This window comes from Carcharhinus amblyrhynchos, chromosome 10 (assembly GCF_965287045.1).
Source record: "Carcharhinus amblyrhynchos chromosome 10, sCarAmb.v2.hapA, whole genome shotgun sequence".
Lineage (NCBI taxonomy): Eukaryota > Metazoa > Chordata > Chondrichthyes > Carcharhiniformes > Carcharhinidae > Carcharhinus > Carcharhinus amblyrhynchos.
In genome coordinates, this window is record NC_137333.1 from 69,268,541 (window position 1) to 69,412,719 (window position 144,179).

The 144,179-nt window shown below is 42.7% G+C and overlaps 2 protein-coding genes across 5 annotated transcripts; both read right to left on the reverse strand.

The window, feature by feature from the left end:
• Positions 1–9,597: 9,597 nt before the first annotated feature.
• On the reverse strand, positions 9,598–10,977 carry LOC145349299 (small nuclear ribonucleoprotein F-like). Its single transcript, XM_080197803.1, has 2 exons — positions 10,925–10,977; positions 9,598–9,880 (listed from the first exon to the last, which is right to left on the reverse strand). The coding sequence occupies exons 1-2, from the start codon at positions 10,975–10,977 to the stop codon at positions 9,622–9,624; spliced, it is 312 nt and encodes a 103-aa protein (XP_080053929.1). The 3' UTR covers positions 9,598–9,621.
• Positions 10,978–25,856: 14,879 nt separating this feature from the next.
• On the reverse strand, positions 25,857–119,895 carry LOC145349038 (rho GTPase-activating protein 20-like). Of its 4 annotated transcripts, none has more exons than XM_080197284.1 (15): positions 119,533–119,895; positions 106,272–106,354; positions 75,071–75,241; positions 69,394–69,543; positions 68,637–68,678; positions 67,092–67,176; positions 63,568–63,645; positions 61,366–61,432; positions 52,977–53,165; positions 47,372–47,550; positions 44,407–44,568; positions 42,221–42,330; positions 39,450–39,639; positions 34,337–34,454; positions 25,857–32,631 (listed from the first exon to the last, which is right to left on the reverse strand). In XM_080197284.1, the coding sequence occupies exons 1-15, from the start codon at positions 119,620–119,622 to the stop codon at positions 30,818–30,820; spliced, it is 3,528 nt and encodes a 1,175-aa protein (XP_080053410.1). In that variant the 5' UTR covers positions 119,623–119,895; the 3' UTR covers positions 25,857–30,817. The 4 variants fall into 4 exon arrangements, with proteins under 4 accessions (XP_080053410.1, XP_080053411.1, XP_080053412.1 ...); XM_080197285.1 differs by lacking the exon at positions 119,533–119,895 and adding an exon at positions 118,817–119,173; XM_080197286.1 differs by lacking the exon at positions 119,533–119,895 and adding an exon at positions 118,590–118,776.
• Between the last annotated feature and the right edge of the window lie 24,284 nt (positions 119,896–144,179).

The following is a 144,179-nucleotide window of genomic DNA, read 5'->3' on the forward strand; positions in this document are numbered from 1 at the left end:
TCACAAGCATACAGGAGGGTAGTGAGTACCACAGCGCTGTAGACCTTCAGTTTTGTTGCTGGGCTGATTCCTCAACATTCCCATATAGTGGACCGCAGTCTACCAAAAGCAGAACTTGCCTTTGCTATTCAGCAGTTAACTTCTGCATCAACAGTCACTGCTTGGGAGAGGGTGCTGCCGAGATAAGTGAACTGGTCCACTGCCTGTAGTTTCTGCCCTTTGATTGTGATTGTGGGTTCTGTGTATGGTGCATGAGGAGCATGCTGGTGCATGACTTCGGTCTTTTTAATGTTGATGGTGAGTCCGAAGTTGTCACAAGCCGTGGAAAATTTGTCCATACTGACTTGCATCTCTGGCTCTGAGCCAGCATGTGGAGATGCCGGCATTGGACTGAGGTAAAACACAAAGAAATCCCACAACACCAGTTTGAAATCCAAACCTGTTTGGACTTTAAACTGGTGTTGTGGGATTTCTTTCTGAGCCAGTATACAGGGCGCAGTCAACGGCAAAGAGGAAATCTCTCAGAATAGTCTCTTTCACTTTGGTAATAGCTTGAAGTCCCCTCAGGTTGAAAAGCTTCCCGTCCACTCTGTACTTAATTAGTATAATTGCTGACATTATAACTGCATTTTCTTCCATTTAATTCTCTATTCAGATCAAACAGGAGCATAGCTTCAACATGAGGTGTGCATCAAACACACCTTCACGGTAACATTTGAGAGATGGGATTGAGATTAAACATTAGTGGGAATTTACTGAAAGGCTCTGGATGGGTAGGGTGTCACATTGAGCATCACAACTGCATGTGACTAATTGAACCAGTGTTTCTGTTTATTTGTTCACTGGATTTATGGCTTGTCCTTGCAGGGATATGCTGTGCATTCCCTAACTTTTCAGTATTTTGTTTGGAGACACTTCGTGGTGATGGATTCCATATGCAGCAGACACCAATTGACAAAAGTGAAAAAGTAAAATACTGCAGCTACTGGAAAGCTGAAATACAAAGTTCCGATGAAAGGACATCGACATGAAATTTTAACTGTTTCCCTCTCCCTTGAGGCTGCCTAACCCACTCAGTATTTCCAGCATTTGTTTAAAAATTGGGCTTTGCCAGGAATACAACTAATAGACTTGCATATACTGCAACAGATTGATGCATGTTTTGCTTGTGGGTTGGATGTGTCCTTAGCAATTTTCACTTTAATGCAACAAACAGGCTTACAAATCAAGGGGAAGGTGCAGTCGGAAAATAGATCACTATTTTGATATTGAGCAGGGAAGCAGCACAGTGGTTAATACTGCTGCCTCATTAGCAACAGGGACCCAGGTTCAATTCCCAGCTTGGTCAATGTCTGTGTGGAGTTTGCACATTTTCCCTGTGTCTGCGTGGGTTTCCTCTGGATGCTCCTTTCCTCTCTACAGTTAATAAAATTACAGAATGAATGGCAGCATAGTGACTGACTAACACAACCACTGAAATACAGCACAACAATCTTTGAACCATTTAAATGGCAGACCCTCACATTTTTCATTAATTCATTTGCAGCCTTGGCATACCAGGCCCAGATCTAGTGAAGTTCAACTTAGTTATAACCTTGAATCACTTTTTCATAGTTTTATCAAGACTTAGCAAAATAAAACTCACTCTCTTTGGAATATATGTTCACATTTCCCATACATTCAGCTACCATCTTGTGGTTTCAAGTTACTGATTGCCTATACATTGTCACTGCAAACATAATGCTTTACAGTAAGTTACGTATACATTGGCACAACCATCATTTTATTTTTATTTCCATACCTATTAATGGAATCCCGGAAGCTTAGCAAAAAAGGAGACATGCCTTTAATTATTTAATGTGGGCCACCAAACTTTTTAATTTTCACGAGGATGAGACTCTTGATGATAGATACAGATAAGACAAAGGCACTTCTCCCCATAAATTTTTAATGCCTTTTTCTTCAAAGTGCTATGCATGTGGGAACACAGTTTCAACCACTCTCCAATATTTTGTTACAATTTGCATTCTCCATGTTTGTACCTATAGGCATCAGCTAGTGTTTAAATCAACAGACAATACAAATCAATTTGAATCTCTACTCACCTACTCAGCCCCCTATTGGTACACCCTTTCAATTCCTAGCTGGAGTCATATGAACAACAATCAGGTGCAGGACTTCTAGATGATTTCTCTTTCCTAAACTGGGATGCTGTCTGATGTCATTTTGTTTTTCAGCATCATTGGTGTCTTGGCATACTGCCAAGCGAGTATGAATTTCATACAGTTGTAAAGTGTGCAGGAGTACATGGAGTTTAACCAGTGAAAATTACACAGCTTAGCAAAGCAAAACACAGATAAGCCCCCAATTGCTTGTTCAGCTAGAACCTAGTGCCTGGGGGATTGGTTATAACGTTATCTGGAGGTACATTAAATGAATCTAGCCCTTGCAGCTGGCTGATCAGATATCATAATACCATACAGTAGAGTTAACCAGCCTCCTTCAAGCATTGGATCATGGAATCTGCCATCATTGTGTACAACATTTGAAAGACATGCTAGTTAGGTGCATTGGCTATGCTAAATTTTCCCTCAGTGTACCCGAACATGCACTGGAGTGTGGCGACTAGGGATTTTCACAGTAACTTTATTGCAGAGTTAATGTAAGCCTACTTGTGGCTAATAAATAAACTTTAACATTGTGGAGCCACTCAATTGCAAGCAGTCCCTAGTTACTTCCCAGCTGAAATCAACAGTCATTAGCTGACTGCTAAGAACAGCTTTGAGTTCTTGTTATATATCTAATTACTATTAGCAACACAACTCACTCTAAAATGTATGTGTATTGTAGCCACAGTATTGACAAGAGGTAGAAGCACCCCTTGGCACATCAAATCGTAGTTTCAACAATTGCCTACTCATTCTAAAAACAGCAGGAGCTGGGCAGAAGCCTTCTGTCAGGAAGTCAATCATTGTTTTAATTGGCAGCTCGTATGGGCAAATTCTGGGTAGGGAAGGGCTAGGAGGTCAAATTCTTAATTTCCTATCTGGAAACAAACAAAAGAAAAGGGAAAACATGTTTGAAGTCAGCTGCAAGTTCTGCTGAGGGAGAAAGCGAGGCTTACGCCTGTCTGAAGAAAGACAACCAGGTCCACAACTAGCTGCTGAGACTTTCCAGCATTTTCAGTTTTTAATTCCAGAACAAATCTTAGACTGAGTCTGTGATGGGTCGATCATAAACATAAGAGTTAATTAATCCACTAGTTGGAATTTTGTGGCACAGTTTAATTTGTTTCTTTTTACAAGGAGGGAACAAAGTTAAAATAAGTAAAATTTGTTATGAACAGTTCTGCTCTTCACTTATTGTAGAATAAAGCATCTTAACAATTTATACCTGGCTTGTTAAAGTGTTAACCAGTTACTTTTCAACAAACAAACAAGTTTACCTGAGGAGAAGTACACTTTCAATAATCAAATCATTCTTACAACCCCTTTCCTGTAACTAGATGTTGGGCAGTACAGGTGAACTGCAGGGCTAACTTCCATAGAGTCATCGCTATGACTGAACCTAAGAGAGCATTTGGACTGGGCCTGAAATTTGTAAAGCAATAGACATAAAATTTATAAACTGGAAAGACTAATTGTTTTGAGAAGTTATCACAGAATCATAGAATAGTTACAGAACAAAGGAGGCCATTCAGCCCTTGTGGTTTGAGATGGCAGTGATGCTAAAACCAATATTTTGGCTCTGTATTCGTGGTAGTGAATAATGAAAAAAATTCCAAAAATTGTAGTTAATGTCGAGGAACTTGCTGCAGTAACCATCGCTTGGGAGAAGGATTTGAATAAACTAGTGGGATTTTAAGCAGATAAGTCTCCAAGACCTGATGGCCTGCACCCTAGAGTATTAAAGGAGGTGGCAGCAAAGATAGTGGATGCATTGGTTGTGATCTCTCAAAATTCCTTGGATTCTGGTAAGATCCTGGTGGATTGGAAACATACAAATGTGATGCCCCTTTTCAGAAAGGGAGAGAAGCAAAACATAGGAAACTATAGGCTGGTTAGCTTGACCTCTGTGGTGAGGAAGTTGCTGAAATGACTGAGCAATTGGAAAGACAAAGCTCAATCCATCATTGTAAGCATTAGTTTTATGAAGGGTAAGTCATGCCTGACAAACTTGCTTGACTTCTTTGAGGACATAATCAGCAAGTTGAATATGGTATATCTCGACTTCCAGAAGGCATTTGACAAAGTGCCACATAAGTGACTGATCCAGAAGGTGAGATCGTAGGGCATTGAGGGTAGCATACTAGATTGGATTGAGGATTGGCTGACTGACAGAAAGCAGAGTGTCAGGATAAATGAATTCTTCTCTGGCTGGCGAAATGTAACTAGTGGGGTGCCACAGGGGTCAATCCTCAGACCACAACTCTTTATAATCTATATAAATGATCTGCAAGCAGGGGCAGAGTGTAACATAGTAAATTTTGCAAATGATGCTAAAATAGGGAGGAAAGTAGGCAGTTTGAAGAGGAGATAAAGATTTTACAGATGGATATAAATAGACTAGGAGAATGGACCAAAATTTGGCAAATGGAGTTTATTGCAGATAAGTCCATTTTGGCTGAAAAAATAGAAAGGCGAATTATTATCTAAACGGAAAGCAGATTCAAAATGCACCTGGGTAGAGGATCTGAGAGTCATTGTTCATGAATCACAGAAAGTCAGTATGCACTTACAGCATGTAATTAGAAAAAAGCCAAATAAAATGTTAGCATTTATTGCAAAAGGACTGGAGTATAGAAGTAGACAAATGTTGTTACAATTGTACCTAGTGTTGGTGAGACCACATCTAGAGTATTGTACCTAGTTTTGGAATAATTACAGAACAAAGGAGGCCTGTTTTGAGGAAGGATATGGTGGCATTTTAGGCAGTTCAGAGGAGATTCACCAGATTGATTCCAGGAATGGAAGTATTGATGTATGAGGAGAAATTAAACAGTTTGGGCTTGTACTCACTGAAGTTTAGAAGGATGAAAGGAGATTTGATTGAAGTATATATAGTTCTAACAGAGATTGATAGAATAAATGTAGACCAAATATTCCTTCTTATGGGGCAATCTCAAACAAGAGGTCACAGGTATAGTTGAGAGGCAGTAAATTTAAAACTGAGATGAGGTGGAACCACTTCTCACAGAGGGTGGTGAATTTGTGGAACTCACTGTCCCATAGCGCGGTGGGGTCTGGATCATTAAATGGTTTCAAGAAATTATAGATACATTTCTGATATTAAAAAATGAGTTAAAGGGATATGGGGAGCAAGTAGGGAGATGGATTTGAGACCAGGGAGAGATCAGCCATGATCTGATTGAATGGCAGAGCAGGCTTGAAGGGATGTATTTGCCTATTTCTGCTTCAAATTCCTACATTCCTATGTTCCTAAATTTGCTTCCTATGCAGGCCAGTATTTTACAATCTTGTTCGGACAAGGCTCGTAAAATCTTGCCAAATGCCAACGGAGAATTCCGTTCTGCAAGCTTCGCTTGCCCTAGAATTGGAGCGGGCATGCCGGTAAAATTCTGGCTACTATTTCTGTGAAAATGACCACCTTGGGGCAAAAATTCGAAAGGCAAAAAGCAAATCGAGCATTCAAAGATTTTGCCCAGTATGGTTAAAAATGAGTTGCAAATCAATCACTTGCTTTAATCTAAGTTTGCAATTTCTTATGCCTTTTTGAACAGGATGTGAAGATGCTGGCGTTGGACTGGGGTAGGCACAGTAAGTAGTCTCACACCACCAGATTAAAGTCCAACAGGTTTATTTGATATCACAAGCTTTCGGAGTGCTGCTCCTTCATCAGGTGAGTGGAGAGTTTGGTTCACAAACACAGGATATATAGACAAAGGCACAACTGCAAGATAATGGATGGAATGCAAGTTTTAACAGGTAATCAATTTAAGACATTAAGATTCGCATTCCAACCATTATCTTGCAATTGTGTCTTTGCCTATGTATGTCACGTTTGTGAATCCAACTTTCCACTCACCTGATGAAAAAGCAGCGCTCCAAAAGCTTATAATACCAAATAAACCTGTTGGACTTTAACCTGATTTTTGAACAGGAATACTTTCTGGTTTTTGCATAATTGTAACAATTCCAATCAATTAGAAGATATGCATTTTTTCTGGGTGTTACGCTAAAATATGTGAAAGCATATATTAAATGTCTTGATATTAACACTTTTTATTTTCAGCCTGGATGTTACCAAATTATAATTGATATTCCTGAATTTTTGAGCAGTAGTGATTTCAGCTGCTTGCCTCCTGTTCCATTCATTTTTATTTCTTCCCGAAATCCACATCTGTCTTCAGAATCAGCATCAGAAATAATCATTTACTTGGGAGAAAGAAGCCTTTTGAGACTTGCAGATAGTTCATGGTGTAGAATGTGGACAATGGCAAATATGCTTCCTTATCCACTGCTAAATGGGCATCATCTGTCTAGCTGCACATTGATTTCAAATCATAATACAGCTCTAGGATCTGCGTGTTGGAGCGGATCTAGGACCTCCAGTAATTTGAGCTGTAACCTACTTATAAATGTATTAACAGTATTCAGCGACTACAGCACCGAAATATACACAAGCCAATCTTATTTCTGTATCCTCTTCTTACAAGTTGTAAAACTAGTCCCAACAATATGGACCTTGGATTAGTCACGAACTGCGTACAGCTTTCTGGGAAACTGTAGTCTGTGAAATGCTTTGCAACCAAGTTAGCTTGGTGGTACTTTGAAATTGCTTCTTTAGATGATGTATATCTCAGGGCAGAATGGGAAGGAAATTAAACTGTCTTTCTTTGGAATTGGCAGAAATAAAACATCCTACCGATTTTCAGAACAGTAAGATGTGTTGAACAGCTTTGTAGGTGAGTTCCTTACAGCCATGTAAACTTTCTGATTTTCCTCTGTACTTTTCCGGAACTCAAGGAGAAACCACATGCTAACAAATAAATATTTTTTCAGGTAATAAATGAAACAAAGGGCGGAAATTTCCCATTTTGAGACTGAGTGTGGTATGGGTGGCTCCAGTAACATCTATGCTGCTGACCAGAATAGAAGCACCTGTGCCAGATTCTCTGCTTAGAACCTCATTATTTATGCAGAAACATGTTCCCCTCCCACTCTCCTGGTTGGTGGGCAGCTGATTCCACCTGCCCTCAATTGAGTGTTCAAAGGTCCTGCCGCCATTTCTAAACACTCTGGGCCTGATTTTACCAACAATTTGTGCCCATTTTTGGGCACAAAATCATGGTAAAGTTGGGTGTGAGGCCTTTATCGCAATCTGCACACGAGTCCATGCCAATCGCCACTTTACTGAAACCCGTGAATGGCGGGGATCCATTCCACGCGCAAATCGGGCGCAACGACGATTTGAATGCATTTGCATGTATTTAAATTGAATTAATGAACTGCTCACCCAACTCTATCAGCATTTCCCCCTTTATCACTGTGTTTACCAATCCGGAACCATGCTTTTAGGGACCTGCTGAACAAAAGACTGAGTCGAGTACCCCAACTTCTGAAGAGTGCGCTCAGTGCTTCCAATGATTCTCTGACTCAGATCAATGGTGGGGGTGAGGGTGGAGGAGGTCAGATCATTCTCTGGTTGGAGGGGGGAGGAGGGGAGTGAGGTCAGATTGCTGTCTGGTTGGGGGGAGGAAGAGGAGGTGGGTCAGATGTATCTCTGGTAATTGGGGGGAGGGCCGATCGTTGTCTGGTGGTGGTGGGGGTGGGGGGGGCGATCGTTGTCTGGTGGTTGGGGGGGGGGGCGGGGGCGGCGATCGTTGTCTGGTGGTTGGGGGGGGAGGGCCGATCGTTGTCTGGTGGTTGGGGGGGGAGGGCCGATCGTTGTCTGGTGGTGGGGGGGTAGGGCCGATCGTTGTCTGGTGGTGGGGGGGAGGGCTGATCGTTGTCTGGTGGTGGGGGGGTAGGGCCGATCGTTGTCTGGTGGTGGGGGGGGAGGGCCGATCGTTGTCTGGTGGTGGGGGGGAGGGCTGATCATTGTCTGGTGGTGGGGGGGTAGGGCCGATCGTTGTCTGGTGGTTGGGGGGGGAGGGCCGATCGTTGTCTGGTGGTGGGGGGGAGGGCTGATCGTTGTCTGGTGGTGGGGGGGTAGGGCCGATCGTTGTCTGGTGGTGGGGGGGGAGGGCCGATCGTTGTCTGGTGGTGGGGGGGGAGGGCTGATCATTGTCTGGTGGTTGGGGGGGGCGGGGGCGGCGATCGTTGTCTGGTGGTTGGGGGGGGAGGGCCGATCGTTGTCTGGTGGTGGGGGGGAGGGCTGATCGTTGTCTGGTGGTTGGGGGGGGAGGGCTGATCGGTGTCTGGTGGTGGGGGGAGGGCTGATCGGTGTCTGGTGGTGGGGGGGGGAGGGCTGATCGGTGTCTGGTGGTGGTTGGGGGGGGAGGGCCGATCGTTGTCTGGTGGTGGGGGGGAGGGCTGATCGTTGTCTGGTGGTTGGGGGGGGAGGGCCGATCGTTGTCTGGTGGTGGGGGGGAGGGCTGATCGTTGTCTGGTGGTTGGGGGGGGAGGGCTGATCGGTGTCTGGTGGTGGGGGGGAGGGCTGATCGTTGTCTGGTGGTTGGGGGGGGAGGGCTGATCGGTGTCTGGTGGTTGGGGGGGGAGGGCTGATCGGTGTCTGGTGGTGGGGGGGAGGGCTGATCGGTGTCTGGTGGTGGGGGGGAGGGCTGATCGGTGTCTGGTGGTGGGGGGGAGGGCTGATCGGTGTCTGGTGGTGGGGGGCGGGGAGGGCTGATCGGTGTCTGGTGGTGGGGGGGAGGGCTGATCGGTGTCTGGTGGTGGGGGGGAGGGCTGATCGGTGTCTGGTGGTGGGGGGGAGGGCTGATCGGTGTCTGGTGGTGGGGGGGAGGGCTGATCGGTGTCTGGTGGTGGGGGGGAGGGCTGATCGGTGTCTGGTGGTGGGGGGGAGGGCTGATCGGTGTCTGGTGGTGGGGGGCGGGGAGGGCTGATCGTTGTCTGGTGGTGGGGGGGAGGGCTGATCGGTGTCTGGTGGTGGGGGGGAGGGCTGATCGGTGTCTGGTGGTGGGGGGGAGGGCTGATCGGTGTCTGGTGGTGGGGGGGAGGGCTGATCGGTGTCTGGTGGTGGGGGGCGGGGAGGGGGCTGATCGGTGTCTGGTGGTTGGGGGAGGGCTGATCGTTGTCTGGTGGTTGGGGGGGGAGGGCTGATCGTTGTCTGGTGGTGGGGGGGAGGGCTGATCGGTGTCTGGTGGTGGGGGGGAGGGCTGATCGTTGTCTGGTGGTGGGGGGGAGGGCTGATCGTTGTCTGGTGGTGGGGGGGGAGGGCTGATCGGTGTCTGTTTTTTTTCAGATTGAAAATTAGTTTTATTGATTCAACTTACACCTGAATTCACATTTGAACAAATTCAGAGTCAAACTAGAACAGTTGTCTACAACTAAATTATAGTTTTTCATCTAACCTTTGCAGCACAGTATAAAACCCCTGATCTAGTCAGTGCAAATCCAAATACAGCACATTCAAATGGATGAATATAAAAAAAGTACTCAAAAATTCTACACATTGTTATTCTTCAAATAAAAAGGAATGTTACTCTTTCATTTCCCCATCTTCTTCCTCTTCCTCAACTCCTCTTATGTACAGGACATTGTTACACCTTATAAGAACAACGCCAAGGTTACCCGCTAAAGCACCATCAATATATTCTTCCGTGCTCGCCAGCTGCATGTTCATATATCCATCAATTGATACCAAGTAGCCCTTGTATTCCATTCTCCATTTTAACTTCACCATCACCGGTTTGCCAGTTAAGACATTGAGGAAAGGTTTTGGATTCAATAGTAAACTCCTGCAGGGGGAACATACATAGATCCTTGGGAACTAGCTCGTCTATCTCTCTCCCTCTCTCACCATGCTGAAGAGGAGGACTGATTATTGTCTGGTGGTGAAGAGGGGAGGAGGCGGCTCATACGTTCTTCTAGAGGGGAGGGGACTGAGGCCAGACCAGGCCAGACCGTTGTCTTGGGAGGGGGGTGTCTGATGGATCTCTGGTGGAGGGCGGCGGGGAGTCTGCTGCCACTCTGCGGACGAATGGTAGGGGGGAAAGGGAGGCTAGGATGACGATTGGTCTGGGTAGTGGGGGGGGTGGATAAGAGGGGCAGTGATGTGTGTGGGTAGTAGGACGGTGGATAAGGGGGACACACATACATCACTGCACCCCTTATCCACCTTCCCACTACCGAGACCAATAGCCACCCCTGTGCCCCCCCCCCCCCCACCCCGATCGCCTGCAGAGTGGCAGTGGACCCCCGACCCTCCCACCAGAGATCCATTTGCACTGCCCCCCCCCCCCACCACCAGAAATCCATCTGCCCCCCGAGATACACCCTGACGATCTGACACAGGCACGCTTTTTCCAATTTTTCCTAACTGCACATGCGCAGTTCAGAGCTCCGATCGTTCTGACAGCGCTAAGCCCCGCCCACAGTGTGAATGGGACTGGAGATGGCTGAGACTGTATGGGAGCACCTGAAAACAGATTTCTAAGTCAGATCTGTACTACATCCAGAATCGGCACTTAGAATGAAAATGGTAAAATCGGGCCCACTCTGTCCAGCACACTCATATCACTCTCTGCAGCCAACTCACCTTCACCAGACTGTGCAGGATGTCAGCAACCCAGAGAGAAAAGGTTTGTAACCTCAAGAAGAAATCTGTTCCTTGATTCAACCACCCTCCCACCGAGCCCATCATCTGTGAGGTGTCCATACCCCACTAGACCTTTACCCACTGCGTCTGCTTCTACTAAATAATGTGGTATCCCTTCACTCCACTTGTTTGTGAGCTTTTCAAGCAGACATGTTGAGGTACAGCTTCCCTCCCCTCGATCTACCATTGTTTCTCATCCTTCTCCTTGCCGCTCTGCCTGCCTTTGTAAGTCCTCATCCTGCATCCCCCTTTGCACAGCCCCCATTTCACACTGAACCCCCGTCTTCATCTGGCCACATCCACCACACACCATCCACCCCCCACCCCAAATGAGCATTCCACCCCGGATCAAACTTCAGACATTTGATGTGATCGCTGCATGACCAGATAGACACTGGTGTGTGGCACCGGGGGGAAGGAGACCCTGCACTCCCCACCCCCAAGCAGAGTGCTGAACCAACTGGGTGACAGAGGAGGGTCCATGAAGAGTGGCTCAGCATGGACATGAAAGACAGGAACCAGCCTGCCCCAGTTGAGTGACATGCAATATGTCAGGAGCAGTGCAGTACTGTGGCAGAATGTTGTTGTACTCACCACAAAGTCTCTGCTGAATTAAGGACTGTATTGTGCACACCGCTCTTTAGCAATCAGGCTTGATGCTGACATGATTTCCCACTGGCGTGAGGCAAGGTTTCAAAACCTTATCGGTCACCGACGCGCCACTGTTTCAATGAGCATTCACGAGATGCAAATCAACGCAAATGATGCTCAGGCCACTAGCCAACAGGAAGACTGACCTAACATTAACCCTCCGTTGGCAGAATTTGTGATTTTGTATTGATGGGTTTCCAACTTTTTTGGCTCCTGCCTCACCCTCTACGTTTGTCCGTCACCAAACCTGCCATAGGTGGGATGGAAGATTTCTGTTCAAAATAACTGTGCTCAGAAAATTTTAAAGCTTAATTAGACACGGAACTGGGCAAGGAACAAACTTAATTGCTTAAGCCATAACCACAATTCATTAAGCACTGCTCAAACAAGATGGTACATCATTAACTGCATTCTAACCCATGGAACCCATGGAACATCAATCTACTGAACATAAATTGTATAGGCAATTAACTGGGCACTGTACATGAATTCTGTGCATCAGAGAGAAATGAAATGCTGTGTGTGCTAAAGAAGAGTATGATTGCATGGTACAGCAGATTTACATTTTGCTCACATTTATAGAACTTAACCCTCATTTAGATGCACATTTCTCACAGTTAATTACCAGATAGAAAACTAAAAATCAGAAAGCTTATTGCTTGCCAGCTTGCAATATTTTCAAAGCTCAACTTGGTGATGTTGCAACTGCTGAGTTTGTACGTGTAGTTACAACAGGTCTAACAGGGTCAGAAGGAGGGAAGGAGCAGTTCGATCACATTCGAGAGAACGGTGTGCTGAATGCTGGTGGTGGGAGGGGGTGAGTTTGGGGACAGGGTGCTTGGTGTGAGGGCAGTGATTGCATTCATCTCTTATGTAAGCAGAAACATTGATTATAGCAATCTTTATACTGAATGGTTCATTTTGCAATGTGGTGACTTATCACAGGAGGGAAATAAAAACATTAAATTGGAAATTGCAAACATTGCAGCATCAGTTTCCAGTGTCTGCAATTTAACTTCATCAAACTAGATAGTGCAGCGCCACAATAATTGTGCTCCAACTGCTGACTATAGTATTCTCAGGCCAGCTGCATGAAATGGGATTTTCAGTTCAAAGCTGGTTGTGTAGACTCTGTCTACATTTCCCGCTGCCTTGGAAAAGCAGCCAGCGTAATTAAAGACACCACGCACCTCGGACATTCTCTCTTCCACCTTCTTCCATTAGGAAAAAGATACAAAAGTCCGAGAGGGCTGAAGTGTTAGAGAATGATGTATGGATTCCTGGGACGAGTGAGATGGAGTCTGAGGGCGGAATTCTCCCATCTGGGACTAAGTCCCAAATGGGAGATGGGAACTAAGATGGGGATAGAACATAGAACATAGAACATTACAGCGCAGAACAGGCCCTTCGGCCCACGATGTTGCGCCGACCAGTTACAAAAACAATGACCCACTAGCCTATACCAATCCCTTTTCGTCCATAAACCTATCCAGAGATCTCTTAAACGCCCCCAAACTAGACGCATCTACAACTGCAGCAGGCAGGGCATTCCAATCCCTCACCACCCGCTGGGTAAAGAACCTACCCCTGACATCCGTCCTGTAGCTACCCCCCTTAATTTAAAGTCATGCCCCCTCGTGCTAGCTTTCTCCATCCGAGGAAAAAGGCTATCACTATCCACCCTATCTAAACCCCTAATCATCTTATATGTTTCAATAAGATCCCCTCTTAGCCGCCTTCTTCCCAACGAAAACAACCCTAGATCCCTCAGTCTCTCCTCATAGGACCTCCCCACCATACCAGGCAACATCCTAGTAAACCTCCTCTGCACCCTCTCCAACGCCTCCACATCCTTCTTGTAATGCGGGGACCAGAACTGCACACAGTACTCCAAGTGCGGCCGCACTAGAGTAGTGTACAGTTGCAACATTACACTGCGACTCCTAAATTCAATCCCCCTACCAATAAACGCCAAGACACCGTACGCCTTCTTGACAACCTTATCTACTTGATTCCCAACTTTCAGGGATCTATGTACACACACACCTAGATCCCTCTGTTCATCCACACTATTCAAAGTCCTCCCGTTAGCCCTATACTCGACACATCTGTTGCTCCTACCAAAGTGAATTACCTCACACTTCTCCGCATTAAATTCCATCCGCCACCTCTCGGCCCAGCTCTGCAACCTATCTAAGTCTCCCTGCAGACTATGACACCCTTCCTCACAATCTACCACACCTCCAACTTTGGTGTCATCAGCAAATTTACTAATCCACCCAACTATACCCTCATCCAGATCATTAATAAAAATTACAAACAACAGTGGCCCCAAAACAGATCCCTGAGGCACACCACTCGTAACTGCACTCCATGATGAATATTTACCATCCACCACCACCCTCTGTCTCCTATCTGATAGCCAATTCCTGATCCAACTTCCTAGATTACCCACAATCCCATACATCTGCATTTTCTGCAGAAGCCTACCATGGTGAACCTTATCGAACGCCTTACTAAAATCCATGTATACCACGTCAACTGCCTTACCCCCATCCACCTCTTTGGTCACCTTCTCAAAAAACTCAATAAGGTTAGTAAGGCACGACCTACCTGCTACAAAACCATGCTGACTATTTCTAATCAATTCATTACACTCCAAATAACTATAAATCCTATCCCTAATAATTTTTTCTAAAACCTTGCCCACAACAGAAGTAAGACTCACCGGTCTATAATTCCCGGCAAAGTCTCTGTTCCCCTTCTTAAACAATGGGACAACATTCGCTATCCTCCAATCCTCCGGGACTACACCAGAGACCAATGACGACCTGAAGATCTGAGCCAGAGGCTCTGCAATCACCTCTCTAGCCTCCCAGAGAATCCTAGGGTAGATCCCATCCGGACCAGGGGACTTATCTATTTTCAGCCCCTCAAGAATTTCCAGCACATCCTCTTTATCAACCGTAATACTTTCTATTTTACACCCCTGCGACCCAATGTCCTCCTCAGCTATATTCATGTCCCCCTGCGTGAACACCGAAGAGAAATATTGGTTCAATACTTCTCCAATCTCCTCCGGTTCCACACACAACTTCCCCCTGCTGTCTGTAACTGGCCCTAATCTTGCCCTGACCAACCTTCTGTTCTTGACATACTTATAGAACGCCTTAGGATTCTCCTTAATCCTATCAGCCAAAGTCTTCTCATGTCCTCTGGGACATGATGGGAACATGCAGTGTTTCCCACTGTAGGGGCCAGCAGGAATTCACACCATGGCCAGAATTTTACCATCCTGTCCGCCACAGGTATCAGAGCGAGCAAGGGGCGGCCCACGGAAATCGTCAGTTGACCATGAGTGATTTTATGGTTTTGGGACAAGCGAGGCCGTAAATTCACGCCCCTTAGCTTCTGGCCTCAGCTTCATTAATTATGCAACAATGTGTTTTACACCATATTCCATGGCAGGGTAATGGAATGGTGTGTAGTCTGCTGTTGTATCTGAGTGCCATATTGGAAAGGTTCCTAACATCACTAACCCTCTGTTGAAGAAAGAAGATTCATTTCCTCAGAATGAAGATAGATAGATCTCCAGATGCACTCAGACTGGAAGGTGAACTCCTTGAAAAAGATAATGAATCTTCAGAAACATTCTGAGGATGGAAAATGGACCTCTTCCAGGATACTGAATCTGGAAGATCCATCTGTAGAGGCTCCCTCCACCCCCTTGGTGTAGTGTTCCCAGCATTATGATTGCTGCTAACCTCCATCCTGAATTCTAGAGGCAATCTCAGACATTGCTCAGGTGAATCCCGACATTTGCACGCCATGTTATTTCAGATATGTTTCATAACAACATGTTTTTTTCCACTGTTGTTGCGGAGAATCAGGCATGGGATGAAGATTCCAGTCAGGCATCAATTAAAAGGATACAAATCAGTTTCACATTGGCTTCCAGTGAGTTTCCAGATCTGCCATGGCAGGCAGCAGCAGAAGATCCCCTGGGAAATTCTTACCTGCATAAAATTGATTTTTGGGTCTCCTGCCAATTCCTGCCTGCCATTGAACCCACCAGCGGGGGAGAGATTGGGAGAATTCCTGCCCTGATGCACTGCAGCTGATAATGGTTGAAGATTGGAGCACCACGCAGCACAGAGTGCAGAAGAGGAGGGATAAGAGATGGTAGAGGGAGATGGCCAGTGACGGATAGAGCTGTTCCTTGAGTTGCAGGTTACAAGAGGCAGAGGCAGGAGTAACTAGCACAGCAGAGACTGTAGCGGAAGAGGAACATCACTTCTGATGTCAACCAGCACTGGCTGATCAGATTTACACCAATTACACCAGTGGCAGTAGAATCTTCACATGCCAGTGTAAGTGCACGTGTCCAACTGTGAATGGTACCTGATGTCAAGAGTTAACATCAAGTGTTCCATTAAACCAAGCTATCTGATTATTTCACATTGTTCACAGCCTCAGTTTAACACTGAAACAAGACATTGAGCCTTGAACCACTGTAAATAATCCAGTTGTACATTTGCAGCTGTAATAGGCATTCACTGCTATCAGAAAGCTAGAAGAACTTTCAGGTATTTGAAGAATTCTTATTACTAGTCTGATTGCCAGAATTTTTCTTTCATCTCATTATTGACTCTTGCTTTACCATCTACTTCTTTGTTTTCCACTGTGGGACTCCCATTTTGCCCCTTTGTCACAGGATCACGCAACAGGTTTCGCATTAGAAATACCCTTGTCTTTTTGTCTTTAAGAGGTAGATCAAGAATAACAAGAAATAACTGGCTGAACAGGTACTTCAGTAGGTTTTAGCGCACATCTGGCAATAACTCCTATTCCACTGTATTAAATCTGTAACATTATTACCTCCCATTGAACAAGGAACATTACTTGTGGATGATATGTTTCATAAGAAAGGCTATCAATAAGTTATACCATAGGTTGTAATACAAATAACTGTATATCTCCATAGTTAGGATAGCATTGTTAGTGGCTGTGAGAGTATGTGCTGTAGCTGCCTTGCAGGTTGCCAGTGGAGAGATGAGTGGGTCTAAGCCAACCAGTAGTGCAGAAATGCATAAAGCAAGTCCCTGATGCAATATTTCCCAGAATCAGCTGATTTATTAAAATTCCCATGGCAACATAGAGTCATAAAGGTTTACAGCAATGGAAACAGGCCCTTTGGCCCAACTTGTCCATGTCACCTTTTTTTTTAAAACACCTAAACTAATTCCAATTGCCCACATTTGGCCCATATTCCTCTATACCCATTGTACCCATGTAATTGTCTAAATGCTTTTTAAAAGATAAAATTGTATCTGGCTCTACTACTACCTTTGGCAGCTTGTTCCAGACACCACCCTCTGTGTGAAAAAATTGCCCCTCTGGACACTTGTATCTCTCCCCTCTCACCTTAAACCTATGCCCTCTAGTTTTAGACTCACCTACCTTTGGGAAAAGATATTGACTATCTAGCTGATCTATGCCCTCATTATTTTATAGACTTCTACAAGGTCACCTCTCAGCCTCCTACGCACCAGGAAAAAAAGACCCAGTCTCTTCAGCCTCTCCTTAAAACTCAATCCATCAAGTCCCAGTAGCATCCTAGTAAATCTTTTCTGCACTCTTTCTCGTTTTACAATATCCTTTCTATAATAGGGTGAGCAGAATTGCACACAGTATTTCAAGCGTGGCCTTACCAATGTCTTGTACAACTTCAACAAGACATTCCAACTACTGTATTCAACGTTCTGACCGATGAAACCAAGCATGCTGAATGCCGAACAGCGTGCTCTGATGTCATAGGAGTTGCAGATTTCACCATGTTCTTGTTTCTGTTGAATTAGCTGCTCATTGAAGTTGTCCCTTCTACACGGGGAGAGACCAAACACAGATTGGGTGATTGTTTTGTGTAGCAACTCTGTTCCGTCCACAAATACCAAATCCCATTCTGACTTTTCCGTCCTCAGCCTCTTAAAATATTTCAATAAACAGCAGTATAAACCTGAGGAACAGTTCCTCAACTTCCGATTAGGCACATTGCAGCTTCCCGGACTCAACATTGATTTCAACAATTTCACACATCATCCATTTTCTTTTACTTTTGGGTTTTAACTATTGGATAATGATTCTGCTTTCCAATTTATACCACCTCTAGACCCTTATAAAAGCAAATGCTGGAATCTGAAACCAAAAGAGAAAATGCTGGAAAATCTCAGCAGGTCTGGCAACATCTGTAAGGAGAGAAAAGAGCTGATGTTCCAAGTCCAGATGACCCTTTGTCAAAGCTAAAAAGCACAGAAAGTGAGAGATACTTATACTATAGGGTGTGGGAATAAAAGATGTCATAGTCCAAAATAAGGGGAAAGGCTAAGAGGTACTAATGGCACTCCATGGAGAGAATAGAAGGTGTGACCGGCCAAACGGCAAAGAATCTGAAATCAGAGGGTAAGCTGTGACAGGTGAAAATATGGGGGGAGAGGGGAAATGGATGGGAGAGGGGAAATGGATGGGAGAGAGGTAAAATTGAGAAAAATGGGGGAAAGGGAAGTAAAGGGGGAGAAAAGGCAAGAAAAGGGGATAAAATAAGGGGAAGAGTGGGGGGGAATGAAAAATAAAGAAAGATAATAAAACAAAAGGTAGAGAACAGTTAAAAATTAAATGAAATGACCTTTGTGCCTGCATTTCTTCATGATATCTAGATGAAGACTCTTCCAGATGTGCATCGTATAAAAAACCATGAAAGTATGATTGTTTGCAAAACTAAGGTATCAGCCGGTAACGCCTGGCAGCACATCATGCAATCAAAGTCCACATGAGATCTTTATTGTGGTGATTGCATGTAAGGTTATGAGTGAAGGAATACTTTGAAAAGAAGGCTAAGTGTCTAAAGGGAACGCCATGCTATCTCCAAGACATTGATGACAGATAACTCACTCAACTTAACATAGAATGAGGAGTGGACAAGTTACTGATGTTAAGTTGCTTAGTAAAATATGTTCTTGGAGAGTATGGCCAGTTCCTTTTATCCTGTCTATCCTGTTAAGGCCATTAAACATCTTGCAGCGCTGACTTAACACACATGGCATCCTTGAGGAGGAACACTAGTCCATAGAGTTATCTTCTTCAACTGGATGCCTCAAAATGTTGAGGGCTATATCTTTTCCAGCACATTTCTCAGGTTTTCAACCCTGTTTAGCAAAACAAATTGGCGATTCCCTACTTCATTAAGCTAACATACGCATTTAAATCATGCATTATTATACTATTTATTTTGCTTCAGTTCTGATCTCCTCCATCTGAAACAAGAATACTGCACGAAGCCTATCTGTGATACTTAAATGAAATTGAATCTGGAAAAACTACTGGGGTCAGCTTTAGGACTGGTGGGCAGCAATCCTTCCCCACTACACAATAATAATCCCACTGGAAAGGATAATCTTGCCTGCGATGTGCTAATATTCTCTATTTATCACAGAAAGCCTGCATTCCTCCATGATATCCAGATGAACACTCCTCCAGATGTGCATCATACAGAAAACCACAGCAGATTTATCACCGTTCGCTTATTTGCCTCACATTGGAAAATCTGCTGTCCTTCAACTCAGAACAGTCTTATTTAAGTAAAAACTGATTGTACAACATGACAATATTTCTGATCCTCCCAAATACTAGCTCTGCAGCTAAATAACCTGCTCAAAGAACTTCCAAACAAACAACCTTTTGAAAATGACCATTTATTGACATCAGGAATTTGTCATTCATTCAAGTAACGAATATTACATATTACCTGTAAACAGGATAGAAACTCTTAGATTTGATGAATACCATTAGTATTTAGACACGGTATTTTGACACTAAATACCATTAGTATTTAGACACCATTAGACATGGTGAAGCCTTCCATTGTTTGCTGGAGCAGACGAGAAGGAGCAGAGAGCCAGATAAGAAATTACCTGTTAAAAACCTGTTTAAATAAGTTTAAAGCACTTTGTAGTAAGAACTTACCTCGTAGAACTGTTTAAATCATTTAAAAGCATTTTTGCGGGCTTTTTGTATTTACCGCTTTAAGAATTCTGAGGGAGTGTTTAGAAGGGAGTTGTGGGCCAGCAGGCTTTAAATCAGTGCCAGGTTTAAAAGGAGGCCTGGTATAGACAGCGGGCAGCGTCGGAGCGGGCAGCGGAGTGAGAGAGCAGCAGAGTGAGCTACTAGGGCTTAAGATCAAAAGGGCTTGAGAGAAAAAGGGCCAGGTAAGTTTGTGTGGAAATTTTCAATATTACCACAGTGAATAATGGAGGGGCATGTGATGTGTTGTTTCTGTATGATGTGGGAACTGGTGGACCCCAGGGTCCTTCCCAGTGACCATGTCTGCAGTAAGTGCAGGTTGCTGGAGGAGCTCCAGCTCAAGGTAGGCGAGCTGGCCTCTGAGTTACAGACGCTGAGGCTCATCAGGGGGAGAGAGGGTGCCATTGTCAATGGGGTGCAAGTGACATCCACCCCCCCTGGACTGGCTAACTCTAAGGGTCAGCAACAAGAGGGGACTGCTGAGAGGAGGAAGGGGGGTGGGGAGAGGAGGAAGGGAGATGGGGAGCAGACGCCTCAGCCTCTCAATCTGCATAACAGGTTTGAGGTTCTTGCTTCCAGTGTGGACGAGAACGAGGAGGTGAGGTTGGTGAGCAAACTGCACACGGTACACTGATGCAGCAGGGCATAGGCATAGAGAAGGTGAAAAGGAACGTAGTAGTAATTGGGGATAGTGGGGTGAAGGGTATTGACACTGTCCTTTGTCACAATGACAAAGTGCACAGAAGGGTGTGCTGTCTGCCTGGTGCTCGGGTCCGGGATGTCGCATCTGGGCTGCAGAGGAACCTGGAGTGGGAGGGTGAGAATCCAGTCGTTGTGGTACATGTGGGTGCCAACGACGTAGGCAAAATGCAAACTGAGGATCTGGGGAGGGAGTATGAAAAGCTGGGAATGGAATTAAAAAGTAGAACCGACAAGGTGGTTATCTCTGGGCTACTGCCTGAACCGAGTGCAGACGGGCGTAGGGTTGATAGGATTAAGGAAGTGAATGGGTGGCTCAGGGATTGGTGTGGGAGGAATGGGTTTGCATTTATTGGGCATTGGCATCAGTATTGGGGTAGGTGGGACCTGTTCAGGTGGGATGGGGTTGGTCTGAACCGGGCTGGGACCAGAGTCCTGGCGAATCGTGTAAAGAGGACTGTAGACAGGGCTTTAAACTAACGGGGGGGGGGGGGGTGTGTGTGTGTGTGTGTGTGTGCGAGGGTAGGTGACATTACGGGGTCTAGAGTTAAGGAGACGGTACAGGTAAGGGTAGAGGCTGAGGATGTCCCAATAATAAAGGGAGTAGGGGGTGTGAGTATGGTTGGTGGCGTTCCGGCAAATAGGGTCCAGGTGAAGGCTGGGATGAAGGCACTTTATCTGAATGCACGAAGCATTCGGAATAAAGTGGATGAGCTGATGGCACAGATCAGCACAAATGGATATGATCTGGTGGCCATTACACAGACGTGGCTGCAAGGTGACAGGGACTGGGAGCTGAATGTCCAGGGGTATCAAGTGTTTAGGAAGGATAGGCAGGAGGAAAAAGGGGGTGGGGGGGGGGGCGTAGCTCTGCTGATTAAGGATAGCATCAGGGTGGTAGCAAGGGATGATATAGGAACCAAAGAACAGAACATGGAATCGTTGTGGGTAGAGATTAGGAACAGCAAAGGGAGGAAGACGCTGGTGGGTGTAGTCTATAGGCCCCCGAATAATGATCTGGAGGTGGGGTGGGCTGTTAACGCGCAAATAAGTGTGGCATGCAGGAATGGGACGGCCGTAATTATGGGGGATTTCAATCTGCATATTGATTGGACAACCCATGTTGGACGCAGTGGGCTCGAGGAGGGGTTCTTGGAATGCTGCCGGGATAGTTTCCTTGAACAGTGTGTGTTGGAGCCTACGAGGGAGCGAGCTATCTTGGATCTGGTGTTATGTAATGAGGCGGGTAGAATTAGGGACCTTGCGGTGAAGGATCCTCTTGGGGAGAGTGATCATTGTATGGTGGAGTTTCTGGTGCAGATGGAGGAGGAGAAAGTGGGTTCCCGGACACGCGTCCTTTGTTTGAACAGAGGGGAGTACGGTAGGATGAGAAAAGAATTGGCGAATGTGGACTGGGGGAGCGCATTGGAAGGTAGGTCTGCTGAGGAGCAGTGGAGGATCTTTAAGGAGATCTTTCTTGGTGCTCAGCAGAAATTTATTCCGATGGTCAAAAAGGACAGTAGGAGGAGAGGTAATAAGCCGTGGATAACGAAGGAGGTGAAGGAAAGTGTTAAATTAAAAGTGGAGGCGTTTAGAGTAGCTAAGAGTAGTGGACGAGAAGAGGATTGGGAGAGGTTTAAATGTCAACAGAGATTGACAAAGAAGTTGATAAAGAAGGGTAGGAGAAACTATGAAGCTGGGCTAGCGCTTAATATAAAAAAGGATAGCAAGAGTTTTTATAAATATATAAAAAGAGGCTGGCTAGGGTGAACATTGGACCCTTAGAGGATGAGAAGGGGGACTTAGTGGTAGGGGATGGGGATATGGCTGAGGTCTTGAATAACTTTTTTGTTTCAGTCTTCACGGAGGAGGACGTGAATAATTTGCTGGGTGTTAGCGATGGAAAGGTGGTAGGACTGGAGGGTCTTGATGACATTACTGTTACTAGAGAGGCGGTGCTCGACAGACTGGAGGGGCTGATTGTGGACAAGTCCCCAGGACTGGATGGAATGCATCCAAGGGTTCTGAAAGAAATGGCGGAGGTGATAGTGGATGCCTTGGTGGTTATTTTCCAGACGTCGCTGGATTCCGGGGAAGTGCCGCAAGATTGGAAAATGGCTAATGTCACGCCGTTGTTTAAGAAGGGTGCCAGGCAAAAGGCAGGGAATTATAGGCCGGTTAGTTTAACGTCTGTTGTAGGTAAAATGTTAGAATCCGTCATCAAGGAGGAAATAGCGAGGCATCTTGAGGGGAATTGCTTGATAGAGCAGACGCAGCACGGTTTCGTTAAAGGGAAGTCGTGTCTGACAAATTTACTGGAGTTCTATGAGGATGTGTCTAGGGCGGTGGGTAGAGGACAGCCAGTGGATGTGGTCTTTCTTGATTTTCAGAAGGCGTTTGACAAGGTACCTCACAAGAGGTTATTGCAGAAGGTCAGGGGACATGGAGTTGGGGGTAGGGTGTTAGCGTGGATAGAGGATTGGTTGTCAAATAGGAGGCAGAGAGTGGGGGTCAATGGGTGCTATTCGGATTGGCGGTTGGTGACTAGTGGAGTGCCCCAGGGGTCGGTGCTGGGGCCTCAGCTTTTTACCATTTATATAGATGATCTGGAGGAGGGAACCGAGTGTATGGTGTTGAAATTTGCTGATGACACCAAGATTGGTGGAACGGCAAATTGTGCGGAGGGTGGGGAGAGTCTACAGAAGGATCTAGATAGGCTGGGCGAATGGGCCAGGAAATGGCAAATGGAATTTAATGTTGGCAAGTGCGAGGTGGTCCACTTTGGTAGGAATAATGGTAGGAAGGATTATTACTTACGTGGCGAAAAACTGCAGCAGGCGACGGTGCAGAGGGACCTCGGGGTCCTTGTGCATGAGTCGCAAAAACCCAGCCTGCAGGTGCAGCAGGTGGTCAGGAAGGTGAATGGGATGCTGGCCTTCATAGCGAGGGGGATTGAATATAAAAGTAGGGAGGTCTTGCTGCAGCTGTATAGGGCATTGGTGAGGCCGCAGCTGGAGTACTGTGTGCAGTTTTGGGCGCCGTACTTACGCAAGGATATTTTGGCCTTGGAGGGAGTGCAGAGGAGGTTTACTAGGCTGATTCCGGAGTTGAGGAGGTTGAACTATGAGGAGAGGCTGAATAAACTAGGCTTGTACTCGTTAAATGGCCTACTCCTGCTCCTATTTCTTATGTTCTTATTAGACTGAGCATCCATATCTCTGTGTACATACAATAATCCACACCAAGGCCACTGGGGAATCAGCAAAGCACGAAGCTTTTGTTGCTTGGCCAATTATCATTCAGAAATTCCTAGAAAAGCTACATAGCTTTCACAGCTTTCCAGAACAGTGTCCCCTCCTGAATAAACAATTTCATAACAAGGAAATATAATAATGGTTGTCACCTTCCATTCTCACTGAAAGTTGCTGGAGGTAGTTACTGAAGATGCCGTAAAAGCAGGTGTTGTAAATGGCATGCATCGATAATGAAATCCCTACTGAGCCTGAACTTTTCAAATCTGTCATTCTCTGATAATTGATGCAATTGTCTCAGTGTGAGACTGACTTTGCAGTTCTGCCCAAGACATCTCCATTTCAGAATGTGGAAGCACTCTGACTTCTGAGTCAGAAGACGGTAACTTTAAGCCCTACCCCAGAGACTAGAGCACATTACTTAAACTGACAATTAACTGCAATACAGAGTGAATGATAGAATGTTGGAGGTGCTGTCTCTCTGATGGGACATTAATCACAGGTCCCATCAGCCCTCTCAAATGGATGTAAAACCATGTCATTCCCTATACAAAAAGTAATCACCCTCTGCATGCCTTAATGCCCATATTTTCTCTATTCGTTTGTGGGGCGTGGGCGTTGCTGGCTGGTCAGCATTTATTGCCTTTCCCTAGTTGTCTTGTGTAAGGTGGTGGTGAGGTGTCTTCCTGGCACACTGCAGTTCATATATTGTGGATTGACCCACAATGCATTAAGGAGGGAATTCCAGGATTTTGACGCAGCAACTGCGAAGGAACAGCAAGATATTTTCAAGTCAGGTTGGTGAGTGGCTTGGAAAGGGACTTGCACTTGGTGGTGTTCCCATATACCTGCTTGCCCTTGTCCTTCTAGATCAGGGGTCTCCAAACTACGGCCCACAGCGGGTCACATCCAGATTGGAGTTTGGAGACTGCTGTTCTAGATGGAAGTGTTTATGGTTTTGGTAGATAGAATTTCTATAGTGCATCTTGTAGATTGTATATACTCCTGGGTGCGCTGGTGGTGCCAATCAAGCAGGCTGCTTTGTCCTGGACGGTGACAAGCTTCTCGAATGTTGTTGGAGCTGACCCATCTAGGCAAGTGGGGAGTATTCTACCACACCCCTGACTTTAGGCAGCACAGTGACACAGTGGTTAGCACTGCTGCCTCACAGCACCAGAGACCTGGGTTTGATTCTCGGCTTGGGTCACCGTCTCTGTGGAGTTTGCACATTTTCCCCTTATCTGTGTGGGTTTCCTCTGGGTTCTCCAGTTTCCTCCCACAGTCCAAAGATATGCAGGTTAGGTGCATTGGCTATGCTAAATTGTCCCTCCACATACCCAAACAGGTGCTGGAGTGTGACAACTAGGGAACTTTCACAGTAGCTTCATTGCAGTATGAATGTAAGCCTACTTGTGAGTGATAAATAAAGTTTTACTTGTACCTTGTATTTGGCGGACAGGTTGTGGGGAGTCAGGAGATGAGTTACTCACCACAGTGTTCCAAGCCTCTGACTTGCTCTTGCAGTTTAGTTTCTGGTCAGTGGTAATCTCAAGGATGATGACAGTGGGGTATTCAGTGATGATAACACACTTGGATGTCAAGGGGCAGTGGTTAATATGTCTTTTATTAGTGATGGTCATTGCCTGACATTTGTGTGGCACAAATGTTACTTGTCACTTGTCAGCCCAAACCAGGCTATTGTCCAGATCTTGTTCCATTTAAACATGGACTGCTTCAGTATCTGAGGAGTCATGAATAGTGCTGAACATAGGCGAACATCCACCTGATGATGGAGAGGATGTCATTGATGAAGCAGCTAAAGATGGTCAGGCCTAGGACACTATCAGAGGGGCTCCTGCAGAGATCCCTGGAGCTGAGATGATGACACAACCATCTTCCTATGTGTCAGGTATGACTCCAACCAGCTGACAGTTTGCCCCCTCCCATTGATTCCAGTTTTGCTAGGGCTCCTTGATGCCACACTCAGTCAAATGTGGCCTTGATATCAAATGCAGTCACTCATCTCACCTCTGGAATTCAGCTCTTTTGCCCATGTTTGAACCAAGGCCATAATAAGCTGAGTGACCCTGGCAAAACTCAAACTGGGTGTCACTGAGCAGGTTATTGTTGCTTGATAACACTGTGCTGCTTCTGGCATGCCCTCCTGTACGCTCCATTGAACCAGGGGTTAACCCCCTGACTTGATGGTAATAGTTGAGTGGGGGATATGCCAGGCTACAAGGTGGCAGATTATGTTGGAGTACAGTTTGATTTGAATCTCAGCTCACTAACTTTTGGGAATTAAGATTGAGCCCTTTCTCCTTGGTCTGCAAAATGACAATTAGAACTGAAGCTCTAATGCCTCCAAAGTCAGACATGATAGAGTTTTAGTCTAACTTCTTTAAAAAGTTACAAACTTAAAAAAGATTTTCAGGAAGTTCAGACTCACTTTATTGTACAAATAAAATCACATACATACAATTAGAGGGGAATACATTTGTCATTAAGCATTTCAATTAAGGGAAATGTGCCTTTTCTATTTACTAGTTTCTAGGTCTATGGAATACATACAGTATAGTAATGACCTGAAGGCACATTATTCCCATTTGTTGCCTTTAATGCAATAGTAAAAGCAAATAATGTGGTGTCAAATCACATATTCATTAGCTGCAGAACCATTTAATGGTGGAGCAAACTGAATTGGCTTTTTCCTCATAATATCCACAAATATACATTGATCATTTAAAACTACAGCCTCAAAATGTCCATGTTGTATTTTTTTAAACACGCAGTTTTATAGGCGGTGAATTATTTTAGGGTCTATTAAAAAGAAACGATGTACAAAACTGGAACACTACCAAAAAGAAACTGGCAGTAATTAAAGGCATTTGTTTGGCAGATTTTGTGTTTTGACAATGTCTTTAATCAGTGGGAAGCGACGTATGAAATAAAATGGAGTTTTGTCCAGACTACACATTGTTGCCACCACAACAAAACAAAACAAAAGGTAGAAATCTTTGCAGAGGGATTCTTACATAACATGGTAGTGGACAGGGATTCCAGTGATTAAAATGCACTTGTCAGGAAAAAGGTATTTGTTTGGAGGTTGAGGCTGGTGCAAAACTTGGCATGAGAGTCAGGAGATTACTCCTTCTTGAACCCAGCAGGACAAATGGGCAGAGTTTGAATACTGGATAGCAGGAGGCCACTATAGCGGATCCAATGGAAATGATCTCTAGAAGTTCAGCAGTTGGGAAGAGGTTTGGGAGAAAGTACAAGAGGTCAGTGGGGCTGGGAGTGGAGGAAAGGAGTCCACAGCCCAAGAGGCCTAACCTTTCCTTGTAGGAAAATCTTGCTGGCTTCCACCGAGCATCTTCTCAGCTGCTTCGACCAAAGATTTTAAAATCAGGAATCCCAAATATCAACAGCAGGGTTGGTGTGGATAAGTTCCATGATCCATTCTTACTTCCCATCCTCTCAAGGCAGTTCTCCTTTAAGCCTTGGTGCTGCCAATGCACTTTCACATATTGAGCTGCAGAACAATTTCAGGGCAGCATCATGTAGAACTCAATACTCAAGACTTAAACTAAAATAAGAGCTGCCAATTGTACCATCAGATGGGTAGCACATTATTAAGTGTCAGTGGAAGTTAATCAAAGATTACTTCACCCCATACAATGATCATGACACACTGTAACCTCTCCCGTCCAGAAATCTATTGTTTGGCAACAAAAGTTGTCCAGAAATCTTTTGAGCAGAACTATATGTTCCCTCAATGCCATCAGGGTCATTATAGTAGAGTAATTCTACTATAGAGTGGAACATGGAAAATACAATATTTGGATAGATACAACAATTTTTATTACTGCTTTATAATGTTTGTTTAGTGTTTTAGGTGAATATTGATAGCTATGGTGTTTCCAGTTCACACACACGATTAGGCGTTCAAACACCATTCTATAATACAGAACTATTCCAAAATCCAAAAATGACTTGGTCCCAAGTTTTCTGGATTGGAAGGTTGCAGTGCAATTAACATAAAAACCATTTGTATTCTTAAGAGTGGAGCACAATGAAGATGAGCTAAGAATAATTTGATTTTGTTTGTGGAATGTTTGATTAGAAATGAGCAAAACTTCCCCTACTATTAGCTGCCATTTGTAATCATTTTATGAGGTCAGCTTTTCAATGCTTTTTATCCTCTTTACCATGTACCTTCCTCTCCAGAAACAGCAAATGGTGTTTATAGAGTTCACCACCCTACCCCCCAGCTGTGTAGTACCTTTCCTGACTGCCATCGTTCACAAGCCTTGACAGTGATTTTTCACCGACTATTTGACCATTAGAAGTGTCATACCCAGCTCCTTTCTTGCGTCTTGCATCTGTATGTGTTTTCAGGGGGAGGCAGAACAATGTGGAAAGGGAACAGTTTAATCGATGTCCCCAGCAGGCCAGGGACATTGCTATCTGTAGAAATCAATTAAACACACACACAAATGGAGCTTTTAGGGCCATTTCTGGATATGGCGCGCCATTCGACAAAAGCACAAATTTAAGAATTTCAAATCACTTCACTGGAAAACCACAACGGTCACAAATTCCATGCATTGACTCCCATCTGCTCTCCTATCAAGTGAACTCAAAGTCAGGAAAGGAGCTTTCTGAACTGGAAATGATCATTTTCAATTTACAGTAAAGCGTATTAATTTAATCTACAGGAGCGAGAAGTCAAACAATTAATACATCAGCAGCTCTTACATTAATATAATTTAGTCTAATCTTTTAAAAAGGAAATAAGTGTTACAGTTTATGGACCACAACTTTTGCACTTTAAAGCTACAATATTTAACAAAAGACTCTAAATCTTTTTACCGTTTTTCCTACTTAAAAATATTTACAATGTATTGTAGCAGTTCAATAAGGTTCTCTTCAGTCGCAGGGCACTGGCTCACTGGTGCAGGGACCCTGAACGGCGGTGGGGGCAGGGGGGAGGGGGAGAGAAAGACCAAAAAACATCGACATCAAACAGAACAATGCGATTCTCTGGAAAAGGAAACAGTGCAAAACACACATTAGCCGCTCATTACTAAAAGTGCTTCAATACAGGGTGGAAAGGAGAAAGTGCTCAAAATCTGTAATAAATAGCCAGATACAAAAGCAAAATTTCAGTCAGGACGTAAAATAAAAATGTAAATCTGCCATCCAGGGAATCTCATTAAACAACATATCTAAATATTCGGTAGCATGTGCTAAGAAATCAGCTCCATATCATAGCGTCATGAATTCAAACAGTAATATATATATATATATATATAAACGCGTGACAAGCCCAGCAACCACGTAGAGTACAAACCAGAATGAGCCTATTGCACACATTTTTCAGATTATGCTTTGTTTTTCCCATATGTCTACATGCAAATAGATGTAATTGTTGCATTTTAAACAAAATACATATGTTTGATTAAATAGAGATGGTTTGTACCTTTTTATTTATTTTATTTTCAGTCCCTAAGCGTTCTCCTTATCAGACACTGCTCCTTGTCCAGTGGGTGAGGCAGAACGCAGCCAGCTCCCAGCCTCTTTAAACGATGCCAGATGTTGCCTGACAAGGTTCAAGGGTTCACGGGTAAATTGATTTCCTTCTTCCCCTGCAAGCGGAACCACCTGATCTCATCCCATAGTGTCTTTGCGTTGTTACAGCACGGATTGTAAGATTACCAATTTTGTGGGAACACGGGGCAGGATTTCCCACCCCTATTTGCATCGGACAGGTTCGGAAACAGGAACTAAAAATATCACGAGAAGCGTCTCGTTTTACGTCAGTGTAAACAGGTGACACGATTGTCCCCTACCTCAGTGATAGGGCGTGTGATGGCTGAATGGTGTGAATCATGACGGGTCTCTGAAGGCGTGCTACTAGCTGAGAAGATCTGGGGAGCGAGGGTGGTGGAGGAGTACTGCCAGGCACCCCTAGCACTGCCCAGGAATGCTGGAATGGTGTCCAGACAGTGCTGGGAGTAGGCCCAAGGGGCCTCCAGGGTCAAGTGGTCTGGCTGCTGTGCGCTGGGGCAGACTTGAAAATGGCACCCGGGATCCTTGCGTTTCTAGGTGGATGGTGGGGTTGGAGAATCAGAGGCTGTCCTGCCAGCGATACGTAATGGAACCCAATCCTTGAAAGTTTTTGTTCCCCCATAAATTGCTACACTCTATGGCAGAGAAAGCCTGTAGGAGGCTTCAACACTGCTTTTCTGGCTCACCCGCCATCAGCCTTTGCCAATTTGTGGGAAAATTTTGCCCTTAAAGTGGGAAGTCATGTCCAATTATGCTTGGTGCTCTGAAATATCAACGTACTTACATTGTTACCAATAGTCTATTGTTACCAGGAGTCTACCAAGCCGGTGTCCTCAGCATACACCTCTGAAGTGATGAGACTGTACAATATGCATTAGGCAGGAGAACAGGCTCAGTAGTTTCCATATTGGCTGTCTCAGACATATCCTCGGCATCTTTTGGCAGGACAAGGTTCTTGAGCATTCCAATTCATCAGCATTTACTCATTGCTAAGCTAATGACACATGTGCTGACTCAATAACGTACATCAATTGGATGACAGCCAGATAGCCAAAAACATTTTGTGCAACGAACTGGGTCACAACCTCCGAGTGTCAACACGCTGCTACCAGGACACCAGAAAGCGAGATATGACATTGACACTGACAATTGGGAGACAGTGTTGGAGGGCCATGAGTTCTGGAGACTGACTGGAAGCACATAGGAAGAGGTGAGCAGAAAAAAAACCTCAGCTCGTCAAGAGGAAGACCTAGAGAAAACAGAGCAGCAAATCCTGTACCTTCTCAGCCCACTCTAGCCTCTGTAACAAATGCAGAGGCTGTCATAACAGTGTGTGATTCCTGAGCCACACCAAGCGATGGTTAACACAGCGTTGACCAACACAAGACGGAAGACTGCCACGGAACATACCTCTATTTATTTGGTTTTTTGTAACCAATGCGATGGATGCTATTTTACTGGGTGTGGGTCTGGGAGCCAATGTTGATAATCCATATGTACCCACTCCAAATGTAACCACACAATTTTAGGGGAGGACAGATGTGCCAGAAGAGGTATTTACATTTCCCCACTTAGCAGCCATTACTTTTGAAACATATATAGATTTTTGTTTTGCAGACAACAAGATTACTTCATACAAGAGCGGTAAATATCATAAAACATATGTAAAAAGTCAAATTTGACATTGACCCAAAAAATGTACTTACAGCTATTTAGACCACGAGTTACGAGCTATGTTGTAATATTGTCACAAGGCAGCTTGAATTGAACTAGACTTAACATTTTCAATACATTTTTAAAGAAATAATATATATTTCCAAATAAATCTTTTACACATAAGACTCCTCAGAGAAAAACACTTGTTCAAAATCTTCAAATTTTGGATCACTGCAGCACTTCTTTTGCCATTCATCCTTGCTTTGGAGCATGGCGTCAGTCACTTCCTGTGTTTTTATCAAACAGTTCTCAGCATCGAGCTGAAAAAAATAATCTTTAACCGCTTTAGCTGCACGATGGGAAAGAGTAATAGAGCACCTACTATGAAACTCCTGCTTAGTTGTGTGATCTCCACTTGTCGATGTGAGTGGTTTCTTCTCCTGAAGCATCTCACCCCTTTTTTGAGATGGGCCTGCATTAGGCACATTCTCACACATCTCCCCAGGGCTCTGAGTGTCTGTGTGAGCAGGAATGACTAATTCAGACACATGTGGATTACCTTCTTGTTGAGCAAATGTTTCTCCCGGCGTGAACGAGCACGACTGTTGGCGTGGCACCGACTGAAGAGACAACTCCGAATTCTGCCCATAAAAGACAGTCCGAGGAATTTGATCAATTCTGCTCTGCCCTGAAGAAGTCTGATTAGCTGTACTCAACGGAAGAGATTCACAAGCAATGGAGCTCTCCAGGATTTCCTGGGAATCAGAATATCCCTGTTGGTGCAAAAGCTTCGAAGATTGGACTGTCAATCCTTTTCCTTTCCCAGCTGTATTTTGCAGTGATGACCTGATTGCTTCCTGATTGGAAAGTGGTTTAACTGACTGGCTTCTGTTTGCATGTTGAGCCATACTTTCTGCAGTCACAGGGGAAACATTTAATTTGCCACAGGCCAATTCTTTATCTACTAAGAGTGGATTGCACTTGCCTTTAAATTTGTATCCTTTCTCCTTTCTTTTAAGTGTCCAACTTCCATTTTTCTTCAGCCAGCTATTGGGGTGCATTGTGACCGAACCCTTCTCACTGAAGCATTTCAAACCTTCCCCCGTCACGCTAATAGTTCTCTTGTGTCTTTCTAGTGCTGTGGAGGAGGAAGTCAAAGCTGTGCCCGGACCCTGAACAGGAGACAGGAGGCCAGAAAAGTATTTGAAGATACCGGGGTTAGCTAGCGGAGCTGTTTGGCCCTTCCGATCCTGCATGGCAGAGCAGGAAGGCGAGAAGGTTTCAGCCGGGGTGAACACATAGTATTCTGCATTGTGTGTGAATGCACCATCAAGTGAACTCATTGAGGAGCCGGAGGGTGAAGTTCCAGGTGAAGATAAACTGGAGTTACTAGTCTTTGAAGAGGTATTAAGTTTGAGGGGCAGAGGTGGCTGAAGTCGGCTACTGCTGTGTGCCCCCTTCTGTGCAACTTTCCGACTGCCATTGCTGGACTTGTCCAGGTCAAAGCCCTTGTTTATGCGTTTCTGACTCTCAATCTGTAACCTTTGCAACTGAGCAAGGTAGTTCCCATCCGACTGTGTCATGACAGCATCACAACTAGTTTTACGAATTACAGTCTCGTGATTCTGGTCAAGTTGAGAAAACTGTGAAGCAGGAGGCAAAATATTGGGCTCTGAACATCGTCTATGTCTTCTGGGGCCTGTGGGCTTCTTGCAGGTGGAGTAACCATAAAAGATGGAGTCCGGGAGATCATTTTTAGAAAATGGAGAGCTCTCACTTACATTCTGGGAGGCTGGAACCTTCACACCACTTCCTCCATCCTCTGTTTGATCGAGATCACAGTCACTCCAGGTTAGAACGGAGTCCCGACTTCGATTGTCTTCATTTCTCTTTGCCATTAGGTTAGTTGATGGAGAATCAGTGTCATCATTGAGCTCATTTTCCAAACTATCATAGGAGGAATCATGCAATTGAAACGAAGAGAGATCTGCATGAGGAAGTAGAAAACAGACTTTGTCTGAGAATGTTGGAACAGAAGAAATATAGAGAACAGAAGAAGATAATTTGTCCCTAAAATGCCAGCCTTTAAGGTCAGCCCCACTATTCCATTCTCTCATTTTTCATTCTTCCTCACTTGAGGTACACTTAAATAAGTTACTAAATCCATTCAATGACCATTCCCGTTCCTTTATACAGCAAACCATTGCCCTTTGGGGAATGTATTTCAGTGTATCTTCCTGATTCTAGTTTTCAGATCAGGCCCTTAGTATTTGATTCGTCCACTATAGTAAACATGCTGCAGTATTCTTCATAATCTCAAAACTCTCCAATAACATTGATTGTTTCTCCTGGCAAATAAAAAAACCTGCATTCCATAAAACTTCCCACATCCTCAGCTATCTAAAATGATTTTGTGGGGGGGGTGGGGGGGGCAGTGGCAGTGACAGCAAAGAAGTGTTTTTTGAAATGCAATTGCTGTTGTGATGTGGGGAAACACAGAGGGCAGTACGCACACAGCACGTTTCCACAAATGGAAGTGAAATAACTACCTGATAATCTGTTTTAGTGATCTTGGCTGAGGATTCGTGCAAGAGTCAGATAAAGCCATGAGATCTTTTAAAGCAACCTGAGAGGGCTGTTTGGGCCTCTCCTTTAACATCTTTTTGATATCTCTGGCAGTGAAGGACCCATTTAGTACTGCACTGTGAGTGCCAGTCTAGATTATGGGGTGGAGGTTAAACCATGGCCTTCAGGCTCAAGGGGCAACAGTGTTATCAACAACCAAGATTGATACTGTAATATAAACATATTGTTAAGAATTCAATTCTTTTCTGCACTATTCAGCACCAGTTTGTGCATAATATCAATATCTATAAATAGGTTTACCCACAGCTAACTCATAACACTACTTCATGGAACATGACCTTCATTGCATATACAAAAGGCTTTCACTAAATTTTTGCTTTAGTTGCCACTCTCTAGGCTAATAAAATGCAGACAGCAGGAGCGCAACTATAGAATCGGCAGTCAAATCATGCCAGCTTCCTCCTTCCCAGGATTAAAGTTCCGCTTTAGTTATCAACACCATTTCAAAAGAAAACTGCAAAAGGGGAACATTCAATCTGTATATAACTACATTTCAAAATAACGTTGTAATAAGTCTTAATACAGTGCCTGGGGCCTTTGCATTTGTACAATAATGATCCACTGTGTTTGATACATCAGACCACTATGCTCTCCCCACCCCGCCCCCCAGCACCCTTCTGCTTTTGCTACACCAATGTAATGAAAGGAATGAACATTCCTCTCGTTTGAGTAATTTTTACTTCTCATTTTAAATGTTATTTTTCAGCGGGCTGTCTAGTTAATTTTACATCAGTTACCAACTTTGGGGCAGTAAAATTGTTGCAGACACCCTCCTAGAAACGCCATTAAAGCAATCAAATTCAGATATGCAGTAAATCCACAATCTCTGGTAAATAGACTAAAAACTTTGTGATCGCTTCTTTGTTATTTGTAACTTTGTGCCATAAGGTAGTTCAGGAAAAATGTATGCTTCCACATTGTATAGGTTCTTGCCAGAGGGTACAAGTTGGTGATTACTTGTACGCGGTTTGCAACCCATGGTCTTAACATTAGATTAATTTAATTTATTATTTTAAATATTGTTGACAGGATAACAGCTTCATTACCTGACCCATCATCTCTACTTTCGCATTTCCTCGCAGATAATGCTTCAAAAAGGGAAGTGAAGACATCTCCAAAGATCCTGCAGCAGTTTTCAATTAGAAACTGCACAAACAAGGCAACCTGCAGAAGGAGAAAGGCCAGAAGTGTGAGTTCATTGTTGTAAATTTCTGTTCCAAGAACTCATGCTGGCACCACATGCTTCGCATTGTCAGCAGTCAGATGACAGCAGGACACGGAGCATTTACAGAGTCAAATGTGCAATTGTTCTGCCTTTTCCAAAACTAGGAAGGTAGTGCAGATGTGGCACATCCCTTCAAGCCACTCTGTGAAGCTTGGAGCAAAGAAAGGCCAAGTGCCGTTAACCCACACATTCCCCATTAGCAAAGCTGTACAAAAACAAGTCGAGAATTCTTGGAAAAAATATTTTAGTTGGCTTACTTCAAAAATATAGATACTTGAAATCCCAAAGCAATTTAGGGGCTAACCATAGAAACATTAAACTTGCTTCTCACAGTTTTGAGTCTTCAGAATGTGTGAAAGGCTAAAATTGTGAATATGGGTGTTGTTTAACAATCAAATTACTTTCTTTAAATTCAGTTAAGGAGAAATGCATCAGAGTAAAGTTCATCTTTGGCAGGGGCACAGGATGGGGACTAGCGGATCAGCTGGCTGTACAGCTGTCAGATTATTCCAATAGCGCAGAGACGCTGCAGGAATGTAACTCCACTCAGAGTTCAGGAACACAGTCCAATAGTGTAGGATTGCTCAGAGCCATTCCAGTGCATAATAAGGGCATTGAGTGCATTGAACAGGAAAATTGGGTTGTCTGTGTAGTAATCAGTGGTGATTGACCCACTTCATCTTTTTTCTTCTCTTGCCATACTTATTATTTCTTTCCAAATATATTTTTAAATTAAAATATTTGATCTCTTGGTAGCGAGGTAATCAAATTCTCCTGCCAATGCTGACCTCTATTAGTTTACAATTGTAGAATTGGAATGCATTGTGTTTGCCCCTATGGATTATAGGATCACGAGGCAGGCTGAGTAACTTGAACACTATCAGCTCTTTATTTAAAGGTGTGCATTGTTCCACCGTTGGATCTCATACTGTCCAACTGGGTCTCACACTGGGTGGAGCTAATGGTCCAAGGCTCACCTGACCCACACTCTTAAAGGGGCATTACTCACTCCAAACCCTAACATATTCTATGTACATAAAGCATAGAATGCTGCTAATGTTTGAATCACAAATGGGACAGGCACATACAATTGGAATTGTCCTGCATTATAGGATTAGATCCGCACTTTGAAGGGACCCTACTATATTGGAGCTGTCTCGAGTTACTGAGGCAGGCCACTAGGCCACCCAGCTTGGGCAGAGGAATAACATTTTACTAAAGTTGCAGGTTAGACCATTTCACCCTCACAACATTTTCTGTTTTTCCACAGAGTTCACTGAGGAGAGAAATAAACTAACTTATTTCAACATTTCAAGCCTTGATTTACTCTTTCATTAAGTTCATGGATAATAGCAGCTGCAAGGGACAGGCATCCAAAACAGCTGTTGTTCCAGTTCAACAAAGGAAGGGAAATAGAACTTTGTCCAATCCTCCATCCCTCACTTATCACATAGATATAATGGCCAAAACTACCACCTCACCTGCCTGATTCTGGGTTGGGGTGGGGGGGGGTGGTGGTGAGGATCCCTGAACAGAAATCTCCATTGGCCTCGGGTGGGACTTTATGATCTCGTCCGATTGAAGCCGTAAAATCCCACCCAATGTTTCCCCTGCAACAAGGATCAATAGATATCAGAAGAAGTGTTGGGAATCCTGGGATAACCTTGAGGTTAATTGTAGTGCTAATTCTGGAACTGCTGACAGTCCAGAAGGTGGCTACATCATTGTTGTTCTTTGTCTATTTACCAAGTAAACAATATGGAAAAATCTGCCATTCACTACATAGATCATTTCCTTCAATATTTAGCCTGTGACTAAAACTCATCTGGTTCATTAGTGTCCTTTAGGGAAGGAAGTCTGCCACTCTTACCTGATTTGACCTACATGTAACTCCAGGTCCACAGCAAATGCCCTCTGAAATGGAAGAGTTCAGGATGGGCAATAAATGCTACTAGAAATACCCACATCCTAGTAAATGAATTTTAAAAAGCACAAATTCCATTTTACCTCAAAGCGAATGTTTTATGCTCATTGAGTGTAATAATTGATTGTTCTGGTTGACAGCAGCATCCGTTCATGGTCATTTTCAATTACATAAAACTCTTCACCTTTGAGTTTAAATTCATTCATTTTGATCAGTGTGCAGGGTAACCATTGACAATTTTACAAAATGTTGCTCCTGACAAGATTGTGTATTGTGATGTGTTGTGGAATTGTGCGCCTGTGCCAAGTTTAGCTCTTTAACTGATGCTTTCTACCTCAAGCCCATTTTTCTGCCCTTTTTATATTTTTCTTTTTCAAATCCTTACCTGCCCAATTTCTATTTAATTGATGTTCTTGTCTCTGCCTCAATAGCCACTTGTGATAAAGCATAGTGTGAAAACATTCCTCTAACCTCCCCCCATGTAGTTTTGATCTTGACGTGATACCATGCCATTATCAATTTCCCAGTCAGTGGAAAAATCTTTTATTGGGGATGATTTTGAGCACAAAATCCAGGAAGCGCGATTCACGCCAGCAAGTTTCCGAGTTCCAATTTTACCGGCCCCTCACCAGTAGAGTGGCGTGAAATACACTATGGGAGCACAGAAAGCTCATTTTAATACATTAGCATGTCAGTGAGCACTCGCTCCGGGACTTCAGAGTGGAGATTCAGTGGGTGCCAGTATGGCACATGTTGGCGCAGTTTACAACAGTTCACCCAGACGTGAACCTGTCATGGGGGTCTCCCTGGGGTCGTAAAGATAAGTATAGCCCCTGGAGGAGAGCGACCTGGTCAGCCAGTGGCCTGGCAATGCCCTGGAACTGCCCTGTGGCATGGTGCCAAATTGGCAGTTCCAGCTGGGCCAACGGGCAGGCACCAGTGGGAGTCTCATGGAAGGAGATTAATTTAGATGTGGTGGCGGCCAAGAGTGGACAGAGGAGGAGGGATGCTGATGATGGCCGGAAGGATAGGAGATTAGAGAAGTGCTTAACTCCAACTGGGAATGGGAAGGGGGCACCTGAGACTTTCATGGTGGGCTGGGGGGGCGCAGGGGAGAGAGGATGTTTACTTAGGTTCTGATCAGGGCACCCTTTAAAGACGGAGCCCTGATTTCTGTGCAGCTGGGTTTTGCTGGTGGTTTTTCAGCCCTGCCCCTGTATGATGGCATGAAACATGCCCCCTTGATTCTCTTTGGCAGAGTATCATAAGATCTAGAGACGAAACCGATTGGTTTCTTTGGAGGTTCTCTTGCCAGAAACAACACTGCTATTTTCTGGGAGGAAATGGTGTACAATTCATGACTTTTGATGTTTCATAAGGCCAGTGGAAGTGAAGCTTTATTTGGAAAGATATTGGGAACATGTGAAGATGAATTAGCTCTTGGATCTTTACTTATGCGTCACAGCTGAGAGTTTTCTGGGTGGAGAAACTTTCTGTTACTGACTGCTGCTTGTTCCATAGGAAAGCTTCTTTGGACAATTTTATATATTTATTGTGAGGGGAATTGACTCCAAAGTAGGGAGGTTATACTTCAGTTGTACAGGGCATTGGTGAGACCATATCTGGAGTATTGTGTACAGTACCAGTCACCTTATTTAAGGAAAGATAGAAATGCATCTGCAGTTCAGAAAGGAGTTTCTAGATAAATAGCAGGAATGGGCAGATTGTCTTATGAGGAAAAAATTGGAGAGGTTAGGATTGTATCCAGCAGAATTTAGAAGATTAAGAGACAACTTGATTGAAGCTTTTAAGATCCTGAGGGGTATTGACAGAGTGGATGTGGACAGGATGTTTCCTCTTAAAGGAGAATCTAGAGCTGAGGATCACTCATTTAAGATGGAGAAGAGGAGATTTTTTTTTCTCTCTCAGAGGGCAGCGAGTTTTTGGAATACTCTTCCTCCAAAGCCAGTGGCAGCAAATTTTTGAATATTTTTACAGTGGAACTAGATAGATTCTTAATTAACAAGGGGGTGAAAGGTTATCAGCAGTAGGCAAAAATGTGGAGTTGAAGTTACAATCAGATCAGCCATGATCTTATTGAATGGTGAGCAGGTTGGAGGAGCTGAGTGGTCTACACCTATTCCTAATTGTATGTTTGTATGAGTGTAAGCAGCAGGCAATAATAATCTCAGACATTTTAGTGAAGCTATAAAGCCTATCATCTTTAATGTTACCCTTCCTACTTCTGAAACTGTTAATATCTTAACTGTTTCAGCGGCAGCACTGCTGCTTCACAGCTCCAGGGACCTGGGTTCGATTCCTGGCTTGGGTCACCGTCTGTTTGGAGTTTGCACATTCTCCTCATGTCTGTGTGGGTTTCCTCCAGGTGCACCGGTTTCCTCCCACAGTCCAAAGATGTGCAGGTTAGGTTGATTGGCCATGCTAAATTGACCATAGATCTATAAGTTAGAGAGGATTAGTGGGTAAAATATGTACAGATTGGGGGTAGGGCCTGGGTGGGATTGTGGTGGTGCAGACTCGATGGGCCGAATGGCCTCTTTCTGTAGGGTTTCTATGATTTCTATGATTAAGTTTACATATTAAGGAAAGTGAATCAGAGATAAAACTAAGTGTACTTTTCTTAGTCAATAGCAGAAGTGAAGCTCATTTATTTTCAATGGCTGTATTCCTTGATGTAAATCAGGTTTTCCTTTCTCCTACGTTCTTAACGTTAACATTGACTCAACCTTTTATAACCAATGTGACTCAAATTACATACAGAAAATCTCTGCTGGCCTCAGTGTTAAATTAAACAGGGGCTCCACTGTATAGGTGATAAAAGAACAACTTAAATATCGATGTTGGGAATTTGGTAAGATTGTTTTTTAAAAATTGTGTACGCTCAAAGCACAGCTTGACCTGGAATACTTTTATACAATATTTTCACTGTGAGCTGTGTGGGGCACACCACCTTATGATCACCTGACCGATAGCGGTAACAACCTCTCACCTTTTTTGTCGACTCGCTCGCTATCTCAGGACTGCAGGGAGTGGGAGGCCACAAGATGCTGGGTGCTATGCAGACTGCCAAGTTAAAGGCGTTCATCTGGTTTTCGTCAGCCTGCTGCTCAATGTTGTGAAGCACCCCGAACACTTGATGGAGGAGGAGGTTATTGAGTTTTGGAAGTTGCTCCAGTAATCTGGAAAAATTGAGAAGTTAAATAGAAGACTGAAAGACTCAGGACAACACTGTCACTCTAGGGAAAGGAGAACGGTCAACCTTCTTTATTGATCCGTGATTTCCTACCCCTTCCAGCACAGACAGCAAGAATTCTTACATCAGAATTAATACTTCTCAAAATTACTTTTCATAGAATCTTATCAGTGCAGAAGGAAGTCATTCAGCCCATCGAGTCTGTGCCAACCACAATCCCCACCAGGCCTTATCCCCATAGCCCCATGCACTTACCCTAGCTAATCCCCTTGACACTAAAGAGCAATTTAACATGGCCAATCCACCTAACCTGCTCATCTTTGGACTGTTGCACTTGACGGTTTTATAATTTAATATGTCTGAGATATTATTTTTACTTTGCTTCTGAACAGTGATTTTCAATCCTAATTCTGCAATCCATTGCTCAAAGTGGGGACTGATACTCCAAACATATACAGACCCACAATCCTTTCCTCAGACATGCCAAAGGTGAGTGCAGCTTCCCAGTGTGAAGCATGGAATCACAAAAATGTCTGTTTACAGTTGCAGTCAGGGTTATACAATTAAAATCTTGTTGCAAACATTCGTCAATTTGTCAAGATATAGATACCAAGAACCTCTGCTCAATGCTTCTGGAGGTTACTGTTGTTGGATTAACATTTTTTACACCACTGTGGTACAATTGTAATGTTTAAAAGTTAGAAACAACCCAACATATTACAATTCCTGAGAGAATCTTCTGAAAACACATTACCCTAACATAAGCGTTTCGATCAGTGGAAAATTCCATGAAGTGTCAAGATTTAGTTGCAGTACCTGTTACACCTCTAGGTGGCAATGTCATAAAGTTTTTTTAAAATGTTAAATCCCATCTAACTTTTAAGACCAAAATAGCTGCAATATGGTATACTGAGAATTAATGCCAGAAACTAGTTAAACATGCTTTCAGTGTTGAGTTTCTGTTGCAGTAACCTGCAGCCCTGTTGGTGTTGACAAGTGTATTGGAGATCTCTACACCCTGCCAATGTAGGCCTTCAGCTCATCAACTTCTACTACTGACAACCAGGCCTTTCAGTTCTGGAATTCTCTTCATAGAAACTCTACAGTACAGAAGAAGGCCATTCAGCTCATCAAGCCTGCAATGACAACAATCCCACACCAATGTCCTATCCCTGTAACCCTACTTATTTACCCTGCTAATCCCCTTGACACGAAGGGGCAATTTAGCATGGCCAAAACACCTAACCCGCACATCTTTGGACTGTGGGAGGAAACCGGAGGACAAGGAAAGACAGACAAGGATGGAATTGAACCCTCTACCCTACCTCTCTCGCACAAAGCTGTTCCTTTGTAGTTTCCAATCCTAATATCTGGCTCAATGACAAACTTAGTCTTGCTAACATCCTGCAAAGTACTCTGGAAAGTTTTACCAGGCAAAGTTGTTGTTATAAAAAAAAAGAGTGGAAGTAAATGGTCTGTTGTTCTGGACTTCTATTTTAAGCCATTGGTTATCGCCTCTGTGCATTTCTCATCTCCAATTCCTTTCCTGTCATTCTTCAAAATTAGTAGCTGATGACTCAATCACTTGATCCAATTGTCTCTTAAAGCTCCTCTCCTGCCTGTCCACCTAAACAACCGGCTTTTCTCCCATTGGAGCACACTATCCAGTTTAAAACCAGCAGCTTGTGGTTAGCATTCCCAGAGCTTCATCATTGACCAATACTGAAGCAGTCGATATCCAGGTGCAGCCAAATGTGGATGACATTCAGTACTGGGCTGACAAGTGTCAAATACCATTCAGGCCAGGCAATGGTCACCTTCAGCAAAGAATCTAATCACCTGGTGTTGACGTTCAATGGCATTTGATTCTCAACAAGATCAGGTCAGAGGTTGAGCATTCTGTGGTGAATAACTCACCTCTTGACTCCACAAAACATTTGTCTGCCATTTATAGAGCACAAACCAAGAATGAGATGGAATAATCTCCTTTGCCTGGATAAGAACAGCTCCAACAATACTGAGGAAGCCAAAAGTATCAAAGGCAAAGCAGTCCATTTGAGTGGCACCCCATTCATAGCCACTAGCACACCATGGCTATCTACAAGGGGTACTGCAGCACCTTCCAAACCTGCTATCTTTATCACATCGATATGAAGTACAAATTAACACTTTGATCGCCAGATGTGTCTCAGCTTTCCTGGGAAATATTTTGCTGTTCCTTCATCATCATTGCTGGGTCAAAATTGGAAGACCCTTCCTAAAGGCACCATGGGAGGACTGTGGCAATTTAAGGAGATGACTCACCACCACATTTTCAAGGGCAGATAGGAATGGAAAATACATGCCAGTGACACTAACATGCCCTGAATTGGCTGTTTCTCTGTGTTATGGTTGGAAGGAGAGAGAGGAGCATATTTTTATTGCAATACAGCTTTTGTCTATGGCTCCCTCAGCTTCCAGTATCCTGCAGCCCTCTGCCCTCATTGTGTCCACTTGATTGGTTTTACTGGCTTGCCATGCAGCCATACATCCCTGAAATGACATTCTCATTAAATAGTTTAACCAACCTTTGGATTCCCTTTATCTTCTCCTCATGACCTTCTTTTTCATTTGCTGCCATCCAATCATCATAGAGGTCTGAAGAAAAGATGCTTCCAGGAATATTCCGAAGAAAGTCCTGAATTTTCAATAAGTAAAAATATATTCAAAAGTAATCAAAAGTTAAACATTACAGCCTTTACAAGTTTCCTAATTGGAACATTTCAAACCATCTTTTAAGCACACAACAAATTTCTTCCCCACCAAACCAGACAGCCATATACTTGAAGCTCATACTGCCAGACTCACTGTCCTTCTCAATATAGAGTGCAGACTCTCTCAGCCCCGTCCTCGTACCCTGGGTTGATTCAGCCAAGCTGTTCAGTGATGTCTGAAGCAGCTCATTCCTTCCTGGGGGATGGACAAGTAGACAGAGATGGGTTTCCTGATCTCTGTGTTTTGTCCAATAAATCAGAGTACATTTTGATCTTTCTCATATAAACTTGGTCATGCAGGCAAAGGCCCTCCCAAAATGAAAATGGTTATGCACATTATACACACTAATAGAGTACCTGCCAAAAGTGCTGCATCTGGGCTCAGTACTCCTGGCCAAAGGAGAGAAAAAAAAATCAGGCATGGCACTTGCTCTTCACCAGTGCAAGGAGAGTCTTACTGGAAAACATGCACGTATGAACAAGAGGTGAAGATAGGCACACGCATGATAGGAAACACATGCAGACTGAGGGTTGTAGGTTCAAGTGCAGCAACATGTTCAAATGTGTAACTTGGCTGGCATTTGAATAAAGAATGCTGCCTGTTTCGATAGATGTAAAAATCTCATGGCACCATTCAACAAACAATAAAAAATGCCCTGGCTGACATTTAGCCCTCAAAAACAAAAATTATCTGGCCATTTGCTTCATTTTTGTTTGTGGGATCTTGCTGTGCTCTCATTAGCTACTGCATTTGCCAACAAAACAATAGTGAATGTGCTTCACAAGTAATTAATTGGCTGAGACTATGTTTTGAGAGGATATGAAATTCTTGCTAGAATAAAACAGCCTTTCCCTCTTCATAAAAATGGTCGTTTTTTTTTTAAAAATCAAACCTTTTCCATTTCAAGGTCTGACTCACAGTTTGCAGTTATACATGTTGCAGACTTAAGAAAGCCATTTAGAAGAAAAACTAAAATTATTTTCTGAATCATGTGCAAAACGAACTTTGCCAAATTTTCTTTTTACATTCCATTGAAATTTTCCACTGCTAATGATTATAATCTACAAGAAAATGGGAAATTAGAAAATTATATTTACATTTTTAAAATTCTTGATACATTTAAAATGACTTTATCCCTGCAAAATGAATCACACTGTGATTATTCATTTTATACCAGACATTAATTTAAACGTAGTCTGCACTGGTGGAAGGTGCTTATAATGGTCCTCTGCCAAGAAATGCAAACTACCTTTGATGAACACTCTATTCCCAAACTGAAATATCTTTCTTGACATCGATACTGTAAATGTAGGATTCGAGTTTAATTCTCTTTTCACTGAATTAATTGAACAGTTTGATGCCTGTTCTTCATTTAGTAAATAGAATGGAAATTCTAAAAGTTATTTATATTTATCAATTTTTTAAGTTGTTAGTTTTTATCCACTCACTTACTTTCCTGTCCTGAAGGAGAGTCACCTTCATAGAATCATAGATTCATAGAATCCTACAGTGCGGAGGAGGCCATTCAGCCCATTGAGTCTGCACTAACCACAATCCCACCCAGGCCCTATCCCCATAACCCCATGCATTTACCCCAGCTAGTCCCCCTGACACTATGGGGCAATTTGGTGTGGTCAATCAACCTAATCCACACACCTTTGGACTGTGGGTGGAAACTGGAACATCTGGAGCAAACCCACACAGACACAGGGAGAATAACCAAGGCCGGAATTGAACCCAGGTCCCTGGCACTGAGAGGCAGCAGGCACAGTGTCAACCTATCATCCTTTTTAGTAGGAGAGCAACAATCAGCTTCAGCAACTTGGGTCGTTGATATTCTATTCTTCCTAAGGAGGAATCACTTGGCCTTAGCTTTCTGACTTCCATTGAAGGTTCATTGAGTTAACCCTGATGCCCTACCACAGCATTTATGTATTAACCCACCATGGAAATGGAAATAAAATGTAATTTGGATTCTGATTTGATGCTGTTAACATACTTTGAACACAGCAGCCATCACAAACACAGATTCACTTGCTAAGTGCACTTCTGCTCCAGAATCCAGCTTCTCTTTCAGCTCTTTGCAGGCTTTAGCATTCGCAGAGCGTCTGAAAATGCCTCTGGTGAATGGACCTTCATGAAATAGAAAGGAAAGCATGTCCTAAAATATAGGGGAAAAAAATGGAAAAGCTATGATAAGTGCGTTATGAAACCCATTTAACTATAGGTTATATCCCTGCCTTCTGCTCTAACCCCCTAGTTAACCCAGCTAACAACTACTGTCTCCAAAAGGCCACCTCTCTTCAGCATGAGGCTGCTAGTCCTCCAATCTCCAGCTTCTTCCATTCTGCAAGGCCCCGTCATGGCTGCCATTTGCCTTTGAGGATTAGGCTCAACAGTTAGTTCCCACCTCCCATACTCATTGGGCCCCAAGCTCAGAGTCTATAGTGCACAAGGAGGCCATTTGGTCCATCAAATCTGCACCGACCCCAAACCCACCCACACCCTATTCCCATAACCCCACATATTTACCCTGCTTATCATCTGACACCAAGAGTCAATTTAACATGGCCAATCCACCCAACCCGCACTTCAGTGGAGCATGGAAGGAAACCAGAGCATCCAGAGGAAACCACGCAGACACAGGGAGAATGTGCGAACTCCACACAAAACTGTGACTGAAGGTCAGAATTGAACCTGGGTCCCTGGCACTAAGAGGCAGCAGCGCTACCCACTGCGTCACCCAGCTGAATGCCAGCCCACTTAGTATACCTGCATTTGAAGACAGCATCACACGAGCATTGCAGACACAGTGTGGGGTTGGGACGCAGAAACAACCTGGGTGTCAGGTTCCCAGATACAGATGCCCATACAGCCTTGGGGATATTCTAAAAATGTAAGTTCTTGTTGTTAATAGCTTATGGGGTTTCAACCCTTGGTGTCTTCCATCCTGCTGTCTGAAGTAAATAATAATTCACTTAGACACATCTAGTCACTTGACCCATCAAATATTTGCATTTTTGTGTGGATAGGATGCTCTCTAAATGTTTCACTTCACCATGGCTCAAACAAACTCACCAAGTTGAGAACTATGACAGGTTGATGGATACTGGTTCATTTTCCTGACTATTGTGCAGAAGGAGCGAGGGCACTAAAAGGATTCTTTTCTTGCCTAATTGAAGCATTCAGGATTTCATGTTTTTATTGTGTACAAATGTAAGAATGGCATTGAGAATCTGGTTTAAAACTACAAGGATCTCTAATGGTAATCTATTTATTTTGAAAATACTGCTGGTGTTTATCCTTATCTAAGAGTGCATGGTGCTGCTAACAGCACTGGACCAACTAACACAACATAGTCTGCCCATCTCATTCAGTATCTGAGCCAATATTCATCCCTCAACCAACACCTAAAATCAGATTATCTCATGATTTTATTGCTATTTGTGGAATCCTGCTGTGTGCAATTTGGCTGCCATCTTTTCCTATGTTACAACTACACGTCAAAGGTGAAATCTTGACCCCGTATTTGCTGTCTTCAAGGTTGCCGATGGAGGCTCAAGTTCTGGCTGGCGAGAATGTGACTTCCGGTTTTCCTCAACCCTCGCTGTCAACATCATCAAGTTCATACCCATAATGGACATGAACTTGATTTACATCCATTTAATATAATTAAACACCCCCCTGGCCATATTTTCAAATCATGCTGACATGACCTCACATCGATGCAGTTAACAATAGGTTCACACAGGCGTGAAGTTGTCGTGGGGATCTCTCAGAATAAGTATAGCCCCGGGGATGAGGACCATGGCCAGGCACTCTTCTAGCAATGCCCCTTGGCACTGCCCCTGGACACAGCCAAGTTGGCACCTTGATAATGTCAGTGCCAGCCTGTGTCAAGGGGCAACCCCCAGTAGAAGCCTCATGGGGGGAGGGGTTAATGCAACTGTGGTTGCGAGCTGGGGGCAGTCTGATGAGCAGGGGATGCCGGATGTTGGCAATGGCCATAGCCACAGCAGGGTGGGGAAGGGGAGGACCAATGTTCACAGAGGTTGGGTAGACAGAGAAAGGGCCAAGGCTCACGTGGGTGGGGTGAGGGATGTGCTGGCGAAGGGAATGCTCGCTCTGACTGGGAGCAGAGGGGAATACCTGAGGCCTCAGTGATGAGATGGGGGGAGGTTTCTTGAAGTTCTGATTGAGCCGCTCTTTAAAGATGGCGGCCCGATCTCTGAGCAGCCAGGGTTTAACCCTCACCCCCCTCTATGATGGTATGAATCATGCCCCCTTGATTTCTTTTGGCAGAATGGGGTAGAATCTGAAGAGAAAACTGACTGGTTTACTGGAGGGGAAGGTGCCGGTTTTCTCACTGGAAACAACATAGCCATTTTTTGATAAGATTTTGCCCTGAAAGTACATTATTGGCTGCAAAGTACTGTGCGAGAGCTTAAGGTTGAGAAAAGCACTATGGAAGTGCAAATTCTTTTTTCATGTCCTCCTTCTTGGGTCTCCGTTCCACACTAAAAATTGTGTTAACAATTGGAGAGGCATCATGGAAACGCAGTATCTCTCTGCTTGCCTGAGAAAAAACTTTCTAAAGTGGCCTGCCATTACTTCTCAGCCAAGGAGCATGGATAAAATGATGTCACTCAAGACCATTTCCAAGCCAGCCCCCATCTCCGTCCCAGCAAACCTCTTATCCAAGAAATGATGAAAAATGTGCATTCCAGCCACATACATCATGATAGAATTTCTTTTCATGCATTATAAAGAATGAGATTCCACCCAATGGAAATGTTGTTCGACTTCCATCACATTGCTGCTTCACTATACGTCTTTCTTTTGTTCATCTCTGCAGATAAATGATCTCACTCCCAGCTTGTAGACTGCCTTGACATACGTTGATACTTAATGATTATTGATGAACTCCTCTTTCGCTCCTCTTTTCTAGCCATTTTGTCACTTACCATGATTGGCTTTGGGAAACTGTCATCCTCACAAATGGCTGGCAGGGGAAGGCCAAAAAGTCTGCCCGGTGTTGTGGAAGCTGGGGACAGAGGCAAGCTGGCTAAATGAGGGCTGGATCCACGCCAAAAGGCCCAGTTCACAATTGACTTTTTCCTTTTGTACTGCTTTGGATTTGGATCTACAAAAGGGAGAAGAAAAACAGCAGGTGATGAGAGGGTCTTCTCACAAACCATTTTCCAGCATATTTCAAATTTGATATGGTTATATAAAAAAATTGCATGCAAGTTAACATCTTAAATGACAAACGGTTATGATTTGGTAGATTTGCTGTAAAGAAAATTTTTGTTTGCATTTACGAATCAAAGAATTCAACAATCAATACTACAAATAGCAAAAATTTATTCAGTGTTTTGGCTGCCTTAGTACTATGAATTCATTATTTTTGAACAAACTGTTGGATAATAGGGTTTAATGAAGTAGCACATTTAATTTAATATCGTCATTTTTTTAAAATCTAGAATCATGATCTTCTAAAGGTATATTTTGTGTACATGTGAATACCACAAATCAAACATTAAAGCTTATATTATATCCATCTGCAAATAACGACTTTGTTCTTTTCTTTGTCAGTGTGTCTCTTTCATATGTTGTCACTAATTATTCACATAAGTTTTTTTTAAACATGCTCATTAACAGGCCGATTAGACTACTATACACTTTGTTTTAATGTTAAGGAGTTCGCCATTGAAAATTGTGTTATAACTACAAGTGTCATATTTATACTGTGCCTTCAACATATTAAAATATCCCAAAACCTTCAGCCTTATTGATCAGATGAGCAAAAATTTGGCCAAAGAGGTAGGTAAGTAGTGCCCTAAAGGAGGAAAATGAGTTATAGAGGTGGCGAGGTACAGGGAGGGTACTCCAAAATTAATGTCTTAGGTAACTGAAGGCACGGCCACCAGTTGTGGGGTGAAAAATAAACATCGAGGATGCTAAAGAATACCTCACACTTCAAGTAGTGAAAGGGATCAGTATCTCAACAATTTACAACACATGTTCATAACTTGGATGAAGGGATCAAATGTATTCAAGCCAAATTTGCTGACAATACAAAAGATAGACAGGAAAGCAAGCTGTGAAGGGGACACAAAGGGTGGGATTTTCTGCCCTCCCCCATACTCCAGCAGTAAGTTTGTGGCAGAAGTAGCCCACTGATGGTGGGATCTTCCAGTCCCGTTACTGCCAATGAGTTTTCCTGTTGTTCACACCCTCACCTCAGGGGACCCAATGGTAGTGGGTCACCATTGGAAGGAATGATTGGAAAATTCCAGCCAAAATGTGTAGAAAAAGTGTAAATAGGTCAATAAGTGGGCTAAAATTTGGCAGATACAGCATAATGTAGGAAAAATATAAGACAAGCAGATTGCATTATTTAAATGGACAAAGATTCAGAATTCTGCATTGCAGAGGAATCTGGGTATCCTTGTACATGAATCACAAAAAGATAGCATGCAGTAACAGCAAGTAGTGCCATTAGGAAGACAAATGAAACATTAGCCATGATTGCAAGGGGAATGGAGTATAAAGTAGGGAAGTCTTGCTACAACTGTACATGGAATTAGCAGTACAGTTTTGGTCTCCTTATTTATGGAGGGATATAGTTGTATTGGAAGCAGTTCAGAGAAGGTTTACTAGGTTGATCCAGAGAAGAACGGATTGTCGTATGAGACAAGGTTAAGCAGGTTGATTCTACACTTGTTGGAACTAAGAAGATTGAGAGGTGATCTTATTGAACATATAGAGGTGCATTTTATAAATTCCATCAGCATATTTGAAGGGGATGCATGTAAAATAAAGCAGTTGGACAGCCCACTACCTTCCTGCCCACATGTTACAGGGGATGGATAAGGCTTCAGCCAGCCCATCTGTCCTTAGACTTATTGAGACCTTTAAGAGAACAATTAATAACCACTTAAAGATGGCCTCATTCCACCCTACTGAAATGTTTCAGCCTGGGGGGGATGGCAAAGCAAGGTAGCCATGGGCTGTTGTCAGGATACCTGCTTTGGTGGGGTCCACTGTGCCCATCTGGAGCATCACCTCCCCCTCCAAAAAGATTGTATCCTCCACTTTGTGCCTAACTCTGGTCTCTAAAACTCAAGCCCCATCCACCCATTTGCTCAGGCCTCCAATCCCTGCTCACCCAAAATGCCTGGACTGACCTTCAAGTCTGGGAGATGTCATTATCCTTTTCTGGCAGGTGACACTGCTGTTTGCAGCTGCTGCTGGGAGGACAGAACTGCCAGATTGGCTGGCAGAGGTTGAGAGTGGGATTCCCATCCGAGTGGGAATTATGTCACTCAAGACATTTAAGCCACCCCCAGCACAGTATCACTGTAGAGCAAAAGCATTTAAAGTCAGCGAGGTGCCAACCTCAGGTGAGCTTGATGATCCATTCCCCTGTAAAATCCAACAATAAAGATTCTGGGCTCAATAGGGTAGATGCTGGGAGGATGTTTCCTCTTGTGGAGAAATTGAAAATTAGTGGGTATTTAAGACAGAGATGAGGAGGATTTTTGTTCCCATCAGTGGATCATTAGACTTTGGAATTCTCTACCCCAGAGAAAGCTGGATCACTGAATAAATTCAAGGCCTATTTAGATTTTTGAACTACAAGGCAGGCAACTGCTATGTGGGGCAGACAGGAAAGTGAGAGTTGAGACCATGATTTAAATCAGCCATGATCTTATTGAATGGTGGAGCAGTATTGATGGGCTGAATGGCCTACTCCTGCTCCTATTTCCTATGCTCTTATACAAGAGGCCAGAAATAAGTGAGGCCAGAAATAAGTGAGCCCAGATATTTCTGAGGTCTTTTGGGGCTGGAGGAAATTACAAAGATAGGGAAGAGGAAGGCCAGGGTGGTACTGGAAAAACAAGATCCAGAAATTGGAAATTGAGACATTGCTTTTCCTGGAGCCAGTGTGGGTCAGTGAGCACAGGGGTGGTGAATGGGACTTGACACAGGATAAGTCAGAGAGGGTGACAAAGTCATGTTTGGGAACCCTCCGGGTATGTATTAAAATAGTCAAGTCTAGAGGTTACAAAGGTAAAACAAGGGAATAAATCTGTACAGAAACAATCAAGAGCTGAATTTAAACAAATCTAGATTGACAGTCAAGGCAAAATATCATAAAGAGCATTGGGATAAACAATCAGATAGCCAGAGCTGGCTCTGATTCTAAGTCAGGAGCTCTCCTGCGGTGGGAAACTAATTAAGTTCAGATTTTCACGTGGGTGAGCCCATGATATGGAGATGAGGTTCCTGCCCAATTAGAGCTGGAATGAAGGTGGTTCAACAGTAAGACTCATTTAGACACCATAGCAACCATCACTAAAGGTGCCAAGTGTCATAAAGGAGTGATTTGTGCTACATGTCAAAACCTTCCACAGCACCAGAAGAAAGTGAGAGGTCACAGGGGAGCTGGAGGCTTGGCTTTTGGCATGGGGCAGGTCCACACATCATCAATGTCTACCTGGAGACCATTAGGATAGAGGAGAAAGGTCCCTCTTCCAGTATGCTGGCAGGTTGATACCACCTACTGGTGCAGCAGAGATTTTCCCCTGTTGAGCATCATCCCTTTTCACCTACATCGATGTAACTGACGATGGTCTGGGGGAATAAAATGATGGAGGCAAAATCCAATGCTTTTTGTCTCTGTAAGGCCATGTCTGTCATTTAATGTCCAGCTCTGCAAAGAAAGCATCAGTGACCAGCGAGATGCAGTGGTGTGCAATCATTTTGGAGATGCCACCAAGTCTGGCAATTAATCCTTGCTAAGGATTGCTGTGAGGTACAAGGTCTTTGGCATTGAGAGCACAGATGTCTCTGACAATCTGCCTGGAGAGTTAGCAGTCATTTGTTGAACTGGACAACTGCGTACAGTTGGTAATATAAAATGCTATGGGAGGATTGAGGAGAATGAAGGCCAATAGTATACCATGGACTTTGCCAAATTTATGAATGGCTTCTCTCTATTGAGCAAGGAGCTTTGGGAAAGGTGGACAAATAATTGGGAAGCAATAATACATTCAACTACCTTGCAGAGGAAAGGGACTTAGGAGATAGATGAATAAAGAGGGGGGAGTTTTTGAGATGGGAGGAAGATAGCAGAAAGGAAGTGGGATGATGCCTAGAGAAAAAGGAGCCATTAATAATGTCAGCTAGGATGTAGGGTCTTGAGTACTTAGGAGACAAGTGGGTAGGGATTTGAAGGAACATGAGGTGGGTTTCATGGATTAAATAACTGAGAAAATTTGAGCGGAAAAATGGATGACAAACTGCTAAAGGACGCAGACCCTAGGCTACAAAGGGTGGGTAGATGCATAGAGCTAGTGGGCAGGTAGACATGGCAGAGGCAGGAGAATGGTTGAATTTGGTGTAGAGAAGTGGGTGAGAGGGGCTTAGAAATGGTTGATGGGGAGAAAAGAAACCTGGAGTATCATTGTATCTTTGGAAGTATCCAGAAGTAATAAATGGTTTTGGGGATTTTCATTTGTCAGTATCAAATAAAGATCCCTTCCAGACACAGTCAATCCATGGCCACATTTCTCACTGAATCAACATATATAAAAATGATACAGTGGAGCAAGTAAAAGCATTTTCTATTTTGCTAACTTGATTGAAGTAAATCATTTAATAAAAAGGATTTAACTGGTTATTTTCACCACCCATTTACAGACATCATTAATATTGATTTGAGCAGATGATATCTCAAGTACATGGCATTTGTAACAACAAATAGGTCTTAACTCTGGGCGGACTGTGTCACAGTGATGGCAATGTGCTCTCAGCATTCACTTAACTGCACTTCTGCAATCACATTTTCAAGCTAATTGGCTCATTAAATTCAAGTGCCGTCTTCTCATGCCCACTACCCCCACCTTCTCCTGTGCCTTAGGACTGTTTCTGGTCTCCGGACATAGTGTGGTTGACACCACAGTACCACAGTGTCTGCCTTTCACGAATAAACATTTTTTTTAAATGCTGGAGAAGTGATCTGAGACACCAGGCTTGCCACACATTTTAATAGTCACAAAAGGGAAGATATGGCCATACTGAAACAGATCCTCTTTTCTCTTATTTATCATGAGTTACTGCTATGGTTTAGAAAACTAAGGGTATTTCAGAAGGTATCATTTTATTTTTTTGGATGCTTAAAACTTACTTTCTGTGAAGGTCATTTCCTGTTTGGCAGAAAGCTACAAGCTTTCCAGCTGAATTTTCCACAAACCCAAAGCTGGCAGGAATTTACAAGGAAAGTTCTTACTTTCACAGTTTCAGGACTATAAATATTTTCCTGTAATCCCAGGGTGAAAAATTCCAATAGTTTTTCCCCTCGTCTTAAGAGAAGAAGAAAATTCTCTGAGTATTTTTTTCTATTTTCTGTTTAAAATAAAAACAATTGGTCTGGATACAATCAACACAATCCCCTTTAAACAACCACCTCATCTGCCTGGAATTTGAAACTCAGATTTTATGAACCAATGTAAATAACAAATAACTGAGCATTTATTTGCACCATCTAGGAGAAATACTCACCAACCATCTGCTGGCATGATGCCAGGTGACTTGGCTTCAGGATGAACTGACACTGCATCTCCACAGGCAACTGCTCTATGATGAAGGGCCCCTGGAAATCCAAAGGGTGGATAGAGTCTTTGGATCCTTGTGTCTGTGCAGCTGCGTTTTGAATGTGACTCATTTTAATGCTGAAAGGATATTCATGCCCTGTTGAGAAAAATCAAAAGCAACTTTCAACCTTTAATTTCGTGCCACATTAAATTAATTCACCCCAATGTCATCCCGTTAATGCTTTTGATGACAGACTCCAGTGATGTCTTTGACAAATGTCAGTCTGCGAAATTATTCAATGTATCCACGCTGCATGTTGTGTAATTCATAAAACTGCAATTATTTTTTCCCCCTGCGTGGGATTTGTCTTTCCATAGTGAGGTGACTTTAAATAGTTAAGATAGGATCAAGAGTGCAGCCCTGAAATAAAACAACATATTAATAGAAAATAATTCTCAAGAGTCTGGAGATGACCAAATCAAGGGCCACAAGTTAAGTAGTACCACTACTAGTTACTTAGGTTCTTAATACTCTGTAAAATAAATCAGATGGGAGTACCAAAGCTTTTCAACGTCTGTACAAAAACATATTGATTTTGTTTCAAGACAGTTATCTCTGACATTGTTATCAAGGTCTTTTCCTTTGGATTTATTAGATCACTAGATATTTCTTCACTCAATATAGCAATGCACCGACCATCTGCTTATCAGCAGCATCGCGTGTGATCTCATAGGGAAGCCAGACTGATGAAGAACCAAATCTATAGAGAGCTTGGCATGAGAAATGTGATCAATCTGGAATTGAACAGTCTCCAAAAATAGTTTTAATACTTTCCATGCCCAAGTATTATCATAGAATCCCTATAGCGTAGAAGGCCATTCAGCCCATCAGGTCCACACCGACTATCTGACAGAGTACCTTACCTAGGCCCTATCCTCGTAACCGTACACATTTATCCTGCTAATCCATCTCACCTACACATCTTGGGGCACAAAGGGGCAATTTTGTTTACCATGGCCAATCCATCTAACCGGCATGTCTTTAAACTCTGGCAGAAAACCAGAGCACCTGGAAGAAACCCACGCAGACAGGCGAATAACACAGGCAGTCAAGGCTGGAATTGAACATGGATCCTGGGTGCTGTGAGGCAACAGTGCTAATCATTGTTCAGCTCAATTATGCAATTGCATGCTGTCTATTTGAGTATAATGCTTAATACTTAAAATAATCATGATCAATTGCTAATACTATTGCCAAGCTGCACTAATGTAATATACCCCATATCCAATGGCTTTTAAGTTTTACAAAATCCTATCCTGAGAATCATGTTTCATTAAAATACCTCAATTGTTAATGAAAAGATATAGCTGGAGGGAATTGTAGATTAGAAGGACCCCTGCAATGAGTATTTTATACCTCCATGGGTTTTTGCCAGAAATCAAAGGGTTTTCTTGGAGTAGCCTTGGCCAACTCATCCATGTCCATTCTTTGATTTTAGTTTAATCTTTTTCTTACAAGCAAAATGTTGCTGGCTGTTTCTATACCAGGCGCTGCTTCCACAGAACACAGTTACCCTTTAGCTGAGCCTTGCCGTCCTTCCTCATTGTAAATAATCCCTTTGTTAATGTCGCTCGTCAAAAAGTTGCAGAGATTTTCCTTTTGCATTCTCCAACATCCAGCCTTTGCTGCTGGCATCAGCAAAACAGCTAGCAGATGCCTCTTAGTAGTGGCTGCCATCAGTTTATTTCAGCAAATGACACCAGGATTGTAATGCATCCAAATGCATTAAACAGACAACGAAAAGTCAAATGCCTTTTCGACAGTCAATTTGACACAACAATCTGTTCTGAGTTACATTTTTTAAAATCTAAATTTTCAGCAAATTACTGTTCTTTCAGGAGATTCAGATTTTTTTTTAAAATCTCCCATAACCTTGCTGGTTGACTAACACAATGGATGGGGCAACAGTTGTTACATTTACCTGATCACCTTCTTAAACTACATCATCATTAATTTGATCCAAAAAACAAGAAGCTTTACCAACAGACATGCATGCCCTAAACATTTCAGCCCCAGCTGGCTATATTGAATAAACTCTTTATTTAACTAGTAGACTTTCAAAGTTTCTATTGCAGATCTCACCTCATCCAGGTTATTGATGTTCCTTAGGCAGCTCAAGTTCTTTAAGCAACTTGACTGATATCCAGCTTATACTTGTATAGCTTGATACAATAGTCTTTTCTATCATTCAAGGACATCAGATCCAACTGTGAGGAGCTTTCCTTCTTTGTATTTTATTAGGCTTCACCACACTGTACAAAACCCTTCCCTTCTTATCCGTTTGATCTTCCAGAGTATGAATGTTGTCTTATTGCCTTTCAGTTTTGGCACTGATTATTAAGTTAACCTTTCCAACATTCAATCATTCCCTCCTGTATCTTGCATATCATCTCGTTGTGATTTAACTTCAGTTTTGGATGGGGATTTTTTTGTTTCTCTTTGAGATGTAATTTTTCATTAAGATCCAAAACCCCCTCCAAGATTTATGAATTTTTTTTAGATCCTTGTGAATACAACAGCTACTTCAGCAAAATTCTTCAGGAATTGTTAACAGCTACAATCTTGCCACGTGCTAACTTCAGAAAATCAAGTTCCAAATGCAAGTTTGTATTCTTCCTATATTGTTGAGGTTTAGAACTTGGGTATAGTCATATTATTTTGCCCAAGTGAGTTAAAAATAAATGAAAGTAGTAATAAAAGTTTATGATCAGAATCAGAGTATTATCCAATACAGATCCCTATGGTATTTTTAATCTTGGTCATAAAATGATAAATCTTCGTGCTGAAGGAGTTAACCGCAAATATTTAGCCAATTTTTATACCGCTGTCATTCATAGTGCTATGGCAAGTGCTCCCAAAGTCAGGCTTCCAAACTATTTTATTGTTTTGTCCAAATATCCAGATCTCATTCCAAAAGATTTCAAGTTGACCCAATTGGAGTTTTCAGATTTTGAAGGAGATGGACCAAATCAATCCAGATAAAGTACTCGCACTAATAAAAGGCTCTGAAAAAAAACTAGAGAACATGACTTCAAATATCAAAAGACTAGCAGCAATAGAGAATGTAGATGCCGCTGCATGTTCACATAAAGGGTTCAACATTAGCTTGGATCTCTGAAGTTAACAAAGCAAATCTGGCCTCAAAACATGGTTGCTAACCTTACCGACACCAGTAATATGGCCCATGCAATTTTAAAATTAAATTTTAAAGCTACTGGATATCTGAAGTGCCTGTCCCCCTCAGGTGACATGTTTGTTCAAACATGCCAACTCGAGTCATAAAGCCACAAATTCCACTTTGGGTTGGAAATGTTCAGAAAGTTTGGTGCCTCGACCTTGATCATTTCCACATGCAAGGGTGGTGAAGAGGCTCCACCAGGGTTAGCACACAATCTCCTCAGCTCTCACATTCCCTGGCCAGATAAACTCAAATATGGTTTTGGCCCCAATCTGGCGTACTGCATTTGGAAACCTCTTTGGCATCCAGCAGCTCACTGATATGATGTTAATGAGACAGCAGCTCAAAAACCACTGCGCTGTTTCCACTTCAAGTGCAGATAATGGCCAGCTGGTTGTCTAAAACTCAAAGTCTTGCACAATGGTATTAGCTATGGAAAGACTCTTAGGTAAATAGTATAAACGAGCCAAGAGATAACTACCTATGTTTTTCAAGTAGTAATAATTATGCTGAGAAAGTGGGTTTGAGATTACCAAAGTTATATTTATTAGTCACAAGTAGGCTTACATTAATACTGCCATGAAGTTCCTATGGAAATCTCTTAGTCGCCACTCACCGGCACCTGTTTGGATATACTGCGGGAGAATTTAGCATGACCAATGTACCTAACCGGCACATCTTCTGGACTGCACCCAGAGGAAACATGGGAGGAACATGGAGACTCCATACAGACAGTGGCCCAAGTAGTAATCAAACCTGGGTCTCTGGTGCTATGCAGCAGCAGTGCTAACCACTGTGCCACCATGACGTCCATAATCTTTTCTTGCTCCTAAAATTGAATGCTGTAAATGTGTAAAAATGTGGAGCTGTGTAGATAACATGCACTCTAACATTTATCAAGAGAACATTTAGACTATCTGATATTTACAAAGGCAGTGAAAATCAAGTTAACGGTATCTTTCACAGAAATGATCATGGTCTGTTTGATTACATTTTGTCAGACAGCACAGCTTTCGTTGTAGCCATGCTTGTACGGGTTGCACATCAGTGGCATCATCATTCTAATCAGTAGACAGCTTGGCACCCTTTAGTGGTGGTTCAAATGCAGCAAGTGCAATGGACTGCTGCCACTATACTGAACATTGACCTGTTTATAATCACACACCAGCTGGATGTTGAAAGTGGAATTCCTTTCAGTTCCAGTGGCATGCAGCACCCGCAAAGCAATTTATCTGTGGCACCCTGAACCATTGCAAAGCCCAAGATCCTCACACAACCACATTGAAATAAGCAGATGGAGTGGCAATCACAAGATAATGAAATGTAGGCAGTTCTCAATGAATTGAGAGGTTCTTTGACTTCCCTTATGCAACAGTGGATGAAAAATTTCAAGACATTGCTAATATCTTCAGCACCAACCTGGAAGGAGTCAGAAGCATCAAAGCTCATTGCCACATTCTCCTTCTTAGCCACTGGCCATACTATCCTTGCCCTGCTTGAGCTGTGGTTGGGGCTACAAAAGATGTAAAATGTCAGTGAAGATGTTCTTATGGATGTGCAGGTGTCTCATATCCTGTTCCTCACAAAAGGTAGGGGAGTAGCTCTTGAAATACCCTGGGCAGATAAGATCTCCTACTAAGAGAACTTCTTCCCTTGTTCCTCCCCCCCAACTTTCAGAAACTTGTCCTGCTTTGTGTGCCCCCTGCACACTCTCCAAGTCATGCTTTTTTCCTAGGGGAATACTTCCTGGTGCATCTATGTTTGGCAGCAACTGGTTTGTGCAGACGTCTGAAGTCAGCCGGAAAATTCTTTAGCACTTGACACATCACTCCCTGTAGACTTTAGTAAATTGAAATCAAATAGAGTGCATGCGAACATACAGATTCATCACAACAATGACAACTAATCTACAATGAGTTGATAAAAGCAAACTACTGCGGATGCTGGAATCTGAAACAAAAACAGAAAATGCTGGGGGATCTCAGCAGGTCTGACAGCATCTGTGGAGAGAGAACAGAGTTAACATTTCAAGTCTATTCTCTCATCACAGAGACTGTCAGACCTGCTGAGATTTTCCAGCATTTTCTGTTTTCATACTAGAAGTTGATGATGCTTTTAAATTGCACTTGTGCATTCATTCCTGTTGGTGAATATATATTTTGCTATGCATGATTAAGAGAGGAATTGATGAGACTGAAAATGCCAACAATGACATCAAATCAGCATTACACAAAGACAGATATTATGATCTGGAGATTCTGCATACTTCTGATAGGGGTGTTCACTGCAGGCAAGCAAATACCCTAACTAAAATGATTTCCAGGCCACAGAAGTGCATACACGCACCTTGAATGCCATTTTTAACATTAAATGGTTCCTACATTAAACATAGGGCATAATCAATAAACATCAATTAGAATTTCATGCCATATATTTGTTACTAATGTGAACAGAGGCAAATTAATAAAGACTCTCAATACGCTTGTTAACAAATTGATAATGCAATGCTTTCTCAGAATCATACTTCTTTAAATGAAATTCTGGTGTTCCCAGGCCAATTTATCTTTCACATTTCTTTATTTTTATTACTTCATTGTAATATTATTGTTCCACAAGTTTGAAATTTTGTTTACTTTAAAACAAATATCGGTGGACTGCATGAAATCACATAACAGGCATTATATTTCTAAATACTCAAATACATTTATGTATGACTATAAAAAGACATGCTGGAGATATCAAGTGATTATTATTAGTAATATAGAGATAAACAAAATGTCCCTCTGGCCCTCAGTATAAGAGGATTCAGTTCTTAAGAGCTGTTAAGGAATACAAGACCAGTATCCAAATGACAAAGTGACAATTTTCCCAGGTTATGTCCTATCAAAAAGGTCAAATCCCATCTAGACAATTACCACCACATCATCCATCAGCAAAGTAGGGTTGTCAACAATTGCTCACTGATCCTGGACCCCGACAAAGGATCATCCAGACTCAAAACGTTGGCTCTATTCTCTCTCCACAGAGGCTGTCAGACCTGCTGAGATTTTTCAACATTTTGTTTTTGTCACCAATACCATGTTTAGGTTCTACCAGAACAATTTGACTCCAGACATCATTACAACCTTGATCCAAACATAGACAAAAGAGTTGAAATCACAGAACGGAGGTGGGAGTAACTGCTCTTGATGTCAAGGTAACATTTGACCAAGTGCGGCACCAAGGAGCTGACCCTAGCAAAATCAAAAATCAATGGGAATGAGGGAAAACTTTCCACTGGCTGGAGTCAAACCTACACAAAATAAGGTGATTGTAGATGTTGCAGACCAGTCATCTCAGCCCAATCATCTTTAGTTAATTCATCAATACCTTCCATCCATCAGATTCAGAGGGATCTGTGTCTTTGTGCATGAATCACAAAAGGCTTGTTTATAGGTACAAGTGATTTGGAAAGCTGTAAATGTGTAAAAATGTGGAGCTGTATAGATAACATGTACTCTAATATTTATCAAGAGAACATTTAGACTTGGAAAGCTAATAAAATGTTATCATTGTGAGGGGTATTGAATATAAAAGTAGGGAGGCTATGCTTCAGTTGTACAAGGCATTGATGAGATCACATCTGGAAATGCTGTGTACAGTATTGGATCTCTTATTTAAGATGTATGTGCATGAAAAACAGTTCAGAGAAGGTTTGTTAGACTAATCCCAGTAACGGGCAGGTTGTCTTTTGAGAAAAGGTTGTGCAGGTTAGGCTTGTATTCAGTGGAGTTCGGTAGAGTAAGAAATGACTTGATTGAACCCTTTAAGATCCTGAAGGGCCTTATGGGAGGATCTAGAACTAGGGATCACTCACTTAAGATGGCGATTAGGAGAATTTTTTTCCCTGAGGTTCATGAGTCTCTAGCACTGTCTTCTTCAAAAGGTCGTGGAAGCAATCTTTGAATATTTTTAAGGCAGAACTAGGTAGATTCTTGATTAACAAGGGGGTGAAAGGTTATTGGGAGTAAGCAGAAATGTGGGATTGAAGTGACTATCAAATAAGCCATGATATTATTGAATGGCAGTGGAGCAGCTTCAAGGGTCCAAGTGGCCTATTCCTGTTCCTAATTCGTATGTTCGTACATTTGTATACAAATACAGTTAATACAAAAGCAGGTGACAGGCTGGGTATTCTGCAACGAGTAACTCACCTTCTCACTCCTCAACTTCCCCGAAGAAGGCATGTCAGGAGTGCGATAGAATACTCGCCACTTGTCAGATAAGGACAGCAAGAACAGTCGAGATGGTCGAACACAATCCAGGTCAAAGCAGCCTATCCTATGGCACCCATCCATCTTTTACTCCCTCTACCACAGGGGCACAATGTCTGTATCATTTAGCAACAAGACCCAGACAACATTCAGGCTTGGGCTAATATGTAGTAAGTAACATTTGCACTGCAGCAACTCACCAAGGCTTTTTTGACTTCCCCACCCAAACCTGCAGATTTTCTCATCTAGGCTGACAAGGACAGCAAACATACTGGAACACCACCCCTCTGCATATTTCCAATCAAGCCACACTGCATCCAGACTTGGAACTATTTAAAGTTAAAGTTTATTTATTAGTCACATTAAGGCTCACATTAACACTGCAATGAAGTTACTGTGAAATTCTCCTAGTCGTCACATTCCGGCGCCTGTTCAGGTCAAAGAAACTAACCAACACGTCTTTCAGAACGTGGCAGTAAAATGGGGCACCCGGGGGACACCCACACAGACATGGGGAGAACGTGCAAACTCCACACAGACAGTGACCCAAGCCAAGAATCGAACCCAGGTCCCTGGAACTGTGAAGCAGCAGTTCTAACCACTGTGCTACTGTGCCGCTAGTCATCAATCCTTTACTGTCACTGGGCCAAACTTCTGGAATCTCCTGCTTAATAGCACTTGGGCTGTCGCCCTTCAAGAGGGCAGCTCATCACTACCTTCTCAAGGACTATTAGGGATGGGCAATAAATGCTGGCATAGCCAATGGGTACTGTGAATAAAAAAATGACTAAAACAATACATTAAGTGTTCAGTTGTGCTAAAGATCAAGAATAAATTACAATCACTTAAATATTCTAAAGCTTACCAATAAGTGGATAGGGGGCATCTTCCTTACCAGAGATGACCCAAAGTTGATAATCTTTTGGATTACCCTATAAAACACAAAGTAAAAGACATCATGTGATTACCCTGGGAAAGGTTTTGATGAGGAGGGTCAGTACAAGATAAAGCAAATGGAATATTAATATTTTCATTCATCAACATGAGTTTACAACAATATTTTCTAAAAACAGCAATTGATTGGAACAAGTTGACAGTATTTGGGGTAATTTCGACTTTGATTACCCATCACCCGAGAAGCATCTCTTCTGATTTTTATTTCCATTGAAGTCGATGGGAATAAAGATAGTGGGGGATATTTAAAAGGAAACATCCAATGCTGTCCGCTTTATACCATCATCACAAATTAAGATTAGGCCCCTGTCCTGTATAAGTGAAGTTTCAGAACTCAGTGGAAGCATGGACACACATTCCAGTAGTTCTATAATAGTTAGTTAATTGAGTTGTCAAGTTGAAAAATATTTAATTTAGTAAACCTAGTTTAAGTATGGATACGAGTTATACCATGGAGTATCTGAGGTGGTGTTATTCTATTTGGAATAATAGGTAATCATTGTGACTTTATCAAGTTAAAACGAAGAGATGATGAAAAATATAACAAGTGTGGGAAATTTCTTAAAGATTCATTCATGGGGCAATGGCATCACTGACTAGGGCAGTATTTATTGCCCACTCCTAATTGCCCTAAAAGTGATGGTGAGATGACTTCTTGAATCACTGCAATCCCCAAGGTGCAAGTACACCCATATGCTGTTAGTGAGGGAATTCCAGAATTTGACCCAGCAACAGTGAAGGAATGATGATATTATTTCCAAGTCAGGACGGTGCGTGACTTGGAGGGAAACTTGTAGGTGGTCGGATTCCTATGTATCTGCTGCCTTGTCATTTTAGGTGGTGGAGGTTACAGGTTTGGAACATACTGTCAAAGGAATTTTGCTGAGTTGTAGTAGTGCATCTTGTAGATGGTCCACACTATTGCCACTGTGCATCAGTAGTGGAGGAAATTAATGTTGAAGATTTGTCTTGGATGGTGTCAAGCTCCTTGATGTTGTTGCAGCTACATTCATCCAGGCAAATGGAAAGTATTGCAGCATACTCCTGATTTGAGTCTTGCATAATGAGAAGTCTCACAACATCAGGTTAAAGTCCAATAGGTTTACTTAGTAGGAAACACGACTAGCTTTTGGAATGCTTGCTGCTCCTCCATCAGGTGAGTGGGAGATCTTGCTGCTCCTTCGTCAGATGAGTGTAAATGCTCCAAAAGTTAGTGGCGTTTGCTACCAAATAAACCTGTTGGACTTTAACCTGGTGTCGTGAGACTTGTTACTGTGTTTATCCCAATCCAACGCCGGCATCTCCACATCTTGAGTCTTGCAGACAGACTTTGGGGAAATCAGGAGGTGAGTTATTCTCCATTGTATTCCCAGCCTCTGACCTGCTCTTGTAACCACAGTATTTAAATGGCTGATTCAGCTCCAGTTTGGGTCAATGGTAGCCCCTAGCTAGGGTGTTGATGGTGGTGGATTCAGTGATGGTAATGACATTGAATGTCAAGGGAAAATGATTAGATTCTCTTTTATTGGAGATGGTCATTGCCTGGCACTTGCATAGCGTGAATATTTAAAATGATATCCTGTGTTTAAAGGCTTTAATAAAGGGGATGGCAGCACGGGCTCGTTGGGCCGAAGGGCCTGTTTCCCGTGCTGGGTTGTTCTTTGTTCACAGTAACTTCATTGCAATGTTAACATAAGCCTGCTTGTGACACTAACAAATAAACTTTAAAACTTTATTACTATATCCAGCTCTGGGTTTAGGATGACATTTCTCTATAAATTTATAACACAAGGAATATTTATTTGTGTAAAACTATTTGAACGTCTGAAATCCCATAAAATAAAATTAGGATATATTTTGATTTACTATTCTTGGTTAATGAAGGTTTTGAAATTTAGGGGCATCAATTATATAATGGTCATTTTTAGTCATGTGATTAATCTAAAATAATTGAATCCTGATGTGGTTTTAGAGAACTTCTAACAGATTTGAAAGGTTCCAAAGGGCAAGGTAACTATAAATAGTTTAAGGAATTAATTAGATCATAAAAAGTTAAAAAAATTAAATTTAGCAAAAGTAGTCTAAAAATAGATGCAACTAGTTATTGACTTACTGTGATGCCAAACTGCTGAAGTGTCATGGCAACAACATCATTCGCTGTGTCTGTGTTGTTCACGGTCAAAATCTTTGACTGAAAGAAATAGGTGAAGAGAACTTACTAAAAATGCAATTTAAATCTATATTGAGGCTCCATAAAAGGGCAGCGAACACTTTCCCCTCACTAAGCTATTTTTGTACATATCCCAGATTGTGTTTTATGTCCCCAGTCAGACTAACAAGGGCATTTGGTTCTGAAAATGAACTTGGCAAAGCTCTGACAAAATGGCCTCCGTGACTTTGCCGTTATAGTCTGTGTCTCACATCAGGAATATTTATTTTACTGACTTGTCTTTTAAAAAATGGTGAGAGGAAGAATTTTACTCCTCAAGTAGATTCAGGCATCTGACTAACAGAACGCAACAGCCAGTGGTCCTGATGTGTGACGGGGTCCATTTTGAGAACTGGACCTCAGTCCACTAGCAGACTAGTGAAGTGATCAGAAAGGGAACACTTTAGACCAAGTCAACTAAAGGCAGGGTGGGAGCAGGGAAAGAAAAAAGGGAGAGGAGCGCCAATCTCTGGAAATGGGAGCAATCAGAGCAGCAGTAATCCAGGCTAATTCTGCACCTCCACAAAGGAGAGAAAGGATATTATCTTAGGAGACGTTCTTTGGCTGGGCTGGGTCGAAACGACACAATCTCAACATGACCCCCGATAAAAATGGGCAAATTTATAGTTTTTAATTATTAAATAAGCTTATACCTGGCAGGCAAATAATTTACGTGATGTGTAGATCTATATTTTAAGTCATGCACAGTGCCCCGGAGAGCAGCTCAGACAGTAAGATTAATTATTCCCTGGAATAGTTAAAATTCTGATTCTATGAACTCCTTCTCGAGATTGCTGCAGGCTCTAAACTGGTAGGTGAAACTCCAGTTCCAACTGGTGGACTTTGATCTCTTTTGTGGCAACCTTCTCCTCATGCAACACCTGTGACGCTCAAGTACATATGAAAGTAACGGCCTTCTTTTATTCTACATTTGTTATATTGTGTAAATGGATGCTGTTGAAAATTAAGTAAGCAGGATAGAAAAACATCACATTCAAACTTGACTTTCTTTGCTTCTCTATGAAGCACAGCTCTGGTACCACGGGCTGCAAGTAAAAAGCTTACCAAAAATTTAAAAAATCATCAAAGTCCAGTAAATCTCATGATTCTTCCCTTGGGATTGATTTTTCCACATCTTCCCAACCCAGTGCATGCTTTAAAAATATTAGCTAGCATTGAAACATTTGCCAAAATACATCAAAGAATATTACACCAATATGATGCACTTGTGTGGAAGCTTGAGGTTTAATAGGATAGCTAGCACACATTGCACAAATCAGCCAGACTCACTCCATATACATTATTGTCTTTTATTTTGATAATTATTTGACAATATGATATTTTCCTCTGTATATCTTGAAGCAGTTGCACACTTTGAGGGGAATTTTCCCATTCTGTCCACCATGGGAATCATAGTGGGACAGGGACGGAGACAGACCATAGAATGGTCTGTTGACCTCAGGTGGGATTTTCCAGTTTTGGAATTTCAATTCACTTGATAAGATTAAAACTGAGATATTAATTTAAAAATACCATTTAAATCAGTTGCTCCCATCTCATCCCTCTTTAAAATGACCAATTTTGCTTACATTCAATTCTAAACTAAATTGGTCAATTGTGAAATGCCGGATGCCAGTTCAGGTCTTGGTTCACAACAGTTGGTCCTAAAAGCCGATAGATGCAGAGCAGTTCATTTTACTTTTGGCAAGTACAACTTTTCACAAACTTTCTCTGTGAAAGTGACATTTTTAAAAGGACAACATGCAAGATATTAAGTTCAGAAGTTAAATCAGAGGACAGACTGGCAAACTCATTAGTTAACAAGTGAACTGCAAAATTTCTTCTGGGGTATCTGGGGACAGTTGGCAGGACTCAGTGCTGAGGTGAGAATCAGTCACTGTGGGGGTAATTTTGATCCCCCACTCTCTGTCTGCAGGAATGACATAAGAACATAAGAAATAGGAATGGTGGCACGTACTCAAAATCCGGAGGGTGCGAATCATGCCAGCCAGTTCCCGAGTTCCGATCTTATTGGCCCCTCACCGGTGGAATGGTGTGAAACCTACTGTGGGACCACATAAGCTCACTTTAATACATGTCACTGGCTAGATGTGAATCTGTTCTGGGGGTCTCTCCGGGGAGAGGGTCGTGGCCAGACAGTTGCCGCCCTGTATTTAGTTAATGTGATTAGGCTGAACAGCCTTCAGGCAATGCCTGCAACAAAGCAAATAGTAGACGTTTCAACAATTCAGAAATGAGTCAAAAAGAGAGGTTTCTTCTGCTTTCTTTGATTTTAAATGGTTTGTCCAATTGTTTTGTCAATAACTTGAGCCTTCAAATTCATTAGTTTATGTTTGAAAAGAGTTTGAATGAAGTTAAGGGGATCAAATGGTGCAACGGGGCAATTTTGACTGTTATCTGTCAGTGTAGGCCCAAAATCTCAGAGTTAAGGTTTCCCAATACCTGTGTTTGGCAGGAGGGTGGTCCCAGTACTTAGTTGGGGAGAGAGGCATCATCTCTCCAATGCCCCTGTTAAGAGTGTGGAGGGATTGACCCTGAAGCTTGTCGGCAGGGGTGTGGTGTTCATTCTTATTGCAAATTAGAACACCCTTTAAAAGATTTCTTTTCAGGCCTCACTCTGCTAGAGTAATGGCAAAAACTGTGCCCCCAAATAAAAAAAACACTAAAATTTGGAGAGATAACTCAGCTGGGCAGCTAGAAAGCTGCACTGCAGTTTTCTTAGAACATCACAGCTTGGTATGGCTGTTGCTCTACCAAGACTTCAAGAAACTAGGAAGGGTTGTGAATGTAGCCCAGTCCATCATGCAAACCAGCCTCCCATCCATTGACTCTGTCTACACTTCTCACTGCTTTGGAAAAGCAGCTCGCATAATCAAGGACCCCACGCACACTGGCATATTTTCTTCCACCTTTTTCCATCAGGAAGAAGATACAGAAATCTGCAAACATGTACCAACCAACTCAAGAACAGCTTCTTCCCTGCTGCCACCAGACTTTTGAATGGTCCCGCCACTTATTAAGCTGATCTTTCTCATCACCGTATCAGTAACTGCAGCATTATAATCTGCACCTTCTCTTTTCCTTCTGCCTTGCATACTCTATGAACGGTATATTTTGTCTGTAACAGCTCAAAAGATACAATACTTTTCACTGTGAAGCAATACATGTGATAATAATAAATCAATTCAATTACCTCAGCCAGTGCTCTTTGCACTGAGGGAAAAATTTCATCCAATGAGTGAAAGAATGAGAATTCTGAGCTGCACGAAGCTTAATTAGGTTTATTTCACCAACTCAAAATTAAATAACTTGTTTGATTCAGGATCCATGGACAATATGTTGAAAAACTGGTGAAGCCAAGCATGTTAGACTGCAGATGGACTCTATTATTCTGTTACTCTACTTACATGTACACAGCTTCCAACATTTCTAGTAATGATCTTCAAAGGAATACTTTTAGGATTCTCTTTTTCTTTCTCTTCTTTAATACATCTAAATGGGGACAGGGGGAGGGAGAAACACAGGTAATGTTTCAGAATCTGACATGGAAATAATGCAGCAATCAGATTTATCATTCAAATGGTTTTGTACAGGTAATGGAGTTAAAACAGCACCAATTATAAATAATTAAAGCTCATTTGAAAGTGAAAGAGTTTGTAATTGTGAGGCATTGAAGCAGTAGAACCCATGATGTAATTTTATTGTAGAAAGGTTTATTAAAACAAATGAATAAAAAATTTCACCAAAATTATCTTAGAATATAAATAGGTCAACTTCTCCTTAGTTCCCATATCTAATTTCCTCTGCATGGGTTTAATATTCTCATGATAATTCAGCCTCCATATGCTTCATTATTTTTAAAGTTTAAGTTTATTTATTGTGTCACAAGTAGGCTTACGTTAACACTGCAATGATGTTACTGTGAAAATCCCCTAGTTTCTACACTTTGGTGCCTGTTTGGGTACACTGAGGGGCAATTTAGCATGGCCAATCTACCTAACTAATACAACTTTTGGACTGTGGGAGGAAACTGGAGCATCCAAAGGAAGCCCACACAGATACGGGGAGACCTCACACAGACTGTGACCCAAGTCAGGAATCAAACCCAGGTCTCTGGCATGTGAGACAGCAGTGGTAACCACTGTGCCACCATTTTCAAAGTGACAGGCCAGATTTTAATTGCCCCTGCAATTAAGTTGGACAGTCTTATGGGGATGGGGTCGGGGCAATGGTTGAAATAACAGGAGTCACTGACTCTAACTGACCCTGCTTCCTTTCCTGCCATGTTCCGCATTAATCTGTTCTTTTGAGCAGGACACCTTCAGGAATTATGTGGGATCCTGTTTTATAATTGCAGATCAAGCAATTGATGATTGATGCACCATAAAGGTAGCCAATTACTGGGTTGCCCCAAAAAGCCCTCTAATTCACTAATGTCTTTTAGGGAAAAAAATCTACCATCCTTACCCAATCTGGCCGATGTGACTCTGGACCCCAGCAACATGATTGTTCTTAACTGTCCTCCGAAATGAAACAAGTCATTCAGTAAAGGCTCAGCATGACTTTCCTAAGGACAATTAGGGACATTGATAATACTCAAGGCTGTTAGATGGACTATTGATCAACAAGGTGGCCAGGGCATCAAGTGTTATGGGGGCAGACAGGAAAGTTAAGATTTTATTAAATAGTGGAGCTGGCTCAAGGGGCCAAATGGCCTACTCCTAATTCATATGTTTGCTTGTATGTACATGTGCCTAGGCTCCCATGGTACCTCCTCAGTTGACCACAATCATACAGAGGGTAGATCCCAGGAGAAGCAGCTTGAAATGAATTCACTAGCTTTGCGGTAAACAGCCTGATCGAAAACCATTGTTTTTTTGCAGTTTTATCTTTTTTGCATTAAAGCCTTACAATAATGTCAGATTACTGAAATCACATAACATGTTTTGTACCTGTGGAGACAAGACAGCCATTTCTCTTTTTGTTCTGGTGTGCTGTAGCAAAGAAAAAATCCATTACATTTCAAAAACAACACTGAATCTTGTTACTGGAAAAAATGATTCACAAAGAAAGACACTGCCCATCTCAATGCCACAGTAGTGTCTAAAAGACAGGATAATACTCTTGGAATATGCTTTATCTAGTTGAATTAAATATAGACAAAAAAGGGTTTTTATATATTTTTGCCTTCTTTAGAACTTGCATTCATTATTGGCAATTCTACAATTAGCTTACAGCAGCATGATATAGAGCAATCTTTCAGGGATTTGCCTACATTGAACAGAATGAAGGCACCAATGTGAGTAAACAGGGCATAAATTTCAAGTTCTGCCTCATGTCATTGAGCAATCACAGGCCCTGGTTTCTTTTCCTTCTTTAAAATATGGCATCCTTAACTGACCTTTATTTGCCCCCTTCAAAACCTGCTTAGCTTTCCAAGTCTGATCACTAATTTGAAGCCCATTAATTGATATGTTCATTAATTCCATACTTAGATTATACCAACAGTAGCTTTAATTAAAATATGGTCTGGAAATGGTCTAATTTGCATCGCATGTTTAGCACAATCACGGGTGTGAGGGATTAGTTCGTGGTATCTGTCGAACTATGACCCTAATAAATTTGAAATTAGGCCAACCAAAGAATACCAATTGAGCAAATTGGCATTATTCTGATCCAATCAGTATGGATCCTAAAACTATTCCCTACCTGAAAGTAGCCACACAGTTAGTTGTGGGCCAACCCATCACAAAGGAAAGTTCTGGACTCGTGCTCCCTTCACACACTTCCTCCATGCAGGTCGCCATCCACACCTCACAGAGTCTGACACGCTTTTTCAGCTTGAAATGTAACGCAGATCTGCGAAATGCAAGTAGTATATGGCAGGAGTCATTTTAAAATTGCCCTATCCACCATTCATCCTAATAACATCCTTTGCTATGTGCAGCAGGCTATCAGCAATCTCTGGTTTCAACTCCCCCTTCTTTTCCTTTCTGCCATTTGCTGAGCGCACTGGCTAATTGAGTTTTCTCAGCGTCACACTCAGTTTTGCTTCTCACTGAATTAAGGTGGAAGTTTCTGGTAAGAGTGTGTCTGGATTTTGTCACGCCGCTGACAAGTCCTAATCATAATATTCTTTGTTTCAATAGCATATCTGAATTAAAAGGTGGCTCTATTTTCCTTCGTATTTTATGTTGACCTTTCCTTGCAAATCAATGTTTAGAATTCCATGCTGGCTTAATGTTTTTTTTTGTGGATTGAGTTTGACTGGGATAATAGACCTTTGGGGCCTGAGAGTGGGAGATGAGGAAGTGATTCCTGTTTGGCCAGCACTGGAACCAAGGGAGGCATGTTCTCATGGGAAGCCAATTCAGTGGCTGTTGCAAGTCCTGCCATTCCTTTTAAGGACAGTAGCTCAATCTCATGGGTAGGCAGCTCAATAGGCAGCTCTCCTTGAAGAGACAAGTGTGATCGGGGAATACCAGAGCCAGGCAGACAGGCCGTGATAATTGGCCATGGGTGGAGGGGGTTACTAGGTGATGCTTTTGCTGCAGGACTGCCATTGCCACCCAGGCGCCCCCTCCCTTAGGGCATGGAATGCCCAAAAAGGGCCCATCCTAGAACCCACTAGGTTTCACCATCTGGTTTCTCCACACCACAGTTGGCCCAATAATGTGGGCATAGTGCCCACAGAGGCAGGAAGTGCTCTCTAATTGGCCACTTATGTGGCTCCATTGGCTGGCAATTGGCCAGCTTTCCCACATCTGACAAAATGGCACAGCATCACAAAACAACGTTGGGTGCCCACTCCAGCCTCATGAGACAGACACACGCACGTGTGTTTTTGATGCTGTGAAACAGATATTTTCTAAATGGAGAAGTTAACAAAATTTCCTTATCAAAATGAAGCTAAGTATCATAAGCAGAATAACTTTTAAATGGTAAATGAAGAATTTAATCTGCTTTCAGGTGTTTAATAATGAGCACACAAGAAACGTTGCAATTTTCTTCCCCTCACAGAGAAGTTAAAGTCATCGAGATTTACAGCATTGAAATAGGCCCTTCGGCCCAATACGGCCATACCTCCTTTCTTCTTAAAACCACTAAGCTAATCCCAATTGCCCTCGTTTGGCCCATATCCCTCTATACTCATTTTACTCATGTAACTATCAAAATGCTTTTTAAAAGACAAAATTGTACCTGCCTCTACTACTACATTTGGCAGTTCATTCCAGACACTCACCACACTGTGTGAAAAAGTTTATCCTCTGGATCTTTTTGCATCTCTGTCATCTCACCATAAAACCTATGCCGTCTTATTTAAGATTCTCCTTTCTTTGGGTTACATAGGTATGTTCTATTCCAGGTCCATGTCAGGTTCCTGGTACTTGTGTTGTCTATGCTTTTTCCATAGTAGCTTCTTTTTATCCACTGTTACTTTGTGAAATCTCTAAAAAAAAATTGCAACTGAATTCTAAGAAAGTTCATAGTTCACTCTGACTCCAAACTTGATCCTTATTTTGCTAGCTGATTTTTGCAAGGACTATGTTGGAGTCAATGCCAGAGGAATCTGGATTCCCACGTCAGATCAGGATTCAATGACCCTGCTGAAAAGTAGAAGTCAATGTCAGGTGAGGATGGGACCAACTCCCATGCTCCTATGGTTGAAAGGCATGCTGGCATTGGGTGTTTGGCCACACGCAGACTATGACCACTCAAGTAGAATGCCAAAGAGTTGCTGGCACACATACGATAGTAGCCCACCAGGGTTAACTGGGCAATAGCAACATTTCCAGCTCTCTGATGAAAATCATTGGCCCGAGATGTTACTCTTGTTTCTCTCTCTCCACAGGTGCTAATATTTCCAGTATTTCCTCTGTTTATTTCAGATTTCCAGCAACCACAATGTTTTGGTTTCGTTTTATGGCTAATCAGCTTAATGAGCTGAGAAAAGAAATTGGGGAGTAGGGAAGAAAACAACACCGTGGTGACTGTGCACTTTATTTGGTCAGTTTACATTAGTAATTCATTTTCCTTTTATATTCCACAAGGAATAAATCAGTCGAATAAATCATTGCAACTTTGAAATGATGTACAATATCAATAAGTTACTAATTGAACCTTGAAAAAAGTTTTCCCATCAGCAAAGCTTCTAGTTGGTGGACTGTCTGGCATGATTTGCTGCAACATGGCCTCAGTGTATATGTAAGATGTGCTGACACATAAGTCAATGGAACTGTTATGACAGCCGCAACAGACATAGAGGATTGTTGATGGATCTCCCCATGGGCTTCACAGAGTACAAGCTCCCTTATTGAGCAAGTGGAGGCCCGCCCAATGGGAAGTGAGGAACAGGAGATTACAAACCGGTTGCTTCAACCCAGACAGTTTTTGTAGGTCCTGGTGACGCAAAACTGGCTTCAGCTGGAGTACTACAGGAACATTTTGTGCACAAGCTGCAGAAATACGCATATGAGGTTCAGTTTATTATTGGAGATTGAAACAAGAGGGGGTAAATTAATCAGAACGAGTCTTATTTTGACAAAAAGGCTCTATTCAATCTCATTTGAAATGTAACACCTAGAGTGGCTATTGATTTTCCCAGTGTGAGATATTCACGGAACATGGCCGAGAGGCAGGATTATTCTCGGAAACCGTGAGGAGGAAGCAGTTTCAGAGTACAGGGAGTACTGGAAAACTGCTACTGCAGCAATTCCTGGTAATCAGTCTGGAAGCAACATAGCAGATGAAAGAGCTGATTGGCTCAGATCAGAAGGCCAAAAAGATACTAAATGGCTCAATTTACATCCAGGAGGTCAAAATATCAGGAGACCAGAACAAGGGACTTGGAGAAAAATCAAGCTAGATAATAAGATGCACTGTGTAAATCACAGGAAGAAGAGGGACAAAAGTCATTGAGGAGAAACATTAGAAGTCTGAAGTACAAAAGGTAAATCATGACCAGCTTTAAACAAGGTATGAATAACTCACACGAATCAGTTCAGAGGCTGGAGTCATTCAGGGTGGGAAATTATTTTTCCCAATGAGTTGAAGAGGAAGATCCTTACAAATATTATTTCAATGTTTGCTTTGTGAAGAAAAGTGAGAATTTCTCTGGTTTAAATACAAGACCTTGATGCTTAAAACTTTACTCCTAACAAGATTTGGAGTTAAACTTTAGCACTCATTTCATGCAGGATATTCGCAATGGTGGAGGACAAAGATTTCTATCAGTTTTGAACCCAGACCACAAGAGCTGGGAAAGCAACATTCCAACAAGTGCTCCATCCAATCCAATGGCCTGCAGATAATGCCAAAACAAATCTCAAAACTACTCACCATTCAGCATGTTGGCCTTGTATTAAATAGTGCTGGGAAAGCACTTCATAGTGGACACAGTTCCTTGAGAAGCAGCCCCCTGGTACCTCACCCAAGTTATCGTGCACAAACCTAAATGACGAGTCTATTCGTCCATCATCACAGATTTGCACTCACCCAAAGTGAACACATTTGCATTTTCCAATAGGATTCAAATGAGAGCAATCTGGAGCAGTGTGGGAGAGAACTAAGCTCAGCAAGCGGTTGGCTAGGGGACCAGGAAAATCAGCACATCAGCAATAGCACTCTCACTCTGCATATGCATGAAACAGACAGTGCAGACAAAAGGTGGATATTTTACTATATCAACAGGACACAATTGAACGTCCTTGCTAACAGCAATGAAACTGTAATTAAGACATGATTGAGTGACCATTGTTTGAACAGACATTTCATCTGTCTACCACTAAAGATTATGACAATACCGATGGGACATGATTAAACAGCTATGACTCAGGCCAACCTCTTTGTATCATATGTAAATAAATAATTTACCGGTGTGTAATTAGAAACAATTATCTTTACGAAAGGTTGTAAGAAATGCCCTATATAAAAAAGGCTGACTGTACACAATTGTAAAAAGTCTGACAACACCAGGTTTTAGTCCAACCTATTTATTTGATAATATACTCACAAGCTTTCGAGGGACACCCTCTTCGTCAGGTGAATGGAGAGTTCTGGCCTCAGACAGAGCATATAAAGCACAGACAGTTTAGAGATTACTGATTAGAATGCGAATCTTTACACCTAACCTGCTGTTCAAGACCTGAAGTGGCTGATAATGTGAGTGGAAGGAGCACTGATCACAGTTTAAAGAGATGTGTATTGTCTCCAGACAGTACAGTAGGTGAGGTTTTGCAAACCCAGGCAAGTCACGGGGGTTACAGATAGTGCGACATGAACCCAAGATCCCTGTTAAGACCGTCCTCATGTGTGCGGAACTTGGCTATCAGTCTCTGTTCAGCGACTCTGCGCTGTCGTGTGTCGTGAAGGCGGCTTTCATGACACACGACAGCACAGAGTCGCTGAACAGAGACTGATAGCCAAGTTCCGCACACATGAGGACGGTCTTAACAGGGATCTTGGGTTCATGTCGCACTATCTGTAACCCCCGTGACTTGCCTGGGTTTGCAAAACCTCACCTACTGTACTGTCTGGAGACAATACACATCTCTTTAAACTGTGATCAGTGCTCCTTCCACTCACATTGTCAGCCACTTCAGGTCTTGAACAGCAGGTTAGGTGTAAAGATTCGCATTCTAATCAGTAATCTCTAAACTGTCTGTGCTTTATATGCTCTGTCTGAGGCCAGAACTCTCCATTCACCTGAAGAAGAGGGTGTCCCTCGAAAGCTTGTGAGTATATTATCAAATAAATAGGTTGGACTAAAACCTGGTGTTGTCAGACTTTTTACTGTGTTTACGCCAGTCCAACGCCGGCATACCCACATCACGTACACAATTGAGCAGAGCAGACTGAAGAAGGCTTAGGAATTCTTCCGGTCTCCTCTCCTTATCAATAAGAAAACAATAAAGGATTCATCACTCATGAATGCTGTGTCTCAATATCTTTTTAGCTCCAAAAGTAGGAGCCTTGGTTTATTATTCTTCTCCTTAGTCTAAAGGTCAATTGTGATCCCCCCCAACTGTTGGCTCAGTTGAGATCAGTTACTTTGAAGCTGGTATGTTCCTCATTTGAATGGTTTTGAGTTATAAGAACTATTTTTCCTTATTAAGAACTAGAAACCACTAGTACTTTATAAACCTCCTCTGCTCTCATAGTCTTTGCAAGATGGTGCGTAGACTCACTGTCTCACTAAAACCAAGTTCAAAAGAACTGGTGAAGTTGAGATCCACTCTTCTTCTGAAAAGAAAATCAAAATACTGTAGAAGATGGAAATCTGAAATAAAAAATGCTGGAAAAGCTTAGCAGGTCTGGCAACATCTGTTGAGCAAGAAATAGAGTTAACATTTAACATCTGTATGACATTCTCCTGCTCTTTTCTTACTTGGATTTTGCAATGACTAAAACATCATTGAACAGGAAGAGATGTCGGTCTTGGGTTTGGAGACCAGTCTTGAGCTGGGTGTGTCCTTCCATAAGGAATGTTCTGTACGGTGCGATCATTGACTGAACAAGAGGACAGAACTCTGGACTGACAGGAGACCGGCAGGTTTCTCTGCAAAACAGAGCAAAACAAATATAAACTGATGGTCAAATCATTTCAGCAAACTGAACCCATTTGTCACCTCAGCAACTGATTAATTTTAAGTATATGTTGAAGTGCTAAAATAACATTAACATGTTGCTCAATTTAAGTACAGCAACAACATCAAGAGATTTAAGAGTAGCTTGTTTCTGTTTCTCCAGGTATAAAACTCATCCAACTGCTTCTCATTTCAGTGACATCTCACCTTTAAGCAGCACAACCATTGCAGTTTATACCCAGTTATCATGCAAGCCTTACTCAGACCAGAGTAGATAGGGTACAGTGTTCTGCTGCAAAACTGCACAGTGTGAACCTGGAAAACCACTTTGGAAAGACAACCACATTACAGGCTTCATATTTTCATCACTGGCACACTATGATTCCTTAGGCATCAGCCACTGGATGCACTGTACTGACCCCCCAGACCTCTCTCCACCACATTTCACTTCACACTGAACTCTACTGCCAAGAAGAACACAAGCATCAATGTTATGGGAACACCATCATCCACAAGTTCCTTTCTAGCTCAAGAACCACCTTAATTAAAGATTTAGACAACCTTTCCTTCATCATTGTTGGAACATCGTGGAATTTCATAGCGAACACCATCGTGGGATTCCCCAGTCCAACAATTTTAGCATTAAAAGAATCACAGAATCCCTGCAGTGGAAAAGAGGCCATGTGGTCCATAGAGTCCACGCCGACTCTCTGGCCCAGTAATTTTTACCCAGTCCCTCTTCTCTGCCCCACATATTTATTATGGCTAAAGCATCCAATAGCATTCAGCAGCACTACCACCTAGAAGGACAAGAGCAGCAGATTCCTGGGATCATCACCACCTGGAGGCTCCACTCCAAGTCACTTACCACCCAGACTTGGAAACGTATCGCTGTTCCTTCACAGTCACTTGGTCAAAAGCCTGGAACTTCCTCCCTAATAGCGCTGTTGGTGTACCTACACCTCAGGGACTGCAGTGGTTCAAGATGACAGTTCACACCACATCAAAGAACAAAGAACAACTAGGGCAATAAATGTTGACTTAGCCAGCAACTCCCACATCCTGTAAGTGAATTTAAGCAAACATGATCCACAGGACTGGAGTTATATTTTAGCCAGAATAGGCAAGAGCATTTGTGAACCAGACAGGTGAAAATGAGCATTTAATTACATAACAGTCCCCTTTACTGACAATTTAAGGATTTTTAAAAAATCTCCAACTGCCAAGATGGACTTTGTATTTGAATGCATCCTATCCATTCAGGATCACAAGTCTAGTAACACAACTATTTACATCACCATAGCATATTTGGAAAATAAGAGAAGTGTGGCAGCAAAATAGTCACCAATGATTGCACAATGCAATTGGAGAGGAGCCCCAAATGGCTTCCTTCCTACCTCTCAAACACTTTTATTCCCTCCCACTTAATCACTCATTGCATCCGCTATCCCTTTACATCCCCTTTTTGCCATCCCATCGTTACATACATTTCTTCCATTTTGAACTCGCCATTCAAACACTATCTTCACCTTCAATATCATGCTATTCATCCTTAACACCCCTCCAACAGGTTAAAGACCTCCCCTTTACCCTAAACTTATTCCCTTCTACAATACAATACACTTGTTTCATTAAGAAAAACTTAAATTGGAATGAGAAAAGAATCTGTCAGGTCGCCTATCTAGTTTATTATCTCAGGTTTAAGAGATTGTCAATTACTTTTCAAATTATCAACAAAACAAAAGTAGAGACTTAATAGGCTCCAAAATTCAACTGGTGTTCTACTTTGGAAACTACTTTAATATGAATGTGTAATGTAGCTTATTTAACTTTCTGAAGATGATGGAACAAAAATGGTATAAGAACTGTTAATTTTATCTCAACGTACACAACTTTCTTATGAAGTTTGTTATTTCGCTCTTCAAAACTATTTAAGAAAAATCTAAGAGAAATGCTAACAGCAAAATGAAAATGTTTCCATTAGTATCGCTGATGGAGAGGTACTAATTCCTCCTGCAAGGGAATAACCGATTGCACATGTTCAGACTAATTAACACAAATTCACTTGGCAGAATCACAGCTCAATGCAAAACTATCAAATCAAGGAGCAGGTTTTTGGAACAGGCAAAGACCTTCTAGTAAAAACTTAAACGAAGGCATCAGAAAACTCAAGAAGCAATTTAGTGACGTCTTTAATCAGCTTATTTTGAAATTTTTTTTTAAGGTATTTAAATGTTTGTATCCGATGTTAAAATTGCAGTTACTGAAAAAAAATGGTGGCTAAAAAAATTCAGTGACTATCTTGAACAATGTGTGTCAATTTGGTTTCTAAAATGTTTGATTTCAGTATAATTTAGTCAGTAAAAAGCAGTAATTATTGTGTGTTACACAACACATTAGCTTCAACATTGAAAAGCCCTATCGTGGCAGTCACAAATATTTGTAACCAGTTTACAATGTGTGCGCCAAGAATTGATTTTTATATACATGGGGCAGGTTTTAACCAAACCCACCTAAATTTTGACCCCCCCCCCCCCACAAAAAAAGTAAAATTGAGCAAGGTGCAAAACAGGCAGCTGATCTGAACCCATTAGCATGTTTAATGAAGGTTTCTTCCAAAAATGGTCAAACAGTTCGAGAGAATAGTTTGCAAAGCTTGAGACCTTGGGCTTCATAAATTAGACAGCATCTTCCAAACCAATGACCACTACCATCTAGAAGGACAGGTGGAGCAGATGAGAGAGAACACCCATCACCAGCAACTTACACCATGTGGACTGCAGCAGTTCAAGGAGACAACTCACCACCACTTTCTCAAGGGCAATTGGAAATGGGTAATAAACATTGGCCTAGCCAGTGAAACCCACATCTTTTTATACAGAGGGATTAAATACAAAAGCTCTGATTGGCTATAACTAGAGCATTGCAGGCAGTTCTGGTCATCGCACTTTGAAGGAGGAAGTGATAACCCTTTAAGAGATGAACCAGAATTATTCCAAAAGTGGGGGAAATTTAGATAGAAGATTAAGTTGGAGAAGCTGGGATTGTTCTCAGTGGATCAAAGGAGATTGAGAGGTGATTTGCTGGAGGTGAACCAGGTTATGAGAGTTCAAATAAGGTAAGAAAACAAAGTGGTTCCCATTAGCTAATGGAGCAGCAGGCCCCAGCCCGAGCAGCTGGTGGCCCCCAGCCTGAGCAGCAGGCACAGATGTGAAGGTTTTGGGTAGGACATACAAAGGGGCTGTAAAGTGTAATTTTTTTTACCCAGTGAGTGGCAATGACCAGGAACACACTGTCTACAGGTCAGTGGAAGCAGCAAAGATTTTAAAGGAACATTGCATGGCAGTAAATAAACTTGCAGGCTACAGGGATAGAACAGGGGAATGGTACAGACTGAATTGCTCCTTAGAGAACTGGCTGAGTTCAATAAGTCAAATGTCTTCCCTCTGCTTCTCAATGGCTCTGAATATAAAAATATCACTTGCTAATGTATGCTCTGCAAGGTTTCTAATTAGTTGAACAGCTGACATTAAAGGAATCAAGTGTCTGTGGACGTTTTTGGCTGTCTGCTGATGCATTCTCATTTCTAAAGATAATTTCTTCAACCCCTGTGGGTTTGAGAGCATCAGTAGCTGATGCATTTGCCAGATCCAGTGTTTAAAAATAATCACTCCTTTAAATGACCTTATGCAACAAATCCAATATTGATGGTCTTCATCCAGCCAGGAGATTCTTCTTTCTTGATGATTCCATTTTATCTGAGGACAGCCAACAATAACCAAAGTTGCTAGCAAGGGTTTTCACATGCACAGAAATCAAACAGTATAAAGCAGGGGAATGGGATTCCTGACAACCAAGTGGGAGATCAGCTGGCCATGCAGAATTACCTGGGGTTAGGCTAATTTTAATATTGCAGACAAACTCTTGGTGGCAGCGTTGACTCCACGTGGGAGTTGCCAGGACTTAAAGGGACCACAGCAACAAAAATTGTGGTGTTGACAGAACAACTTCCAATTATTTATATCAGGAATATCTTAAGGTCTATGGATGGCTGACTGACTCCTGTTTTAGTGAGGAGGAATAGTCAGGGTTTTCCACAAAGTGAGCAGCAGAAGACTACACTGGTTTGGTCATTGTAGTAATGTTAGCTGGGACCATAACAAAAAAAAACCTGACCCCACATTGGAACCCGACTTGATAGTCCTGACTTCAATGTGCAGGATAGCTGCCAAACATCAATCAGAGACTGCTAATGAACTTCTAGCTACATTTATAAATGAGAAAAGATTAACTATAATCCCTAACTCCTTCACTCAAGTCTGCAGGTTTGTGGTGAAGAAGGCATATGGTATGCTTGCGTTTATAGGAAGGGGTATAGAGTATAAAAGCTGGTGTCTAATTTTGCAGTTGTATAGAACGTTGGTTAGACCACATTTAGAGTACTGTGTCCAGTTCTGGTCGCCGCACTACTGGAAGGACGTGGAGGCCTTAGAGAGAGTGCAGAGGAGGTTTACCAGGGTGCTGCCTGGTATGGAGGGTCTTAGCTATGAGGAGAGATTGGGCAAACTGGGGTTGTTGTTCCTGGAAGGAAGAAGGAGAATGAGGGGAGACCTAATAGAAGTGTATAAGATAATAAAGGGTATAGATAGCTTCCCGCTGTTCACTCTTTTTCCCAGGTTGGATGCGAAAATCACGAGGGGTCACGGGCTCAAGGTGAGGGGGTGAGATATAACTCAGATGTTAGAGGGAGGTTTTTCACACAGAGGGTTGTGGAGGCCTGGAATGCACTGCCAAGAAGGGTGGTGGAGGCAGACACGCTTGGGTTGTTTAAGACTTACCTAGATAGGCACATGAGCAGACTGGAGATAGAGGGATACAAAAGAATGTCTCAACTAGAACAAAGAGCCTCAGGACATTCCTGGGAATTAATAGATTCCTATCGGCCATCCAACAAATTTTAAGGCTCACCTTGTCACTTATGTTGGAGCTATTGGGGATCTTCCATTAATGCCTGCATAGCTTGTTGTATGTATATTGATGTCTCCTTTTTACATCCACAGGCGATTCGGTCCGCCTTGTTGGCCAACAAGGGGCATACACGCAGTGGATCATGCGAGGGCTGCTCTTGGATGTTGCTTCGAGAGTTGCCTAGTGCTTCACGTCCGTTAGTGTACGCTTAAACTGGACCAGCTGACAGGCAACACGACAACTCAGTGACTATCACTGTTTGCTGTGCAGTTACAGGTACCTGGATCGGATCTCCGGCTTGGATCAATGTCTGTGGGAGTTTGCACATTCTCCCCGTGCTTCCGTGGGTTTTCTCCAGGTGCTCCGGTTTCCTCCCACGTCCCAAAAATGTGCTTTTTAGGCTGATCGGTGTCAATAAATTGTCCCTGAATTGGATCTCCCTTAATCTGGCACACATATAATTCCCCAAATTTGCACCCCTTTATTGTGGAGTCCACTAGAGGTAGACAAGAACGTCAATGATTGATGAAAGACTTGAATAAGACACGCACACATAAAATGGGTGGCACGGGCTTGTAGGGCCAAAGGGCCTGTTTCCTGTGCTGAGCTGTTCTTTGTTCGGACAACACAAATTACAAAAATCTATCTTCATGGTCCATGTAAAATCAATAGGTGAACTATCAGAGCACACTCTGAAACCAAGTGGCGGGTGCAATACAGTACAACTTCTACAGATTTTTCATCAACTCCCCCCAGACACTTGTCACATTGGAAGCCAACTGGTCTCACTTGATCTTTCGCACAAGGGTTTCCAAACTCTGCTCTCAAGAACACACCTTGGAATTTTCTCTCGTGACACTTTCTCTTAGATGTAATCACTAAGGATCCATCTCCAGGGTTTCACCTCTCCTTCTAACATTCCTCTTCCATGAAGTGGCACATGCATTCAAACTTCGCCTTCCACACAATCTCTCAGATGCTATCCCTAACAATACATTGCCACTGCCTCACAGGTTGGTAGTAAGGAGTCACCAACCTTTAGGTCTCCTTGGATCTCTGGTTTCTCACAAACCCATATTGTTTTACATCTGTTTCCTGCAGCCTTGTATTTTTGGAGTCTTCCTCTGCTCCTCACTTAACTTCATTGAACAGGATCTGTTCCAAATTCCTGTTCTTATTCCAGACTAGAAGGTTTTTCTGGGAACTTCCTTCTGTCCTCTTCTCTGGTGTTATTGGGAGCCTTCTGTTCTTTAGTTTGGGACATGCTCTCTGGAGTGAGTATTTCTTCATGTCCTACTAGAGAGAGACTTATGTGCCCTTCACTGAACCTCAAACTTATTTTCATACCATGTTTGCTTTAGAGTCATTAAACCTCATTAAAATGTAGGCATCGTTTAAAGTAAAACTATAACAGCAGTTTCCTTAACATGCAACTGCAGAAATATCAATCAAGTTTAAACTCAAAGCTATGTCTTATTTCCAACACCAGCAAATACAAATAATTTAAAATCACATCTATTTATCATAAAGATAGACACTGAAGCAGGTGCAGGAGATGGACACAAGTGGCACCTTGGTGCCACAAAATCTGTAGTGACCATGCCAGGAAAGACTAGGTAAGAGGAGGCAGGAGTGACTTCCAGCAGCATACTAAACAAAGTGTATCAGCTACTTAGAATGACTTTCCCTAACCCCGTTATAAATGGAATCATCCATGTGGGAGACATGACCTGCACATTGAAGCTGAATTTTCTGAAAATGTGCCTTCCATGTTGTTGAGTCCAGGATGACAACAGAATTAAAACAAAAAATGTTGGAGAAACTCAGTAGGTCTGACAGCATCTGTGAAGAGAGGATAGGGCCAACATGGAATCTGGATGACTTGGGATCATCCTGACTCAAAACATTGGCTCTTTTCTCTCTTCACAGATGCTGTCAGATCTGATGAGTTTCTGCAGCATTTTCTGTTTTTGTTTCAGATTCCAGCTGCCGCCGTATCATGCCTTTATGATAGCTGAACTCATTGTTTGTGATTTGTCTTGTTATCAAATTCATATGAAAGTTTGGTGGAAGCATTCTAGACCTTTGATGTGGCATCTATGGTAAACCCAGGATTCTGTGCCATTCAGCAGGTAAGGATAGTAACTAGTGGTTAATCTTCAGCTTAACATAATACTGCTTCCAAACATGAACATGGGAGTTGGCCTTGGGTAGAACTTGCTTTCTGGATGCACGCACAATCATCTTCATTAATTGTGGCATTCTTAGAAACCATAAAGGAGAAAAGTTTAAAGGGTGGATCCTTTACGCAGAGAGTCGTGGGAGTGTGGAATGAGCTGCCGGATAAAGTCGTAAATGCGGGGTCATTTTTAACATTTAAAGAAAAATTTGGACAGGTACATGGATGAGAGGGGTGTGGAGGGATATGGTCCAAGTGCAGGTCAGTGGGACTAGGCAAAAAATGGCTTGGCGCAGACTGTTTCTGAGCTGTAATTTTCTATGGTTCTATAAGCAAAGATACAAAAATTTTTCTACAGCCTTCAGCCTAATGCTATCAGTAGACATATCTGATTCTTCAGAGCATTTGGCTGGAGAATAAAGATCTCAATTACTGCCTCTAACTTTGCTGGTGGCACACAGCAAATAAAGAGCTTCCCTGAATAGAACCTAATATTGACACCTGCAGGCATATCTCTGGGGGCTTCCTGAAGCACTGCAGCAAGAAAGGAAAAAAAAAGGGAGTTTAGTGAGCCATGATGCATCCTTATATTATGCTGCTATTTACTGCAAAGGCTTCAGATATCTCTACACATCCAAGCTTGCCATCATGCAGTAGGTGCAAGACCTTCACAAACTTGCTCCTCAAGCTAGGATATCTGAACAAGTATCAGAGACTAAGTTGACTTTCATTGTTCAAGACTTTATTAGGTCAATAAACAGCATATATAGATCTCAATGGTACCCTCAGCTCTTTTCTTGCAGTAAACATCATATCTGCTATCAGGAGTTAACCCTAAAGCAGCACTATGATTCCAGGAGCATAGATTCTATGAGGCTGTCTAGTTTAATAGGCTTCTTGTAAAGATATTACTTGAATGCGAGTAACTGTCATATACATTTTTGGGTTCTTTCTGCTTCCCAGATGTGGACCTGGTTTGCAAATTGAGGTACTGAAGAATTTTTTCCTCATCCCAAGTACTCGAAGATCAGGTTTAACAAGTTCTGCACCATCAAAAATCTCTACTGGTATGTATTCTGGGGATAGCGGTTTTGCCTTGTTTGATTGATTTGATTGCCTTTACTGCCTCTTTCAACATCAACATTTCATCTTGTAGTATAAGGAAAGAAAGGTGTATAAAAGGTTCAGAGGGCTAGGAGATGTTAAGGATCTAGAGGAGTATAAGGATTGTAGAAAGGAGCTTAAAAAGGAAATTAGGAGAGCCAGAAGGGGTCATGAGAAGGCCTTGGCAGGTAAGATTAAGGAGAATCCCAAGGCCTTCTACAAATATGTGAAAAGTAAAAAGGATGAGAAGGGACCTATAAAAGGTGAAGGGGGAAAAGGTTGTGTGGACCCGGAAGAAATGGCAGATGTGCTTAATGAGTACTTTGCCTCGATATTCACGGTGGAAAGTGATCTGGGAGTTGTACTACAGGTTTGCGGCAGACTGAAAAGATCGAGTATGTGGATGTTAAGAAAGAGGATGTGTTGGAACTTTTAAACTCTATCAAGATAGATAAGTTGCCGGGACCGGATGGGATGTATTCCAGGTTACTGTGGGAGGTGAGGGAAGTGATTGCAGAACCCCTGGCTAAGGTCTTTGCATCGTCAATGGAGACGGGAGAGATTCCAGAGGATTGCGGACATGGTTCCTATTTTCAAGAAAGGGAACAGGGATAGCCTGGGAAATTACCGACCGGTGAGTCTGACCTCAGTGGTTGGTAAGCTGATGGAGAGGCTTCTGAGGGACAAGATTTATGAGCATTTGGAGAAGTTTAGAATGATCAGAAATAGTCAACGTGGTTTTGTCAAGGGCAGATAGTGCCTCACGAGCCTGGTTGAGTTCTTCGAAAATGTGACTGACCACATTGACGAAGGAAGAGCAGTGGATGTGGTTTACATGGACTTCAGCAAGGCGTTTGATAAGGTCCCCCATGCAAGACTTCTTGAGAAGGTGAGAGGGCATGGGATCCAGGGGGCTTTGGCCTTGTGGATCCAGAACTGACTTGCCTGCAGAAGGCAGAGAATGGTCTTTTTCTGCATGGAGGTCGGTCACCAGTGGAGTGCCCCGGGGATCTGTTCTAGGACCCTTGCTGTTTGTCATTTTCATAAATGACCTGGATGAGGAAGTGGAGAGATGGGTTAGTAAGTACGCCAACGAAACGAAGGTTGGTGGTGTTGTGGATGGTCAGGAGGGATATCAGAAGTTGCAGCGGGACATAGATAGGATGCAAGACTGGGCGGAGAAGTGGCAGATGGACTTCAACGTGGATAAATGTGTAGTGGTCCATTTTGGCAGGACCAATGGGATGAAGGAGTACAATACCAAGGGTAGGAGTCTTAGCTGGGTTGAAGAGCAGAAGGATTTTGGGGTCCGGGTCCATAGGACTCTTAAATTGGCATTGCAGGTGGAGGATGTGGTCAAGAAGGCGTATGGTGTACTGGCCTTCATTAATCGAGGGATTGAGTTTAGGAGTCAGGAGGTAATGCTGCAACTTTATAAGACCCTCGTCAGACCCCACTTGGAGTACTGCGTGCAGTTCTGGTCACCTCACAATAGGAAGGTCATGGAAGCTATTGAAAGGGTGCAGAGGAGATTTACAAGAATGTTGCCTGGATTGGGAGGCATGCCTTATGAAGATAGGTTGAGGGAGCTGGGACTCTTCTCCCTGGAGAGACGAAGGTTGAGAGGTGACCTGATAGAGGTATATAAGATGTTGAGAGGAAGAGATAGGGTGGATTCTCAGAGGCTATTTCCCCAGGCTGAAATGGTCGCTATAAGAGGACACAGATTTAAGGTGCAGGAAAGCAAGTACAAAGAAGGTGTTAGGGGTAAGTTTTTCACTCAGAGGGTGATGAGTGAATGGAATCGGCTGCCGTTGGTGGTGGTAGAGGCGAACTCACTGGGGTCTTTTAAAAGGCTTCTGGATGAGTATATGGGATTTAATGGGATTGGGGGGTTATAGATAGGTCTATGGCTTAGTAGGTATTGATGTGATCGGCGCAACTTGTGGGCCGAAGGGCCTGTTTGTGCTGTAGTGTTCTATAAATCTTGGCTGACTGTCTTCAGCTCTGACAAAGGGTCATCCAAACTTGAAGCATTAGCTTTATTCTCTCTCCTCAGACGAGTGAAGGAGCAGAGAGAGAGAGAGATAAGAAATTACCTGTTAAAAACCTGTTTAAATAAGTTTAAAGCACTTTGTACCTTGTAGAACTGTTTAAATCATTTAAAAGCATTTTTGCGGGCTTTTTGTATTTACCGCTTTAAGAATTCTGAGGGAGTGTTTAGAAGGGAGTTGTGGGCCAGCAGGCTTTAAATCAGCGCCAGGTTTAAAAGGAGGCCTGGTATAGACAGCGGGCAGCGTTGGAGCGGGCAGTGGAGTGAGAGGGAAGCAGAGTGAGCTATTAGGGCTTAATATCAAAAGGGCTTGAGAGAAAAAGGGCCAGGTAAGTTTGTGTGGAAATTTTCAATATTACTACAGTGAATAATGGAGGGGCATGTGATGTGTTGTTTCTGTATGATGTGGGAACTAGTGGACCCCAGGGTCCTTCCCAGTGACCATATCTGCAGTAAGTGCAGGTTGCTGGAGGAGCTCCAGCTCAAGGTAGATGAGCTGGCCTCTGAGCTACAGACACTGAGGCTCATCCAGGGGAGAGAGGGTGCCATTGTCAATGGGGTGCAAGTGACATCCACCCCCCCTGGACTGGCTAACTCTAAGGGTCAGCAACAAGAGGGGGGTGGGGTGGGGAGTGGAGGAAGGGGGGGGGGGTGGGGAGCAGAGGCCTCAGCCTCTCAATCTGCATAACAGGTTTGAGGTTCTTGCTTCCAGTGTGGACGAGAACGAGGAGGTGAGGTTGGTGAGCAAACTGCACACGGTACACTGATGCAGCAGGGCATAGGCAAAGAGAAGGTGAAAAGGAACGTAGTAGTGATAGGGGATAGTGGGGTGAAGGGTATTGACACTGTCCTTTATCACAATGACAAAGTGCACAGAAGGGTGTGCTGTCTGCCTGGTGCTCGGGTCCGGGATGTCGCATCTGGGCTGCAGTGGAACCTGGAGTGGGAGGGTGAGAATCCAGTCGTTGTGGTTCATGTGGGTGCCAACGACGTAGGCAAAATGCAAACTGAGGATCTGGGGAGGGAGTATGAGAAGCTGGGAATGGAATTAAAAAGTAGAACCGACAAGGTGGTTATCTCTGGGCTACTGCCCGAATCGAATGCAGACGGGCATAGGGTTGATCGGATTAAGGAAGTGAATGGGTGGCTCAGGGATTGGTGTGGGAGGAATGGGTTTGAATTTATGGGGCATTGGCACCAGTATTGGAGTAGGTGGGACCTGTTCGGGTGGGATGGGGTTGGTCTGAACCGTGCTGGGACCAGAGTGCTGGCGAATCGAGTAAAGAGGACTGTAGACAGGGCTTTAATCTAATTGGGGGAGGGGGGGGGGTGCAAGGGTAGGTGACATTACAGGGTCTAAAGTTAAGGAGAGGGTACAGGTAAGGGAAGAGGCTGAGGATGTCCCAATAATAAAAGGGAGCAGGGGGCGTGAGTATGGTTGGTGGCGTTACGGCAAATAGGGTCCAGGTGAAGGCTGGGATGAAGGCACTTTATCTGAATGCACGAACCATTCAGAATAAAGTGGATGAGCTGGTGGCACAGATCGGCACAAATGGATATGATCTGGTGGCCATTACAGAGACGTGGCTGCAAGGTGACAGGAACTGGGAGCTGAATGTCCAGGGGTATCAAGTGTTTAGGAAGGATAGGCGGGAGGAAAAGGGAGGGGGGGGGGGGGGCGTAGCTCTGCTGATTAAGGATAGCATCAGGGTGGTAGCAAGGGATGGTATTGGAGCCAAGGACCAGAAAGCAGAATCGTTGTGGGTAGAGATTAGGAACAGCAAAGGGAGGAAGACGCTGGTGGGTGTCGTCTATAGGCCCCCAAATAATGATCTGGAGGTGGGGCGGGCTGTTAACGCACAAATAAGTGCAGCGTGCAGGAATGGGACGGCCGTAGTTATGGGGGATTTCAATCTACATATTGATTGGTTGACCCATGTTGGATGCGGTGGGCTCGAGGAGGAGTTCTTGGAATGCTGCCGGGATATTTTCCTTGAACAGTGTGTGTTGGAGCCAACGAGGGAGCAAGCTATCTTGGATCTGGTGTTATGTAATGAGGTGGGTAGAAGTAGGGACCTTGTGGTGAAGGATCCTCTTGGGGAGAGTGATCATTGTATGGTGGAGTTTCTGGTGCAGATGGAGGAGAAAGTGGGTTCCCGGACACGCGTCCTTTGTTTGAACAGAGGGGAGTACGGTAGGATGAGAGAAGAATTGGCGAATGTGGACTGGGAGAGCGCGTTGGAAGGTAGGTCAGCTGAGGAGCAGTGGAGGATCTTTAAGGAGATCTTTCTTGGTGCTCAGCAGAAATTTATTCCGATGGTCAAAAAGGACAGTAGGAGGAGAGGTAATAAGCCATGGATAATGAAGGAGGTGAAGGAAAGTGTTAAATTAAAAGCGGAGGCATTTAGAGTAGCTAAGAGTAGTGGGCGAGAAGAGGATTGGGAGAGGTTTAAATGTCAACAAAGATTGACAAAGAAGTTGATAAAGAAGGGTAGGAGAAACTATGAAGCTGGGCTAGCGCTTAATATAAAAAAGGACAGCAAGAGTTTTTATAAATATATAAAAAGGAAGAGGCTGGCTAGGGTGAACGTTGGTCCCTTAGAGGATGAGAAGGGGGACTTAGTGGTAGGGGATGGGGATATGGCTGAGGCCTTGAATAACTTTTTTGTTTCTGTCTTCACAGAGGAGGACGTGAATAATTTGCCGGGTGTTAGAGATGGAAAGGTGGTAGGACTGGAGGGTCTTAATGACATTACTGTTACTAGGGAGGAGGTGCTCGACAGACTGGAGGGGCTGATTGTGGACAAGTCCCCAGGACTGGATGGAATGCATCCAAGGGTTCTGAAAGAAATGGCGGAGGTGATAGTGGATGCCTTGGTGGTTATTTTCCAAACGTCGCTGGATTCTGGGGAAGTGCGGGAAGATTGGAAAATGGCTAATGTTACGCCGTTGTTTAAGAAGGGTGCCAGGCAAAAGGCAGGGAATTATAGGCCGGTTAGTTTAACATCTGTTGTAGGTAAAATGTTAGAATCTGTCATCAAGGAGGAACTAGCGAGGCATCTTGAAGGGAATTGCTTGATAGAGCAGACGCAGCACGGTTTCGTTAAAGGGAAGTCGTGTCTGACAAATTTACTGGAGTTCTATGAGGATGTGTCTAGGGTGGTGGATAGAGGAGAGCCGGTGGATGTGGTCTTTCTGGATTTTCAGAAGGCGTTTGACAAGGTACCTCACAAGAGGTTATTGCAGAAGGTCAGGGGACATGGAGTTGGGGGTAGGGTGTTAGCGTGGATAGAGGATTGGTTGTCAAATAGGAGGCAGAGAGTGGGGGTCAATGGGTGCTATTCGGATTGGCGGATGGTGACTAGTGGAGTGCCCCAGGGGTCGGTGCTGGGGCCTCAGCTATTTACCATTTATATAGATGATCTGGAGGAGGGAACTGAGTGTATGGTGTCGAAATTTGCTGATGACACCAAGATTGGGGGAACAGCAAATTGTGCGGAGGGTGTGGAGAGTCTACAGAAGGATCTAGATAGGCTGGGTGAATGGGCCAGGAACTGGCAAATGGAATTTAATGTTGGCAAGTGCGAGGTGGTCCACTTTGGTAGGAATAATGGTCGGAAGGACTATTACTTATGTGGCGACAAACTGCAGCAGGCGACGGTGCAGAGGGACCTCGGGGTCCTTGTGCATGAGTCGCAAAATCCCAGCTTGCAGGTGCTGCAGGTGGTCAGGAAGGCGAATGGGATGCTGGCCTTCATAGCGAGGGGGATTGAATATAAAAGTAGGGAGGTCTTGATGCGGCTGTATAGGGCATTGGTGAGGCCGCAGCTGGAGTACTGTGTGCAGTTTTGGGCGCCGCACTTACGCAAGGATATTTTGGCCTTGGACGGAGTGCAGAGGAGGTTTACTAGGCTGATGCCGGAGATGAGGGGGTTGAGCTATGAGGAGAGGCTGAATGAACTAGGCTTGTACTCGTTAGAGTTTAGAAGAATGAGGGGAGATCTCATTGAGACGTATAAGATGATGAATGGGATGGATAGGATAGAGGTGGAGAGACTCTTCTCGCTCAGAAAGGATAGTAGGACTAGGGAGCACAGCCTCAAGATAAAGGGGGGGCGGTTTAGAATGGAGTTGAGGAGGAAGTTCTTCACTCAAAGGGTGGTGAATCTCTGGAATTCTCTGCCCGTCGAGGTGGTGGAGGCTGCCTCGCTAAATATTTTTACGACGCGGGTTGATGGGTTTTTGATAAGAGAGGGGATTAAGGGTTATGGGGAGAGAGGGTGAGAATGTGGAACTAAGCCACGACAGATCAGCCATGATCTTATTGAATGGCAGGGCAGGCTCGAAGGGCTAGATGGCCTATTCCTGCTCCTATTTCTTATGTTATGTTCTTATGCTATCTGACCTGCTGAGGTTTTCTAGCATTTTCTGTTGTTTCTGATCCCAGCATCTGCAGTATTCTGCCTTGATCAACATTTCTAACTCTGACAAGTAGAAAATTCCCCTCAAAAAGTCTTTATTTTAATCCTTAGGTGGCGAGTCCTTTACCATATAATTCCTGGAAATATACTGTTGTCTATGTATTGTACAGAATGGATTATACACTGGTGACGATATTAATGAAAATCTTATTAAAAATGAAGCAATATCTATGCCTGTTGAAACAGTCCAAGCAGGACTGTTTATGGAATCTGTTTTTCTTTTCCAGTGAAGGAAGCTTATGACAAGTGCATCCTTCTATTGTTTACTTATATTAAGATGATATTTGTGGTTTAATACATATTTAGAGCTGGGATAATTACCAGTCAAACAGGACAAATACTCTGGGCAGGGAAGCAGGATTTTAAATTTACCTGTCAGCAGGAGGTAAATTTGTTTTACGTACAATAGGTCAACTCAGGAATTCATACTCAAAGCAGCCAAGTGAAACTAAACTGAAGTTATAGAAATGAAAATGAGCATTCTGCAAAACCTCTTGAACCTCTTGACCTTGAACAGTTATTAACTTGATTAACAAGGGAACTTCAAAGATCCTAATCATTGCACATTGGACAACATGCAAATGTATTAGTCAATATGATTGCAAATTGAAGCAGTAATTATTTAGTACGAATAATTCAGATGAATTATCTTACATTTCCAAAGTGGTTAAAGTGTCAAACATTACAAAGCCCTTCTTTAAAAGTAGATAGAAGCTAATGGAATTTAGCTGTCAGTGTATGAGAAATATTTCAACAGTAAGGTAAACATTCAGGTTCCTGCTGGACAAGAACCAGCAACCCTCTTCACTCTCACTGAATCCCACTGCGAAACACTGCGCTGAGTTATCAGCATTTAATGTTGATTCCTGTTAAATTAAGCTTGCATGTTTATAAAATTCAAGAATTATCTTTATAGACTGTCAATAAATCCAGGTTTTAACTGCGTTAATTGTTTATCTGATCAAATTGTAAATACAAGCAATTTGGAAAGGAGTATGTTGTTACTGTCATGCAGTGAGGTAATTCACTAGATACCAAAAGGCTGAGGGATAAAGTGTTTTTTCTATTCCATTGCTAATAAATAGGACTATTGCCAAATCCGTGTGGATCACTTGACAGAGTTGATTACAAATAGCCACAGAAATGTATTTTTATCTAGTGGTTTACAGCGATAGGGAGTCTTTGCACTCCAATGGCAATTGGGAGTAAGAACTTCAAGGGAGGAAAACCGTCTTTATTATATTGTAGCACATTTTTTGATGTTTCTATTTTCAAGTGCATGATTAAAGTTGTTGTTTGGTTCTTCCCCACAGCACATAACGCCAATTTTTAAATATAACTATTTTCCAATATCTTGTGGAAATATGTTCCAAAAGAAAATTGCAAAACATGACAAGAGCATTTGGGAAATTTCCACTACAGAAACGTGTCATGCAATGGCTCCCAGCACTGATGTACTGCATTGTCGCAGAGCAGCATTTTATAGTTCTCTAAAGACAGCTTTGCAGGCGAAGGGGCCATAAAGATCACTGGGTGGCCTTCCTGCCATCCTCTTGGCTGCCCCCAACCTGGCTGTGATTTTACATGGAGCGGGCAAAGCCCACAGCACTTAAACGGCAGAAATTGCTTGAAGTATTCAACAGCATCTGTGAAAAGAGGGGCAGAACTTGGTTTCAGGTTTGTGGAGATCATAGAATGCCTACAGTGCAGGAGACCATTTGGCCCATCAAGCCTGCACCGACCACAATCCCACCCAGGTCCTATTTACTCTGCTAATCCCCCTGACAATAAAGGATCAATTTAGCATGGCTAATTCACTGTACTAGTGCGTCTTTGGAGTGTGGGAGGCAACCCACACAGGCAACATGAAGAATGTGCAAACTCCATACAGGCAGACGCCCAAGGACAAAATTGGACCTGGATCCTTCGTGCTGTGAGGAAGCAGTGCTAATGACTTAAAAGCCGCTTTCTCCCCTGCAACCTCAATTTTGAGGTTGACTAGAGGAGTTTAGGGGAAAGCAGAAACTCAGTAGGTCACCCCATTCAGAAGTAAAGAGGATGCATCTCCCTTGCGGGCCTTCTTTTCCTCATTCGGCATCATCCCTCAAGGCCTGCCCCTATGGGTGCTCCCTTGCCCCACCCCTGATCACTCCATCAGCACCTCCAATTCATGTTCCCTACCCGCATAGGCCTCACTTTCCCTCTCTGTTGGGAGATTCTCCATCCTGCCCCCAGTCACACTTTCCTGGTCTCAGATTGTACTTGGAACTGGGGATTTCTTGTACTTCCAATCCTGGCCACCGCTGCCCCGACGCTGCTGGGACTACAGAGCTAGCCAATCTAGTTGGCCAGTAGCTGAGGTGGAGCTTCCACCTGAGTGAAGGACGCAGAAAACATGTCTCCAACCAAATTAACGGGTTGCCCACCCCTCCATCTGTTAAACCATGCCCAGAGTATTTGAAGAAAAAAAAAATGATGGGAATAAAATAACTCCTCAGCGACCAGTGTGTGTTCACCAGATTCCCTTTATTTACAAACTCTATACCGCCCCAAGAGTGCTTCAGATATAGTCAGATACCAGAGTGCCAGTGGACCCAACTCCCATATTTATATACAGATGATACTCACTGGTTGAGCAGGCAATTATGACTTCAATCAGGGAGCTCATACTCCAGGAGGCCAACCTCATGGGTCTCACTGAACTCATTACAAAGAAGTTCTTTAGAACTTCTCACACTTCACTGCTAAAACTTGAGAAATGCAAAGCAAGAGAGGATACCACATCCGTGTTTTGTTGACAGTTAGGAATGCTCCATGTTAATTATTTGCCCCAAGAGACATTTAGCACCAACAAGACAGAAAAGGAAACAACAAGTAAGAAAAAGGTAGACAACTTCTCTGTTTATTCCAATTTGATTTCCTAAAAAGCACAAGTTGAATTTAAGAAAACAAATAAAGCCACTGAGGGAATTCAGTAGGAAACGAGAGAGGCAGAGGAGTGCCAGACAGATGAAGGTAGGGAGTCTCTGATCATCAGAGAGGAGAGTGTATAAGAGCTGGGGGCAGGGCGAATGGATAAAGGTTATCACTTAGTAACAAAGGAGCAAGGAGGAAGGAAGGATAAAAGGGTAATTGTTAGCAGCGAGAGTGGGAGGAAGAGAGGAATGAGAGAGTAAGGGATGTAATGAGAATGAGACGATGGACAGAACACAATGTTGGAAGGGACACATTGGCTTAATTTTTAATGCCCACCCCCTTGTAGAGTTGGGGAGCCAATAAAACATTAGTGACTGGCAGGAGGGCAGGCTAGACTGCAAATGGACTGCTCATTTCACAAAGGCATAAGGAAGGCCTTATGGAGGCTAGTCCATGAGGCTACCAGCAGTTTGCTAGTGGCACGTCAGTGTCCCTATTACACGAGGCAGCCTCCCTGAAGGCCAGTAGCCCCTCAAAGCTGGTAGGAAGGCATCCCCTTCCACCCCAACATTTCCACTGGAGGGTTTGCCCCATCCATTCTGCTGTCAACCATCCAGGAATCTTAAATTCTACTTACTTGTCTGATCCCACGCGTGCTGAGGCCTCTCCTCAATCCCGCTCTACTTGGTGGGGTTGCCGAGGCTTCAAAGTGGCTGGCTTGTCCACTATCCATAATTGGGTAGCAGGCCTAGGAGGCAACCAATTAGAAGGCCATCTCTGGGAAATTTGCCAAGCCAGTTCTTTTGCCAGCTAGTGTGGGCTCTGGACCTTCAAGTGGTCCCAAAGCCCACAGTAAAATTCAGCCCATTTTCTCACTAACCCCTCCACTCCCACATAATGCAGTCTTCAGCCATTGCTGGCTTCTTTCTCCTGTCAGAATATACCATAGACCCAACACTTACTTCCCAAAGGGAAGGGAAATAATATAGATAGAGGCAGAAGATGAGAGAGGGAAAGGAAGAGATTTAACAGAAGGGAAGGAAAGAGAGAAACAAAACAAAGACAGAGGCACCTGAAGACAACACAGGCAGACAAGAGAGTGAAATTGGTGCAGTGGGCCATGAGAGAGTTTAATTTGTTAAAAATGCAAAACCCAACAACTACAGGAGCTCAATCTGGTGCTGGGTTGCAAGTCAGACTCTGAACCCATTTTAGTTTCTACTTCCGGTGCTTTTCAGATTCAGTTAAGGGCACACAAATGAAGGGGGTTTGTGAAATCTGTAAAAATCGGAGGTGGACAGGGGCAGCAATGGAGAGGGGCAGCAGGGGAGAGGGCTGGATTGAGACTGGGAGAATGGATTTCCTCAGGTCCTGCAGAATTGCATGTCAGAACCTGATTAATGATCTCCCTGCTGCAGAACCACCACCCCCACTACTCCCCCTCCACCACCACCATCACCCCATTCCTTCTCTCTGCTCTCCCCCCCACCCCCCCAATTGGGTTGACAGTTAAGTAGGCCTTCAGCACCAGGCCACAACCAAAGAACGGAAGAGGAAGTAGTAGTGAAGGAATTGAAGGCCACAGTGTGACTAGAGATGAGATAACAAACATAGAAAATAGGAGCAGGAGACGGCCATTCAGCCCCTCAAGCCTGCTACACCTTTCATCACGATCATGGCTGATCATCCAACTCCATAGCCTAATCCTGCTTTCTCCCCATAACCTTTGATCTCTCTCCCACCCCCACATGCTATATCTTGCTGCCTCTTGAATACATTCAATGTTTTGGCATCAACTACTTCCTCTGTAATGAATTCCACAGCCTCACCACTCTTTGGTTGAAGAAATGTCTCCTTACCTGTCCTAAAAATGGTCTATCCTGAATCCTCAGACTGTGACCCCTGGTTCTGGACATTCCCACTATTGGAAACATCCTTCTTGCATCTACCTTGCCTAGTCCTGTGAGAATTTTATAAGTCTCCATGAGATCCCCCATCATTTGTCTGAACTCCAGCAAAAACAATCCTAACCTAGTCGATCTTTCCTCATACATTGAATCCTGGGATGGCAGGGTTAGTCAGGTAAACCTTCACTGCACTTCCTTGAGAGCAAGAACATCCTTCCTCAAAAAAAAAACCAAAACTGCACAAAATATTCTAGAGGTGGCCTCACCAAGGTGAAATCAATCAGAGGGAAATCAGAGGCCAGTGCGTGGCAGGCTCAGGGGGAGAATGAAAAGGGTCAGCTTGGTGTCAATCACAACGCTTGGTGAGGTGCTGAATCCAGTGGATGTGGAAAGCCACTTACCTTCTGAGTTTAACAGTTCTTCCTTCCTTTAGCTTCCAGATTTCCTGAAGTTGGAAAATCCAGCCATTTAAATTTGTGGATTATTAGGTATTGCAAGCCTAATTTCTAACCTGCCTCGTGAATGAGTTGGTCTGCCCCACTGGGTCCAGTCGCTTCTTAAACTAAAAATGGGAGAATTGGAGATGGTTGGGGTCAGATTTCAGATTGTTAGCATTAACCAGGCACTTGATCCAAATCCAACTTGTTTTTACTTAGAAGACTTAGCCTCCCCCATAATATCATTACACGTTAAAAGCAAATATGACTTTTGTCAACATTATTGTCCATGTGCATCCAAAATAAATATTATTTTCAACCAATTGCAATTATATTCTGACCGGCTAATCAAAAAAGCTGAAAATATGTGGACAGTGAGTTCTGAAAGGAACACATTATTTTCCTACAAACGTTACGCAACTGACCAGCATTCCACACAAATAAACATTTCTGATCTTGCAGAGAGCAAAGAAACTGAAGTGATTTTTGATAAACCCGAACCATGGAGACCAGCTAATGCAGAAAACTGTCCTGTTGTTTAAGGTTTTAAATGCTGTGACAAGTTCAGCAACACCCACAATCGAGAGAATAAGATTCAAACAAAGCAGAAATCAACTTCAAAAAGAAACCAAATGCAGTCGTTGTCTCTGTTGAGCAACATCTCATCATTGCCATCTTTCAAAATGCTAGCGAGGGAAATGCAAGTTTGTATGACTTCATTTCCATTGCTTTTTTCAGCTGAAAAATTATTAAATGTTATATTCATAAATCCATCCAGAGCACATTCTAAGTCATGGTATGTTTGTTTGCTTGGGTGATTTATGACTAATATGCTTTCATTTAACTCTTGAACCCATTTGTTTAAGTGCCTGTCTCCTTTTTTAAAAATGCAGCCACACACAGTACATCCAGTAACTTCTTCACAGCCTGTGTGGGTGGGATGGGGTGGAGGTAGGATCTTTTAGGTTGCTGGACAGTCACACATCGATGAGTAAACATTCTTTATGGTTTCTGTCATGCCCGATTAACGCTCAACATTTTTTAAAAATCAAGTTGAAGAACCAGGGTTCAAAGCACAGAGCAACATTGGACTTGTAAAGAGAGATGAGGCAAATCATTGGTCATGTGATGGCAAGTCTGGACAATAAAAATCTGAATTGTAGAATGAGCCACACTAAAATCTGTACATGGGCAAGATCAAGTTGTTTATAAAGTGGTCAAATAACTGTTACATTCTAAAGTCCAGGTCAGGCGTTTTCAAAGTGGGGGTGTTGAATACGAGTCGCTGGGTAAATTCTCACTGTCCTACAAACCGATTCTGTTCAAAAAAATACACGGGATGTTCAGGGATTTTAGGATGCGAGATCCTGTTTTAAGGCGAATGCAGGATTTTCCGTGACACCTTTTTTTTTTAAACAAAAACACGGGATGTTCTGTCTATAGCGCACATTTTGTAGAAGGCGTTGTGACAATGAGGTCCTCTCAGATGATGACATAGCCGTAATGATGACTTCTTAAAAGCAAATTACTGTGGATGCTGGAAGCTAAAATCAAAAGAGAAAATGCTGAAAAATCTCAGCAGGTCTGGCAGCATCTGTAAGGAGAGAAAAGAGCTGATGTTTCAAGTCCAGCTTTGACAAAGGGTCATCTGGATCAAAATGCCAACTCTTTTCTCTTCTTACAGATGTTGCCAGACCTGCTGAGATTTCCCAGCATTTTCTCTTTTGGTTATGAGGACTTTTGATGTGGAGGAAAGTTTAGTGTTGCCTGATACAATTCAAATCATGTGCACTTAATGAAAGGAAAATGTAAGAATTAGAAGGGAGGTGTATTTTTAAACTGTACAGTAAATCCTGTTTATTTTGTCACTGCAGTTTGCCTGGTCAGTGCACTCTGCCCGAGTCTCAAATTTCCTGTCGCGAAGGCTGGCTATAACTTCAGAGTCTGACAAGTATCAACTTATATCACAATCCAACTCCTACTTTGTGTGCATAAAAATATTTTGCTGTTGAATCAATTTCAAAGTGAATTGATGCCTGAGAAGGACAATCATCCAGACATTTTGTTTTAAATTACGACCCTACGTGAGAAAGGATAACCGACGCATTAACCACAGGCTTCATTGGATGCAACAAAATGTTGTTCCTGACGTGACATATCCCACCTACCAGGGAGATTTATTGATGGGATGGCAACAGAGAAATAAATGACAACTGCGCTATTAAGTTTCCACTAAGGGCAGCACGTTGATCTAGTAAGCTCAGCATTCCAAAGGTGCTTCTTAAATAACTGTGGATGGCTGATGCACAGTAAATGAGCATGTTATCTGATTTTGGACATTTTGACAATATATTGATGAGAGGAGTTTGCAAAATTCTCACACCAATTTCTTGCGTGTTGGAAAATGGTTCAAATAAATTGGAAAATGGACCTGAAAGGGACCTCCTGACATTTAACATACTGTATAAATATTAGGACAAAGTGGAAAGATCATATTTCATTACACGTGACATGGATCGCAAGGGATGGCCATTTGGTGAAAGCAGATCGCCGGAAAAAATGTTTAAAACATTCGTCTAGATACAAGCGCGAGAGTGACTATCACGTTCTGAGCCGATCTTTCAAAAGCGCAGGAAAGGAGAGAATGCAGAAACAAGAAAAAGTGAGGCAGAGTTTCCTTATGAACTTAACTTTCACACAATAAACATTCAACCTACTGGAGTTCCTTCTCACTAGGAATGAAATGTTGGGACTAATGCTTTAACTAAAAAAGAAAACCTTCCCAATGTGTCTGTCCACAAGCGCTTTCCTTTCAAATTCACTCCATATCAAAATTTGAGAATGCCCATAGTTCAAATATTCATCCAGATGTTAAAATCCTGGAAAACACTTTTATTGGTGTTTGCTGTAATGGGATCTTTACACAGTAATCTTAGTTTTTAAATACGATTAACTGGTTATGCTGTCAGCTTTCCAATGACCCCCCTCAGTTGACACTGAGCAGTTGAAATAACAGTAAAGTAAAACATCTGTTCCAGTGTATGGATCTTTCTGCCAAACAAAAGCCAAGAAGTTCCTCTGTGCAAAGGAAGTATTGAACAGTCAGACATCCCAAGGAACAGCAGTGGACAAACCCTGACAAAACACAAGACTAGTGACTTGGTCGTGGGGGTAGGGTGGGGAGGGGGTGGTGAATGAAAATTCCCATGTGAAAGTTGTAATTCAATCGCTGTCAAAACAGTTACAAAATGTGGTTTAATGCCCATTGGAAATTACGGAGTTGCCAGAAAAGTGGGTGGGGACAGGCACATGACTGGGTTGGAGATGGGTAGATATAGGAGACTGTTTTAAATAAGGGTCATTAGCATTGGGGCGTCCCTGGTAATGTAAATGGGTGTGGTATGATGATAATGTTTTTCTCTTTTCATTCACAGGTTTTAAGTCAGTCCACCTCGTGTCCAACGAGGGGCATACAGGCGATGGGTCGTACTGGGGCTGCTCTTGGTTGTTCGAGATTGGCCTAGTGCTTCATGTCGTCAGTGTGTGCCTAAACTGGACAAGATACTGGACAAGATGACAGCTCAGTGACTATCGCTGATTGCTGTGCAGACACATGGATTTGGGCCGGTGTCTGTGGGAGTTTGCATATTCTCCCTGTGCTTGCGTGGGTTTTCTCCGGGTGCTCCGGTTTCCTCCCACACCCCAAAGATGTGCTGTTAGGCCGATTGGCAGGAATAAATTGTCCCCAAATCAGTTTCCCTCAATCTGGATGGCCATACAACATTAGACAGGGGTCGAGGGTAGAGAGGTGGATTGGTGGTGTTGAGGTGGCGGCACGGGCTCGTTGGGCCGAAGGGCCTGTTTCCCGGGCTGATTTTGTTCTTTGGAACTATTGATTTAGAAATTTAGGAGGGAGTGACATTTTTTGTTTGAATAACATTAACAAAGATGATCTGAATAAGGTTTGTTCCAAAAGTCTGTTTCACAAACCCACAGCTCAATTCTGAGTGATAATTTCTGAGTAAATCATCTCACACAAGGTAATATTTTCTGTTTGTTTGCTCGGGCAGAACCCTTGTCCACTCAATGATTCTTGGAAAATGAATCCTCCACAATCAATGGATAACCATGGCAGGTCCATGAATGGTTTTCTGAGAAGCACTCAAAGTGGAAATAGCTTTCCAGTGGGAGTGAAAACAGGTGGAAAATCCATCCTCTAATTATAGATTTGTGCACATCTTTATGATCTTTGCAAAGCTTTTAAATAGAAAGCCATCCTGAAAGTGCACACCTGATATTTCACTCTAAAATAATGGAGCTATCAATGCAACCCCAGTACAACTGAGTTGTTAGCTCAGTGATGTTGTCAGTTGTAAAAGCATGGTCAGTCTATTTGAATATAATGCAACATTAATCAATTATCAGGCCTCTATACTTGATAATTCCACGCCCACCCCCGACGTAAATTATGGCTGTTCCCCCTCGGCAGAGCTCAGGTGAATGCATTGCTCAAGGGTGGGGGAGGTGAAGAAAGAGGGTCACGCCGAGGCAGTGCCCACAAGATTGTTGCTGGGGGAGGAGACAAGGGCGTTGGTCTGTTTTTACTTTTTTTGTGCATCAGGATGGCCTAATGTCATTCCAATCATGAAAAAAAAAACTCATTCAGAGCCTGCCCCTTGGATTCCATCTTCCCCCACTCCAGGTGATATTGTGATACAGAAAGCAGCCATTGGGGCCTAGGACTTCAACACCATCCTTCTGACTCACTGCACAACGCTGTGCATTAAAAACTGAAAATGCCACCCTTGATCTTTTTTGCACCCTTTCCTGTTTCTCTATAACCTTCATATAATATCATGACCACATTCCGATACTGCACTGCATTCTCACAGTTGCTTAGCCATGAAGCAGGTCAATGTAGTCGGAGAATGTTGTTGTATTTAGTTGGCCTGATGTGTATTATAATCAATGGATGTGTTGCTTGATTTGACTACAGTCCTGCCAACACATGCAGAGGCTTGTTGTGCTTCTAGAATGTCATGTTCTTGGAAAGTATTTTCTCCTCAAGTACAAACAAAGAAAATTACAGCACAAGAACAGGTCCTTCAGCTCGCCAAGCTTACACTGACCATGCTACCTGACCGAACTAAAACTCCCTACACTTCCAGGGACTATATTCCTCTATTCCCATCCTACTCATATTTGTCAAGATGCCACATTTGTGACTGATTCATGCTGCCTACCTTTAATAGCCTGGTCAATGTTAACAACTACGTGAGGATGAAGCTGTGGAATATGCAACAGCAACTTTGGACAGGCTTGCGGCATTCTGCTTCATTGATCATGGTGGTAGAAACTTTGTGGAAAAATGCCAAGCTAACCCTCAAACTACACATCTCACTGTGTTGCTCTATAGGTGCTGGCCTTAGGTTTCTCAGTGGAATCAATAATCATGGCATCAGTAAATAGCCCTGGTCACTCAATAGTTATACGTCCACATTTTGGTGTAAAATGAATTACATTTACTCCCTGGGCACAATTCTGTAGTCACTGACTAACTGCACAAGCATGTTTACCTGTACGAAGGGTTAAGTGGATGGTGATAATCTATAAGGTAGTCACAGGCTGTTTTAAATTCTTCTCAAGTTATTGCTTTGCTCCTTCTTTTGCATCCAAATTATCAGCCTTTAGCCAGCAACATGAACAACATCTCCACCTTATCATGTACATACCACAATGATATCATATCAAAGCACATTTCAGGCGCTGGAAGTGCTGCCTAATTGTCAAAGAAAGGTATGCCAAAAATCTGTTCTCAAACTAATTTCTTGGAAATGTAGGCACATCTGAGCCTGCCAACCATCACATTCGTAGAATCTCACCCTGACGTTTAACTGTATACAGTTCAAGCATTTGTTTTACAACAAACTCATTTGAATTGAATTACTGAAAAGCATGTGTTATCAAAAGCAATTAGATGGAAATGAAATTATGTGCAGAAATGCCAATATTGCTCTCCAGAATTATGTCCGAACCACTGGCCATGGATTGGGGAATAATAAAAGCTTACGACACAAAACATCACTTCTTATTAATTGCGACAGCCAAATAACAACAACAAGAAAATGGAACGTTATTGTTGTACTTGGCTGGATACAATTTTCTTCATAAATATATCTTGCCCTCTGACAACATGGAGTGTACCATGGAGTGGCCAACTGCATTAAGCTTTGCCGAATGTGACTCAGGGGCCCCAACTCTGGCATGGCAGTTTTCACCAATTTTATTCCAGAGGAAGGCAGTGGGTTAAGGTATAGGATTCGCTGGCCCCTGGTATCCCTAGACCCTCTTTTCATTCAACTGAGCTTTTTGTTTCAGTCAGTGCCTTCCAAATAGTCAGCAACTGTCACACAATTGTTTGTGACAATGTTGCCCGACTTCAGATATCGCTTGGTGTCCTTGTCATGGAAGGAAAGATACCCAGTGGCCAGTTCACCATACAGAAGGTACATGGCCATCAGCTATCCAATCAACATGATTAAGCCAACACAAAAGTCACTGGTTTGCATTAGCATGATTCAGCACAAGATGCTGAGGATACATCTGAGACAACGAAGGAGGAAACTATTCAATCTTTTCTCCTGCTTAAAAGTCATGTTATCCAGGCCACCCTCACTGTAGAGTGTGCCAAGGATGCAGGCTTGGTGGACTCACAGTTGGGTGTTCTCAAGTCAAGTTCCACACTCTCACTCAATTTGAACTTAACAGCTCAATGCCCAGTGTTGACTGCAGCATCAAGTGAGATTGCTGGTGAATATGATATGTGAAGCTATCAACAATGTTCAGTATCAAATTGATTAATGGCAGTATGCATTTGGTTTCCTGATGCTGATAGTCAAACCAAACTCTTTAGAAGGCATGAGAGAGTGTTTGTTCCTTTGCCACTGAAGATAATCCTCAGTATGGAATGCTAGAGCAGCATCGTCAGCGTAGACCAACTCTGGTGAGGACCTTATGCACCTTGGATCTCAAGCAAACAATGTTGAACAGCTTTCCATCAATTATGGTATGTAAATAGACACACTGATTCCATAAACAGGTCATCTACAGAAGACTGTGCCACCTCTAAAGAGGTTTGCTAATGGACCTGCTCTCTTTTTGATCCCTCACTACATGCCCCTAGCAATCCTTGGGCAAAGGATATCGTAGCAACATTATAACCAGTAGCCAATGGTTCACAGCCTGTTGGACTATTACCAGCTCTTACTATGTACATTCACAGCTTTTTCACTAGGAGCCATCTTTAGTTGATGACAATGGACTACTTGGCTTCAATGACAGGTTCCACCATAACGATGAAACCTTGAGCCAGTCTGCACTAAAGCAGCAAGTGCAGGAAGTTGGGGATTGTGGATGGCATCTTGTTCCATTTTGCTTCTGCAATCAGATGTGGGGAATACTGGACAATCAAGTCTAGGAACTATCTAGGTAGGCAGTGTGGTTGACATTTCTGCTTTGAAAGTTGCATTCCAACTCTGGTTCACACCAGGGAGTGACCTATACTACAGTAAGCACTGCGGTAGATGTGTGTGTGGACAATGCTATCCAGAGAGTTGTGTCAGGTGATGATCAGACCCAGTTGGTGTCAACGCCCAGGTCTTGGATTTCTCCAGGACACCTTCTGGCATGGTTTGTTCTGAAAAGTGTTAGCAACATAAAGCTTGTGGTAACAGCAAAACTCAAGTAGTCTCTGTTCTTTTTTCCTTTCCCAGTTCATAATGTCCATGACAGTGGGACTGTATGTCATGGTACAGGTCCACTCTGAGTTGAAACCCCCCAGTAGGTAACGGTATTCTGACTTAGGAATTCTGCTAATAGCTGTATCATTCTCCCGATGGACATCTGCCTTTGAAATGGAGCACAGCATTGGATCAGATACATGAGGTTAACCATTCTACGTCTGGGAGTTAAGCTCCTACCAGTTACTCCGAAGCTTTAGCCTGAGGCCACGGGGGACCCAGTTTCCATGAACCACATTAACAAGGAACAGCTAAGGACTTGCTAACGGAGGCACTATGCCCCGGCAGTTGAAGGCTGACACATTTGGCTCTCTTTTTCACATTGTTGCCAGCCAGCAATGTGGGCTGAAAATTAAAAGCAAACTGGCAGACAAAAGCAGAAAGCACGCCAATTCTCTTGACTCACACACTGCACATATCACACCGATCTATTGGACACACAGGTTTTGAAAAATGGAAGTCAGTTACAAATCTTTATAACACAAAATTGCTGAACTGAAATTCAACACCATAGATAAAACAGGCTAAAAGTTTTTGATCTGAGGAAAGTCACATGCCCAAATCTAATATCATTATTTATCAGTAACTCTCACCACCTTTTACAGATGCATCATAGAAAGCATTCTCTGGTTCTATCACGATTTGGCATGGCTCCTGCTCTGCCCAAGATCGCAAGAAACTACAAAAGGTCGTGAATGAAACCCAGTCCATCATGCAAACCAGCCTCCCACCCATTGCCTCTGCCTTGGCAAAGCAGCCAGCATAATTAAGGACTCCATACACCCTGGACATTCTCTCTTCCACCTTCTTCCAACAGGAAAAAGGTACAAAAGTCTGAGGTCATGTACCAAACAACTCAAGAACAGCTTCTTCCCAGCTGCCAGACTTTTGATTGGACCTATCTTGCACTAAGTTGATATTTCTCTACATCCTACCTATGACTGTAACACTACATTCTGCACACTCTTCTTTCTTTCTCTACGAACGGTATGCTTTGTCTTACAGCGCGCAAGAAACAATACTTTTCACCGTATACAGAGACATGAGACAAAAATAAATCAGATCAGTAATAACCACCTCACACTTTTAAAATATCACTGTCGTTTCCAAAGGTATGTCTGTTTCCCATACAATTACACAGTTATGTTAGTCTCTATTAGTTTCATTCAAAATGTACACTCTTGGTGCATTTTCCTGCAGCAATAAGCTGCTCTTTCAAGGAAACATTGAATGAGTTATTACAGTTTTTATACTGAACATAGAACACTACAGCACAAACAGGCCCTTCGGCCCACAAGTTACACTGATCATATCCCTACCTACCAGGCCTATCTATAACCCTCAATTCCATTAAATCCCATGTACTCATCCAGAAGTCTCTTAAAAGACCCCAATGAGTTCGCCTCCACCACCACCGATGGCAGCCAATTCCATTCACTCACCACCCTCTGAGTGAAAAACTTACCCCTGACCTCTCCTCTGTACCTACTCCCCAGCACCTTAAACTTGCGTCGTCTCATGGCGACCATTTCAGCCCTGGGAAATAGCCTCCAAGAATCCACCCTATCTATACCTCTCAACATCTTAAAACCTCTATCAGGTCACCTCTCAATCTTCATCTCTCCAGGGAGGAAAGACCTAGCTCCCTCAACCTATCCTCATAAGGCATATCACCCAATCCAGGCAACATCCTTGTAAATCTCCTCTGTACCCTTTCAATAGCTTCCACATCCTATATGTATATTTGGTACTAGATTATGAAAAATGCATGATGGTCACTAACATGTTACTCACAAACAGATTTTGAATGCAAAGACCATTAGACCTGTAGGAAATTTGTAGTGGGCTGCAATTCTTTTCCATTGAAGAACTCAACAGAGCATTATGAAGGGTTACTCTACAGGAAGGACATAACCACAAAACAGTTTATTGCTTCACATGTTCTGGAAATGACAACTTTATAAACTCCCATGTTTACACGTCAAAATATATAGTACTTTTCACATCTAACAGGCGACTCCTGTGCTACCCATGATCCTTACGAAGGATAATTTCAGCCTGTAAATGTGCTTGTGGCTTTACCAGCGGGCTGCACCTCCATGCCAGAACACATCATATCTTGAGGTGAAGATATATAAAACTTTCTTATATTGCCTATCATTTTAATGCAGACCTATGCTAGCAGTCCCATAGCTAAATGTTTTATTATACTGATGCAGTGCAAGTTCTGTCATGAGATTTTCCATGTGGAAATCTTCCCTTTTCCTCAAAAGGAAAGAAAATGCAGCTATATAAAACTTGGGTCAGGACACATTTGGAGTATCACATGCAGGCCTGGTCTCCACATCACCAGAAGGACACGGAAGCTTTGGAGAGAGTGCAAAGATGGTTCATCAGGATGTTGCTTGGTCTTGAGGTGTTGGCTACGAGGAGGGATTGAATAAACTAGGATTGTTTTCACTGGAAAACAGAAGCTGAGGGGAGACATGATAGAGATCTACAAAATTACAAGAGGCATAGACAGAGGCTTTTTCCCAGCGTGGAAGTATCAGTTACAAGGGGGAACAGGTTCAAGCTGAGAGGGGGAAAGTTTAAGAAAGATGTATGGGGGTTATTTTTCCAGGTAGAGAATGGTGGGTGCCTGGATCACGCTGCCAAAGGATGTGGTGGAAGCAGGCACATTAGCAACATTTAAGAGGTAACTGGATGGGTACATGAATAGGGAGTGAATAGAAGGACTGAGTAAGGGTAGAAGGATTTTTTTAAGTTTAGTTTGGGTATCAAGATCAGCATGGGCTTGAAGGGCCAAAGGGCCTGTTCCAGTACTGCTCTTTGTTCTTTTAAAATCTGAGTAATCATAAAATAGAACAATACAGTAGGCTGTTCTGCCCTTTGGATCTGTACAAGCTCTTTCAAACAATAATCAATTAATCCCCAATTCCCGGCAACATTTTTCAGTTAATTATCCAGTTCCCTTTTGGAAACTTGAATTGAATAATGCAATGTGTCTCCTCATTTTCTACCAGGCCGTTATGGATTGATTAATCTGTTTGGGAGCTATAGTTGAACTCCTCTTTTCAATCAAGGAATGAAGTGCAACAATAAGGAAGTAAAGAAGAAATTATGAAATAGTGGATGTGGAAAAGGATTTGATTTACCTGGATAGTGTTCTGGACTTAAGTGCTTTGCTTATCACCAAAGAGGGTGCCGACTGTCGTCTCTGGGTCAGACTCTTCATTATCTGCAGGTAAAAGTGAAAAGATAACAATGATTCATGCATGCGAATTGTATTCATTTGTCCTCAACATGGGGAGAAAGTAATAATGTTTGTTTATCCTATAGCAAGCTTCTGTCAATTAGTTATGGCATGATGAGTTCTGAGAAAAGACACTGCTACATGAAGCATCTGCTAGTTAAAAGCTGGTGCGCAGTAATCTGTCAGATTTCTGACTAAAAGCTGCATATGATAGATTGTCTGTTCCTCTAGTTCAACCACATTTCCATCTAAATAACCCCAGAACATGAATCACCTTTTCTAAAAGGTAAACTACCCCATGGCCAAGATCATCTGGCTCAGAACTGTGACATCGCACCTTACTTGTGTGACACATTAATGGAGCAATCTTTTATACCACAGAATGGTAGCTTATGAATAAACACACCTCACAACTACTTGCACATTGGATTCCCATTCTTAAAAAAGGTTCATCAGGGAATTGCCTACAGCGGAGAATAGAAAGTTAGAGGTGCAGTTATGCTCGGGTTATCTGGCATGCATCTATCAGCTGGTTATTGATCAGTATTGGCAAAGATCTGGCCACAGATTACTTGCCGACCTTTCAGATTAAGAAGTTGAACAGTTCAGAGAAGACAAATGAAAGAGGAAAAATAGCTTTAGGATGAAGAAATCTGCATAATGTATGATCACCCCCCCCCCCCCCCGCATAAATGCTTCAAGAGAGAGGTAGGAGGTGTGAAATAAAACAAACCTTCAAAGAAAAATAATAACTGTGTGTCCATTAATATGGTAGCTAATTCTAGCCAGGTTTCTATCATGTTGCTGCAACTATATAAAAAGTGATAGCAATATTAGATTGAATCTTATTACAAGGCTGCTTACTATAGGGGATTGTGGAGCTTTTTACAAGTAATTTAAACAGATTATGTTGACAGATGGTAGGGATATTCCCTGCCTAAGCTTAGAGAGACTAAGTAGCCGCATTTCACGCTCCAGTTTCACAAGGAAGGATTCTTAATTAATTTATTCAAAGGCTTCTAAACATGACAAATTTTACAAAGTTCGATTTACTAATGATTGTACATCTAATCTCTCTCCAAATAGTCAAAAAAGAAACTAACATGCCTAATGGATTTTCCAGTTTTTTTAAAAGCATAAATTCATAGTATTTAACATTTAGAAATACGGGAATTAAAAGAAATAATTATCTAGTCAATTATTAGACAAATATCAAGCAACAATGTTCATCTATAACAAACACCTTCTTAACGATGAAAATTACCAATGTGATGCTGCACCTTATCGGGCTATGGTGAATCAGAGAACAGCAGGCACTACTGAATTCCGTTAGTTACTGCTTTACATCCATTTTTAGGAGAACCCACATCAAGATTTTTATTTAACAACATTAAACAAAACATTTTATCCAAACATGTTGATGTTCTCACCAGATTTGCTGACTTAGTTCAACATTTAAGAGTCAGCACCATCATAACAGACGAAGATCTTCTTCTATAGGTTGGCAAACTGCTGCCTCAGTGCCAGGGACTTGATTTCAATTCCAACCTCGGGTGTTTGTCTGTGTGGAATTTGCACATTCTCCCTGTACCTGCATGGGCTTCCTCTGGGTGCTCCGGTTTCCTCCCACACTCCAAAAGATGTGCAGGTTAGGCTGATTCGTCCCTAAGTGTCCCAAGATATGTAGGTTGTAGGGGATTAGTGGGGTAAATACATGGAGTTACGAGGATAGGGTCTGGGTCAGATGCTCTGTCGGAGAGTTGGTCCAGACCCAATGGGCCAAATGGCCTCCTTCTGCAGTGTAGGAATTCTATGATACTGTAAAGATCTATACCAATGAAGTAGCTACTACTGCCACAGTAAGGCACATCCTTGATTGTTACTACATCAATGTGTTCAAATCACCATACTCAGTCAGTGCACATATTAGGACCCTCATTGTATTTTAAATCAGATATTTTTCTGTTACGTTTGATTTTTTTGATGAAAGTTGCTTTCATATATATGTGATCTGGCAATAGTTACAATTGCCAATCAAGGTATGGGAGCTTCTTAAAGTTAAAGTTTAGTTATTAGTCACAAGTAAGGCTTACATTAACACTGCAATTAGATTACTGTGAAATTCCCCAAGTCATCACACTCTGGTGATTGTTTGGGTCAATTCACCTAACCAGCACATCTTTCAGACTGCGGGAGGAAACCGGAGCACCTGGAGTAAAGCCACGCAGACATGGGGGAGAATATGAAAACTCGACACAGACTGTGACCCAAGCTGTGAATCAAATCCAGGTCCCTGGTGCCATAAGGCAGCAGTGCTAACTGCTATGCTGCCCAACTTTTTCTTGACAGGACAGATCTCAGATTTGATCCCTGATCTATATCAACTTAATTCATTTCTGCTGGTGTCATTTTCAAAAGAGAAAAGAATTGGCATTCTTTTACATTATTCGCAACCTCAGAGCCACATCAATTAGTTATTCCTAAAGTGTTAACAATGTTGTGTAGTTAGGAGTGCTCCAGTTGTTCTCACTGCTTTTGAATTAGGCAAGGAAAATCTGGGAGTTCTTACTGATGATAGCAATCCAATTACTTCAGGTCGGAAGTATCCATATGTAGATGTCAAATGAGGAAAAGATTGGATTTGGCTACAATGTCCATGCAGTTGAATAGTCCATTGACTCAAATGTCAACTGAGTTGCCATAGAACCATTATTAGCAATAACTGTGTGTATTTAGTTTGTAAGCCTACGGCCTCTGCTCTTTGCAGCCAGTTCCTGCCAGTTATTGAGCACGTTACGGATGAGGAACAGAGGTGAGTGTCACCCATACAGATTAGCATATTGGCAACAGGGTTTTCAACAAACTGAATTTTATACAGAGTAAGCAATGGGAGATCAGTCAGAGGAGAACTGGAATAATCAAGTCACAAGTCCCACTCATCTACCATTCTGGGTTTACATCAGGAGTAGGTCTCCCAATGTTTCCAATTTAAAATTCTCAATCTTGCATGGGCATTCCTTAATGGGGCTTTGTTCTTCCCAGCCTGTGCAACCTCTTCCAGTTCAATGCCCCCAGTACTCTGGGTTCCACCAACTCTGACTCCTTGTGTCCTCTTTTCCCTTAATATTGGCAGCTGCATTTCCATAGCATGTTTCTCAATATAGATTCCTACTTTCAAAAAAAAAGACAAGTGGATGTTTTTGACAGGGTAGTTACATTCACATTTCTACAGTAAAGATAGACAACATAGTTTACAGCCTTGTATAAAATACCAGACAATATGAATATCAAATTATGCATGCATACTTTTAGATTTTTAAAGTTAAAAGCCCATTTTTAACACTTCTACTACTTCACAAGGGTAATAAGCTCTTCTTTCTCAATGTGATTGAGGTTGTCAGGATGAATTAATCCCATCAGCTGGAAGGTCAAACTTAGCTGTTAGAGAAAAAGCACCACAAAAACGAATGGGACTAAAGCTTGACAAGTCCCACGCACCAGATGATCTGCATCCTAAGGTCTCAAATGCTGCAGAAACTGGATGCGTTGATTGTTCTCTTCCAAAATTTTGGAAGGATCCTAGAGGATTGAAAAACTGCAAATGCAACACCACTAAGAGAGACAAGGAAGCAGAAGCTACAGGGCAGTTAGCCTAACGTCTGCCATTGGGAAAATGCTGGAATCCATTATTTAGGACAAGACATTTAGAAAATCTTAATACAATAGAGTTAACGTTATTGTGTGAAAGGGAAATCACGTTTGATAAATTAAAATTCTTTGAGGATGTAACAAGCAGGGTGGATAAAGAGGAACAATTAATGTATTTGGACTCTCAAGTCATTCAATAAGGTGTCACATAAATGGTTGCTGTCCAAGAGCTCATGATACAGAGATAACAATTATGGATTGAGGTTTGCTTAACTAAAAGAAAGGGCATATACTTAAGTAGGTCATTTTCAGGTTTGTAATTTGTGTGCCACAGTGATCACTGCTGGAGCTACATCAATGACTTGGGTGAAGAGATGAACATATTGTAGCCAAATGTGTTGACATTGCCCCGAAAGGCGAGGGGAAGGGGGAAAAGGAGGAGAGCTGAAATAAACAAGTAGAAAAATGGAAGTGAGAGAGAAGGATGATAAAATGGACAAATGAGATAAAACAAAATAAATGGAAATGGGGTGAAGGCGGAAGGGAGAATTCATGCTCTGATTTTGTTGAACTCAATGTTCAGTCCAGAAGGCTGTAAAGTGCCCAACCAGAAGAGGGAACACTTCAACAGCTTCCACTTCTATCCCCACCCCCAAATCCCCCTTTCAAGGCAACCGCTACATTCCTCATTTACACTCCCTTTGGCCCGGTCCACCAATACCCTTCCACCTTCATACTATAAATCTCTGCTGATTCTCCTCGCTCTCAGCTCTGACAAAGAGTTATCTAGGCTCAGAATGTTGGCTCTATTCTCTCCCCATAGATGCTGTCAGACTTGCTGAGATTTTCCAGCATTTTCTGTTTTTGTTTCATAAAGCTACAACTCTACATATCCATAGAAGTACAAGTTGCAATCTATGCCAGCAAGACACAAAAGAGAACAGCAAAGACATCATGCAAGTTGGACAGCTTTCACCAGCATTGCCTATGAATATCCTAGACTACAAGAAGAGACAGCATCACCAACGAAGAGCAAAGAGGCAACTAAGACTGGCAGGATATGGGTGTATGTCCCACAAGAATGACAATAAAATCATCAAATAAAAAAAAAGGAGCCAGCCAATGAAGACCTGGTGAAGTCCATTTAAGGGGAACCTTTACGAGCAGGACACCACCTAGACGGGAGCAAAATAAATTTCAATAGACTGAAGTCAACGGTGGAGTCTTTCTGCGCATCAGTTTAAGAAAGACAGTCAGGAAAGTGGAGTTGAGGACACAGGCATATTCTTAGAGAATTGCAAAACAGGCTTTAGGGGCTCAATGGCCTATTGTGCTCCTACTTGAACATTTTTCTCCTATAGTTGATTGCACACAAACACAGCAGGAAAACCAGAACAGAGAAAATTTAAGTTCATTTGGCAATACAAGTCTCAGTCATTAATGATTTTGTTTTTAGTGTCTCTCTCTCTGGAGAAGTTGCATATCACAAATAGATTTATAAATGAAACTACTAAAGCTTTGAATTATACTCAAAAATTTCAGAAGCTATTAACTGATTGAAATTGAATTTTTGAGAGGTAATGATGGATATTTCCTACTTATTACTGTGTTATAAACATTGTCACAACATTGGTGGAATTGCCACTATTTGGAAATGGTAATTAATGCACTGAAATTCTTACTTTTAGGGTTTTGTTATACTGTGCTGCTACAATCTATCCCGTCAAGTCCCCTTAATCTCCAATGAATACAGGCTCAACCTTTTCTTGTGGTGTGGATCACTGACTGTGCATGAGCGTCAATCAGGTTCAAAACGTAATCAAAAGGACTCAGATTGCTGGCCTTTTATGTGAAAGGAGTTGGAATTCGAAAAGTGAAGAAGTGATGCTGCAGTTGTACAGAGCCTTGGTCAAACAACATCTGGAGTTCTTCAGTTTTGGATGCAGAACCTCAGGGGGAAAAAAAATGCATCAGCCTTAGGAGTACAGCATAGATTCACCAGAATGATATCAGGGTTTAAAAGGTTTCAATTATGAGACAGTGACATAAACTTCATTCCAGAACATTGAGAACTGCAATTTTGAGGGAGTGCTGCACTGTCAGAGATGTTGTCTTTCAAATGTAAAAGTTAAACCAACATCCCATCTGTCTTCTCTGGTGAACGTAAAAGATCACATGACATTACTTCATAGGAGAACAGGCGAGTTATTCTTGATGCCTTGGCCAATATTTACATAAGAACACAAGAAATAGGGTCATAAGCAAGCTATGTGATGCCTCAAACCTGCTTCAATATGCAAGATTATGGCTGATTCAACTGTGGCCTCAATTCAACTTTCCAGCCTGCCCCACATAGCCCTCATCTTCCTTGCTGATCAAAAATCTTTTTAACTCAGCTTTGAATATATTAAATGATCCAGTGCTCTCTGTGATAAGGCCCCTTTGCATCTTAAAATGGGAGTTCCCTTATTTTTAAAGCTAGTTCTTGATTCCCAACAAGAGAAACATCCTCTCAGTGTCTCCTGCACCAAATCCCTTCAGAACTCTAAAATGTTTCAATAAGATCACCTCTCTCAATCTTTTAAATTCCAATAATTATCAGCCCTAACTGCTAAAACTTTACTCAGAAGACAACCCCTTCAATAAGTTTGCAAAAAACACAAATATTAGCTGCTGGTTAACAATGAGGTTGAGTGTCTTGAGCTGCAGGAAGATGTAAAGAGGATGATCAAATGGGGAGACAAAGTTCAACTCTGAAAAAAGTGAGAGATGATACAATTGGGAAGGAGTAATTTGACAAGAAAGTATTCAATGAACAAAAGTTCTGAGGAACAAAGCAACCCTGGCATGTTTGTCCATAAATCTCTGAAGGCAGAAGGGCCTGTTAGTGGAATGGTGAAAAAGATATATGAGACACTTGCCTTTATCAATCAAGGCATATATTACAAAAGCAAGGAGGTTGTGTTGGAGCTGCATAGAACTTTGTTGCGACCACAGCTGGATTGCTGCATACAGTACATTATAGGAAGAATGTGACTGCACTGGAGAAGGTGCAAAGGAGATTCACTAGGATAGTGCCTGGAATGGAACATTTAAGTTAGACAGAGAGGTTGGATAGGCTTGGGTTGTTTTCACTAGAGCAGAGAAGACTGAGGAACGACCTGAGCAAGGTGTACAATATTAAGATGGGCATGAACTGGGTAGATAGGAAGCAGCTGTTCCCTTTAGTTGAAGGGTCAGTGACAAGGGAATAGAGTGATGAGAGAGTGGTGATAGTCTGGAATGTGCTGCCTTGGAGGGTGATAGAGGTGAGTTGCCTCACATTCTTTTAAAAATACCTGGATGAGAACTTGTCACATCATAACATTCAAGGCTATGGGCCAAGTGCTGGTAAATGGGATTAGGTGAGTTAGGTAGTTTTCATGTGTTGGTGTAGACTCTTGGGCTAAAGGGCCTCTTCTGCAGTGTATTATTCTGTGAAGTAAGGAGACCACAACTGCGTACAATACACTAGGTGTAGCCTCACCAATGTTGTATGCAAACGTAGCAACTTTTATAATCCACCATCCACACTGTTCCTTGCAAGAAAGGCCAACCAACACCTCCAAAACACATGATTGAGTAATTATCATATTTCTACTTGGGGAGCTAACAGTGAATAAATTGATTGCTGTATTTCCTACATGACAACAATAGCCAAACTTCAATAGTATTTTATTTCCTGTAAGTGCATTAGATTGCTCTGCAATCATAAAAGGTGCCAAGAAAATGCAAGACTTTCTTTTCTTTTGATCTAACTGAACCATGGAAAATGATCAAGGATTTTGAGAGAATACAGAGAAACAAATTCCTCTAGTGGAGGAACCCAGAAAAGAGGACATTACCTGAGAATTAGAGACAAGCCATTTAGGAGTGAAATCAGGAAGCACTTTTTCAGTGGAAATCTAGAAACTGTTTACCCAAAAGGTGATGCAAATTGGGTCAACTGAAATTTTCAGGAGAAAGGTGGATGGAGTCTTACTGGGTAAGGGTCTCACAGGAAATGAAGCAAAGGTGAATAAATGAAGTTGAGATACATGATCTAATTAAAGCGTTGGAACAAGCTCCAGAGGCTGAATGACCTATGTGAATTACAGTGCCAAGTTATATTCCATAATTTATTTTCCTTTTAGTTATGCACACACCTAGTAGTGAACTTTTTTAGCATTGTGTAGTAATCAGGTAAAGAGTCCATACCGTCTACATCAAAACTAATCATAATTTGGAGATGGATATGAAAAATTGAATTAGTAAACTGTAAGATTCCTTCCTCTATGTTCTTGGAAAACATAGTCCCAAAGTTCCTAGCTTGGAGGGAGTGTTAAGCCTCACCTCAATTAGGGAGGGTTTGGAATTTAGAGTGAACACCAGTTATATACTGGGATCCTTCTTCATTTGGTTTAACCTTTCAAAACCCATTTGGGGGGCCACCAGCAGATCTTCATGGCCTAAACAAGCCTGTTGGGGGAGAGTTCATTCACTACCTCAGGCACCTTTGCCTTTGAAAGATCTTGGTGGAACACACACCAGGACATTTACCTCTGCAAAACTTTGTGGAAATGTTTAAGCACCTTTTCTGGAGACAAATGGCTCCCTTTTGGAGCTGAAGGCTGAAAAATATTACTTACTTATCTGGGGCTAGACAGGGCCTCAGTCAGGACATTGTGGGCTACTGCATCTTAGCAGGTGCTGTTCATTTGCCCTTGCAGATGTTAGTAGCCCATGCCACTTATACAAATGATTTCATCCTTGGGATTTGGGGAGGTTTATTTGCCATGGAGCCAGGAATCTACCCTACCATAAGTCATACAAGTGACTGAATTAGTGAATAACCATTAAAGGCTTATGTTTTTGAGCATTTTAATGTGTTTTATTTTCCAGGTGAGGTGCAGGAATTAATGTTGGGAATAGTAATGGGCAGAGATGCCAAATTTTAATGGTAAAGAATTTTATTACTTTAACTTTAGTCCATATAATGATATTTAAGCCTATAGACTTAGTTTTATAATTAAAGCGTACTTAAGTGCCAATTACTTGGGGTATCGTAAGAATGACTGATTCCTTCTTACTGATTCAGAGTTTACATTCCTAAAGTACTGAAGAGAAACCCCAAACTTGAATCATCTCTCCATAGAATGCTCCTACACTAATTACTTTCCAAATCTGTTGTACCTTTCACACAGTAAAAAAAAATTGAAAATAATGCATTTTTAAATGTGATGGTTGCAGCTATTAGTTGTGATGTAGATTTTTGACAGCTTTCCTTCACCTGGTCTGATCTCATCTTGTTGCTTACTGATTGGTGGCACAGTGGTTAGCACTCCTGCCTCACAGCACTGGGGACCCGACTTCAATTCCGGCCTCTGTGTGCAGTTTGCACTTTCTCCCTGTGCCTGTGGGGGTTTCCTCCAGGTGCTCTGGTTTCCTCCCACAGTCCAAAGATGTGCAAGTTAGGTTGATTGGCCATGCTAAATTGACTCTAGTGTCAGGAGATTAGCAGGACAAATATGTGGAGTTATGGGAGTAGGGCTTGGGGAGGATGGTGACTGTGAGATTAGACTCGATGGGCTGAATAGCCTCCTCCTGCACTGTAGGGAATCCATGGATTGTATGATAGAAAATCTCAGTTTTGAAAGTATTGTATCTTTTGAGGCAATTCTTTTCAGCTTTTCTTGATGTGCTGAATCACAGAGGAACATGCTCTGTTTTCTATTTTTTTAAAAATCTGGAACAAATCCCTAATCATAAAGTACTCCATTTTTGCTGTCTACATCTATATTACGATCAACTGTACAAAACAGTTTCTTAACTAATGCAAAACATTTTCTTTCAAACTTGGTTTCCTCATGCTTTAATGAGATAAGAAAAATCTAATTACTACAAAGCAACTCCTGGAAGAGTCTCCCCAATAAATACAAGTTACTTGGGGCCTGGAATTTAACTTTAGTTTTAATGCTTTAACACAAGGTTCTAATTATTGTGCAATCCTGCACTGTCTTCACACGGATACAGCATTATAAAAGGGCCTAAGGAAAAGGAGTAAGTCTCCTCCCCCAAAGCCTGCTCATCAATTCAATTAGGTCATGGTAGTCCATAGCATATCCCTAGTTACATCCCACTCTCAATGCCTTATCCCTTGACACATTAAAAATCATGAAATGGACTGATCTTTCATTTTACTGAGATGTTGATCTCTCAACTGCTATTACGTATGCTGAATACTATTGAGCAGAGTCCAAAATAAAGTCAATGGAAACATTGCCCCAGAGTCGCCCAATGATAAGAACAACTTTGGTGGATTTAGTCACTTGCCGATTGTAAAATACACTGTGCGCGCACGTGTGGTCCTAGCAGTAATGGGCGTGAGGAGAGATAGATCAATAATATTAAAGTTGCAGCAATTTTCATTGAAAGTTTAGTGGGAAGTATTCCAGTAAGCAAAGAATATTCAATCACCACCCAGCCAATAGGTCATTTCAGTCATCTCTCAGAAGAATTTGTTCTGATTCATGGTATCACATAGGGGACAGCAGGTGAAGATTAAAGGGATATAAAATTAATGGGAGGGTAACAAATTGGATTAAAGACTGGCTTGAAGGGTGGAAACAGAGAGTAGGATTAAGGTACTTTGCTCAATGGATGGCAGAGGGTAACAGTGCCCCACAGAGCTTTTTTTTTAAAAAAAAACTTCTGTTCACAGAATACATCAATGATTTGGAATCCAAGTTTGATTTTCAGATGAGATTCTAATACAGGCACAAATAATTCTAAGATTCAAAGTAAACGTCAAGGAGTTACTGAGAAGATGATGAAATGAGCAAAGGTGGAATTTGAAACCAGTGTGAAAGGCTGAATTTTCATTTTTAAAGAAGTATAATGATTATACTTTGAATGGGAAAAGCAGAGTGAAGTGGAAGGACAAGGGGATTTAACACAATAAAAGTAGCCCCTAAAATGAATAATGCTATAATGTAATACCTTTTACTGGGTTTATGGTAAACTATACATGGTGGCACAGTGATTAGCACTGCTGCCTCACAGGGACCCAGGTTCAATTCCAGCCTCAGGTCACTGTCTGTGTGGAGTTTGCACATTCTCGTCCTGTCTGCATAGGTATCCTCCAGATGTTCTGGTTTCCTCCCACAGTCCAAAGATGTGCGGGTCAGGTTGATTGGCCATGCTAAATTGACCCAGAGATATTAGCAGGACAAATACATGGGGTTACAGGAATAGGGCCTGGGTGGTATTGTGGTTGGTTCAGACTCGATGGGCCAAATGGCCTCCTTCTGCACAGTAGGGATTCTATGACCTTTTATGTTCATACAGAATTATAAAAGGTAAGATATATTGATGAATTATTAAGAAACCTTAGTAATACTACAATTGAGGGTAGAGTGTGTAGTTTTGAACTCCACAATTTTGACATGTCAAGATTATAATAATAGTACAGCACAATTTCACAAGCATGGTGTCTGCAATGAGGAAACACAAATATGAAAATAGACTTGTAAAATTGTACAGAGGAAGTTAAAAGGGATCTGAAAGAGGTGTTTCGAATTACAAATGGATGGGGCACAGGAAATAGAAATGGAATCATTCCAGTCTTTGTCTTTTGATTCTAAATTATGTAAAGACAAGAATAGATTCAGGACAGATATTAGAAGTAACCTTCAATAAGGATTAAGTCATGGAACGCAGAACCAGAGTTAGTGATTGAAGGAGACAACATGCCAACGTTTAAGGACAGGTTAGATCGGGGACAGAGTCCAGATATGGGATGAGGACCATTCTCTATATTGCGGAAACACGACAAACCCAAAGGTTGGGCCAAACGCTGGTTTCATTTTATAGTAACTTCAGTTGTGTCGATGTGAAGAATGTAAATGTCATTCTTATGTTTAAAACGATATTACTTTTTCCCAATATAATTATTTTAGAAACAGTTCATGGAGCAAACGTTGACAAATCAGTCCAAAGGGAGGTTAAGCAATGCTAAACATCCCAGCAATGCATTGCTCACACTCCTCAGTCTCCGCCAAACTTGCGTTTACAATCAAGTTCCTATGAGAAAGTTTACACTGAGCCATGACCAGTCTGTCAGTCAGTTAGCGGGGCTCATCCTGATGGCTGCTCATGTGACTGCCTGCTTTACTATATCAAATATTAAAAATGCGAAATGTAGAATAAAACCGTACGTTAACTCACGATTAGCCCCTCTCCAGTAAGCACACAGCCCTTTCTCGAAAATATTAACTGACTGCGACATATTTGGGTCTTCAGCATCACAGATCAATCCCTTGAACAATTTGGTATTCCGCATTTGACTTGCTTGTTATCTAGGTAAATGTACTGAATTCAGGAGTCAATCGTTGTAGTTTGGCCAGATGTATTGTTCAGGTACTACTACTCAGCCAAAAGGGGAGTTGTTGTAATTATATAATCAATCATACCTCCACGGGAGCTACAAAATCACTCCCCCCAATGTGGAACCGAACCTCAAAACACTGCAGTTACCACGAAGTCTCTGACTTACCCTCTAGCAATTTCAGATCGATCATTCAAAATCCTCTCGACCATGAACCCGGACAAAAGTTCTTATTTTTTATACAAGTTCATCTCTTAGAACTAATTTCCAGCTGTCCAATAATTTGGAAAAGAAAAAGTGCTCTTGTTTGCCCCACACAATTACAGCTGACAATCAAGCAAATGCTTCAAACAACTCCACGGGCTACTGCTCTTTGAAATGAGCGCTCACCCTACCTGAGGCCAAATGACCCACTTGCGCTCGATTAGTGCCGGGACAATCCAATTATCAGCTGTTTGCAAAACCATTTTTGGATCAGAAGGCTCCCGGGCCACACATTGCTCCGTTATCAGTGATCTGAGCCTTGCCTGTGCTGGCCTGTCTCTCCCCCCAATTCAAGAGGGTGGACTATTTCCTACGTGAACAGGAGCCAGGAAATTAGTCAGAAGTGTTACTTTTTGCTCGCAAACATTTAAATTGTGTGTCTTACCGGCTGTCAGTGTTGATTTACTCATTTGTGTTGACAGCCCTCATAAGACAGACATACCAGAGAAGTTTACAATTCGAAATATTTGCTTTCATATCAGAATTTTAGTTGGTGTTTGTCGAATTATTGTTTGCACGAAGGACTGGTGAAACATTTTATGATCAGAGGAGTGAACTCGTCAATTCGCTGTGACTTTTATCTAAAGGCTCAATCAGCTGAGGCGAACATATTTATTTCGTCAACGCACGAGAAAATGGAAACAATTCCCTTTGTTTTGGGCAATATTTGAATAAATAAAACTGCAGCAAAACAATCACACGCGAATAATAATTATCCAGAACAACAAGTGTGTACTCGTCTGCAAAGAAAACGCTGAGGGGTGCCTCCTATCCTGTGGACAACGGGGTTTCCAGAAAGCAGCCCAATCCACATTTTGTACAGAGCATTGTTAAAATTCGCCGCTACCTTCTTGTCTTCTGTCCTGCCCGGTATTCGAGATTCACCCGTCAGGGAAGAAGAGCGGCTCTGACCGATGTTGTCTTGTTGAGGCGACATAGTTTGAAGATGTGTAATTCCTTAATCCCTCTCTGAATTCATTATGGGGACAAGGCAGATATTCACCAAGCGGAGATTCTTGGTGTTGTAGCTAACGGTAAGCTTCATTCGGGGAAAAAAAACGAGTCCCTCGCACACAAAGCAAGCTAATAGTCTCTGCAGAAGTTCTGAATTGCCTGGCTATCTGACGATCTTGTTATTAAATAAGCTTTGTTAAAGCTAGCGTCACTGCTTTACCATGGCTACTACTACTCTCGTCTCCAAGTATCCGGGTTCTGGGTCTTAAAGCCCACGGGTTACCTACACTGCTGTGCGCAGATATCAGATGGAAGTCTCTGCCTCTTGAACGTATGGACAGGCGCTCTCTAGAGACCCTGTCAATCACTGTTCATTCCTCCGCAACCCGCCTCACACATGCTCTGATTACAGAACTAAAGCTACCATAGCACCAAATACACTATTCCTCTTTATTTTTGCATTATTATCTTGACCGATAGAATCAATTCCTGTTGGATTAAATACTGCATGTAGTATTAACACATGCTTTCTCTGGATTCCTATATTAAGAATTGAAATCGTTGATAAATGGGGCTTAAAATAACGTTTTGGGAAGTACATCGTTGCAGAAATTAGAAAAGAGGGTTTATATATGTTATCATGTGTCCTGGCTCAGACAAGAAATAATCTAATTAGGTTTGTCTCACACTCACCACACCACACTCTTCAGAATTGTTGCCATGTAAACTTCTCCTCAAAAAGATCCATCCTCACCATGCACAGCTCAGTCTCCAAGTTTAAAGTTTATTTATTATTGTCACAAGTAGTCTTACATTAATACTGTAATGAAGTTACTATGAAAATCCCCTACTCGCCACACTCCTGCCCCAGTTTGGGAACACTAAGGGAGAATTTAGCACAGCCAATACATCTAACCAGCATGTCCTTTGGATTGTGGGAACTGGAATACCTGGAGGAAACCCACACAGACACAGGGAGAACATGCAGACTCCACACAGTGACCCAAGCTAAGAATTGAACCCAGATCTTTGGCACTGAGGCAACAGTGCTAACCATTGTGCCACCATGCTGCCTTACTTCGTAGGATTAGGAGCAGGGTATTCAGCCCTTCAAGCCTGTTCCATTATTTATCTAGCATAGCAGTTCTGCTACCTATTTTCCTGCACTGTCTCCATATCCCTCTGTATCTTTAATATCTAGAAATTGATTGATCTCTACCTTGAATATTCCCAATGACTGAGTCTCGACAGCCCTCTGGGATAAATAATTCCAAAGATTCACCGGCTCATTTGCTTCCTCTCTTAGTATTAAAATGCCTGGGTACCACTCAGTTTCTTCTATCCATTACTATCTCTTCAAAGCCATTCAAACCTTTCCTCACCTTGTCCCTACCCAAATATATTATTTCTGACTGGGACAAAGCATTTAGTTAATTCCTACTCTTGTTTTTAAATAGTATTCAATACTTTGTCTTTACATACTGTCTCTCCTCTTTGTGTTACTTCTGTGGCACTGCACTAACCTGGTTCCACACCTAATCGCCTCAATGGAGTCAGCACATCTTTTGCAACACCTTCTGCTCTCTCCCTTCATGGCCAGCTCAGCTGTATTCCCAATTTTCATTCTTGCCCTCACTATCCTTATCTACATGCTACCTCTTGCTAACATCATTCACAGACAGGGGACATTTCATTTTCTCAAATACCTAGGCACTGACACCCGGATCTCTTTCCCTCTGTGCCCTATCCTTAACACCTACACCTTTGTCCCTGCATAAAGCATGATCATTTAACTAAAGGTCAGCAAGTTTTGCCAGAACCAGGGTCTTACTCTCAATCTCCAACCCTCTCCCCGGCAACCGCTCACACTGAACCCAGTTATGTGCAGTTTCAATGTTCTACTTTAACCCTGAGATGAGTTTCAAATCTAATTTTTCAGCCACCAACAAAAACTACCTATTTCCACCTCCACAATATCACCGTCCTACAACGTGATTTCGTCATCGTTGCTGCTGTAATTTCATCGCCTCTGAATTAACCTCTAACAATGTTGCCTCCAATCTGCTGAGTTCCACGTCTCGCCATGTTTCCAACATGGAGTCTGTCCCCTGCATCCAATCCCCATTAAATTCCATTCTCCATTCATACCTGTTTCCTCACATTCCCGCCATTCTTATCACTTCACTCCTCCTTTCTTAACCCTTAATCTTCCTTAGCCCCCCCCAACATTGATCTGTTCGTGCCCTCCCTTTCTCCGCTCCACCCTCCCTACAGTGAAATGTTCTCCCTTAAACTCTCTGCCTTCAAAATCTTTTTCAGAACTGCTTTTGCTTTGTATCTCCTCCCGAACTCTCTTCCATCGTCTGCCGCATATCCACTTTTTTTTTACCTTCACGGGATGCTTTGCTTTGCAATGTTTTATGACAAAGTTTAAAAGTTTGAGTTGTCACAAAATATCTTGCATTTTACCGTTTACTAATTCACAGTAATGTCTCTTGATTTAATATATTTTTCAGGAAAACTCTATTTACTTTTATTCATACATAAACCACGGTGGATATCATTATTATTCATTAAAAAAACTTCAGTATTGATGCACCAAGCTTAATTTGAGTTAGGTTTCCGTTTCACGGAGGGCGTTAGGACCCAGTCAGAGGCAAATGACAAATAGTGGATTAGAAGTCTTATTTTGCAGTATGTCAGCACAAAATTAATCGGTTTTCTGCTGTGAGAAAGAGTGCCTAACCCTTTGAGAAGAGTCAGTATAACTGCTACTCTTGTTTAGACGGTTTTATGTTTATACCATAGTGTTGACCTCTTCTTTGAGTAGACTGCAGTTTATTGATTGGAGTGGTGTGGGAGAAGACTTGCGCCTCATACCGACTGTAAACTGTTAAAACAGGAAAGGCCATAGACCATAATAATTTAACACGATGCAACGACCATTCTTATAAAGCATTTCGCATTTTATAATAGCACCTTATCTCTCCTTTTTATAGGCTAGGATGATTTGATAGGAGGCCCTCTTTTGAAATTGTATTTATTTAAGCATTCGCTCATTTTCACCAGACCCTTAATCGGGTGTTGGCTTCGTTTCGTACTTTTCCTCTTATTTTCTTCAAGCCTCCCTCAATGTTATCTACCCATCCAACTTTTCTTCTTCCTCTTTTGTTTTTACCCTCAGTTTCTCCTTTAATTGTTTCCAGGACAAGGCCATAGGGTCTTTGTTTTCCATTTCCGTACTTTATCTTTCTCTAACTGTACTTAGCAATTCAATGATCAAGGCAAAATAGCACAGGTTCTGGAATCTGAAACAAAAACAGAAAATGCTGGAAAATATCAGCCAGTCTGACAACTTCTGTGGAGAAAGAATAGAGCCAACATTTCAAGTCAGGATGACCCTTCCTTAACAACACTTTTTATCCCTGAACTTCTCCGTCTAACCCATTTATCTGACTTTCTAGCCCTCCAGCAGATTCTGTGCAACCTCTGCTGTACTCACATTTCAGAAACTCTATCCTCTCATCCTCTTTCTTCAGAGTCCAACTTTCGCATCCATAGAGTACAACACTCCACATTCAGGGCTGGTCTAGATGTTTTTACAACTTCGTGCTGATGCTTTTGGATTTCCAGGCACTGCCTGGAGAGTCATGCCTCTCGCCATTACAATCTAGCCTGGATTTCATTCTTGGACACCACACTGGCGTTTAGCACCAAGCCAGGAAACTTGAAGTTGCCCTTTGCCCCTATGTCAGTGCTTTCAGTCTTGACTTTTTCATTGACATTTAGAGCCATAATATTGGTCTTTGCCTCATTTATGTTCGGTCCAATAGACTCACTGGGCAGGAGTTTATGGCCTCATTCATTTCAAAACTGTAAAATCCAACCCGAGATCAACAGACATTTCCATTGGCCATTCCTCACCTGCTCCGATTCTGTGGCAGACAGGATGGTAAGATTCCAGCCACTGTGTCATTTGACGAGGCCTGTCATAGTCTCTTACATATTCCTGCGTGTGTGGTGCCATCTGCATACCTGAAATTCCATATGCCATGACCTCTTAAGATCAGCCACATCTCTCTGATAACCTGTCTCCATCATCCTCATTATCTTCTTTCTCATAGCATTAAACAGCATGGATGACAGAACTCACCCCTGCCTGTCTCCCTTCTCAAGCTGATATTAGTTTATATGCCCAACACCAACTCAGACAACTTGTGAAGGATGTCTGCATAGTTCTTGTATCAACTGCATAGGATGTTTGGGTACAACAAAGCCTGTAAGTGTCTTCCATTGAACAATATGTTGTATGGTGTTAAAAACTTTGGTAGAGTCAATGAACATGAGCCAAAGCTGGACTTCCTGCTTATTTTCAAATTTCTCCATGAGATTTCAGAGCACAAACATAGCATTAATTGTATCCATTCCAGCAATGAAGACAAACTGCTCCTCTCCTCTTCACACCAGGAGTGAGTCTCTGTCTGTTGACATCAAATAATACTTTAGTGGTAATAGTAAAAGATTGATGAGACTTAGCATACAATGTCTCCACTCACAAGGCTATTCATATTTGTTCCATATTTCACCAATATTCACTTTCATTTCATCTCCTATTGTTTCCCCTCCACCTTTAGTGCTTCTACTGGTATCTGATCTTGTCTTTCTGCCTTTACACTCGATGATCTTTATAGCTTCTCTTATTTCATGTTTCAGTACCGCATGTTCTGGTTCTTCTTCATTTAACTCCCAATCTTCGTCGTTTATCTTTTCTGGTTCTTATCCAAATAGCTCCTGCAGTAATTTCCTCATCTCAATCCGTTTTTGTACATATAATAAGTTTCTATTTTCATCCTTGTTATCTATCCCTGGATTCCTATATTTCTTTCTGGCTATGACCTTGAATAGTGAATATGCCTTCTTTGAATTACCATTCTTGAAAGCTCCCTCTGCTTCTTCAGCACTTTAACTCATCCAGATGTTTGTGGCCTTCAAACAGGCTTTCTTCACATCAACACACAATTTGAGATGCTCTCTGCTTTTTACCTCTCTGATCTTTACATCACACCTTCTCTTTCTAAGGTCGGAACATTTAACTGTCATCCATACTATAGGCCACCCAACAGCCCGAGGTCAGTGGAGGAAGGTATTTGCAGAGGCATTTTAGATAGGTGCAGAAAGAATAAGGTGGTTGTAGTGGGTGACTTTAATCTTCCTGGAGTGGATTGGAGGGGGCCTAGAGCTGGGGGTACGGAGGGAGAGGAGTTTGTAAAATGTGTGTTGGAAGGGTCCCTAGAGCAGTACGTAACTAGCCCGACTAGGGAAGGGGCTATACTGGATTTAGTGTTGGGTAATGAGCCGGGGCAGGTGGTTGAGGTTGAGGTAGGCGAACATGTGGCTAACAGTGACCACAAGTCCGTCTACTTTAGGATAAAAATGGAAAGGGATGAGTGCCGTTTGAAGGGGAGGGTGCTGAACTGGGGGAAGGCGAGCTATAGCCAGATTAGGAGGGAGCTGAAGGACACTGATTGGGAGTGACTGTTAGCTGGCAAGTCCACGGTTGGCAAGTGGGAGGCTTTTAAGGGCAAACTGAAAATGTTGCAGGAAAGGCATGTGCCGGTTAAGCGGAAGGACGGGAAAGGTAAGATTAGAGAGCCATGGATTACAGGGGGTATCGAAGACTTGATCAGGAAGAAGAGGGAGGCATATGTTAGGTCAAAACAACTGGGTACGGAGAGTGCGCTGGAGGAATATAGACAGAGTAGGAGGGAGCTAAAAAGGGGAGTTAGAAGGGCGAAGAGAGGGCATGAAATGGCTTTGGCTGGTAGGATTAAGGAAAATCCAAAGGCATTTTACTCCTATATTAGGAGCAAGAGAGTGGTTAGAGGGAAAATTGGGCCTCTTGGGGACAAAGTGGGGGAGTTATGTATTGAGTCGGAGGGAATGGGTGAGATCCTGAATGAATACTTTGCGTCAGTATTCACGAAGGAGAGGGGTTCAGTGTCGTGCAGTGTCTTGGAGGGAGCTGTAGATCAGTGGCAGGAAATATCCATTACGAGGGAGGAAGTGCTAAGGCTTTTAGGTAGCATAAAAACGGATAAAGCTCCGGGGCCTGATGGTATTTATCCCAGGCTGCTTAGGGAGGTGAAAGATGAAATTGCTGGGCCTCTGACACAAACCTTTGTCTCTTCTTTGGACACAGGTGAGGTCCCAGAAGACTGGAGGGTAGCTAATGTTGTACCGCTGTTTAAAAAAGGTAGTAGGGATAACCCTGGTAATGATAGACCGGTGAGTTTGACATCGGTGGTAGGAAAATTATTGGAAAAAATTCTTAGGGGTAGGATGTATGAGCATCTGGAGCGTTGCGATTTGATCAGGGATACGCAACATGGCTTTGTTAGGGGGAGGTCTTGCCTTACGAATCTGGTAGAATTCCTTGAGGAGGTGACAAAAACGGTTGACGATGGGCGAGCTGTTGATGTCATCTATATAGATTTCAGTAAGGTGTTTGACAAAGTCCTTCATGGTAGGCTGGTAGAAAAGGTTAAGGCACATGGGATACAAGGACAGGTAGCTAGGTGGATTGAGAACTGGCTGGGCAAGAGGAGACAGAGAGTAGTTGGCGAGGGGACCTTTTCGGGCTGGAGGCCAGTGACCAGTGGTGTGCCGCAGGGCTCAGTACTGGGACCTCTCCTCTTTGTAGTATATATAAATGACTTGGAAGAGAGCGTACGTGGTGTGATCAGCAAGTTTGCGGATGACACCAAGATGGCAGGATTGGCAGATACCGAGGAGGAATGTCAGGTGACACAGCAGGATATAGATAGGTTGGTATATTGGGCAGATAGGTGGCAGATGGAATTTAATCCTGACAAATGTGAGGTGATGCATTTTGGAAGGAATAATGCAGGGAGGAGTTACATGATAAAAGGTAGACCGATTAGGAGTACAGAAATACAGAGGGACCTGGGAGTGCAGGTTCACAAGTCTATGAAGGTGGCAACACAAATAGAGAAGGTTGTGAGGAAAGCTTATGGAATGCTACCCTTTATAGGAAGGGGTATAGAGTATAGGGCTGCCGTCTAATGCTTCAGTTGTACAGAACATTGGTTAGACCGCATTTGGAGTACTGCATCCAGTTCTGGACGTGGAGACCCTGGAGAGGGTACAGAGGAGGTTTACCAGGATGTTGCCTGGCATGGAAGGACTGAGCTACGAGGAAAGGTTGGAGAAACTGGGACTCTTCTCCTTGGAAAGACGGAGATTAAGGGGAGACATGATAGAAGTACATAAAATACTGAAGGGAATAGATAGAGTCAATAGTGGTAGGCTGTCCCCTAGATTGGGGACAATTACGAGAGGTCACGATCTAAGGGTGAGGGGGGAGAAGTATAATTTGGATACTAGAGGAAGGTTTTTCACGCAGAGGGTCGTGGGGGTATGGAACGCGCTACCGAGTAGGGTGGTGGAGGCAGGCACGTTGGACTTGTTTAAGGTTTACTTAGATAGACACATGAGCGAAACAAGGATGGAGGGTTATAGTAGACGGTATTAAATAGGGTCAGAGCCTTGGGACGACACCGGAAATGTAGACTTACATGTTAACGTTTTTGTCTTTTTATTCCGCAGGTCTCAGTCCACCTTGTTGTCAAACGAGGGGCATGCACACGGTGGGTTGTGCATGGGCTGCGCTTGGAGGTTCCGGGAGTGACCTAGTACTTCATGTCGGTGTGTGTGCTTGATCCTGGACCAGTAGACGGGCGCTGCAACAGCTCAGTGACTATCACTGCTAGCTGTGCAGATACATGGATTTGGGCCTGTGTCTGTGGGAGTTTGTGCATTCTCCCTGTGGTTGCGTGGGTTTCCTCCGGGCGCTCCAGTTTCCTCCCACACCCCAAAGATGTGCTCTTAGGCTGATTGGTGTACCAAATTGACACTATTCGCCCCTGAATCTGGCTAAGTTAGGGGTTCCACTCACATACACACAGGGCAGGGTAGGTGTAGGAGGATGCGGCGGCACGGGCTCGTTGGGCCGAAGGGCCTGTTTCCCGTGCTGGGTTGTTCTTTGTTCTTTGTTCTTTGTTCTTTATTTCTGTTTTGCATTTTATTATTTTGAGTTTTGTTCATTTAATGCAGCCAACATTGCTGCTGATAACATTGACCATTTCTTTTCTTTGTCCCACATCAATTCTTTTATTTTTCTTTCATGATGGGATTCTCATGATGTATTCTAATTTTCTCTTAGGTCTTTTTCCTGTCTTTAGTTTCTGACACTAATATTTTCCTTTGATCTTTGTCCAAACCAGTCATTTGTTCCCCACCACTGCACCCTCCCCCACCCCCCATCCCCACCCATGTAATTACCAGACACACACACTTTTGGAAATGCCATCTTCCTTTTTCTGCAATTTAGTTTATATCCCTACAATTACAGACACTAGCAAATTCTGTACAGTATTTTAAAACAATGTTTTTGTTTAAAACTATATTCATTATGATAACTTGTGACTGATAACTGCTTCACTTTATGAGACCCATAAATATCAAAGCCACCAACTAATATCAATACGAAATTGTTACTATCAGGCAAGCAGTGTTACAGATCATCACTTCTGACCTGACCCTTACATTACACTCAATAACCTGACATGGTATTTTTGGGAAAAGTGAGTTAGATTCCCTGTCTAGTTTTGCCATTTAGAAAGCATTTCGAATGCGACAAAATTGTATTCACAAAAATGAAAACAGAAAATCTCCAAATAAATTTAAGTATTATTGCCACAAATAGACTTTCATTAACACTGCAATTAAATTATGGTGAAAATCCCTGAGTCGCCAAACTCCAGCACTTGTTTGGGTACACTGAGGAAGAATTTAGCATGGCCAATGCACCTAACCAGCATGCCTTTCGCACTGTGAGAGGCAATCGGAGCACCCAGAGGAAACTCATGCAGACATGGGGAGAATGTACAAACTCTGCACAGACAGTGACTCAAGCCGGGAATCGAACCCAGGTCTCTGTGAGACAGTAGTGCTGACCGCTGTGCCACCATGCCACCTTACATTACACTCAATAGAATCTGATGTGGTATTTTTGGTAGCAGGGTGTTAGATTTCTTGTCTAGTTTTGCCATGTAGAAAGCATTTCTAGATGGTAAGTCAAGTACTGAGATACAGGGAATAAATGAATTTTGTGAGGACTCTGCAGTGAACACACCTGAATCCTCAACCTTTTCTCTTGTCTTGGTTTTACCTCACTGAATTAAGCATGTGGGATTGGGAACAGTATTGATCAAGGATTAATTTTGCAATTCTACAGAGGAGCCATATACTAGAGGATTCATACTTATTTGGTTACAGGAGCATCAATACAGCATCAAAGCTGTTATATTAATCACTGTTTACTTTAGGCCTTCAAATAGTGAGAAGAAAATAGATAAGCAAATCTGCAGACAGAACACAGAGAGGAGCAATACAATAGAGCAGTATTAGTCAATTACCTAATATAGGCTGGGGGAAAGAGAACAAAAGGGCTAGAACAAATGAAAAATTCCTAAAATGTGTTCAGGAGAACTTACTTAATATGCTTCTAGTCCAAAGAGGAAGGAAGCACTGCTGAATCTAGTTCTGGTAAGGAAGTAGGGCAAGTGGTGTATGTTGCAGTGGGAAAATGGGTAATAGACTTTATAACATAATTAGATATGGAATGAGTCAAAGAAAAATTAAAGGCGAAAATATCCCACTGGAAGAGAGACAATTTCATTGATTTGAGAAGGGATTTAGTTCAGATGAACTGTAAACTAAAATTGGCCAAGAAACCAATAAATTAGCAGTGGCATGCCTTCAAAATGGAGAAATTGGATTGTCATGAAAACCCATCTGATTCACCAATGTCCTTAAGGGGAAGAAATCTGTCCTGCTTCCTGGGAAAGGTAAAGTCTCCATAGTTCAGATGACCATAGACTGCTTTCGTTTTTGAAAGAGGAAGCGGACTGGCGGTAAATTAACCTGAGAATCACCACATCTCAGGCGAGGGGCAAGGTTGAGAAGGCAGGCCTTCATGAATAATCTGGTTAAGCCTACATGTCGGCTTAAGTAATGTAGTTGTCTCTTAACTAATCCCTTATTGTTGACAGAGTTGAAGGCCTTTGCAAGATCAAAGAAGGTTATGTGCAGACGTGGATGCTGTTCCCTGCAGTTTTCCTGGATTTGTCATGTGCTGAAGATCATGTCCATTGTGCCTCTTGATAACTGCACTGAGACTCTGGGAGGAGCTCTCCAGCCACTGGGAGGAGGGGTTGAGGAGGATTCTCATGATGGCCTTTCCTGGGGTGGAGAATAGGCAAATCCCTCTGTAATTTCCACAGTCAGACCTGTTTCCTTTATTGAAGATGGTCACAATTAAGGTGTCTCTGAGATCTTCCGGCATGATTTCCTTCCAGTCAAGCATGATAAGGTTGTGGATTCTTGTCAAGAGTGTCTTTTCTCTGTAATTTAATACTTCAATGGGGATTCCATCTGCATCAGAGACCTTGTTGCTTTTCAACTGTTGGATGGCCTTTCCAACCTCACAGTGAGCCGGAGTTGCACTGAGATGGCGGCATGTAGCATGTTGTGGGTTGGTGTCAAGGGCACTTGCATCAAACGCTACATCTTGGTTGGGAAGTCTTCAAAGTGTTCTCTCCAGCGGCCATTGACTGCCTCTCTGACTTTGATGAGTGCTTCTCTTTTTGTGACTCTGTGGGGTGGGTCCCTGGGTACTCAGACTATTGATGGTTTTAATTGCATGAAGAAGCCACGCACATCATGGTTGTTGGCAGGTTCCTGAGTCTCTTGTGCTCTCTCCTCCCACCATCTGTTCTTTATGTTGTGGATTCTTTGTTGCACCTCAGTCTTCAGTTATCTGTAGGCTTGTTTCCCCTCACTTTTGGGGCAGGGTAAGCCCTGCCATAGGGTCATGAAGCATTCACTCACATTGCAGGAGAGTTTGTTCAGATGTATGGCCAATTTGTTTTTATATGGCAAAGCCAACCGCATAGAGGCAGAATTCTTCTTCTGGTTTTACCTTTCCAGAAGTCATATAAATATTGTGGCTGCAGCAGCAGTCAGAGGCTGAGTTTTATGCTATGGGTAACTCACTTCCTGACTTCCCAAAGTCTGTCTACCATCTCGAGAGTACAAGTCAGGAGCGTGATAGATTGCTCTCCACATATGTGGATGAATGCAACTCCAACAGCACTCAAGAAACTCACCACAATCCAGGACTAAGCAGCCTGCTTGATTTACACTCCATTCATCATCTTAAATATTCACTCCGCCAAGGCCTCTGCACAATGGCAACAATGTGCATCATCTACAAGTATCCTTCAATAGCAGCTTCCAAACTCATGACCACTACCACCCAGAAGAATAAGCATAGCAGAAACCTGGGAGTACCACCATTTTAGCTTCCCCTCCAAGTCACTCATCTCCTGACTTGGAACTATAATGCCATTCTTTCACTGTGACAGGATTAAGTCTGGAACTCTTTCTGTAACAGTGCTCTGGGTGTATCTACACCACATGGATGGCAGTGGTTCAAGAAAACAGTTCACCACCACCTTCCCAAGGACAAATAGGGATGGGAAATAAATGGTGGCCTAGCCAATGATGTTTACATCCTATGATGCTCACATCCTATGAACGAATGAAAGAAATTGGAAAAGGACACAAAGCAGCACTGATTGATTATGTGAGAAGATTAGTAGATAACATAAAGTAGAACCTCAAAATCTTTTCAAAATATAGAAAATAAAAATACAGTCAAAGGGATGGTGAGGCTCATTAGAATCATAAAATCCCAAAGATGTGTGGGTTATGTTGACTGGCCATACTAAATGTGTGAGGTTACGGGAATAGGGCCTGGGTGGGATTGTGATTGGTGCAGACTCAATGGGTATTTTAGCCTCCTTCTGTACTGTAGGAATTCTATGATCACCAAAATCTCAAAGAGAATCCCACCCAAGCGCTCCCTAGGCAGGTAACTATAGACCAGTTAGCTTAACTTCTGTAGTAGGGAAAATGCTTGAATCCATCATCAAGGAAGAAATAACGAGACATCTGGACATAAATTGTCCCACTGGTAAGATGCAGTATGGGTTCATGAAGGGAAGATCATGTTTGACTAATTTGGTGGAATATTTTGAGAACATTACATGTGCAGTGGATGTGGTGTATTTTAATTTCCAGAAAGCAGTTGATAAGGTGCCGCACCAAAGACTGCTATGTAAGATAAAGGTGCACGGTGTTGGGGGTAATGTATTAGCATGGATAGAGGATTGGTTAACTAGAAGAAAGCAAAGAGTGGGGGTAAATAGCGTTTTTCTGGTTGGCAATCAATGACTAGTGGTGTGCTTCAGGGATCAGTGTTGGAATTGCGATTGTTTACAATTTTCATAGATGATTTGGAATTGAAGACCAAAGGTAGAGTGTCAAAATTCGCAGATGACACTAAGATGGGTGGCAGAGCAAAGCGTGCAGAGGACGCTGAAAGTCTGCAAAGGGATATAGATAGTCTACGTGAATGGGCGAGGGTCTGGCAGATGGAGTACAATGTTCGTAAATGTGAAGTCATCCATTTTGGTAGGAATAACAGAATGGACTATTATTTAAATGGTAAAAAATTGCAGCATGCTGCTGTGCAGAGGGACCTGGGTGTCCTTGTGTGGGAATCTCAAGGAGTTGGTTTGCACGTGCAGCAGGTAATTAAGGCGGCAAATGAAATTTTGTCTTTCATTGCTAGAGGGATGGAGTTTAAAAACAGAGAGGTTATGTTGCAGCTGTATAAGGTGCTGGTGAGGCCACACCTGGAGTACTGTGTACGGTTTTATTTTCCTTACTTGAGAAAGGATATACTGGCACTGGAGGGGATGCAGAGAAGATTCACTGGGTTGATTCTGGAGTTGAGAGGGTTGGTGTATGAGGAGTAGATTGGGGCTATACTCAGTGGAATTCAGAAGAATGAGGAAAGATCTTTTAGAAACATGTAAGATTATGAACGGAATAGAGAAGATATAAGCAGGGAAGTTGTTTCCACTGGCGGGTGAAACTAGAACTAAGGGGCATAGCTTCAAGATAAGGGGAAGCAGATTTAGGACTGAGTTGAGGATGAACTTCTTGATGCAAAGGATTGCGAATCTGTGGAATTCCCTGCCCAGTGGAGCAGTTGAGGTTACCTCATTGAATGTTTTTAAGGCAAGGATAGCTAAATTTTTGAAGGAATTAAGGGTTATGGTGAGCTGGTGGGTAAGTGGAGCTGAGGTCACAAAAAGATTAGCCATGATCTTATTGAATGGTGGACCGAGCTCGAGGGGCCAGATGGCCCATTCCCGCTCCTAGTTCTTATGTTCCCCCCCTCCCTTATCTCCATAACCCCATGCACTTACTCTGGGTAGCCCACCTAACGTACACATCTTTAGACACTAAGGGGAAATTTATCATGATGAATCTACCTAGCCTGCACATCTTTGGACAGTAAGATGAAACCGGAACACCCAGAGGAAACCCTCACAGACAGAAGGAGAATGTACAATCTCCACTCAGACAGTGACCCGAGGCCGGAATCAAACCTGAGTCCCTGGCGCTGTGAGGCAGCAGTGCTAACCGCTGTGCCACCATGCTGATAGGTCAAAGAAATAAATCTTCTTACAGTGGCAAAAGCCATGACTGAAGTAGTGAATGATTGGTTTGCATCTGGCTTGATAAAAGAAGGAGATGAAGTTCATGTGGTAGTAGAGGAGAGAGATGGTAGAGATATCGGATAGGATAAAAATAGATAGAAAGGAGTTGCTAAGTAGGTCGGCATCGCTGAAAGTTAACAAACTACCTGACCCAGATCGAATGCATCCCAGATTGCTGAGGTAAGCTGGGTAGGACAATCAGAATCTCTGACCGCAATCTGTCAATTTGATCTCTTTTGCTTGAGAGAGCTGAATGGCCCCATTCTGTGCTGCAAAATGTTATGATGACATACGGACAGTCCAACTGGCAGACAAAGATTAATAGGCACTCATCCTTCCAAAAATGTATTTGTCCTTTCCAATAAATGTAATTGTTAAATAAAAATGAACAATTCTGCATCCAGCATTAACCATATCGTGAGACCCAAGAGCATTATTACATTGAGAAACGCAGTGAATTGAAATGTAAATGCAAATGCAGGAACTCACAGCAAGTGAAGTAGATTTTACCATAATGCATTTCGCATATTTGCCAGAGCTAAGCAGCAAAATTAAACCAAAAACCAGAAATCGCCAAATTACAGATGTTGTTGCAGATGTTGATTTTATGAATATAGTATTCCTAAATCAATTGAGAGCACCTGATCACATCAGTTCTCTAACAACTGGATACACAACTGGCATTGTGTTATTAATAGTCATTTATTCTGCTAAATGGTCATATCGGTCATAAGGCATTTTGGTGACTTCACACAAACTGAAGTCTGAGATTCCAGTAGTGATGACCATAGAAGTGGGTAATGTGAATTCCAGAGATCAAAGATTACTTCATAAATTCAAGCTCCAAACCATATTTCTGGGTCTTCAAGATGGGGTACTGATACTCTCATGCCAGCAGTGATAGCTTCAGGGTGCATAGCCACAAAAAGAATATTGGTAACCACAGTGTCAGTATGTTTATGGTAATCATGGTCATAAGGGTTTCTCTGAGCTGGATTATAATATGCATGTAACAGTGCATGATGCCACACTGATGCTGACTCCTTGGGGGCTGTTGGCCAATGTGGATCAGAATGGTGTCAACACATGGGATTGAATTCCCATCTAAGTTGGGATGGATTCAGGAGCTGCCTTCTTACCCAATCCATGGTGCAGATCACATCATGAGATGGACCTGCCTTCAGGCAGAGAACTGAAGAGAATTCTTCAACAAACAATGATGGAAAATTTAGTATTTGGTGAGCATATTAAGCTAAGAGTATTAGTCTGACTTCACATCAATAATGTGTTCTTCTGTGCTAAAATCAGAAAGAAAAACAGAGCAGCATGCAGTATAACAAATAGAGAAATATGTGCCAAGGCACTTACAGCAAGCCTTAGTGAATTAGTTCAACAGGGGATAGTCTATCTGTTGCCTATACCATATGCAGTCTATATCCAAGCTGAATTAAAATCTCCAGGTCAAAGGAAAGAAAAAAGCAATGATATAGAAAATATATTTCATTTACATAGCTTTTTCCATGGCCTCAGAATGGTCTAAAGCACTTTTCAGACAATAAAGTACATTTGAAGTGTAATCATTGCTGTCATGTCGGAAATGTGGCGGCCAGTAGGACACAGTAAACTCCCAGAAATAGCAATGTGATAATGACCAGTTAATCCTTTTATTTATGATGCTGACTGAGGGATAAGTACTGACCAGGATACCTGGCATAATTCTACAGCTTTCTTTTAAAAAGGTACCATAGAATCATTTACATCCACTTGAGAAGGCAGCTGGGGTCTCAGTTTGACAACTACATCTGACAATGCAAGCCATCCCGAAGTATTCCACTGAAGTCTTAGCCTTGAATATTGTGTTCATAGTCCTGAAGTGCAATTTGTACCCGGAATTCTTTGACTCATAGATGAGTTTGAAACCAACTGAGCCATAGTGGACATCATACAGATCAGCATAGAAGCATAAAAACATCCATTAATCATCCTTTTGAGGCTAGAAGATAGGATTTTGTCTGCAGTGTTCCAGCATGACATTGTGAAGTTTGACCATAAGGAGAGGAATTTTAGTAAAATTGCAAACTGCCAAGAATTGTGACTGACTTTTCAATCGCTACAACCCACGTACTGGATGCATTGAAGGCCCATAGCATAATCTAAATTTACTGATTTTGTTCACATATTGCAATGGTTCAAGACTTACATAAGACTCACGACGTATCTACTTCCATTGTATTTACTGACTTCTTTAGAATTTCCACATGGCTCTGGTGGAGAAGTTGCAAGTTATGCAGCTGAATCCCTGAATTAATTCAGGACGTGCACTCCAAAGGCAATCTTGTGGTGCAATGGGTAACCTTCTTGCCTCTGAGCCAGAAACTCTAGGTTCAAGTCCCACTGCAGAGCTTGATGGCCAAGGAAGGTGCACTGATAATGAGGCCAACAGGTTAAATGTTGATCAGCAGTGTCTTCCAATGCACACCAATGGTAGGAGTGAAAGTGAAAGAGATTCCTGCTCAGCCGTGTGATGGAAAGCAAATCAGAGCCACTACCGATCTTCATGCAAAATCACAGGAAAGGAAATCAATTAAAGAGGAAGTTACGATTTACTTCCTCTTTGATTTCCTTTCCTTTACGATTTGCTTGAGAGTAATGAATTAGAATTAAGTTTTAGAGCCCAAAAAGATACCTCTTAGTTAGGATCCATCACTATTCATAGCCCTGGATTACAACATACATGTGACAGTGCATGTTGCTACACCAATGCAGACCCCTTGGGGGCTGTTGGCCAATGTGGATGCTGTCAACAGCATGAGATTTCATTCCCATTTCAGCTCAGATAGATGCCGGACCTGCCTCCTTACCCGATCTATGGTAGAGATCACATCATGGGACAGATCTGCTTTCAGGCAGAGAATTGAAGAAGTGTACACCAAGCTCAGAATCATAAAAGAGTGGATGGGAGGTTCACTAAACCCATTGCTCTTAACAAGATTGAGGCTAGGAGTCCATTCAATCCATCCTGTCTAATGCCCTTCTCAATGAGGGGGAGGTGTTGGCCTTGTGGTATTATTACCTTGTGGTATTATTGCAAGCCTATAAATCATTGTCGATTGTCAGAAAAACACACCTGGTTCACTAAAGCCCTTTAGGCAATGAAATCTACAGTCTTTACCAGGTCCACATGTAATTCCAGAGCCATAGCAATGTGGTTAACTCTCAACTGCCCTCCAAGGGCAACTAGGGGTGGGCAATAAATGCTGGCCAGCCAGCAATGTCCATGTCATTTGATCTGATTTATCATTGTCACATGTATTGAGATATAGTGAAAAGTATTGTTTATTGCGCACTATACAGACAAACGTAGAGTACATAGGGGAGAAGGAACAGAATATAGCCCTGGCTAGGGTGTAGAGAAAGATTGGCTTAATATATGGCAGAGTGAATTTAAAAAATGGAAACAGGTTAAGAGTTGTAAAACAGCAGGGAGACTTGGGATCATTATTTTCTGGGATGTTAAGGCTGTATAAAAGAAACTAATAAAATTCAGTGGATGGAATTTTTCGGAAGATCCTATGAGTAGGAACAATCAGAAAATTTCAGCCTGTATTTTGTTACAATAATTTTAGAATATAAAAGCCAAGGTGCAATGAAGACCCTGTTTTGGTAAGATCTCAGTTAGATCATTGTGTTAAGTATAGGCCCCAGACTATGGCAACAATATTATTGCCATAAAGTGGGTACAACACAGATCCAGTCCAGTATGAAGAAATAAAAATACAAAGTATAACTTGTGTGTAACTTGTTAAAATAATACAAATTATAGAGCTAAAAAATAGAAATGTTTCAAATTCTGAACTAGGAGTGGGCAATAAATGCTCAAAAACTTGGAACAGCAGTGTAAGTGTGTCTACACTATATGGGTCACAACAGTTCAATAAAGTGGCTCATTACCATCTTCTCAATGGAAGCTAGGGATGGATGACAAATACTGGCTTTGCCAGTAACACTCATTTCCAGCAGTCGAGCAGTCTCAAAGGAGGGACATAAATACAAAATTTTAAAAAGTAAAGAACTTGAACTTGTAGTCTTTCACGATCTCGTTAAGTTGCTTGCTAAGCCTTGGCTAAAACTCCAGAGTCACCAAAACTGAAATTATCATGTCTCTGCCAAAGTATTTGAATGATCTGTACATACCACCTCCATTTAATTGCAGAGACAGTGAAGCATAAATTCAACAACATTGCGATATGCAAGTCAGCTGGGCAGAAGCCTGCATCCAATGTGAATTTGGCTTCCTCTTCAACTGGCTGAGGTCTTTTATCAGGTAGCCCTGTTGGCATGGATCACATAGAAAAGGCTTAACATTGAAATGAGGCTCCTGCATCCATTTCCAAACTGGACTCATAAATTCAAGTTCCAACTATTATTCCTGGGTCTTGTGTGGCCTGATATGATGGCTTGAAAGAGACATAGTAGGGGCTGCTTAAATAGGAAGGTCTGAAGATGTTTGAAAAGTATAATTTCTTTGTGGGTGCAAACCCTTACAAGGTCCATGGGGAATAATTGATTGATTTCCCTGTCGGATTCATTGAGTATGAGTAAGCTGGTAACAGGCAGTGGTCTGCCCAGCTGGAATTCATTACCTGAGCCCTTTATACAGCAGGCTCAGTACTGGGCCTGCTGAATTGTAGTCTCAACAGGGACTAGTGTGTGTACATCATGGTAGTGGTTTTATTTTGCATCCTATGATAAACTTTGTTTCTTTCCAATCAGGCTTCCTGAGTCATTACATTGGCGATGAGGAAGAAAAAAAGTTTCAGACAGCCTTGCCTTTCAAGAAAGCTGGTAGGAAAGTAACGGGGAGATATTGAAAATGCCACTGTTTGGGAAACTGGAAACTTGTGATGTGGTGTGGAGAATTGGCCCAAATACACTGAAAAAATGAAATATTTCTTCTGGACAGATGGGATAGTAGGGGAGGACCGGCATAAAGTCATCTTCCTGACTGCCTCTGAGGCCCCAACTTTCAGCATCATAAAAGGTTTAACCTACCCAGCTGTCCCAGATTCAAAATCTTTTGACGAATTGGTAGATATGGTATTAGACAACTACAACGCTAAACTGTCTGTTATATTGTAACGCTGATGTGGAGATGCCGGCGTTAGACTGGGGTAATCACAGTAAACCTGGTGTTGTCAGACTTCATATCGTAACGCTACAGGTTTAACACGACAACTAGACTCCCTGGGCAACCAGTCACTAAATTCTGGACAAGATTGTGGAAATTGGTGGAACACTGAGTACGGGTCAGCACTTCGCAAATGTTTAAGTCATCGTTTAGTATGTGGAATTAATAATATTGCAACCTAAAGGAAGCTATTGACTGAACTAATTCTGGATATAAAAAAAGACATAGAATTGGCCTTTTCCCACGAAAATGCAGGAAAAGGGATTCAAGCATCTCAGGGGTCCATAGACCGTACCATCCACAGTCCTGGGTGACCCCCATACTGTAGAACCAAATCCCTAGCTATAGCACTCACACCTCCCATTTACTGGCAAGAAAGGGCGATTGAAGTCGAAGGCCATGAGATTCCAGAACTAGATGGAAAGTTTCTCCACAGTACAGTGAGGCGCGAGCACTTCTGTGCTTCATTTGTAGTCATAGAGTCTGCCCCAGACAAGGTTACTGAAACAGGCAAAACATGGACCGCCTCAGTCACCTCAGGATAAGACTTTACAAATAAACCAGCCAAAAATGAGGAATTGATGCAGGTAAATTGCATCATCGCACCTAAAGTGACTCCAGTCAAGATTAAACTCCAGTTAAATGGCCACCCTCCTAGACATGGAGATAGATACATGAGTTGCTGTATCGATTATTGGGGAGCAAACATTTAGGCGACTCAGTTTGGGCATCTTGCCTTTAAAGCCCGTGGGACACCTAGACTACATTGACCACATACACTGGGGAGCACTTATGCGTTGTTGGCAACAGATAGTTTGACTCCCCCTAATAGTAGTGCAAGGACCAGGGTCCAGCCTTTTGGGAAAGGACTGGCTACAGAAAATCCATCTTGATTAGCAACAGATTTTTAAAATGGTTACTGGCAATTTATACAAAATCATTGGGAAGTGTCCCAAAGTGTTCCAAGAATTCCTCAAGAGGACTAGAGTTGCTAGGGCCAAGATTTATATGGACCCAGAGGCCCGACCTAAATACTTCATGTCCCCTATCCTACAAGCCAAAATAGAGGCCAAATTGGAATGCCTCAAGGAACTTGGCATTATACGCCCATTACAATTCGCTGAATTGTCGCGCCAGTAATCCCAGTTTTAAAACCTAACGTGTTGGTCCATCTCTGTGGGAATTATAAGAGCCTCCCGTTTAGTCAGATACACTATGCCACTCATAGAAGACTTGAATGTGAAGCTGGCTAGAGCGGGGGTCACATATTTTTCAAATTAGACACGAGCAACACACTAAGATAAAGACAGAAGTATGGAGCATTCCCAGTTCCAGGCCTACCTTGGCCCCCTCTCACAACTTCTTCATCAGAACATTGACAACTATTCATGCTCTCATCTGGACCTGGAAAGATTTATCAATTTCGTTTCCAACCCTCTATAATCTTCACATGCTCCTTGTCTGACTCTTCTCTTCCTTGACCTCTTTGTTTCCATTTCTGTGATAAACTGTCCACTAATATCCATTACAAGCCCACCAACTCCCACAACTACCTTGGCTACAACTCTTCACACCCCATATCCTGTAAGGACTCCATTCCATTCTCTCAGTTCCTTCACTTCCATCCAATCTGTTCTGATGATGCCACTTTCCAAAATAGCCCTGCCGATATGTCTTCCTTCTCCCTTAATCTTGGTTTTTTTTAACCCACTGTCATTAACAGGACTCTCAGCTGCATCCAACCCATCGTCCAGACCACTACTTTCACCCCCTCCACTCCGTCTCAGAACTAGGATAGGGTCCCCTTGTTCTCACTTTTCACCCACCAGTCTCCGTATTCAAGGGATCATTCTCCAGCCATTTCTGCCAACTCCAGCATGATGCCACCATTCAACACATTTTCCCCTCACTGTCAGCATTCCACAAGGACCATTCTGTCCGAGACATCCTGGTCCACTCCTCCATCAAACCCAACCCATCACTGCCTGCCCACGGCACCTTCCCATGCAATCGCAGAAGCTACAATACCTGCCTCATTACCTCTTCCTTGCTCACCATCCTAAACACTCTTTTCAGGTGGTTCACATGCACCTCCTTCAATTTGGTCTATTGCATTCGCTGTCTACATCAGAGAGACCGAACATAGACTGGGTGATCGCTTTGCTGAACATCTTCAGTTTGTCTGCAGGCAGGACCCAGGCCTTCCTGTCGCTTGTCACTTCAACACACCACTCTGCTCTCCTGTCCACATGTCCATTCTTGGTCTTTTGCAATGTCTCCAACAATAGCTGGAGGAATAGCACCTCATCTTCCAACTGGGCACTTTACATTTTTTCATACTGAACATTGAGTTCAACAACTTCAGAGCATGAATTCTCCCCTCCCCCTTCACCCCATTTCCATTTATTTTACTTCATTTCTTCTTTTCACCTCATTCATCCATTTTTATCGCCTTTCATTCTTCCAATTTTCCACTTCTCAAATCTCATTCATCCTCTTGTCTCAAAACAGCACGCACCCCTCCCCTTTTCAGGACAACTATCACATTCCTCCAGTAGTTCCTTAAAATCTGTACCTCGGTAATGCCATTCGCACATTCTGTTCACTTAATGGGCATTTTTAATATCTTTCTCAGCCTCCATTATCACTATTTACATTTCCTTTGTCTTATTACATCCCCCCAGCCTCAAGTATAAATCTTGTCTGATTTTCCTTTCTTTCAGCTCTGATGAAAGATCATCCAGATTCAAAACATTGGCTCCATTCACTCTCCACAGATACTGTCAAATCTGTTGAGTTTCTCCCGCATTTTCTGCTTTTGTTGTGGACGTGAACCACGCCTACATCCAACCAGAGCTTGAGGAGTGATCCAGGAAGAAGGCCACCATAGATACTGACAAAGGACTATATCAGTTTATTTGTTTGACCTTTGGGCTATCTTTGGTTTGCGCCATTTTTCGAAGTGTGATGGACAACATCTCTCAAATGGTGCCCAAAGTGTAGCAGTCTATCTGGATGCTATCTTGATCTCAGGAGCTACTGCAGGGAAACATTTGGAGATTTTGTTCCAGATTGATGAGTTAACATACTTCAGGTACAGTTGACAGGGATGGATTGCACTCTGTCAAGGAGACGGTGAAGGCAATAAAAGGGGCATTGGCTCCTGGGTTGAAATGTTTCCTAGGTCTCAAAAATTACCATCTGATCCCTATCAACTAATTCATTTTAGTCTTTGGGTCTAAATTCTCTATCCACCCATACACTCATAGAATAATAGAAACCCTACAGTGCAGAAAGAGGCCATCTGGTCCATTGAGTCTACACCGACCACAATCCCACCCAAGCACTACTCCCATATCCCTATATATTTACCCATTAATCCCTCTAACCTACACATCTCAGGACACTAAGGGGCAATTTTAGCATGGCCGATCAACCTAACCCGCACATCTTTGGATTGTGGGAGGAAACCAGAGCACCCAGAGGAAACCCATGCAGACACATGGAGCATTGCAAACTCCACACAGACAGTGACCCAAGCCAGGAATCGAACCCAGGAGCTGTGAAGCAGCAGTGCTAACCATTGTGCTACTGTGCCGCCCCGAAGTCTCTGGGTATAAATCCATCCTCCCTTTGCTCACACCAGTCTACACGTTCTCCCCTGTTTCCTCCAGCTCCATGCACAGCCCTGTGTGGGGGTTGCCCTTATGTGTGGTGGACAGAGGACCAACGCCTGTGAGGGGGGGAGGGGGACAATGGTGACGCATAAGAAGTAGGGGGGGGGAGAGCAACACCTGTGATATGGGAGCGATGCCTATAAGGGAGAAGTAATGCCTGTAAAGGGGGGACAATGCGGGGGGGGTGGGGGCAATACCTGTGAAGGTGGATAGTGATGCCTGTGAACTGGGGGGGGGCAATGGCAGGAAGGGATACTGCCAGTGCATGGGGGGAGGGGTAGGGGGAAGACTGTCACCCCCATATTTGTGTAGTTTGGGCAGGATGAGGAAAACCCCCAGTATTTCTGTGGCTGTGGTGAAGGGGCGGGTGGAAGAGAGCCCCTGATGTGGGGGTATTTGTCCTGACGGTCATGGGGGTGGGGGTGGGGGCAGTCCCCTGTGTCCATGGGAAGGTTGGGGAAAAGTTTAATTCCAGCACTGATTGGTGTGCTTTTTAAAAATGGTGGCCCAATCTCTGTGGAGCCAGTTCTATCAGGCCCTGTCCAGCCAGAATGACAGTGTGAACCACACCACCAGATTTCTGTGCGTTAAGCACCAGAAAGTCTGGTCTGAAAACTCGGCAGTGTGTCCGGACAGATACACAGCAGTTTTCAGGCTGAGCCTGATACTCTGACAGAATTTGGTAAAATTCTGCCCTGTATATACAAATGGCAGAGACTTAGGAAAATTTTGGCTGTATATGTAGTCACATTTTGTTCTGACCACCGCAGGACAACAATCGATGGCAACGATGTTAGTTGATAACCATCATTTGACAGCACAAGTGTGGTTCTGTGTGAAAAAGATAACTCAATGGCCAGTTCTGAACAAAAATGAAATTAAATGATAGCCAGATGATTCCTTGTGAGTACGACTGATATCAAATGATGACAAAATTATAGCATTTGGTGCAGATGACAGCTGTTGAAAGCAAGAGATGTCAAATGATATGAAAAAGTTCAGATAGGTTTACAGAAGAACATAAGAACATAAGAAATAGGAGCAGGAGTAGGCCATCTAGCCCTTCGAGCCTGCCCCGCCATTCAATAAGATCATGGCTGATCTGTCGTGTCTCAGTTCCACATTCCCACCCTCTCCCCATAACCCTTAATCCCCTCTCTTATCAAAAACCCATCAACCCGCGTCTTAAATATATTTAGCGAGGTAGCCTCCACCACTTCAACAGGCAGAGAATTCCAGAGATTCACCACCCTTTGAGTGAAGAAGTTCCTCCTCAACTCCGTTCTAAACCAACCCCCCCTTTATCTTGAGGCTGTGCCCCCTAGTCCTACTGTCCTTTCTGAGCGGGAAGAGCCTCTCCACCTCTATCCTATCCATCCCATTCATCATCTTATACGTCTCAATGAGATCTCCCCTCATTCTTCTAAACTCTAACGAGTACAAGCCTAGTTTATTCAGCCTCTCCTCATAGCTCAACCCCCTCAACTCCGGTATCAGCCTAGTAAACCTCCTCTGCACTCCCTCCAAGGCCAAAATATCCTTGCATAAGTACGGCGACCAAAACTGCACACAGTACTCCAGCTGCGGCCTCACCAATGCCTTATACAGCCGCAGCAAGACCTTCCTACTTTTATATTCAATCCCCCTCGCTATGAAGGCCAGCATCCCATTAGCCTTCCTGACCACCTGCTGCACCTGCAGGCTGGGTTTTTGCGACTCATGCACAAGGACCCCGAGGTCCCTCTGCACCGTCGCCTGCTGCAGTTTTTCGCCACGTAAGTAATAGTCCTTCCTACCATTATTCCTACCAAAGTGGACCACCTCACACTTGCCAACATTAAATTCCATTTGCCATTTCCTGGCCCATTTGCCCAGCCTATCTAGATCCTTCTGCAGACTCTCCACACCCTCCGCGCAATTTGCCGTTCCACCAATCTTGGTGTCATCAGCAAATTTCGAC

Coding starts and splice junctions, on each gene's coding strand:
- LOC145349299 (XM_080197803.1), bottom strand. CDS start 10,977: ATGAGGACTTACAAAGGCAGGCAGAGCGGCAAGGAGAAGGATGAGAAA. Junction 9,881..10,924: donor GAGAAGGATGAGAAACAATG/GTAGATCGAGGG, acceptor TTCCCCCTGCAG/GAGTTTACTATTGAATCCAA.
- LOC145349038 (XM_080197284.1), bottom strand. CDS start 119,622: ATGTCGCCTCAACAAGACAACATCGGTCAGAGCCGCTCTTCTTCCCTG. Junction 68,679..69,393: donor AACTGTGTGGCTACTTTCAG/GTAGGGAATAGT, acceptor TCTTTGCTACAG/CACACCAGAACAAAAAGAGA. Junction 39,640..42,220: donor AAGATAAAGGGAATCCAAAG/GTTGGTTAAACT, acceptor CAATTTTTCCAG/ATTACTGGAGCAACTTCCAA.